The 104,593-nt window shown below is 38.1% G+C and overlaps 3 protein-coding genes and 1 long non-coding RNA gene across 12 annotated transcripts; 3 read left to right on the forward strand and 1 right to left on the reverse strand.

Moving 5' to 3' along the window:
- The first annotated feature begins 3,108 nt into the window (after window positions 1-3,108).
- Window positions 3,109-17,773, forward strand: NEPRO (nucleolus and neural progenitor protein). 4 transcript variants are annotated; one of them, XM_070581959.1, is made up of 10 exons: window positions 3,109-3,387; window positions 3,890-4,027; window positions 5,617-5,771; window positions 8,781-8,860; window positions 9,240-9,371; window positions 10,238-10,315; window positions 11,502-11,863; window positions 12,202-12,263; window positions 14,364-14,623; window positions 17,137-17,773. In XM_070581959.1, exons 2-10 carry the CDS (start codon window positions 3,925-3,927, stop codon window positions 17,597-17,599), a joined length of 1,695 nt encoding a protein of 564 aa, XP_070438060.1. In that variant the 5' UTR covers window positions 3,109-3,387; window positions 3,890-3,924; the 3' UTR covers window positions 17,600-17,773. The 4 variants fall into 4 exon arrangements, with proteins under 4 accessions (XP_070438060.1, XP_070438062.1, XP_070438061.1 ...); XM_070581961.1 differs by lacking the exon at window positions 3,890-4,027; XM_070581960.1 differs by lacking the exons at window positions 3,109-3,387; window positions 3,890-4,027 and adding an exon at window positions 4,082-4,820.
- Window positions 10,065-33,142, reverse strand: GTPBP8 (GTP binding protein 8). 3 transcript variants are annotated; one of them, XM_070581965.1, is made up of 7 exons: window positions 32,794-33,129; window positions 31,079-31,177; window positions 29,265-29,395; window positions 27,685-27,784; window positions 25,456-25,574; window positions 25,244-25,267; window positions 20,099-20,633 (listed from the first exon to the last, which is right to left on the reverse strand). In XM_070581965.1, the coding sequence occupies exons 1-7, from the start codon at window positions 33,127-33,129 to the stop codon at window positions 20,543-20,545; spliced, it is 900 nt and encodes a 299-aa protein (XP_070438066.1). In that variant the 3' UTR covers window positions 20,099-20,542. The 3 variants fall into 3 exon arrangements, with proteins under 3 accessions (XP_070438067.1, XP_070438066.1, XP_008533366.1); XM_070581966.1 differs by lacking the exons at window positions 20,099-20,633; window positions 25,244-25,267 and adding an exon at window positions 10,065-10,253; XM_008535144.2 differs by lacking the exon at window positions 25,244-25,267 and having other exon boundaries at window positions 32,794-33,142.
- LOC139076917 (uncharacterized) lies at window positions 25,699-26,980 on the forward strand. Its single transcript, XR_011528968.1, has 2 exons — window positions 25,699-25,929; window positions 26,893-26,980. It is a non-coding gene; the product is annotated as an uncharacterized lncRNA (long non-coding RNA).
- On the forward strand, window positions 32,825-89,795 carry CD200R1 (CD200 receptor 1). 4 transcript variants are annotated; one of them, XM_070581963.1, is made up of 10 exons: window positions 48,694-48,810; window positions 49,371-49,584; window positions 52,669-52,986; window positions 72,911-72,994; window positions 77,471-77,530; window positions 80,780-81,097; window positions 81,217-81,465; window positions 86,900-87,005; window positions 87,540-87,585; window positions 88,279-89,795. In XM_070581963.1, the coding sequence occupies exons 3-10, from the start codon at window positions 52,920-52,922 to the stop codon at window positions 88,399-88,401; spliced, it is 1,053 nt and encodes a 350-aa protein (XP_070438064.1). In that variant the 5' UTR covers window positions 48,694-48,810; window positions 49,371-49,584; window positions 52,669-52,919; the 3' UTR covers window positions 88,402-89,795. The 4 variants fall into 4 exon arrangements, with proteins under 4 accessions (XP_008533369.1, XP_008533368.1, XP_070438064.1 ...); XM_008535147.2 differs by lacking the exons at window positions 48,694-48,810; window positions 49,371-49,584 and adding an exon at window positions 32,825-33,793 and having other exon boundaries at window positions 72,911-72,973; XM_008535146.2 differs by lacking the exons at window positions 48,694-48,810; window positions 49,371-49,584 and adding an exon at window positions 32,836-33,793.
- The last annotated feature ends 14,798 nt before the right edge of the window (window positions 89,796-104,593 follow it).

The following is a 104,593-nucleotide window of genomic DNA, read 5'->3' on the forward strand; positions in this document are numbered from 1 at the left end:
GTGGCTTCCTAGGAAGTGTCTCTGAGCTACCTCTAGAGGCCTGGGCAGGAGGCATCTGTGGGAGGGCCCTGTGTCCTACCAGACCCCTAACCACTGCCATTCTGCCTTTACTTGTTTTATATATTGATTTCTATGTAAGATTTTGTGGGAAAAAAAGAAATCCATTGCCAAAATATTAGAAAACAGCTGATTCATTGTGTGAATATAATATTTTCCATTTTCATGATTACAACAACAAAGGCTAACTTTGTATGTAAATTTTTGTCCAAAGCCCTAATAACACAGGACACCATACTTTTTACTCTATTTGATAGTACCTGAAAATTATTTTAATCTATTTCTTGGATTACTAATGACATACACAAGGCTTTATAATTTAATGGTCATCTGTGTCTATGGCAGTTTTTCTTTGCAGACTCGAAATTTTTAAAACATGGCTCTAAATCTTAACTTTCTCTCTAATGTACAGGCCATGCCTCTTCCATATCCCCCAGTTCAAGGACGCTCTGATTTCAAATATCCACTGCTCACCCAGAACCCCTCTCCCTACCCTCTATTCTCATACTGATTGAAAATCCTCCTTCACTGACAACACAGGAGCTCTCATTCCAGGGCCCCCTCATCTTTCCGTAATATTACCCCATCGCAAACATATCCATATCTAAAGTTATCTTTAGTTTTCCTCCTGGCTCAGAGAATAAAAGCTTTTTGACGTTTAAGTCAACCCCTCTACCGAAGCACTTGATCCCATCCCTGCTTGTCTCCTCTGGGCCCTTGTATGGTGCCTGGTAAACAGCTGATGCTCAAAAACTTTGTTGAATGAATAACGGGTCTTGCTCCATCAATTCTCTCCCCTTTATCTCTTTAGTATGTCCACCTTCTCTCACTCTTTTGGCTCCTTCCCCTTGGCCTTTATATATGAGCAAATCATTTCCTGTCTGTGACAGTTAGTCTTATATATCAACTTGGCTAGACTATAGTACCCAGTTATTCAATCAAACACTAGTCTAGGTGTTGCTGTGAAGGTATTCTGTAGCTGGGAGTATCAGCTACAATCAGTTGATTTTATGTAAAGGAGATTATCCCAGGTAACCTGGGTGAGCCTGATCCAACCAGTTTAAACTGAGGTTTCCCTGAACACAGGAAGGAGGAAGAAGAAATCCCACCTGTAGGCTGCTGCAGCAGCTCCTGCCTGAGACTTTCCAGCTGCCCTTCCTGACGGCCTCCCCTATGGACTTCAGACTTGACTATCCAACCCCTACAATTGTGCAAGCCAATTTCTTTCAATAAATCCCTTAATATTTATATCTTTTTTTTCCTGAGGAAGATTCACCCTGAGCTAACATCTGTGCCAATCTTCCTCTATTTTTTCGTATGTGGGCCGCCAGCACAGCACAGCTGCTAACAGAGCAGTGTAGGTCTGTGCCCAGGAACCAAACCTGGGCCACTGAAGCAGAACATGCTAAACTTAACCACTAGGCCACCAGGGCTGGCCCCAAATATATATCTTACTGGCTCTGTTTGACTGGTAGAACCCTGACTGATACACTATCCTTAAAATCAGAACAAAACAAAACAACACCTGCTTAATCCTGCATCTCTCTGTTACCACATAAACTCTGTCTTCCCTTCTTATCTAAAAACATTATCCTACATTCACCACCTCTACATCCTCCCTTTGCCATCACCCCTTGAGCTACAGTCCCATTTATTCAACTGGAGAATTGGACATATTCTTGTGGGCAGCCCATGAGCAATCTCAACTCAGTATATCAAAAGTTATCTCCTTATCCCTGCCTCCAACCTAAAACTGCTCTTGTTTTGAATGCCATATCTCAAACTCAAAGCAAAAATCTGGAAGTCATACTAGACTTCTAAGTACCTAAATATCAGACATCTAAGTCAGTCATACTATCTTCAGTGCCAATGTTTGAATTCAGACATTCATCATGTCTTGCCTCATTTTGTAACAGATTCCTTTACTTCCTTACTCCCAGCCTCATCTCCTTCAAATCTGTTCTCGAGTGCTCTTCCTTTGATGGAAGGTGATTAAACTACCCTGCCTAAGTCTCAGTGACTCCCTTATCACCTACAGCAAGGGCTCCCCAATCCAGAGCACTAGCACAAGGATCTTTTAAAAAACACAGATTAGGGCCCTACTCAGACCTAATGAATAAGAATTTCCAAAGGGGGGGGGGCCTGAAAATTTCTGTTTTTAAAAGCTATCCAGGTTATCAGGCAGTTTTGGGAACCACCAGCCTTCAGAGTAAAATCCAAATTCTACCCACCATCTGAGACCACCACTCCCAGCTTCCTCCCTCAGCACACATCATGCTCCAGCAATACGGATCCAGGACTAGCGACTCTTCCAACCCATGTTGTTCAACACCTCTGTCAGGAATTTCCTTCCTCCCTTATCTGCCTGAGAAATTTCTATTCATCCTTTAAGAACTCCATTCAAGCATCAGCTGGTCTCTTATTCAGCCAGTAAACATTACCAAACTCATGACATTGTACGCGTTAAATATGTGTGGTTCTTTGTATAGCAATTATACCTCAATAAAACTGTTCAAAATGTATTAAGGTCCTACTACATGCCAGGCTCTGAGCTAAGCACTGAGATATAAAGATCAGGGAGCTGTATTGGTGGCACCACCTTCATGAGCTCACATGCCACTGGGGAAGGAGACATAAAAATGCACAAGTGAACACAATACAGTGAGGTAAATTATGAGAGAGTCTGTGCTAGGCTGAATAACGGCCCCCAAAGATGTCCACATCCTAGTCCAAAGAACCTGTGAATATGCTACTTTACATTGCAAAACAGGTTTTGTAGACGTGATTAAGTCAAAGATTGTGAGATGGGGAAATTATCCTGGGTGATTTTGGTGGGCCCAATGCAATCACCAAGGTCCTTTTAAGACGAGGCAGGCAGAAGGGTGAGAGAAAGAGAGGGTGGAGAGAGATTGGAAGATGCTATGCTACTGGCTTTGAAAATGAGAGATGGACACATGAGCCGAGGAATGCAGGTGGCCTCTAGAAGCTGGAAAAGCAAGGAAATGATGAATTCTCCCCGAAAGCCTCATAGTGCTGGTAAACGGCAGAACTGGAATTCGAACCTTGACGGTGTGTCTCCAGAAACCACTAACAACCTCTCTAATACGTTACGGTTGGGGCCTTACGTACTTAAGTAGGACGGCATCACTGTGGCTGAAGGTTAATGAACTATTAGAAAGACATTAACGAGGTGAGGATCAGTAGAACTTGGAACACCGTGTGTCTAGGACACTGGGAGAGGATGGGGTTGAGGGAGTCAGACGGCCTCCAAGCTTCTTTGATGTGATGGCGGTGCTGCTGCTCAAGACGGAGGAGCTTGACTATGTCAAAGTAAGTCACTTTTTCTGTATTACAAACGCCGCACTTTGCATGAGCCTCTATTTCACTGCTTCCCTTTCCCCTGATGTCTGAGGCGGAGATAGGGGTGCATGCACCAGTTCGACTCGCAGCCTCAGTTTCTACTTCTGTAAAATGCCGTGAAGCAGTCCCAAACTTGGCGGTGCCTCAGAATCCCCTGTGGGGAAGCGTAAACACAATGCAATTCCTCGTCCTACTCCGACATTCTGACTGAGTAGTACCAGGATGGGGTTTCTTCCCCAAACTCTCCCAAGTGGCCCTGATCCGCGGTCCGGTTCTGGTGACCAGGGTTGGTCGACCATCTGGGGCTTTCCCGCCCGCCGTCGCTGCGGCAAGACCCCGCGGAGGGCCCGCCTCGCCCCGCCCCTTGCCCGCTTCGCCCCGCCCCTTGCCCGCCTCGCCCCGCCCCTTGCCCGCCGCCTCCCAGCCTCGTCTCCTCTGCCCTCCTTCCGGCGCTCCACTTGGTCTCGCCCAGCTCCGCCTTTCCCAGTCGCTTCCCCGCATCGCAAGATGGCAGCGGAGCCGCCGGGCCCGGAGCCGTGGAATCGCGTGCGGATCCCCAAGGCGGGGAGCGGCAGCACCGTGACGGTGCAGGCGCCCGGCGCCGCCCTGGGTGAGTGAGGCGCCGGCGAGAGGCAGACGTTTCCGGGGTCGGGGGCGGGGAGGTGTCCGGCCGGGGCCGCGCACGTGCGCGGCGGGGCGGGACTTCCTGAGCCCGCGGGACGCCGGGAAGAGGCCCCGAGCGGCACGCCGCCGGGCTCCGGGTTTTGCCGGGGACAGTGTAGGGACTCTGGGACCGCAGTCCTTCGCTGAACCCCAGGGGCAGAGAGGCGGGTGCGGCTGGTGCTGCCTGGGGCCTTGTGCTCCCTGCGGCCTGTTTCCCACCTACGGCTCCGAGGAGCGGAGGGCAGTCACTTGAGCACTCTGGACTTAACCGCAGTCTGTCTGGGCCTCTGGTTCCTTACCTGTAAAGTGGGTTTAGTCCTCCCTACCCGTCGCCGGGTGTTGGAGGATCTAACGATGTCGTTTCGGGGAAAGCGCTCTTAAAGCGTTTCCCCACTGTATGATGGTATTACCGTTATTAGGCAGTAGGGCGTGGTAGTTCGCAGCTTGGCTCGGGAGCCGGATCGCCTGGGTTTGAATCCTGGTCTTTGCAGGAGCTGGGCGGGAGGGGGTGTCGTTATTTAACCGGTCTGTGCCTCGGCTCATTTTCAAATGGGTATAAAATAGTATCTGCCTCAGGGCTGTTTCGAGGAATGAAAGAGTTAACGTTATAGGTAAAGCATTTGGAACAGTGCCTGATACAGTAAATAAACACTCACATGATGGTTATTAGTATTAAATACTTATGACCTATCCAGTTATCACATTCTCCTCCTCATCCGTCCATCCTACGAAGCTGACAGGTTAATCTTCCCTCTTCTTCCTTCAGAAGTTCCTTACCAGGATTCCCATTAGGCGTGGAAATTCACCAAGCTCCCCCCCTCCCCCCCCCCCCCCCATCCTAAGACAACCCATCCTGGCCTGAGATAGTTGGGACAGTAAGAAAGTTCTCCACGTTGTGTAGAGATCTGCCTTTGTGTTACTTTCAATTCGGATGCTAGTGCTACCGTTAGTGCCAGGGAGAACACGTTAACCCCGTCTTCTACTTCACACCTTTCAGACGACGAACCAGGCAGCTTTTATCTCATTCTGCTGGGCACCCCGTGTTCAGTCAGGCATTTATCAAATAATATAATTTCCAGCTACCAAGGTGGTTTCTCTCTTCTGAGTATATCCTTATCTTCAATTGGTACCCAAATACAGTAACCTTTGACTTTAAGAGTATGAATTAATCCATTCTGCCTTGCTTATGTGTATAGCAAAACGGGAGTTTTAAACAAGTATGCAGTGCCCCACCCTCAAGGTACTTCAGGTGTAAGTGTACACCAAATGGCTTTATAAGAAAGATTATTAAAATCGTGATAAAATGTGGTGTAAAGATACACATTTGAGTTTAACAGATGTTTTCTTAATGATTTCCTGGACTTCCAACTTCTCACATACTTAGAATCATTAATTATGTTCTTACAGTTGAGGCTGATGATGTTCACTTGTTCTTGATTTCTTTAAAACAAATTAGGAAAGATGCTTTTCAGTGTTTTTTATATAATATACTTAATGGAGAAATACATATTATCTTATTAAACATCTCCGCTTTAGACCTTTGCATTGCAGCTGTAATTAAAGAATGCTGTCTTGTCACACTGTCACTGAAGAGTCAAACCTTAGATGCAGAAACAGACGTGTTATGTGCTGTCCTCTACAGCAATCACAACAGAATGGGCCGCCACAAGCCCCACCTGGCCCTCAAACAGGTAAGGAGGAAGCCCTGTGTTTAAGACTCACATGTTTACCTGCTGAAGATGGAAATCACACTGCCACTTAATATTTTTTTATTATAGAAATCTCAGTAAATTACTTGTGATTTATAGGTCTCCAGCCCACAGGTCTACCTGGGCGTTTTTTTTTTCTGAAAGCATTTCCAAAAACAGATCACTATATCTTCGATCACGACAAAGTGTTGGATTAAGAAACAATCTCCTGAGCAAAATCAAAATCCTAAAATCCTAAAAAGAAGAAAGTTGTGGTTTATTTATTTTGGGGTATACAATCTAATTTGTAATATATTAGAGTAAATGGGTAAATAACAAGTTGTGGTATAAAGTGGTTTCATTTAATTTTTGGATTTTAAGACAAAATTGGGCTCTGCAGTGCAGGGGCTACACCACAGAGAAGAACCTTCTAAGCTGCGTTCCTTTTATGCTCATTCATTCATTCATTTTGTTAATTATGCAAGTACTTTTGAAACTTCCCATGTGCTAGGCACTGTGCCTGGTGCTGGGTATACAGGGGTGAAAAATCTCTGACCTTACAGATTCATGCTCTCTGGTTAATTTCCCACTCCCATTACTTAAGGCAAAAAGGATGAAGATTTCTTCATCAAAGCAAGATCTGGGATCGTGGTCTTTCCCTAAGTTTTCTTGTCTGGGGCAGCTTTTATCTCCTTGTGAGTCTTTTGCTCCAAAACCAAACCTGTTATCTCAGATTGAACGTATTTCTCCTCCTGGCTTCTAAGTTGTGAATAATTATCCAGTCAGAAAAATTTGGTGTTCCGTTTTCTCTGCCTGTTCCTTTTATGTAGCTCTCCCATCCAGTCAGTTATCACTCATAAGATTCTCTGCATCTAGTCCCTCCTTTTAGTTCTGGCTGCCATCTTTTTTCAGACCTTGCCATCTTTTAGTTGTCTTGCTGTCCTGACTTATCTCTCCTCCTCCAGTCTTTCCTGCACTTTGGTATATTCATGTGTACCAAAGCCAGGTGAATCATCCTAAAACACAGCTTTGATTTTTAATGGTTCTCCACTGTCTCCTGAACAAAGACCAAACCTCTTAGCTTGGCTCACAAGATCCTCCGTGATCTGGCCTCTTCAGTTTTCCTTAGCTCAGACTTCTTTCTGGTCTTCCCATATTTCGTATTCCAGGCAGCCTGCACTCTTCACGAGTTCCCTGCTCACCACCTTCGTTCCGTCCCCTGAGCCTTTGCTCACCTGGTCCTGTGTGTTTAGAAAGCCCGGTCCCTCCGTCTCTACCTGTAAAGGCCTTCACATCCTCAAAGTCCCACTTCCATCCTTCCTCTCAGTCATAAACAACCTCCCAAGGGTAACATGAGTGTAGAGAATGGCAATCTCATTTTAAGTACCTTTTTCTGATTATTAGTGAAGTTGAACTCCTTGCTTTTTATGATTCTTGGCTATTGGGGCCTCCCCTTTGTGCTTCTCTGTGACATTTAGCACAGTCTACACTGTGGCACAGTCATCTGTGGACGTGTTTTAGGTTCCCCACAACCTTACAGTCAGAAACATTTCTCATGCTGCTGCTGCTACTCTGTTACCATTACTAGGACTTACCATTCTATCTGCTTCACCGACAGAGAGCTTTCATCTACTTTAAGATTTATTTTTCCTACCTTCCAAGGCTAGGTACTGGAATTTGCCTCCCTGTAACATCTCTGCAAGGAACAGAGAAAATAGTCTTGATTCCTCCTCTGTGTGACATCCTTTGAATATATGAAGATTGTTCTTATGTTCCTCCATGTTCTCTATTCCTGTTAAATTCTCAAGTCTTTTTTTCCCCTCTTGTTTTTTTTTTGAACCATAGGTCGCTTACTATGTTGCCAGGTGCTTTCCTATCTTGGTTTGTAAGTACTTCTCTCAGAGGATGGTGTTCAGAACTAAAAATTGGAAAAGATAGCAGCTGACCTCAGAGGATTTAAGGATTGTGTTGTCTCCATTGCTCTGAAAACGGTGCTGTTAGGATTGATTAACTTTGATTTAATTTTTAGTAGCATATATGTAGCTCTAGCAAGATACTATCTTCACCAGTATCAGTGCCCATCCAGACCTTTACACCCTGTGAAGTCTGGAGGCAGTCCCATGCATGCCCTTTGCATGGCATTTCCTGAGGACAACAGAATTCTTACCACATTTTGTATAATGGATGGCCCTTACCTTTGTTTTTTTTTTTGATAAAAACTATTGAGTGCTTAGTCAACACTCTGCTAAGTAGTAAGTTACAGTGGTGGACAAAATAGACCAAATATCTTGTCCACATGGAGCTCACATTATAGTTGGGAGGAGAAAGGCAATCAAATCAATTGGTCAGTGAATCGAATGTCAGATGGTGATAAATGCTATGGAGGAAAATAAAGCAGGGAAGAGGGAGTGCGGAGGGGGATGCAATTTTAAATAGGGCGTATCTATTTTTGTTTTAGTATTTAACTAATTATGTTATATGTCTTCTTTTTTTACTACTAGATTTTAGCAGCTAGAGATGGGGAAGTGTTTTATATACCATTTTATTTCCCAGCATGCCTTGCATGTAGTAGGTGTTCAATATCCATTTGTGAAGTGAATAAATCCATCACTTTCCTCATCTCTGTGGCATTTATAGACTGTTGAAATTTAGTAGTTAATAATTTACTGTCTTGTTTTAATTTCACTATTAGAAATCACGTTGCTTCAGAAAAATTATAATCTTGAGAATAACCTTATACTTGACTTTGTCCCCCTTATACTATCAAGTACCTCCTGGCATATAGTAAATTCTTAGTCATAACTTGATTTGAGAAATTTGTTTGGCTGGATAAATTTCAAATTTTTAACCAGAAGTACTTTGGGCTATGGATTTCTTTACCGTTAAAAAAAAGGTATTCTGTGGTATTCAGTGTATTTCTATACTTTGAAATTTTGGATTTGTTTTCCTGTCACATTAGTGGCCTTGTCTGTATTATATACATATGGATTTGAGCTGCTCTTCTCCTTTCAGGTTGAACAATGCTTAAAACGTTTGAAGAGCATGAATTTGGAAGATTCAATTCAAGATATGTCTGAGTTGCTTTCTCCCAGGTAAGTGGTCCAGTTGCTTTGTGATGGCCTTTGTGGGGGGCTGGGGCCTTTGTGTGTTGCCCTGATCTTGCTATGGACTTTTCTCTGCTTGGTGTTGGGATATAACCAGTTATATCTCAGCTGTAGGAGTTGTGTTTTAATAAAGGGCACCTGGTATTTGGGGTAGTCTCCCTCTGTTGGCCTGTGGGAGGGACTGGCGTGACACTGAAATCGGGTCATGATAGATTCTATTGAAGCATCAGTGTCGATCAACTTCAGTGAGCCATTGTTCAGCATAACTACCACAAATTGAGCTTAAAACAAGTCTGTGCTTGAAAACTGATATACAAGTGTTTTATATTCCAGAATGAAAGTAATGTACTACTCTTTTTTTGTCAAGTGAAAATCAGCCTGTAACTACCAAGGCATGTGTCATCCCCAGCCAACCAGTGGTGGAATTGGTGTTGATGAAGATTTTGGGAGCCTGCAAGTTGTTACTTCGCTTGTTGGACTGCTGCTGCAAGACATTTCTGTATCCTTGAATCAACTGAAATACCTTCTTCTGAATTGGAATTGTTTGGGTATATTTAATAGTATTTCTGTTTGAAAGCTAGGGGGTCTGTAGGAGTTAGAACCCATGGGGATTTCTTAAAATTTTGCTTCTTGGCCTCCTTTTCCCAGGAATTTCCTGATAGAACCATTGCCAGAGACTGCCTGTCTCTGTCCAGCATGTATTATCCTAAGGGCATTGACAGTTAGAAATTCTTCTCTTTTTGGAGGGGGTGAGGAAGATTGTCACTGAGCTAACATCTGTGTCAGTCTTCCTCTATTTTGTATGTGGGACACCTCCACAGCATGGCTTGATGAGCAGTGTGTAGGTCTGCAACCAGGATCTGAACCCGCAAACGCTGGCCACTAAAGCAGAGCATGTGAACTTAACTACCGTGTCACCAGGCCAGCCCTAAACATTTGCTGCCAGTCCTACTCTTTTTGGTGGAGGACTGGCCCTGAGCTAACATCTGTGCCCATCTTCCTCTACTTTATATGTGGGTCGCCTACTTGGCATGGCTTGCCAAGTGGTGCCATGTCTGCATCCAGGATCCGAACAGGCGAACCCTGGGCCGCCAAAGTGGAACGTGTGAACTTAACTGCTGCGCCACTGGGCTGGCCCTGATAGTTAGAAATTCTTAATCGTAGAAACTAAATTTAATAATGAGAGCTCTAGCAGAGTGTATATTACTTTATTTTTAAGTTTCCATGACTTACATAGTACATGTTTTAAGGCTTTAATTCCTTCAAGAAAACTCTTTCTACTTCCAGTCTGCTTCTTTCATAGATGTTCACTTAAAAATCCAAATCACTTTGGTTTCATTTTCCAACTTTAACTTGATTCTCCAGCTTGACTGTGAAACACCTAGGTTTGCAAGAATTCATTATTTTAAACCTTGTGATGGTTGGGATAGTGAGCAGGTTATGGTATGTATGTTCATACCTTTGAAATCTTTTCATTTCTTTTTCATCTCTAACTCAGCCTAGGTTTCTCGTTAGTAGTTTTCATATTTGCTTTCCCATGGGATTCTGAAGGTGTGGGAGTTCCATTTCTTCATTTGATCAGAGTTTATTTGGGGTGGATTGGCGTTATGTCAAAGACTAGGCTTTGAATCTGAAGTCATCAGATCATCTCCACACTAAACAATTAAGCAAGTTAATTCCTAGAATTAGCAACTGAAATAATAATAAAAAAGTGATTGCTGTAATGATACAGCAACTGGCCCATTTAAAATGAGTGTTCCTGGGCAGGCTGTATCATTTGATTCTTTCTGCTATTAGGTTTCCAGTTTTTACCGGCAATAACCTTCCGTATGGGCTCTAGATTCTTTGCTTCCACCTGAAACACCACTGCTTTTGAGGGATAGTTGATGTAAAGAACTCTGGGAATAGTTGCAAACCAAAGAGCTTCTCTGGCATCTCTCAACTTATATTATGAAATTTATTTGATGCATAATGGGACTCAGAATCAGCCTGTATTTATAAGGAGACCTATTTTGGGCCATTTTAAACAATTGGGATGATTAGCTCTAATTTGAATGAAAATTAAAAGCAAAAAGTACAAAATTCTCTCTGGATATTAAAAACCTTGCTTTGCTATCTTAACCTAGATAGCTCAAGTTCTGTTTCCAATCTTGTTTTTTATTTTGCTTATTCTTAGAGGTAACAATGTTAGAATTACTAGTCATATTATTTTAAGATGTCAAACCTTCCTTATTCTTTTTTATAATGAAAATAGCTTTAATTTTTGCTGATTATGACAATAATACAATGCTTATTTTAAGAAATTTAAAAAAATAGGAAAAAATATGAAGAACCTGACATTTGCCTAAAAATCTCACCACCTAGATAAAATCACACTTAAGATTTTGATGCACACCCTTTGAGATATCAATTCATGGAGTACTTTATTTGGTTTTATGTAATATGTTTTACTTGGATTTTTCTTTTTGGGTGGACTAACCTGGCTATTTGCAAATATGCACTATAGCATTTTTATCTATAGTGGCAGATTTGATGGGCATTTATTTTCAGCTTTGACTCTGTTGTGGTTTTATGTAATCTGCAAATTGTAATTACTGGCTAATTCACGAGCTCCTGTTTCTTTCTCTAGGGTTCTGTATAAAGGCGTTTTAAAAAGGCTGGTTTCTTTATATGAGCCGTTGTTTGCATTGCTTCAGGAGGTCTCTAGGATTCAACCATTGCCTTACTTCAAAGATTTCACCTTTCCTTCTGATATTGCTGAATTTTTAGGACAGCCCTATTTTGAAGTCTTTAAGAAAGAAATGCCTACAGCTTTTGCAGCTAAAGGAGTAACTAAATTGCTAAATAAACTGTTTTTAACAAAAGAGCAATCACCGAGGTCCAGTGAAGAAACTTTACTTAGAATTTCCAAAAAGGCTCAACAAATGAAGATCAATATACAGAACAGTGTGGATCTTGGGCAGCCAGTAAAGAATAAGAAAATCTTCAAAGGTAATTTGCTTTGATATAGCGCATACTCTAATTTAAAAAAAAGCAAAGAACTTTTGAAATTATAATCATGCATTGTGCAGGAGAAATTTGGTCTCTCTCTTCTTAATTTTAACTCACATTGATTATCTTTAGAGAGGTATGGTAATACCAGCATTTTCTAAGCTTGAGCATTCATTTTAAGTTGTTTGTTTCTGCTGTTACTTCCTAGTTCTTTGCTTGCTTAGTTCCCTTTATTTCTTTTGTAGTAATTTGGCAAGAAATGTTGTCATGCACTTAATTTTTTGATTTGAAAATACTATGCCTAAGTTTTTGTATCTGTGATTTTTCCCTCTCCACAGAAAAGTCATCAGAATTTGATGTGAGGGCCTTCTGCAAACAGCTGAAACATAGGGCTGTTCAGGTTTGTCTGGCTCATTTTAATACAGCTTATGATTTCTGATCTGTAGACTAGATGCCACTAACCAAGGCAAGAGATTCAATCTTACTTCTGTTTCATCCCCAGCTGTAAGCTTAGCGCCATCTTAGTTCTCAGTCTATGCCTCTGAATGCATAGAGGCCTTCCCAAGGGGTCTGAGTGGATCCAGTTTATCAGTTAATAGAAGGCCTTCAGAAACATATTACCAAGAGTTTTGCTAGAATTTTAAAGTCACCCTAGGATCCATCGTAAGTGTGGATTGTACTGCAGCTTCAGAGTATGGGCTTTGCAGTCACACACAAATGGTTTGAGTCCTGGCTTTGGTTTATACCAGTGTCACCTTATGTAAGTCTCTTGACCTGTCCATACCTCTGTTTTCTAATAATAGTATGTACCTCATAGGCTTGTGCCAGTTTTAATGCATGTAAAGTGTTCAGCATAGAGTCTGAAGTACGGTAAGCACTTAATCAGTGTTCGATGTTTTTAGCCACTTTCATCATCGTTATCATCCTCATCCTTTGTCATGAAGCTTCTACTTCTTTCTTCTGTCAGGGTTCAACTTTAACCTGATTCCTCTTCTTAGTCAGTGTCTGTAAATTCTCTTTGTTCTGGACCTAGCAACAGATAAGTACATCAGAGTCACCCTCTTGCATCCGGTAACTGCTTGACTTCTGTTACCCTGTCTTCTCAAAATTGTTTTCTTCTGGTTTCCTTCATGGGTTATTTCTTCCATTCTCTTAAGAATTCTTAATAATTTCTAATAAGTCAGTGTACTTTTTTGAACATTTACAAGTTTCCAGCCTGCATTTATATTCCATCCAATTCATGAGTTCCAGAGAGAGGAATATTAGTAACAGTAATAATAATAATAATAGCTCATAGTTATATTACATTTACTCTTTGCTGGGTGTATGCGAAACTCTTTATATGTGTTAATTCATATAATCTTCGCAAAAGCCTTGTGATATAGTTGCTATTATTACTGTTTCCAAATTTCAGATGAGAAAGTTGAGGCATGGAAAGGACAAGAAACTTGCTCAGGCCACACAGCAACCACGAGGCAGAGCTGGTATTTGCACGCAGGCAGTCTGGTTTCCTAGTCTTTGTTCTTTACCATGACACCAGTCCCCAAATAGTTTTGTCAACTCTGTGTCAAGAACTATGACTCGCTGTGACCCTTGAAACTTCTGCAGTCCGTCCACCTGTTCCTAGGTGAGCTGGTGGCCAGCTTCCCTCTTATTCGTGACTAATCACTACCACGTTTTTAGCAATTAGCACTAATATGCTCAGCTTACTTTTAGGTCACCCTTATCAATCACCAACACAAAGTATTGATGGGTCTCTACTTTTATACTTCCTACTTTGTTACATTCTTCTTGAGAGTGAGGAATTTGGAAGAAGGTGAGCTTTCAATGAAGGATGGAAGCAGACTTAGTAGGTGGCATATTTTCATAAACAGTAAGAGTTGGTAAAATTAAAACTTCACTTGATATAGAAAGATGGGGTTGAAGAGACAAAGGTGCCACATCAAAGGATGCTTGAATTGGAATTGGAAATGCTGCTCGGTTAAGCACTTTTAACATATGCTCAGCAATCATCCTTGCTTTCACACGTCTTAGTAACATTTATGATCCATCAGTGAGGAGGGTGACAGGGTCATAGAAATAAGTGAAAAACAAGATGCGGTAGCCCAGTGGCGTAGAGGAACAGGGCTCTTCACTGACTTTTTTCCCACCAGATAGGGAATATTGGCTTTGCCCAGTATTTAATCATGTGGAGTTTTATTCTTTTGTGTAGGTTAAATAGATATGTGGTAGAATATTTATATTAAGTTTCCTCTGAATGCAGCTACAGATAAGATCTGTTGTACCATAGAGGGAAAAGAAATTTTGTTAGAAGCAGTGGATAAAAAATTAAGCTTTTTAAGACAAAAGGAAAGTGCAGTGAGCTTTCACAAAAGTTTTCCTTCTTTTAAAAAGATGGATTTCACATTCTGATAGACTATGAGTCAACTTTTCTCCGTTGTCTTGTATTTACAAGTCAGTAACAAATCTAATACATTTTTCTTACCTTTCCATATTTCAGGAAACCAGCTCTGAGTTCAGATGTTCTAAATCCAAACTGAAGGCAAGCAAACATTCTTCTCAGAAAGGGACAGGAACTCCTTGTGCCAAAAGCTTTGTGCAAAGATTCCGAGAAGCTGAGACTTTTATACAACTTTCTAAAGAAATCCAAAAGGCGATTCTGTGGAGCAGGAGCAGAAAACTCAAGGCTCAGGCCACCTTTCTGGGTAACAAACTTCTTAAAAGTAACCGGCTTAAACACGTGGAAGCTCAAGGCTATAGGTGGGTATATTACAAAAATTATATGCCTTTACTTTGTCTGTTGTCATTTAGGGCAAAAGTGTATATATTCGAGTCAGGTTTCTCTAAAATGGGGTGTCCAGTAGCCCGAGGGGGCTAAAAGTGGGATCTAGTCAAACTGCAGTTTTGTTTGCTACTTTTGTTGGGCAAAGCTGTAGCATTGGGAAGAAGAACAACTTGGTTAATTGGGTTTATTCCTTTGTCCTCTTCACCATTCCATCTGTCGGTTCAGAGAGTATCAGGAGTGCTGTGGCCACGCCTGGGTACAGGTGCGAGTAGGACAGACTCAATCCTCACAGGGCTTGAGCTCTAGCCGGAGGGGTGGCCCAGCTGCCCAGAGCCTCAGCGCAGCGGGCGAGGGTGCGAGAGCAGCAGCAGAGGTGCCTGCCTCCCACAGGCCCAGCCAGACTAGGGGTCAGAGCCCGGGGGGCATTCGGTCATGGGAGCTAGACTGTGCATGTGTTGATCTCTTCCTCTCTCGCATTCACAGAACTGTGTAAAGATGGCCATCTTTGATTGTGAGCCAGTGCACGAAGTTAGACACTTTAGGGTTTTATATTTTTATTGAAAAAATAATGGATGCCCATGGTAACAATTTCAGACACAAATGGCTATAAAGATGCCTTATTACCCCTTCACAGAGGCAATCATTCTGACCAGTTTATGTATCCTCCAAGAAATATTCTGTGCATCCGCCATCATTTCTTATCTATAGTTACAGATGTATATCGATTCAGGGTTTTCTAAATGGTTCCCATGGATGAATCACTTTGTCTAAAATTTGTTGAATTTTCTTTTAAAATTTATGGAAAAGATATTGCCATTGTAGTAAAAAATTTGATATATAGTGAGAGTTTTGTAAAAAGTTTTGATTAAAAGTGGTGGGAGAAGTTAAGTATTCCTAAGGAATGAATTGCTGGAAGGGTTTTTACATTGGGGTCCCCTAAAGGCCTCTAGCCATCTAAAAGGGATCTCTTTTAGAGTGGAAACTCAGCCTGAGCTGTTCTGTTCAAGACTGGGTTTAAAGTCAGGGGTAGATGAGGTAGAGGTGGTAAGAATTAAGAATTAATGAGAAGGCTAACAAACTGCTGTTTATTTGGTTAAACCGTTATTCTGTACGCCACAAAAATATAGTGTTCTTTCATAGTGCCCTGTTTTGAGGTTTCAGTTGTTATATTTTAGTACATTTTAAATTTACTTATGTTCATAACTCTGTCAGGTAGGCAGTGTCATTCCCATTTTATAGATGAGGAAATGAAGATTTTGCTTAGGGTGTTAGAGCTGGAGATCTAGAATTCAGTTCAGATCTTCGGATTCTTCTGTTTTCATTCTTTCCATTTCCATTTCAATGGGGAGGTACACTTACCCTCTCCCCACTTAAAAGTCACTGCTTATAGGGGCCAGCCTGGTGGAGTGAGTAGTTAAGTTCACCCACACTGCTTCAGTGGCCCAGGGTTCATGGGTTCAGATCCTGGGCACGAACCTATGCAACACTCATCAAGCTATGCCGTGGCGGCATCCCACATACAAAATGGAGGAAGACTGCCACAGATGTTAGCTCAGCAACAGTCTTCCTCGAGCAAAAAGGAAGACTGGCAACATGTGTTAGCTCAAGGCCAATCTTCCTCACCAAAAATAAATAAATAAATAAAGTCACAGCTTATAGTAAGACAAGAAAAATGTTTAGAAACAGCTCATGAATTACTACATTATAATGGGCTTCCCAAAGTTCTCTATTTGTTTAAAAAGGAAGAGGGGAGAGAGGTGGGGTAGGAAGTATAGACCCATGCTAATCTTTTGAAATCTGACAATCACCAACAGTGAGGTAGTTATCAAGGTTCTGCTGTACCTTGTGGCAGTGTCCCCTATTCAGAAGCAAAACTCCTAAAATAATCAGCTTTGAATTCTGAATTCCCAAACTTGAAGATGATAAATGAATCACAATTAGGGTAGCTCAAGGCTGTCGGTTTGTCTATGCCAGAAGCCCCGTGTTCTTATTCTTATATACGCTCCCTCTTCACTTTTATTCCTTTTTCCTTCTACAACATGAAGTTGTTCATCCAGAAATGAATTAACACATCCTGGCAGATTTTTCTATCTGTGATACATCTTTTCTCCTGCTCCATTCCTACTACCTTCTGAACAGATGAGCAGTTATCAGGGAGAAGCTCCAGCACTGGAGAGAGGCGGTGTCTCAGCGTTCAGCCCCTTACGAGGCAGCTGCAGGAGCTACTTTACTTTGGGAACATAACGGGGACACATTTGCCTACAACCTGAATCAGAGGGAAGTTGTGCTCTGAACATACAGATATGGGCTGAAGCTCCTATTTCTTTATTTTTCATCATGATTTTGGGGTTGTATACAGGCGTAGGACTTGTAGATAAATTGTGTACTTTTCTGTTGGAAGGGTAAAAAGGAGACAAATTAAGTTTTTGAGAACGTTTTTCTGCATCTTAACAGTCTCAGATTTTTCCTTTCTCTCTGTCCTTTAAAGTTTGCCAAAGAAATTAGAGTGCATAAAAACATCCATTTGCAACTGCCTTCTTCGTGGCTCAGGTATCAAAACTTCAAAGCATCATCTGAGACAAAGAAGATCACAGAATAAATTTTTACTGAGACAGAGGAAACTGCAGAGAAAGTTGCAGTCGACTCTTTTAAAGGAAATTCAGCCGTCCCCTCCAGAGACAAGGAGTGCTATGGATACCAGTAAATGGGGACCCTCTCACTGCACAGTTCATAGAACTGACTTCTACCCTAACAGTAAGCACCTCCTCAGCGGCAGAGTTTCACGTCCTGTCCTACCGACTAAGGAGAAACAAATTCATGGAAATCTTACAGGAAGTGATGAAAATGAAGCTGATTCACGGACAGTGATACAAATCAATAAACATAATACATCAGGAACCATGAAGAAGACAGATGACATTGATGATATTTTTGCTTTAATGGGAGTTTAGATGCTCATATGTGAGACTTTTAAGTGATTAACAGACTGGTCCGGTGTCCTGCTGTAAGTGGAACCGCTGAGATCTGGAAAGGTCTGGAAGTACCACTTGGACTCAGAGAGGAGCAGCTTTAGTGCAACTCTGTACAGCAGAAAAATCGTTTCCGTTCAATAAACATTTATAGTAGCTTTGTGTCATTTAATCAACAAGTATTTGACTCTAGAATAGTCAGATTTTGACTCTATGTGCCAGGTGAAGCCCTGCTAAACATCCTGATTTAAGTGAGCTCTTACCTCTAGTCACTTTTCATTTATATTCCTCCTGGTTTCCTACCAAGTTGTAGTAGCTACTTAGTGCCTTAAAATATGGACAATATCAAGGAGATCTCCTTCATGACAAGTCTGGAAACAGCCATCAGCTTCTAAGATTCTAAGATTTAAGGTCCAGTCTTGCTTCTTTTATTCACATATGACTCCCCCGAGCTGGTCAGTCTCCCTGGGCTTAGGTTCCTTCATCTGAAGTGGCAGTATTGTTCAAGAATCATAAGCTTTTACAGCTGAGAGAGACTTTGGAGATTATCCCTCACTGGAAAAACCAGAGTGGTTCCGTGAGTTGTCCAAGGGGGTAATATATAAAGCCTGGACTGACTATAAGCCTAGCGTTTTTTTCTACTTCATTAATGTTCCCTTGGAGTAAGTTTTTTCATCTCCTCCTCCCATTTCCTGCCCCTTACGATTCTGGGAAAAACAGTAAAAAGCTTCACATGTGTCCACAAAATGATAATTTATAAGGAATGTAGGATTCTGTATCAGTTAAATTTCCCCAAACAACTTAAATTCAAATGTTTTAAGTTTTTAATAGTGAAATCTAAACTATACAAAACCACGACTAACCTAGTAAATTAGAAACTATTGTTAGTATCATCATAGTGAATACTAGTTTCATCACTTCTGCTGGCACTAGAACACAGGTCAGGCCATCTGTAAGAGCAGTGTGGTGGGACCTCCCATGAGTCTCTTCAGACCCTCCTAGCCTTCTGTCTTCAGCTCCTGTGTGGGAACCAGTGTCAAGGAGGACTGGACAACTGCACCCTGCCTCCCGCTCTGGGGCCCTCACTTCCTGCCCCCTGGCTCCTGACAGGCTGCAGGAACCGCTTGGCACTTGGGCATGTGCAACTTGGAGGAGCTGTGGGGCTGCCCTCTCCCCTCTTCAGACAGTTCAGAGGCATATTTCATCAGGCTCCTCAGAATGTCCCTCAAGATCACACACTAGTGCCTTTGTGGCACTCAATGCATCAATGCATCCTTGACTGGCTTCCCTCCCTTCTGTTCCATTTCTCCATCACTCTTTCTTCCCTGGGATCACTTCCCAGATAAACTGTGTGCAAGCTTTTGTCTTGGGCTCTGCTTTTAGGAGAACCAAAGCTAAGACAAGCAGTAAAGCAACACTGGCAGGCAGAAAGATAACTTCTAAGATAATTCTATTGTCACCCAATGCCTATATAAAAAGTTTTTTAGTTTAAAACACTGCTGATTAGAAAAGACCAGCGCTATCAACTATAAAACAACTGAAAATATACTCAGAATTGAATTTTCTGAAAAAGACACAAAACTGTTTTACAGCGTTAATTTTTTATCCAGTCCTATCGCTGTGATCTTTGAATACTTAGCCTTACTTTGAAAAGCTAAACCACTTACATGAACAGGTCAGTAGCATCTTCATAGAAATCTTTTCTGTTAACTTTAGTTCAAAGTCAGGCTTTATCTTTCCATTCTGAATCTTAATGTGCCAATTCTAAACTGTCTCATCAACTTTCTTGCCCTGTACAAATCAGTTTTCTCACTTAAAAACTAGTTTTTGTTTTTTATTTTTCACTAGAGAAAATGTTACCTCCCCCATGACAGGATGCTTTCTGTGATAAATCTACCTGTGAATTTTGCTGTATCCTTGGTTTGGTTTTACTTTACAAACATGCAGATGTCCTTGTCACATATCATGCCATTTTAATCTGTACAGCTTGTGAGGTTAGAATATAAATGAAACTCAGAGAAATCAAGTAACTTCGGCAAGGTCCCACATATAATAAATATTAGAACTGGAACTTGAATTCTGGTCTTCTGAGTCTGAATCCTGTGTTCGCCTGAAAGTGACTGATCCTGGCCTGAAATGACTGGTGTTTCCATTCCATGGACTGACTGAAATGTTATCAATAATAATTTTTGTTTTTTATGTGAGGAAGATTGTCCCTGAGCTAACATCTGTTGCCAACCTTCCTCTTTTTGCTTGAGGAAGATTGTCCCTGAGCTGACATCTGTGCCGATCTTCCTCTATTCTGTATGTGGGACGCCTCCACAGTGTTGCTTGATGAGCGCTGTGTCAGTCTGTGTCCAGGATCTGGAACCCATGAAGCCTGAGCTGCCGAAGCAGAGCATACGAACTTAACCACTATGCCACGGGGCTGGCCTCAAGATTAATTTTTTTTTTCAAATAAGGACTCAGAAAAAAGATAAATTATAGGTATACGTAAGAGCATTTATGTTCAACCTGCTTATCTGCTGAACAGAAAAGTAGCCCCTTGTTTACCTAGTCCATTTTAATATTTAAAAAGATATAGAAATTACATAATAGACATTTTCGTTAAAAGACAAAAGCCCAGTAAGTAACATGGCAAACCGTTCTCTACACAGTAGTAAACAGGTTTTCATGTTATAGACTTCTACATATTCTTGTTTGTCATTTGTTAAAACAGGAAAAACTATTAGCATCTGTTCTAAGGAACAGCATAATTCAATCATTTGTAAACCTTTTGTCCCTCAGGCATAAATACATTCTTGCTTCTGGAAGATGCAAGTTTTAAAGCTCACGTGATCCTTCTGCAAGTTACAGACACAAAACATTTAAAACAATGTTGAAACTCTCAGTGTTTAACTCCCATTGGCATAAAGAATTTTGTCTTCAGCTGAACTGGAAGCAATGAGTCTTAAGATTTCCTGTTATATCTGCTATAAAGCATCTCAAGAGATGGATTCCAGAATAGGTCACAGCACTGTGGAAAGAAAAGAAAAATCATTTTCTTCCTTCCTTCAGAGGTAGTAACACATCTGAATTCATCTAACTTAAAAAACTGTTTACAAACTCTGTGAGTTCCATGTAGGAAACAGAACATCTTCATCTGTGCCACCTTTCCTCTCCTCCCCCAGCCTCTGTGGTATTCCAAATCTGATGACCCACATGATCTCACCTACTTCCTTCAGGGCTCTGAAAATTTCACCACATCTACTATTTTGCTTTTTGTTTCCCAGGCTAAAAGTTCATTTTTAAATTCAGGTATAAATAAAATGTATTAGTTTCAGGTGTACAACATAACCATTCAATATTTGTATATATTGTGAAATGATCACCACAATAAGTCCAGTTAACATCCATCATCATAAATAGTTACAAATTTTTTTTTCTTGTGGTGAGGACGTTTAAGATCTCCTCTCTTAGAAACTTTCAGATATGCAATATAGTATTAACTATAGTCACCATGCTGTATATTACATCGCCAGGACTTATTTTGTAAAATAACTGCAAGTTTGTACCTATCGACCACCTTCCCCATTTCTCCCACCCCCCACCAATCTCTTCTCTATATCTGTGAGCTTGTTATTATTGTTTTTTTTTAAAATTCCATATATAAGTAAGATCATACAGTATTTGTCTTTCTTTGTCTGACTCATTTCACTTAGCATAATGCCCTCAAGGTCCATCCAGGTTGTCACAAATGACAAGATATCATTCTTTTTTATGGCTGAATAGTACTCCACTGTGTATATCTACCACACCTTCTTTACCCATTCATCCATCGATGGATACTTACGTTGTTTCCACATCTTGACTACTGAAAATAATGCTGTAGTGAACGCAGGGGTGCATATATCTTTTTGAATTAGCTTTTGTTTTTTTCAGATAAATACCCAGGAGTACCACTGCTGGATCATCTGGTAGTTATATTTTGAATTTTTTCAGGAACCTACATACTGTTTTCCATAGTGGCTACACCAGTTTACATTTCCACTAACAATGCACAAGTGTTCCCTTTTCTCCAACATTCTTGCCAACACTTGTTATTTCTTGTCTTTTTATTAATAACCATTCTAACAGGCATGAGATGATATCTCACTGTGGTTTTGATTTTCATTTCCCTATGATTAGTGACGTTGACCATCTTTTCATGTACCTGTTAGCCACCTGTGTATCTTTGGAAAAACGTCTGTTCATATCCTCTGTCCATTTATTTTCTTTTCTGCTTTATCTCCCCAAAGCCCCCCAGTACATAGTTGTATATTTTTTTTAGTTGTGGTCTTTCTAGTTGTGGCATTGTCCATTTCTTAATTGGATTTTTTTTGCTATTGAGTTCTTTATATATATTTTAGATATTAACCCATTATCAGATACATGATTTGCAAATATTTTCTCCTATTAAGTTGGTTGCTTTTTCATTTTGTTGATGATTTCCTTTCCTGTGCAGAAGCTTTTTAGTTTGATGAAGTCCCACTTGTTTATTTTTGCTTTTGTTGCCTTTGCTTTTGGAGTGAGATCCAAAAACTCGTCACCAAGACTAATGTCAAGGAGCTTACCACCTATGTTTTCTTCTAGGAGTTTTATGATTTCAAGTCTTACATTCAAGTCTTTAACCCATTTTGAGTTAAATTTTGTGTATGGCGTAAGACAGTAGTCTACTTTTATTCTTTTGCATTTGGCTGTCCAGTTTTCCCAACACTATTTATTGAAAAGACCGTCTTTCCCCCACTGTATATTCTTGATTCCTTTGTCATAAATTAATTGACCATATATGCACAGGTTTATTTCTGGGCTCTCTATTCTGTTCCATTGATCTGTGTGTCTGTTTCTTTGCCAATTCCATACTGTTTTGATTGCTTTAGCTTTCTAATACAGTTTGAAATCAGGGAGCATGATGCCTCCAGCTTTGTTCTTCTCTCTCAAGATTGCTTTGGCTATTCAGGGTCTTTTGTAGTTCCATACAAGTTTTAGGATTATTTGTTCTATTTCTGTGAAAAATGCCACTGGAATATCTTCTATTTTGCTTTGTATTTCTCAGATTAAAAGTGTTGATCTCTTTAGCTTGTTCTTTTTGTGGCAAAGATTCAATCACCTTGATAATTCAGACCTTTTTTCATGATTTATTTTTTAAATTATCATTACCATTATTGTGTCTATTATTTATCTATCTGTCTTACTACATTCATCTGTATCCATTCATCCATTTGTCAGCATGGAAGTGATGACCTCATGGTTTCTCAGGATACATGGATCTTTATGGATACACTGTGACTTTTATGGACACAGCTTTGATGTCTATAAAACAGGTAAAATATTTTCTGTTGTATGCTAATTCCCTTCTTGATAAAGTATAGCATTTTAGACTTTTTGACCAAAGCTGCCTGCTTGAGAACAGCCCATAATGATTCTTGAGATAGAAGTGAAGTTGTACATATAAAGGAGAGATACAAATTGGATAGTCCACATACTAACTATGGCACCTTGAACTCATCTGCAACATTGCTGTCAACTCATGATTTTCTTTGTCCTTGGAGTCAGTTCTCATTTGCTTACAACTTCACTACATAGTAAACCACAGAAGCAAGTATACAATGCCTACTTATATATTTCTTCCATACCATTTATAAAAACAGACTGAAGCCAGTAACAGTCTTTAGGGGCCTTTCACCATTTACACTGCTCTGCTTAGCTGGGGCAGAGTTCAGACATGAAGGTTAGAGCTTCACTTTTGCGTACACACTTAACAGCCAAACCTCACTGGACTACAGGTCTACCAACACTTCCACTTTTCTCTCACCAAGATCATAGAGAAAGAGAAAGAAAGAAAACCTGACTTATTTTATAATAATTATTCTGTGAATAGGCCAGACTTCCTTCTGGAAAGATGGACTTGGACTTGGTCATGCAAGCAAAAGCACGGAGTATATATCTACTTTCTGAATTGGGTTTTCAAAGCTATAGAGGATAGCCCGCCAATTTCCTGTACGTGGTCACTGTGGTATAAAGGACGTTGAAGTTCTTGAAAGCCAACAGGCCCCCATCTCAATTCTTACTGTGTGCGTTCGCCACCTATGCAGTGTGCTGGTCACTTATGGTGAGTATGGTGGCAGCAGTGCTTCCAGGGCCATGCAGCAGAGAATGCTGGCATATCTAAAGAAGGGGATGCCTCTAAAAAGTCCCGGGAATCTGATAACCTGAGTTGTTAGCCTGACCTGCTGTTTACTGACTGACCTTTGCAAGGAAGGAAACTAACATTTATTCTGTGGCTAGTGTGTGTCTATTACTCACAATACATTTTATTTAATCCTTCTAACAATCACATTTTTACTAGTGAGAAAACAGATTCAAAGGAAAATGAGTTTGTTCAAAAACGAAATAAGCTGCTTTAAAATCTATAGCCAAGAAGTAGAGGAACCATGCAAAACCACGGCTGTTTGACCCTAAGGTGCATGCTCTTTCTATTTCGGCAAATACCTCTCTGCAACTCACATCGCCTCTCCAATCTGTAACCGTATCTGTGAAATGGGGGTGTGCACTGTGAGGAGCGATTAAGTGTTCTGAATGATCTAATGACATAACCTCCCCCAAGACCATCTGTTTTCATATAGCTCTAGCTGTTCTTAATGTCGAGCCACAATCTATCCTGATTAGTCTAGTGGCACATAGCTTAGAGCAGTGTGGCCTACTGCTCGAGCACGCCCTTGTTTTGAACACTATACTTCTATTAACGTAGTTCAAGAAAGCACTGACAGTTTTCCCCAGCCCCACTATGCAGTTAATTCCAACTCAGCTTACAGGCAACTTAATTTTGTTCTTCAATAAATGCTGCTGTTAAGCCATGATTTGCCCATCTTATGTTTGTGTTACCTTTTCAGCTAAACTATCACTTCCTTCTTCTTAAACAGTTAAAAGAAACAGCTATTTTTTATGATAATGCTCAGGGCTCTAAGAAGAATTAGCATGTCATTTCTGCCCCTGGGAGTTTCCATCGTCTATGTGGGACACACGGAAATGAATGGGACACATGCTTGAATGTAAGCCAAGGGGGAAAAGCATTTTGTAGGAATGAATGAAGAGGGATTCTGACAGGCTTGTTGATAAATACACACAATTTAAACGTGATCTGGATCCTCTAAGCAGAGGACAGTTTCATTTCACCTACAACTGTTATTGGGTGCCTTCCACAAAGAAGTTAAAGTACGAAAACCACAGGGGAGTGGCTCTGCTACGTACAGGGTACTTGTTGTACCCAAGGTACACACTGAAAGTACAAACTCAAGCTTCATCGCTAAACTACATCTGATGTCTCAGAAATTGCCAGCTCAGGAAATAACCACTCCGTCTGCTCCCAATGCTTAATTCTAACTTGTACGAAGCGTTTTTTTTTTTTATATATGGTCCTTTTAAAGGAAAACTTTTATCCTTCACAGCCTGAATGCTCTTTCTACTATAAAGACTCATTGTTTTTCTTCAGAATTGAGAAAGGGAAGGTAGTGTCTTTATTGTGGCTGTTCTTTAGCTGATTTTAAAAGGTAAAAAGTTTTCACTTCTGCTGTGGTTTAGGCTGAGGTAGAAAGAGAATGAAGATACCTACAGGGAAGATCCAGCAAGAATCTGCAGAAGGAAGAAAGAATAGAGGGATGAAAAAAATAAAAATGTTGATGGGTTGTACCAGTAAATCATGGCTAAGTGCATGGTCTTCCAAATTCCTCTAATTTTAGGTGGTACCTCAATTTAAGAAAAACTCATTTAATACTAAAGGTTGTTAGTACATTAAGTTACAAAAACAATTCAACTCTTACCTCACAGGAAACAACTGAGGAAAACATCCTTGTGTTTTAGTGTCAACAAATTTCTGGATCTGAAGCACTTGTTTTAAAAGATGTCCCTTGGAAGATTTGTCAATTTTTGTTAATACCATCTGTAAGGAAATAAATATTTAAGCATTAGAAATAAAGTATTTCTTAATATAGAGTTTTACATATTTTAGCTACAAATTTTCAATAACAACTAGGTGACCCATGCAAGTTTCTTAATCTCTCCAGTTGTTTCCCAGCTATAAAAGAAAAGCAATACCCCCAATGGAGTTACTGTGAAGCCTGAGTGAGTTAACGTATGCATTGTATAAAGCATACACTGCGTGTTCCTGTTTACCGCTGCCTGAGGCCCCATCATGGATTCAAGGCCAGTGAAAAGGACCCTGGAGCCATATCTGCAATTGCCATAAGTCAAATGTTTTATATGATCACCATATATATGTGGTCTAAGATATATAAGTGAGTATTATTAGGTTGATCCTTATAAAATTGCCAACTTATAATCAATTTTGACCTACAAAATAGTTCCACCTTATATGTAACAATCTAAAGTAAAAATTAGAAATCAGGCTATTTTTAGGTTGTATCCACTGTAGTTATATTCCAAGTTATATACATTTATATTCCAAGTAACCAGAGAATTTACTAGGCTTTCTAGTAATTACTTATAATAATTTACTTATTCAAAGGCAATTTCATACTAGAGGAAGGTCAAGGTATGGATGATTACAAAATCAATTAAAAAGTAAAACCTTGATCTATCAGGTTTTCCTGGGGAATTTCTATAAAATTAAATTTCCTGATTAATCACTTATGCTTTTGAGTTATGAAAAATGTTAATGGCAGAAAGAGAGAAAAGCAGAAAGTGTGCGGTTTCTAATGACCTGTGAATCACTCCAAATGGGAGTCTTTCCTCAGAGAGGCAAATATGCTGATATTTAAATGGAGATATAATTCCTCTATCACAATCTCTTTTCCAAAGAAGAAAGTAATATTTCCTTAAAGTTAGAACTGAGGACAATGTATGATTTCACAAGCTGGTCCCTATGATACTAAATCAGGAATAGTATTACTTAATAAAGCCAGTTTGGCAATATTTGGGCATTTTTAACTATGTGACTAAGTTTATCAATCCTTTGGCTCCTCATACGGTAAGTTATCTCTAATAGTTCACAGGGTTTTTCCAACAATTCCATAACCCCAAGAATACAAAAAAGTTGTTGACTAGTAACACTGTTTGATTTGCATTAAACTCCACTGTTACATTTTAGTGGTTTTCTGACATTTTTTGGAAACCAAATTATTATCAATGTATTCTTCACTTTTCCTTTAAAAGGAACTTTAAGAGTGCTATTTTATCTCGAAAACTCTTGAAGCAAAATAAATGTGGATACCAACCTATTAATCTGTATTCTATTCTAGGGCAAACTACAGAAAGAACACTGGTAAGATATTACTGGAAGAAATTTTGTTTTCTTTAAGAAAATAAAAATCCTACTTGTGTGCTGGAGCCTGCTATGTTCCTGTAATGGTTCTTAAATTCCAAATCAGTTTAGCAAATTTTTCAATTGCAGTTTTATTTACATTCTGATACGTACTATCTGCCAACCTGCTATTAAAGAGCTACTAGCATGTTTTAGACAATCACTTATATTGCCATAAAAAAATATAAAGAAAAGCACTTAGGAATACTAAATAACAGCTTAAAAATCTTTCCTTTGACTCGAATTTCAAAGACTTAAAGCTGAGAGAAGGCGAAGAGAATAAAAGTACCACAGAATTTATTTTAATATTAATGGCTCATAACCAAAAAGATTATTCAAAAGGCACTCCTTTATCTCTTGAGAAGACAAGACACGCTCATTCATTAGAAAGACACACACACAGAGCCAGCCCTGATGGCTCAGTCGTTAAAGCTCAGCATGCTCTGCTTCGGCCTCCCCCCCCCCCCGCCTGGGTTCGGTTTCTGGACGTGGAACCACACCGCTCATCTGTCACTAGCCATGCTGTGGCAGCAGCTCACTCAGAAGAACTAGAAGGACCTACAACTATGTACTGGGGCTTTGGGGAGAAAAAAAAAAGAGAGAGAGAGAGAGGAAGATTGGCAACAGATGTTAGCTCAGCACAAATCTCTCCCAGAAAAAGACAGACACACACACACACACACACAACTGGTATTTCTAATCACAAGCATGATTCAAAAGAAATACTTACCACGTAAGGTAATGCAAATTCTTCACACATTTCTACAGCAATATTGTCTGTTTTTTGAATTCCAACAACACTATCCACTAACAAAAATGTTCTCATCAAACTATAAGAATGCAAAAAATGAAGATTAATGGCAATACAAAATACACTCATTCATTTCTCCCTCTGACCCTCATGATACTAAGAAATTTCCCTTTGAGAAGCCAGCCCCGTGGCCAAGTGGTTAAGTTCACTCCCTCTGCTGCGGTGGCCCAGGGTTTCGCTGGTTCAGATCCTGGGCACAGACATGGCACCACTCATCAGGCCACGCTGAGGCGGCGTCACATATGCCACAACAAGAAGGATCTGCAACTAAAATATACAACTATCTACTGAGGGGATTTAGGGAGAAAAAGCAGAAGAAAAAAAAGATTGGCAACAGTTGTTGGTTCAGGTGCCAATCTCTTAAAAAAAAAAAAAGAAATTTCCCTTTGAATAATTCTCGATCCAAAATTTAAAAATTTCTTTAGGCAAACAGAATTCTCAATTCACCAGGAAGTGCATCCTACAGTCCAATAGGTCTCAATGCTATTTAGTTTCAATAACTAAATTCACTAAATATTCATTTATTTCAATATCATGTATTGAACATATGACACTCTGCCTGGGACTGGATACAAAGATGAGTGAGCCCCTTCCTTTAAGAGCTTGAACTCTAGTGAGAAAAGGAGGCATGACCCAATTAACTATAAGTTATCATAAAAATGTCTAAATTTTCAAACATTACTTTAAAACCAACAGATAACAGAAACCAGATACACATTTTGCATTTTCTTGTGTAAATATTTCATCTTAGTTTCTATGTAAAGTCACAACAACCAAGATACATGTAAACACTTTTTTACACTTCAAAAGTTTAACTTAATTTTTCCATATATCAGGCAAGGCTTGAAAAATACAACTGCCAGGGGCTGGGCCAGTGGCACAGTGGTTAAGTTTGCATGCTCTGCTTTGGTGGCCCGGGGTTCGAAGGTTCAGATCCCGGGCACAGACATACACACTGCTCATCAAGCCATGCTGTGGCAGCGTCCCACATACAAAACAGAGGAAGACTGACACAGATGTTAGCTCAGGGCTGATCTTCCTCACTGAAAAAAAAAAAGATAGAACTACCTATGGAGACAATACAAAGGTAACACTTACAGAGGATGTGATCTCAGAAGTATTTTAAGAATGATCAGAATTTACTGAAGTTTATTTAAATCTGGTAAATACCGAATTAACCCACAATTTTCATTTGCAAAATTAGCCAGCTAAGAGTTTGGTATAAAAAAATTAATAAATTCTGCTGAAGTACTATTTATAGTCTCAATTTAGGAAAACATTTGAATTTAAGATTAAGCTAACCTATAGGAAAAAACTAACCAAGCAGTACATACCTTGGTCCTAAATATTGTATTGGAGAATATTCTGAGAATAAAATGGCCTTTCTAAAAGAAGTCATTTGATAAAACTGAAGTGTTCATTATGTGCAGAATGCTCTATTAATGAAACCATGCTTTTGGGTTAAATGTATAACTATCATAAGAAATGTTTTTCCTTACTTCTTTCGTTCTTTTAGATAGGTCTCTACCATGTCAACAAAATCTTCAGGCGCTCTATAGCCATAACCTGGCATGTCCACCAATGTAAAATATTTTCCAACTTTGAAAAAATTCATTTTCTTTGTGTGCCCCTGATAAAGTAAATGGAAAAACAAAAGCTTCCTTAAAATATGTCCTTCATAAATTTCATGACTCAAAATATTTTCTATTCAATCAACAATATTTGTTAAAAGCCTAAGCAGTCTATGGATCATCCTAGCTGTGCTGATGACACAGGAAGAGAAGACAGAAGGGAAGTGGCTAGAGATGAGCTTAGATGATACCACTTCTCCCCTCCAGTTCATTTCTTTTTTTTAAAAAGGATCTAAATGACTTAAGAAAAACTTTAGATTCCATATGAGAAATATGTAGGCAAAATATTTTGGAGTCTTTCCTATTTTGTTATCCCTCCTTCAGTGAAAAAGTTACCCTGTTCTAAATGGTGTGACTGCATTCATCAGTATTCTCTGATGAATAATGTATCTCCCCTTAAAGAGGAATGATTACGGCACAAATAGGTTAAATTAAATGCTTACCGTCAGTCACGCAGGTTTTCATAAAACCTAGATGCAAAGCCTGACAGTTTATTACACTAGACTACTGCTTCCCTAAATCAAGATGTTTTGCATGTTTCATTAGATGGGTTTTGGTGCTTTCATTAAAACATTTTCTAAAACACATACAACACTATATCTATGCAACTAAAATTGACATAAAGATGATAAAACTGGTTTATTCATGGTTTTGTGTCCACATTTATTAATCAGAAAAGGAAAGATTAAGATAAACAATCTGAAAAGCCAATTATTTGGAACTTAGAACAAATATTTTCAGAGGAAAGCTTTTATAAATGGTGCTTAGGTTCCCAGTTGGCTTATGTGTCTATCTTTGGGAAAATGATTTTAGAATTACAGATCAGGAATGTCAAGAATTTCTCCTATTGTCCTCCCACAGCATGAAAGGAACCCCCTACACAGAGGTGAAGTTTAGCTGGGTCATCTGGTGAGGCAGGGCAGGAATGAGGATGGGGGGTAACAAATGACAACACTCACCAGTGATGGAGCCAGGGAATCAGCTACGTGAAGAAGTGGGGAGCAGAGAAAACTAGTGAAGCCTCATGGAAGGGTTCCAATGAAAGGAGGGGGGGCAGTGAGCACTGGGCTGGTGGGAACATTCTGTCATGGATAGATAATAAAGTGAGGGGAACTGGGGGTGAGATTTGAGGAAAGGGTATCTTCAGCATCGGTAGAGTCTGCATCATCGAGAAGGAAGTGGAGGAAATTAGAAAATGACGGAAAGCTACTACACCAGACTGGCTGGGATAATAAGCACATAATTTGGCCCTGGGTAAACTGGGGACTGCCTGATTGGTGTATGTATATGAGTTAGCAAGGTATACGAAATTATAGGAGGAAAAAAACCACTTCAAAGCTGTTTCTTCTAAAATCAGTGTAGAACTAGATGATCGTTCTCCCGGAAGCAAATACAGAATGACAATAGAACAACTCTCTGGAAAAGATCTGGACCGAGGAAGATTTTCCAAAGATCTTTCCTAAAGATTTCCTAAAGATCCGGCTAGACTACTAAAATGAGTCCAGACACACTTCCTTTTCTTCAGAGAAATACACAAGCATTAATGAAATGTCTTAATTCACTACTTGTTTGAAAGAATCACTTTTCTAGGAACTTAGCAATTACGACTTCCTGTGCCTCCCAACATTTATTATTCATCTTAGTTCACAGATAGTTCAGACATAATATAAATTTCAACATACCGGTTTTTTGGAGACTCTGACTTCAACATCTGGGGCCAGTGAAAATAAAGCCTTTATTAGAGAGGATTTTCCAACATTGCTTCTGCCTATAAAACACACCTTATACAAGAAAAAAGAAGATAACTGAGTACTAGTTTATATATATATTTTTATTTTATGCTGTATGTCATATTAACTGCAAAAATCTGCCAACCTATTCAGTCTTGCCTCGCCATAAAAAGTGGCTTATGTTTAGTCAAACCTCAAATTCTAACATACAGCTACTATCTACTGAATGATTTCAATGAGCCAAGTACTGTTCCAAGCACTTAACATATATTTTATTTACTTTTTACAACATCTCCGTGAGGTCAGTAATATTATTATTCCCGTCTTACAGATGATAAAACTAGAGGCAGATACAGATTAAATAACTCGCCCCAAATTATACAGCTAGAAAGTGAAGGAGCTGGAATTTGAACTCAGGTCTTCTATATTCAGAATCTGTGCTTTTAATTACACTATGCTACTCAAGAATACCTGCAAGCATTCCCTATTCATAAAGCTTTTTGAAGTTAAAAACTAGATGCATTTCAACAAAACTGGCTCTAAAGTACAACCACACATTTGGAACCGCATTTCCCCACACACTCTATGAGGACACTGCAACACCGTTGTAATTAAGAGGTTATTCCTTTTCCGGCTCTCTCTTGTTCCAATTAAGCTTTTCTCCTTTAGTCCTCTATAGTGTAGAAACCAACAAAATATTCCTGATACTAACCATTAATATACGTGGCTCTGCTTTTTAACGCAATACTGAAGGCGGTACAATACCAATCAGTGGTTCTAAACGAGGGCAGTACCGCCCCCTGGGGGGTGTTTTGGAAATTTTTAAGGGCATTTCTGGTTACCAACGATTGGGTGGCATTTAACCGGCAGCGGCCAGGGATCCTATTTATTTTGCAAAACTGAGGGCAGTCCTTAAAAATGCATTGATCGGAGTCCTGCATAAATTCAAATGCTCTGCCAGATTAAATCCAATGATAATACAGAGATAATAAAACCGAATTTTAAAAAATGAATTACACAAAAAGTCCAGTCATTTTGAAGCTTAAATCGAAAAGCGATACTACCTCAAAATTATTAAATGATTTATGTACTCTTAAATTACTACAGCAGTGCTAAATATATTAGAAGAAAAGTTTCGATGCAGTGCTGCAGTTACTGCAAATATGTAAGAAGATACGAGCCTTCTTTCAGCAGACTTAGAACAAAATATTTTAAACTGCAGGACATGCATAAAACGCACACTCAGGGAATTTCAGCAAAGTATTTTTTAAAAACTCTACATTATTGCCATCTCTATATTTTTGCATATGATAGGAAATTTAGATTGGGTGAAAATTACATATCGATAGGGATTACCTCATTTGTGAAACTATTATGCTTTTCATATCCTTCACTTTTTCTAATTTGTCTCGGCATGTTCTCCCTCCTTTAATTATATAGGAAAAAGATAAAAAGGCAATGTTTTGAATGTTTAGTTTGGGTTTGAAAACCTTTTAAAGTCTTCTATATTCATCACCAAACTAATTAAAGTGATACATGCTTATTTAGTTAAGATAATTATACGCGTCCACACAAAGCTAGAAAATAGCTTTCGTTCGTTGACAAGAAACAGGTGATATGAAAATCCCCGCCAAGCCCGCGCGACCAGCTGGCGGCCGCGCTCTCACCTCCGGCCGGGGGAGGGCTGGGGCGTGGTCCAGGCGCTCGGCGGAACTCAGGTACTCGATGCGGTTCTGAGCGGTGACGGTGAAGATGCTCTCCGCCCTTGCGATGTCCTCCAGGCTCGGGTCGAAGATCTTCAGGTGAAACTCATGCTTCGAGTCGGGGACGAGGTGCCGCTCGAGTTCCTGTAGCGGGAACACGAGTTTCGTCAACTGCTTCTTTGGCAGCCGCAGAACCTCCGCGAAAGCCTGGGATGTGCCGTAAGCTCGGCGCACGCGCCCCAGCGCCGCCGGCATCTCAAAAAGCCTGCCCAGGCCAGGTCGCAGCCCCGGTGCGGCCATTTTCCTCTCCCAGAAGCCCCGCAGCGGGACCTCATTCCTAGGGTCTCGGCTGCGTGTGCGTGTCTCCGCTCCCGCTACGCCTGCTGGGAATTGTAGTCTCCGCTTTCCTCGCTCGTTCCCGCCTAAGCTCTTCGGGTCCAGGATACGGAGGCAGGAGTTGCCCCCTTTGCTGGCTGCCTTTCGCACTCTGTCCCCGATGACTGTGCCTTTGACTTGTATGTCGCAGTGAGGAGACTGTTTAACGGTTTCCAGAGGTGAAAAGACATGTCTGACTGTTTGGTCCTTGAGTCTCAAGCAAAGAAGAAAACGTGTGAAGCTCTGGTGGATTCCAGGCCCGTTTGCACTTCACAGTTTCTGCTTATCTCACGATCATTGATGTTGACGACACATCGCAAGGAAACTTTTGTGAAAAAAGAACAGGGCTGATGAGAAATGGGGGTGAAGCAGCACCTGGTTTTCAGGGGAGAGACTGCCCATATTTCAGCCTCCTCCAAACCTGTAGGAAATGTCATTAAATTTTAGAGATTTCTTACAGAATGAAAGCAAAAACAATTTTGCACCGGTGTTATGGAGTTGTTTCGTGGAAGTTACATTCTGACATTTTATTTCAAAAGTTTCTTCTCAAAGCAATTCAAACTGATCAGCCCTGGAATGGGAGACACAGGTATCGTATGATGAAATGAGTAACTGAAAGATAGTCCTACTTAAAAAACTATAGGTCTTCTAAAACATCAGCAACAAACAGCGGAGGAATATTAACTCCCGGCCCTTTGAGCAGTTCCCCAGGTTGTTCAATGAATGAATGTGATACAAAAATTAACGAACAGGACCGAGGACTTTGAGAGCAGCCTGACCTGTGGCTGGCTGGCTAATTTTTTATTTTTTTTATTTTTTCCTTTTTCTCCCCAAAGCCCCCCCCGGTACATAGTTGTATATTCTTCGTTGTGGGTCCTTCTAGTTGTGGTATGTGGGATGCTGCCTCAGCGTGGTTTGATGAGCAGTGCCATATCGGCACCCAGGATTCGAACCAGCGAAACGCTGGGCCGCCTGCAGCAGAGTGCATGAACTTAACCACTCGGCCACAGGGCCAGCCCCTGGCTGACTAATTTTTGATTGAACTTTGCTTTAGGCCCGGAGGCTTTTCTCCATCCTCTAATCCCAGCTCCCCATAATAAAATACTTTATTGTACACATCTGGACATTTTGGATACATATATTGCTGTGTCTGTATTTTAATTCCAAATACTGGCCTAGGGCATTTTTTTCCTTTTAACAATATATTTGGAAGTCTTTCTGTAGCAATGGGTACTGACCTACTGATTGCTTTTAGTAGGAGGCATATTATTTCATTTATTTTCCTAGTGTCCTATTGGTCACTAATTAGGTTTTCTTATTACAAACAATGCTACAGTGAGTGTTCATGAATCGATATCTTTGCACACTTATGGAAGTAGATAAATTCCCAGAAGAGGACTTGATGGTCATAGGGTATGTGCATTTAGATTTTTTATATCTTTGTTGAAAATTATCCTATAAAGAAATTGCACCAAATTACTCCCTAATAACAAAGTACTACAGTATCAAAGCAGATTCTATAAAACTAGAGTATTATCATGTTGTATAATCTTGACAATATAATAGATGAAAAACTCATTTCTTGTTTCAGTTCATATTTTCCTGATTTTAGAGGGGATGAACATATTTTGACATTTTGTTAGGTCATTTTTGTTTCTTTTTTTGCCAAAATAAAAGGGGTATTAGATTATTCACCTTTAAAAATTTGATTTATAACTTTAATTATTCAGAACATTGACCTCTTGTCTGTCATGTTTTCCAAATATCTTTCCCAATGTGTTTATCTTTTGGTTTTTAAATAGTACTTTTGGTTGCACAGATTTTTAATTTGTAGGTGGCCAAACTGAACAGTCTTTTATGTATTCTTAGCTTTGTGTTATGTTTAGAAATTTCTTCTAAGATTATAAACAAATTAACCTATCTTTTCTTCTAGTAGTTTAATGTTCCTTTGCAGTTAAATACTTGATACATCTGGAATTTATTTTAAAGGAAAGAGTCAGCTAGGAATTCAGCTTTATTTTTTTTTGAAATGGTTAGCTAGTTGCCTTGATAATATTTATTAAATAATCCATCTTTTCTTCACTGATTGATAATACTACTTGTATCCTAATAACAAATTTTCAAATGAATGTGAGTCCATTTGCAGACAGCTCCGAACTTTGAAAGTGCTTTCGTATGTGCTATTTCATTTCTTAACCTTCAGGTCCCAGGTTTGGAAATAAACCAGAGCATCGAGGACTTTTTCCAATTCTCAGAGGGGTTTGGGAGGTATTCAGGCATTAACAGACATCACAGTCCTCCTTCTGTAATCCTACGTAGCTGTGGATCCACAATCACTTGACAGGACAGTTTTTGCAAAATAAACGTTTTTGTCATCCAAAGATTGAGAGGTCAAACAAACAATCCACTGGAAATACATGTGACAAGGAAAACCACTTAACAAATTATTTAATCATCCTTTTTTCTCCTTTACTCTATTTTCAAAAGTATCTATGTAAGCAAAGCATACAAACTTAGGAAAGATGATTTAGAGTAAATAATACACTATGCTTTCCCTGGGTAAATATGATTAAACTCTTCCCTAAATTCCACTGCAGGCAGAGGCATGCACAGCAGTGAGGTTTCCCAGGGAGAGGGAAAAAGCTAGAAACAGGAGGAATTAGCTTAGGGGAACTAACTCCATTGCAGAGCTGCAATGGAAATCACGGAGTCCACAGAGAATGGTCAAAGTCCAGGAAAATCAGGCCACATTGGTGTCGAAGGGCATTCAGTTGGTGGATAGGATGTTGCAATAGTACTCTCTGTGTTCTGGCAGTATTCTGACTCTGGTTGTTGGCAGCATCTTGGTTCCAGGTGGTCTGTCTGGCTGAAGCAGTACCCCAGCCAACGACTTTGGATTGGGAGTCAGGATCTAGCCTCCTGGCTAGGCAGGGTATCAGGGCTGAGATTCAGAATAGGATTAAGTCCTAGTGGGGAAAGGGAATGTGGATTAGGAAACCAAGCAGCTGCTTACGTCATGCAGATTGCCCAAACATAACAAGGATAGGAGATAGCGCTTGAATTGATCTCAGGGCATCTTAGCACTCCTCCCAGAGAACTGTGGAAAACCCACCCTTGTTCTACTTCCACAGCACTGAGGTCAGGACATAACTTTGCTAAACTGTGGTAGCCTGGGGAGGTGGATAAATGAGCACTGTATTCATGCACTGTCCTGTGCTGTACTCCTCCCTGTATAGTACTGTAGTGCAAATTATCTAACACTGAGAGTGATAAGGCACCCCCGCTCAATTTCATCTTTTGTTCATTCATCAAATATTTAATAAGCACTGATTACATGCCAGGCACTGTATTAGGAACTGGAGATATATGAGTGAATAAATGAAACAGAAAAATATTTCTGTCCTTACGTTATTGTCTTGTGACAATAAATAAGATAAGTAAAATACAGAGTATGTTAGGTAATAAATTCTTGGGGAAAAGCTAAAGGTGGGTAGGGAAATAGGATGTGTGTGTGTGTGTTGAGATGTGGGAGTGTTGCCATTTTAGTGTGGTCTTCACTGAGAAGGTGACATTTGAGCACAGACTTGAAGGAGGTGAGGGGATAACGAAGTGATGATCCGGGGGAGGCGTTCCAGGTGGAAGTGCAGACTCAGAGGCAGGAGTGTGTATGTCTTGTTTGAAGAACAGCAAAGAGGCCAATGTGACCAGAATGAAGTAAACAAGGATGCGTGCTGGCAGTGACTCTAGCCATTCCTATCAAACTTTACTTTGGATATAGACATTTTGTTTTTTAACACCTCAGTATTATTTTTAACTTTTTTTTTTTCACTGAGGAAGATTTGCCCTGAGCTAACATCTGTTGCCAATCTTCCTCTATTTTGTACATGAGCCACTGCCACAGCATGGCCACTGATAGACAAATGGTGTAGGTCTGTGCCCGGGAACCAAACCTGGCCTGCAGAAGCAGAGTGGGCTGAACTTAACCACTAGGTCACCGGGGTTGGATATAGACATTTGAAGTGAATGTATGTTTTTTGTTTTTGCTGTTTGGCATCCCTTACACAGAGAGAAGCCACCCACTCCCCCTCTGTGTGGTTCTAGAAGGGCTATCAATAACAGTGGTCAACTCTTCTGATCACAGCAGGTGGGATTTGGCCGTACATTGTGTGTATTAGGACAATGATGACTATTTGAGTAATGTGCAAGTGATCCCAACCATGCCAATTATTACGTTAAACTTGGATGGGCAGCTGGCTCTGCCACTGAGCCCTGTGTCGTGATGCTGGGATGCAAGTCCAGCACTCATGATGGCTGTTCTTCACTGCTACATGAGGGACACCAACAGTGCTTTAAGAAAGGATGAAGCTAACACAGAAAGAAAAACGGTACTGAGTGGTGGGGATGGGAGGCGGCGTGACTCCTGATAACCTATGGTGAATTTCATGTTCTCTGTCCCTCTGCTCTCCAATCACACAAGTCAATGTGTTCCTCTCCTTGTTTTGACTGAAACTGACTTGACTTGGATTTTCTGTATCTGCAACCAAGAGTCCTGATTAATACAGCATTATAAGGTGCTGTGTGGTTCCTTGTGTAAATCCACAGCCATCAGACTACCGTGCAGGGTGGTTGGAGAGTCCTATGTAAATTTCACTCCTCTTCTAGAGAGGCATGATAAAGTTTTAGGGCTTAAAATGTCTGTGAATGCAAGTTAAGCAGGTCAAAATATTATCCTCCCTCAAGCTGGACTTGAGGAAGTTCAAGTCTCCCTTCCACCCAGGGTATTTCCTTATCAGTGGGTATTCATGATCTTTGGTAAAGGTCAGTAGTCTGGTTATGTTGTGAAAATTAGCAGAGTTCAGGATGTGTTTATAGTCCTCCTGAGAAAAAGTGCCTTCTGTTGGACAGCTTAGGAGGTAGTTCCCCACAAAGTTAATAAGATTTTACTCTCTAATATGACTTGGGAAGATATTACATACTTTACTCACATTCCTGTAAATCAGCTGTTATTGCTAAAATCTATCTGACCTAAACGCCAAAGTTCTACTCTGTCATGTTCATCGAACGAGAGTGAAAGGAATGAACAGAGGTAGAGCAGAGGTGGGATCTTTTTCTTAGGACGGGATCATCTCAATTGTTCCTTCAGTGATGTCTGTCTCTATAATGAACTGTAATTGGGTTCCGAGTGGTCTCAATTTATGTCCAAGTCTGGTGGTTATCATGTTTAGGGAATCGATCTAAGACATGAAGAAAGCAAAGGTGGCCCTCGATGGGGAGGCAGACTCGGGAGTGTCAGAGAGTCAGCAAGCACAGCATACACATAGATTAACTCTCTTCCTGGGCTGGAAATGGTTTGAATGCTCTGACAGGAGCAAGGGCAGAGACTCTAGGACAACTTACGTCTAGATGCAGAGAGAGGTAATGGATTAGATCTCAGTGTCCAATTTACAGAAAACCTTTTCCTACGATACCTCTCCCCTTGTTTTAAAAACAGTAATTAACATTTATTGAGTGACTGCTATGTCAGGAATTAATCTGTGTGCCAGGAATAAAATAAGAGAAAAACATGGTCACAATCTAATTGGGATCTCAAAATCTTGTATTAGGAGGAAAATATTGGGAGGAAGAAAGGAAAAGGTATTATATGAAAGAGAGTATCACGGGAGTTGCTTGAATTGTAATTGAATTGTTTGAATGAATTCTTTAAATTTAAAATGCATTTAATTATATTTTCCTCAAGTTTTCTGTGCAACACTCATTTTAAAAATTTACGTTAGAGGGCCCAGCCCTGTGGCTGAGTGGTTAAAGTTCCATGTCCTCTGCTTCGGTGGCCCAGGTTCATGTGTTCAGATCCTGGGTGTGGACCTACTCCACTCACCAGCCACGCTGTGGAGGTATCCCACGCACAAAAAAATAGAGGAGGACTGGCACAGATGTTAGCTCAGGGCTAATCTTCCTCAAGCAAAAAAAAGAGGAGGATTGGTACAGGTGTTAGCTCAGGGTGAATTTTCCTCAGCAAAAAAAAAAGAGAAAAAAGTTTACATTAAATACCACCTAACAGGTTGACACACATTTACAGCACACACATGCAACATAATGTATGACTTGTCCGCCGAATTTCCTGATTAGATTATAAATTGTTATTCTTGAAATTTCTTATTCTACTATCTTACAAAAAACAATGAAGACATATTTCCTATGACCCTCTTCTTTGGGAGCTCCTCAAATCATTTAGTTTCACTTTATATTTTGTTACTGTACCTTTGGAGAATATCTCTAACTTCAGAGAGGGTTTTTTTCTTCAGAGAAGCTTTTTGAGCTTTCTTTTAAGGTTGTGCTTGCTGTTCAAACACGTTTCTCTAAAGAGATCTGGAGATTAAATATCAGAGAGTGCTCATGTGTAGGAGGTGAGTTCTTAGAATGATTTGGGTCTGGAGGAGGAGGGTAGAGCCTCGCTTCCCTCAAGCTTGTTTTTCTCAATAGAGAGAAAAATAATTATTTTATGTAGTCAGTTTTCTCATTTGTAGTTGTATGTTTGATCTCTCTGCCATACTAGCGCGATTAAAATATTTTAGAACACTCTTTAACTTGTGTTTTTATATTATACAGTTTTTTTTTTTCTTGCTGGAAAAAAACATGGGTTTGGCTGTTCTCACTGATGAATTCATTAACCTTTTAATTCTTATTACCTGTTAGGCAGGGTTATATTTTGATGGGCAAGTTTACTTGGAGGTGCACCTCTAATTTACATCTTCGTTGCCTTCTTGGGAGTAAATATGTGCTCTCCGGCACTCTGCATCAATGAGACAGCTTTTCAGAGGCAGAGATGCTGAGATACATTCAGATTGTTTTATTCACTCACAGGGAGATTGTGTCAGGGTCCCCAAGACTACTCCCCAAATTTGGTGATTCTTTAGGCAGAATCGCAGGACTCAGCTTATGGTCGTACTCATGGCTATGAATTATCACAGTAAAAGGATACAAAGCAAGAGTGGGAAAGGGAAGAGCACTCAAGGTGAAATCTGGAGGAAACCAACCAGTCCCGAGCTTCTGTCAGTCCTCTCCCAGTGGAGGTGCACAGGATGCATTTAATTCTTCAGTAACACGCTATGACAACACGTGTGACATGTCTACCAGGAGCGTTCTCCTGAGCCTGGGGCTCTGAGTTTTTATCATGGGCTGGTCGTGTAGGCACCTGGTGCCTGTGTGACTGACTGTGATCACCGACTTTCCAGACTCGCAGAGGGACAGCAGGTGTTCGGCGTAAACCACGCGGTTTGCACAAGCAGTTTAGATACAGGCAGCCACTGTTACCACTTAGGGAAGATTTCCTAATCAAGTGCTCAGACGCCAGCCAAGGGCCAATCTATGAGCAAGCCTTTCTAAGGGCCGCCGTCACAGGCCTGCACATACATTAAAAGGTGAATTCAAAAATGAGGAGTTTCTCATCTGCACTTGTTGTGAGATTGTATACTTGTAGGAGAAGTATATTCCAGGTTCAGCTCTAAATACGAATGATTTTTCTGGAGATTTTTGAGAAAACTGGGACAAACCTGCTCTAGTCATTTTAGTGGAGCATGGCGAAACGAGAACTCTTCATGTTGAAGGAGGTTATAACCCAAGCTGCTGCGTCAGCTGCTGTCAGGAAGGATGAGGCCTTTGGAGAGCAGAGCAAGGAACATTAGCAATTGAACTGGTATGAACAGCAGATCCTAGATGGACTAGGTGAGCCCTGGGGTGTTTAGCTGGAGTTGAGTGCAGTTAGGTCCTGCAACATTCCCTCCAACCTCCTTACTTACCTCCTTCCTGAGCTGGACAATAGATTACAAAAGAGTCTTTATGATTACTTTTAGAAAGGAGTGATGTCTGGGGTAGAGGTATGAGGCAGTTACCTGATAGGCAGGATCTCCTCAGAGGAGGACACAGAAAGAGCCATTGACCCCAGAATGTAATGCCAGATGGTCTTCGTGCTGTGAGGTCCATCTACTGCCTAAACTAGTACAAGCTAGGGCCCAGACTGTCACTCCTCTCCCTTGTATCTGCCTTGCCAACATAACTAACTGATTTTACCGTGATAATATGAGCTCACAAACTCACATTATGAACCCACAAGCCAAAAAAAAAAAGACAAAAAAGTCACTCTAGAAGTAATCAGAGTGAATGGATCTGGTGGACAAAGAATTTACAATAAAAACAGTAAATATCCTCAGAGAGATAAGGGAGACTATAGAGAAACATGTAACAGGAAGCTTCAAAGAATCAACTGGAGATACTAGATATGAATATATTATCTTTGAAGGAAAGATCTTACTGGACGGGTTTAATAATTGAGTAGCAGAATGAATACAACCAAAGAAGAAAATATTGAGCTGGATCTTCAGGATGGAGAATATTCTAGGAAAGCACTAGGAAGGGGTAATAAGATGAAAAATAAAAAAATGTTCAGAGCTGTGAGGGATAGAAGAAGAAATGTTAGTATCAATATCATTGGAGTCACTGTCAATTAAATGGAGGGAAGTTAGTACTTGAAAAAATAATTATTGAAAAATTTCCAGAATGGAAGATGTAAGACCTCAGTTTGAAAGGGCTCATACAACAGAATAGATGAAGGAAACTCTACACCAGCCATACTGAGTTAACATTTTAGAGCACCAAGTTCAAAAAGCAAATGTTACAAGTCTCCAGAGGATAAATGCAGGTCAAGTACCAAGCAATAAAAATCACATTAAATTTTCTGAGTAGCAGCACAGAATGCAAGAAAAGAATAAAGTCGCATTTATCAAGCGTTGAAGAAAATGAACATCGAGCTCAGTAAAGTTTGACTACATAAACAATGACCCGAAAAACATATTCTAACAATCTAGCACTAAAACTCTAGTCTAGACCAACGCTACTTTGACTGCGGTTCAAAAAATAGTTTGTTACCATCTGGATGAGACAGGAAGCTTGTGCAGGAAAGTAGATCAAGACGCTGCTGCTTTTATTGAGAAAATCTTGCTAGGAGAAAAAAAGTCAGCGGGACTAAACTGTGCTTAGTAATACAGATGGTTTACACTTTGACACAAAGGTCCTTTTTTAAAATATCAAGACTGGTATCAAACAGTTTGTAGACCAGTGCTTGTTCATGAAGCACATTTTGAGCAGCACTGCTGTAGATGATATCACTGTGGGGTGGAAGTGCACGTGGCCATCGGAACGTGAGAGTGAGCATCGGAACGTGAGAGTGAGCTTAGCTATTTGTCTTGGTTTTGTGGTGGAGAGAAGATTTAGATATAGATAAACTTTAAATTTTTTAGGGAAAAAGAAGCGTAAATATGAGTGTTATTAAGTTGCATTGTTCACCGTAAGAATGAAAATAGGATGTAGACCTTTTAAAATAGAATAAGAAAGTTGAATTCTTCTAATGGGAGTATTAGAAAAGGATAAGTAAATAAATTTTAAAAGTATGACACATAGATAACTAGAAATACGATGGCTAAAATAAGATCTACTATCATAGCAATATAATAAATGTAAATAGTTTAACCAATAAAATGATAGGATTCTCAGATAAGTAAAAAACAAACACAAGACAACAGAAATGCAAGATTCAAATCCGTTAGATAATTCTATATGTTGTTTTTAAGGCAAAGTTTAAAATAAAAATATTTGGCCTTTTGACTTCTTCTAAACTATTTATTTGAAGCTGACAGGTGGGTGGGGCCAAGCCAGGAGGCAGCTGAGAGGATTAATATCTAGACTATAAGGAACTTTAGTATATCACCAAAAAATATAGTTAACCCAGATAGAAAGACAAAAGTCTAGGAAAGCATATGAATGGTCAATTCACTGAGGGGGAAAACTGAATTGTGTAGAAACAAGAAAAGGATTTATGGCTAACTATATAATGGCTTATGAATTATGTATATTTTATGATTCTTCCAAACACAGATGGACCATCAAGAAAACATCCAGACTTACGGAACAGTAATTGAATTGGCCATCTTTGATATTTTGCAGACATTGGGTCTTATAAAAACTATAGGTTTACATTAAATTTTTTTTTTAATTTTAAGTTGTGTTTGTTAAGGTAGGAGGATGGAGCATATTTTAGTTAACAATTTGTTATCTTGATTTATAACATTAAAATATTTGGATGTGTGATATATAAGCTTCCATCTGCACTCTCACCTGGGCCCCACAAATATCAGGGGTGGGCCTGATAAAGGAGGAAGAATAATAAAAGAAATTCGTAGCAGGGCTTCCTACATATTGTGGAAGACTGCATAAGTGGAGCAGTGGTTAAACGGTGTATTAATGTCCTATTGCTGTTGTAACAGAGTACCACAAACTTAGTGGCTTATGACAACACAAACTTATTGTCTTACAATTCTGGAGGTCGGAGGTCTGAAATGGCCTTGACTGGGCTCAAATCAAGGTGTCAGCAAGGCTGTCTTCCTTCTGGAAGCTCCAGAGGAGAATCTGCTTTCTTGTCTTACAGCTTCTAGAGGCAGCCTGCATTCCTTGCCTCCTGGCTCCTTCCTCCACCTTCAAAGCTGGTAGTGCAGCCTTTGCATCTCTCTCATGCTGCCTCTGACTCTCCCTCCCTCTTTCACTTATAAAGACCTTTGTGATTATATGAGACCCGCCTAGATAATCCAAGATAATCACCTCATTTTAAACTCCTTAATTTAGTCACATTTGCAAAGTATAAGGTAACATCTCACAGGTTCTACAGATAAGGACGTGGACATCTTTGGGGGGGACATGATTCTGTCTACCACAAATGGAGAGCGGGAATGGGGAAGCAGGTGGGAACTGAGCCCTCGGAGGAACATTTTCACTTTTTACTTTATACCATTTTGTACTGCTGTACTAAATTTTGTCAACAAGAAATTACTTTTCTAATAACAGTCATTTAAAAATTTATTTTGATCCCTCAGCCATTTTTTGTTTCTTTTTATAGAAAGTAAATTTTATATAGTGCTTCTCTTTGACTTGTGGAAGCATTATTTTGATGGCCTCTTAAAGTCATTGTTTTAAATAATCCCATGTAATAGAGATACACACTGATGTACATAGAGCACAGCTGAGTTACCGAATAATAGGACTTGAATAAAGCAAACTTTTGGAAGAAGAATAACGGTGGAATAAAAGACTAAATAAGGAACAAAAAAAGATACTCAGGAGGTATGTCAGCATGTCACTTCCACAAAACTAGTTCCAACCTGTGTGTTGGGTCTTATTCATTAACACTAATATCCTGGGGGTCAAGGAGTTGTTATTTGCTTCCAGATGGGCCTAAGATAAATAGTAAGTTAAATACTGACAACATGTTTCTGGGAAAGCTTAACTCTTTTAGCAGTAGTAATAGTCTATTTCCATCTTTTCCTGATCCTCTCATATCGACAAACCAAATTTAAGCAGTCATGAAATACATTATTTTAAAACAGACTATTTAATGCATGTGAAGTGGACAAAGAAAAAGCAGCCTAACCTTAACATGGCCACCCAATTTCCTTCTCCTTATAGTATCTCCCAAGACATTCTAATGGTCTAGGTGTCGTCCCTCTGCGTGGAGGCGTCTAATGATGAATACTGTGATAGTGATTTACTCTTCAAGACGGAGGCATAGTTGCTTGTGTTCCCACTGCCGTTGGTTGTGGGGTTTTCATTTTGAAGAATCAGGGTTTACAGATCAACTTGTGGTGCAAGCCCATTCCTGATTTACCCTCCCCAAGGTTGCTATACCACCAGCAGGAGCTCACTCATAATTGGTTTTTTCACTCTTAGGACTAATTTGTTAGTAGGTGGGCACCTTTTCTTACAGGTTTGATTACTTTGTCATGTTCAGCCAAGTAAAATATAGAAACACTAAATCAAAAAAAGATCTTAATCTACTTCCTTTTCTTGATACAGAGCATTCAACACCTAAACATTTTCAACAGTCTCATAACACTTCTTTTCCTAAGGTCAGATAATCATATCAGTATACTTTAGAAAATTCCCCTAGACACACTTTCAAATCATGTTAAACCAATCCAAAATTGTTGGCAACATATTAGATAAGTGAGAATTAAAGCACACAAAAAGGAGAGATCATTAGTAGGAAAATAGTCACAGAAACATCATTTAGATAGATGTTAGTGCAGCTTAAACTCTCACAAGGAAAAATATCTTAATGTAGATCTTTGGACTTTTAAAATTCTTAAATTTGATCTATGGAATATCCGAGCTTTTATGTTGCATTGACATAATCAGTGCTACAAGTGACCAGAATAAACAACAATTTTAACAGAACCGATTGATGAAAGTCGTGTTAAACGCGGCAGCTACAAAATACAAAGGATTTTCAGCTTCTGGAATCGCTTTATCTTTTTGCTGCTACCCAAAAGTTAAATGGCAGAGTGACTTATTTTTTAAAAACCATGCTTTTGAATTCATAACTTCATGTTTTCTTTTTCCTACTCCAACACAGTAGAGATTGGTGAAATGGTCAAGTTCAGGAAATATTTTTAAGGAAGAACCAAAAGACTTGCTGATGGATTGTGAGAGGTGAGGAAAAGTAAAGACTCAGAAGATGGGACTTCTGTATCAGGAAATGGCAGACAGAAATTCAGACCAACAGTCCCACTGAAGACAAGTAGGAAAGCTAGACATAATAATAATAACAGCAATAACCCTACTGGAAAGTATCAGAGAACTTGCAAGGTAACGAAGAATTACTTGGCCAAGATCCAGAAAAAGAGAGAAATACAGAATGGTGAGCTTGGACCTTAGACCTACTTTACCCTGGGGATATTTGTTGATCCAGAAGAGCTGGCTGAAAGGTTAAATAATGCTTTGACAGCTTCTTGGGGAGGCAGAGGTGGGGGGAGGAGGGAGAAAATAAAACCACTGCTCACATAGATTACAATCAAGCATTGAGTCACATGGTGGCCTAGAAAATCTGTCCTTAAAATTGGATTAAGATGATCAAGATTGCTAATGTTCATAGATAACTGGCAGAAGTAAAAGAAAATCCTCTCTGGAGAAAGATAAAATCATACGAGCCTCAAATTATTTCTATAATTTGAAAAACAAAGCAAAATGCCTGGCACATGAGGAAACCAGACTTCATAGAAAAGAACCAACAGAAACGGTAGATGTTAGAGATTTACTCACAGCTGCTCTAAATACTGGAATTTTCAGACAGAGACTTTAAAATAGTCTTTTTACATTCAAGGAGACAAAAGACAAAATCAAAAGTTTGGGTGGAGAACTAGAAATTACCGAAATGACAGCAGATTTGAAAAAAGAATCAAATAGACATTCTAGAACAGAAAAGAAAAATACAGTAACCAAAAACTAAGTGGCAGAACTGAAGTTGAAACCCAGAAAATTCAACTTTAGGGGCTATAGTCTTAACAGCTACTCTCAAAACTAGGAAAAAAATCGTGATATTCTTAAACTTCCAAATTTAACTAATTAAACTTAATCCAACTTAAACTACTTCCCAATTATTCATTGAAAACATTAAATCATCTCATAAAAGATAGACAGCGTGGTCAAATATGTTATTTGGGAATAAAACTTATAAGTCACTGATATAAAAAACCATGATGGTTCAATGGACCATTTGTCACTCTCCTGAAAAAGGTCCATTGAAATTAAATGAAATTGCAGACAGATGGCAGCTCCTATGACTGGTACAGTTTTCATGTTTCATGTTCTTTTACTAGGATGTTACAAAGAATTCATTTATTTATTCATTTAATACTGTCTGAGACATTTAAGGGGATACCATTTGGCTCAGTCCGGAATACTACTTTTTAAAATTTCCTGTCCCTCTTGCCTCTAGCAATGAGGGCTTTTTGGAGATCAGATGACACCTGTCTCTTCAGAATGCTTTGCCTGGATGTCAGTTTTTAGCCAAGGTATATGTCTTGGCTTTTTATTCTTTTCAATTCATTTCAGTATTCTTCTGGACTTCCCCTTCCCAGGTGTCGCTCATAGATGAAAATAACATAACGGCCTCTAGAATATTTTTTTTTCTGTGAGAATTGGCATTTATTCCTGAAGTTGCCAAAATCATCACCAAAGATTCACCAAGGAGTGTGTAAAGGGAAAGAGGAGACTCGAACACTGATTGAGGGGCCAAGTCAGGAGTTTGGAGGGAGGGGGAGTGTTTGGGGGGACCCCCAGCTGTCCCTCCCTTTTCTAATACCACTGGAAAGGGTTCCTCCTCTGGCCAGCACCTCTCCCCATTAGCCATGTCCAGTTTCTCTTTGGGGAGGTAGAGTGGAGGAGGTGGGAAGAGGGTGCAGTGTGAGTGGTCTCCAGGAGGGCTCAGGGCACTAGGGTGGGGACTGGGTTCCTTGTTTCACATGCATCTTAATGCAGAGCTCCTCCAAGCTTAAATTTTCAGCAAGATTTCTATTCATTAATTTGGTTTCTCAGGAATGAAAGACAATTGGTTGGAATACCATTGTACTTGAGACTAGAATTAGAGTAGATTATTTTCTGATGTTTATCCACATGGCGGGCACTGTGAGGTACCACCTGACCCCCTTCAATGAAGGACCTTTTTTCTCCAGTGTTGATAATTTTGTCAGCAGTTAAGAAGTCAGCGCTTCCATGGATTGCCTCACCCAAGGTCATGCTTGTTCCTAGAGCTGTATGTAATGACTGACAAATGCAGGAGCATAAAGGTATGGCCATTTCAGCCCAACAGAGGACAACTCTAAAGGGTAGTTCAAGCTACAGAACTCCCCATGGGGTTAATTGAGCCCGTTGTGGGCCTACCTTATAATTTAATTTCTCTCACTGCCCACACCTGTTTCTGTCTCTTCATTTCCACAAGGATGATCTAAAGTTACTCTCTAATAACCATCCTTCACGCTAAACTCCATTCCAGGGTTTGCTTCCCAGGGTGCCCAAACCTATGATAATCTACTTTAAATTTCCCTGTAATGAGGCATGGAATCTGTCTTCTATCCATCTATCCATCCATCTACCCATCTATCTCTTTATTGTTTTTTGTTTTTTGTTTTTTTTTTGCTGAGGAAGATTCACCCTGAGCTAACATCTGCTGCCAATCTTCCTCTTTTTGTATGTGAGCTTCCACAATAGCATGGCCACTGACAGAGGAGTCGTATACGTTCATGCCAGGAACCGAGCCTGGGCCGCCAAAGCAGAGCACACCTAACTGAAGTACTAGGCCACTAGGGCTGGCCTTTTCTTTACTGCTTTCATTAAGCCACACTGGCGTCTCAGAAGACTCATTCTTCTTCTTTTCAATAATTTTTCTTTAGGTTATAATACCTATCCTATCCATCACGTGTTCATTTGTCATGTTTAACTAATTTCCAGAGATATAAATAAACGTGCAATGTTTAGCATGTTAGCTTACTTTGTGATCAAAATCTCAAAGTGCAGCTGTTACTGAATTTGCTAAATGATCTTATGAAAACATTAGCTTTGGTTTCACCACATGATCTCTAGGGGGCAGCAGAGAGCGATCTTAATGCAAATAGGTAATTGGAGACAGAGCAGAGTTTCTTTTCTCTTTCTCTCTGTCTCTGTCTCTCAGTCTCTCTCTTCAAAACAAACAAGCTATAAAGTTGTAAGAGTGCCCAACTAGAGGAAAGAGTGAGTGACTAGATGATAGATTTTGGAGGGATGAGGAGCGTGGGAGATGTATTGGAGACAAGACCTCTGTCTTGTTAAAAAATAGGTAGTAAAGTAACTAGCCACATAACTAAGAGATAAACTTTGGAGTGAAATTTCTTGGGCTTGAATGTTGTCTCCAACACTTTTTAGCTGTGACTGGACAATTTACTTAACTTCTCTGGCTTCAGTTTCCTCAACTGTAAAATGGGGATAATAATATTTACTTCATAGGGTTGTTGAGAGAATTAAATGAGGCCATATTTATAAAGTGCTTAGAACAAGGCCTGGGTGTTAAGCTAAGGCCTTGACAAATGCTATTTACTATGGATATGACCAGTGAGGTCTAGAATTGACACTCAGCAAAATATAAAATATGGTCACTAATTTCTTTGCTCTGGTTTTACCTGTTTATTTGCTATTACACATATTTTATTTTTAAACATCAATTTCTAAGTTTTTCTTTTTCCACAATCTGTGAATTTATATTGAAAAATAATGATTAACTCTCATCTGATATATGTTTTATCTAACTTTTAAAGGAGAACTAGGGAGGTGACATAGCGTCAACTGTATATTGGAAGTGCAAAATTTCAAGGTAAGTATCAATGATATAGTAGAATGTAAAAAATAGAAACATACATTTTGTGAGTCTCTTTTAGGTTACTCATCAGTACATTTAATGATTGTGCATGGAAGAAGATCCAGGATTTCAGATGAGTCTTCAGAGCTTGGGCCAATGAAGATTGTAGAGAGGTGAGTTGGAGAATAGGGAAATAGGATATAGCCAGGAGAACAGCCATTTTATGCAATCATGCATTGAATTATAGTGCCTCTGTGGTAATTCATTAGCTTCAAATCTCTAAAGATTGTGCCATGAGGGCAGGGAGGAAGTGAAATAAAGAGTGGAGTATTGTGGAGTTTGAGTTCCTTGAAATTCTTCATGTTATTGGCCATTGTTCTTTCATATCTGTGAAACTGTTGCATTAGTACTTGGGTAGCAGCAGGATGGGGTAGATTGAGCAATTTGGGACTAAGTGTTTAGTTGTGTGTGTGTGTGAGTGTGTGCATGTGGAAGGGTAAGTCAGGCCACATGTCGAAGCCAGAGAGCTCACAGAAAGTAAAAATGACAAGGCAAGTAGGTATTGGCCCATTTTTGCAAGGATGAGCACCCATAAAATTCAGCTAAGGAAGGAGTGGCAGGCAGGTGCTTGAGTTCTAGGTAGTCATGATGCAAATCAGGAGGTGAAAGGCAGCCAATGGAGAACAAGGGGTCAGGAATAAAAGGCCATTAGAGTCTGTGCAGTAAGTGTTCAAGATCCATGCAAAGCTTCTACATGATGGGGAGGAGTCCCAAGGGCAAGACAGCAATGTCTTAACTGGTTTCAGTTGTGGCTAAGTATGAATCTGATATTGGAGACAAAGAGATACACTTGACTGGAGGAAGTCTCCTTCAAAAGCATTTATAGGAGATAAACCAATTTTTGAGTAAATCAACAGTGCAAATTTGGGGACATTGTGTCTTAAAGCAGCTCTCACTTACTAAAGCTTACTAAGCCTTTTAGTTTTGACTATTGCGATAGTAACCAGCATAACATTGTTCTGTTTGTCTCTCATGTGCATTGATTCTTAATTGGTTGTACTGAAGAGAAGTTGGGAGACTGGTAGAGTAAAAGGTTTGGGTTTTTGTTTTGAGCTATACCATTCTCTTGATCCTATCTTGCTCTTCTGCTCTGTTTTTTAGGTCCCTCTGCTCAAGGGGCACAGTTAAGGAGAATCTGGGGCCTTTAGATTTTTCAGAGAGGTACATTTACTAGACAAGCACATTTTTCTTTTATTATATTGACTTTCATGGCACATCTTTGATGGATGATTATGCTAACAAACTCTTGGTCCCTTTATTGTTTCTCCAAATACTTGCTCCCCATAAGAGGTAAAGGGGGGAGATGGGAGGTTGGGGGAGTGGAGTTTGGGGTGGAGGAGATAAAGGAAGGGGGATGAAGTCTCATCCTGCCAAATCTACTTTGAGAATTCTATGGTTTTTGACACTATTCTCTTGACTCAAACTGCTGATTGTAGATTGTGGTCTGACCTGAGAAAGCGCATGGGAGTGAGTCTATGAAAGTTGCTGTCTGACATTTCAAACCAGAGGAATTAAGTGGAGAGAACACAGGGCTAGTGACATGAGCCATGAGTTTTACTCCCAGCTGTGTCACCAAGTTGCTTTGAGACCTAGGCAGGCCATTTAGCCCTTCCGTGCTTTAGTTTTGGCTCTGTCGTTGAAGAGGCATTAAAATAAATAATCATCAAGAATTTTTGATGACATGAAAAAATGCTCATGTCAATACAATACTAAGTGGAAAAAACAGGTTGCGCACCCGATTAAGAAACTTGTCTCGTATCATCGGACTAGTAATTGCCCTGCAGAGACTCAACCTTAGGTCTGTCTGTCATCAAAACCCATGGTCTTAACCAGTACAGACCTTAACCTTTACGTGGTGGAAACCAGACTGTTATATTTTAAATGAGATTTCATCACTGATTTTTCTGACACCTGGTAAAACATTAACCAGGAGAGGCATTGTTTTTGCTGTAGTCCACCATTGTCACTGAGCTCACGTCCTCAAGTATTTCATGCTCTCAGTTACCTGATTTCTGTCGTAATCAAACTGGTTCACTGGAAGGAAAGCTTGAGGAGGGGAAGGGGAAAATATATATAGTTTATGTTTGGCTGGGGGAAAATGGAACTGCTAACTTAAAAGAAAAAAAAGGCATGTGTTTAATCTTTTTCCTGTTTGCAATGTTTTCTTCCCCTTCATGGAGAGTCTTGCCTTGGGTAGGAAATTCTTAGCACGCAGAGGATTTCTTTCCTCCCAAACATAAATAAATGCATATGAACTAGCCACATTAAGGCAGAGGTTTTACAGTAAGTCTGAATTCCAGATGTGTAACAACTAAAGATGAGTGTTTATTTGTAATTTGGTTGAAATGACCACTCTAGCTCTTCAACGGTGAAACTGAACGGAAATAAGTACCAAACTGTGATAGACAGAATAATGCCTCCCAAGATGTCCACGTCCAATCTCTGAAATTCTTAAATAGGTAATCTTACATGGGAAATGGGACTTTGCAGATGTGATTAAATCAAGGATTTTGAGATGGGGAGATTATCCTGAATTGTCTGAGTGGTCCAATATAATCACAAGGTTCTTTGTAAGAGGGAAGCAGGGAGATTACAGTCAGAGAAGGAAATGTGATAACAGAACAGAGGTGGGAATTATGCAGCCACAAGCCAAGGAACGATGGTGCCCTCTAGAAGCTGCAAAAGGCAACAAATGAATTTTTTCCATGTGTCCAGAATGAACACAGCCCTGCAGACACCTTGATTTTAGCCCAGTAAGATCCATTTTGGTCTTCTGACCTCTAGAACTGTAAGATAACTTTGTGTTATTTTAAGCCACTGGGTGGTAATTTGTTACAGTAGCAATAGGAAAGTCATACACTTATGATGCTTCTAGAGTTGTAGACTTGGTAGATAGTAATTTCACATAAGAATTTCAAGGGAAAATATTTTATTCCAAACTTTATTATTGAGGCTGTCCACCTTTTCAAATTGGAGAAAGCTTCTAAAAGCTATCACGACTGGGAAATTTAAAGGGATGGGCTAAAAATAGAGAAATATCTTGTTTTACTTTTTAAATCCAAGGTTAGACGAACCCATTTATCTTGGGCACATTCAATGCTTTACTGTAAAGTTTATCTGTGTGCCACAGAAGTGAGAGGAGGACCAATGAGCTGAAAGATAACTCAATCAATCCGCTTCCTCCGTCTCTGCTTCAGCGCTTCATACAGGAAATCTATTGCTGTGTCAAGTTCCAGAGAAGAGTTTCTTCTGTTCCAAGTTACTAATCAGGCTAAAACACATAGAGTTGAAGGAAGAGGCCAGGAGGAAAGGAGTTCCCGCTGCCGATTGGCTCAGAGGATCTGGCACTCAGAAGTCGACCAGAGAGAGCCTCACCATGTCCACAGCTCCTTCTCTACCTGTGTGGAGGAAAACTTCTAAGTGAAGGGCAGGAAACAAGAGACCAGAAATGCTCTGCACTTGGAGAACTTCTGACCTGCGGCTGCTATTGACTTTGATTGTCTTCTTAGTGGTTGGTAAGTGGAAATTCTCTTCGGGAGAGCGACAAGAGAATGACTGGGGAGAAGCCCGGTCTCAGCTTTTCCTGAGCTTTCTTTGCCTTTCTTATGAGGCAATGCAAAATAATTGCAATCATAGATAGGAGGGAGGGGGCCTACTCCCAGATGTATTTCACTTTTTTATCTGTATTTTCCTCTTTGTCTTACTTATTTTACTTTGTATCCTCCTACAGTATACATATCTCTATAATTTGCCTCGCTTTCCACTTCCTCATTTCCCCTCCTCCCTCTTTTGAATGAGGCAGAATAAATTAAATCATGTCAAGTAGTGATCCAAGTCATCTGGGTTCTCTTTATCTTCTTCCTCCTTTAAAGAAAATTTAAATAATAATCCCAACCCATTTAGGTCTGTATTGTTAACGGAATAGATTAGGAAATTTAATTGCTTTCTGTCACTTTCTACGACCAGGTGCTTTTAAAATATAATACACTCACAGTTTGGTGGTGCATCTGTGTTGTATGACTGTATTTATCTTTAAGATGTGTAGGCTGTAAAAGACACTTTCTGGGTTAGAGGGCACACTCTTTAACCTCTAGGTTCCTGTAGGAGTTGTAGAGAATTTGGGGCTATTGTGGGTTGTCCAGGTTTTACTATAGAGACCTGGTAGGAGCTGACGTGGGAGGGAGTTTTCAGGTTTCACTTTTAGTAGGTGGGAGCAGCTGCAAGGAAACAGTGTAGCTGGATTTAAATTTTATAATTTGATAATTGAAAGAAGAAAATGTTTTTTCCCTTCATAGGAATGACTTTAAAATATTGCCTATCTTCCAGCCAAAAAATCTGTTTTCCACATGGCAGTCTTACCGGTGAGCACACATAAAATAGCCATACTGTACTGCTGTACCTTTCTAGGCAGGATTTCCACATCCCTTTCTCCTTTGATCTGCACAGCAGCCCAGTGAAGCAGGGGTGGGGGACATGTCTTCCTTTGACAAAGGCAGAAGCTGGGGCTTAGAGAGATGAAATGATTTGTCCAGCACTACTGGTACATTGCAGAGTCCCACCCGGCCACGTCTGTGCATCGCTGAACATTTGAATGGGCAATTTTCCTCAATATTTAGCCATTGTGATTTTCGCTTAAGAGTACCACGGTTTCTTACACCACTGGGTTATGAACCTAATGGACTATTTACTTACTTAAAAAAAATATCAAGTGATCTGAATCTTTCAATAGTTAAGATCTTTGTGTGCAAACTCCTAGAGAAAGCTGTGCAAGACCCAGCTTGGCAGGGAAGCTAAGTAGGCAAGAAGCTATTTATGTCAAGTTGCACTATGACTTTTGGGTAAAGGGAAAAAAAAAATCAAGATTAAAACACAACAGATAATTTTGAATTTTAGTGGTTTAAAGGTTTGAATTTTACAACTATTTCTGAACACAACTAGGAGATACTACATATACCAAATGTCTGAAGTTAAGGCTTATACAATTATAAATTTATCAAAATGTTTAGAATCAAGATACAAAAAAGCGAATTAATTTAACTTTACATGCAAAGACTTGGCATTATAAATTCACCACGAAATAATTCAGAAAAATAAGCAAATTATGCGGGCATGAACTTATTTCTTTATTACTAATACTGCTTTGTTATTAACACTGCCAAACAGAAATGACTCACCTCATTATACAAAATAAATTCACAAAGGAGCAAGAGAGCTAATGACTTCAAGGTAAAACATAGCATTTAAAAAAATCTATTTACTTTTCTGTTTACTTATTTGCTTATAAATTCAAGCAATGTGCTATTTAGTAAGCCAAGTTTATTAAGAAAATAATATCTGAGAGGAAAAATTAAAACAACCTAAGTCATCCACTGCAGAGCAAAGCTCTACAGATCTGTGTCGGGTCCCCTTCCCTCATCCCCGTTCACCCTGTGCCCCTTCTTCCTCCTTATTTTAGCCTATTGCCTTCTAGATTTCTTTTTCTTGAATTCAAATTAAATTTTGCTATTCCGATCAATATGATTCTACCTTTTATAAAAGTCACTGATATTGAGATTATGAGTTCCTGAAAAAGAATCCTCCACACTTTTCTTTCTTTTGGCTAATTTTTACCATTATCCTCATCTTCCACTAGGGGGCAGGCAGTAACAATCAGAGGAGAGAAGACAGGGGTGTTTGGTAGCCTCAGCAGGTTTGCAAAAGATGGAAAAAGAAATTAAAAGCAATTGCTAAAAAGAAGGGGTTTGTTCTCATAGTTTCAGTTCTATCTTCCTTTTCTAGTTTTTGATAGTTGTGAATTTACATATTATAACAAATTTTAGGTATGTTTTCCTCTAAACATCCATGCTTAAGCAATCAGTAAATTAATCAAAAGTTTTTATTAAGTCTTTATAAGTGTGTATGCAGGGGGTGTGTGTATGTGTGTGTGAATAGTGCCTAAAAGTTATCAGCAATCTAAATTAGGGAGATCAAGCTAAGATGAAACAATTGGAGAACATTTTAAATCAGTCAGTCTTGAAATTGTCTATGAATCCAGTGAAAATCCAAAGATGAGAGAAATTATGGTGGTTTGGAGTTGTTGAGGACTTATGGAGGAGATGGGTCTTGAATGATGGTTTGGACCAATGGGGAAAGGCAGAAACATAAATTGGGAGGAGGGGATGCACAGCACAAACAAAGGCAAGGTAGTTTGGGGAAAGAAAGAACTCTAGCTCGAGGGAACAGAGTTTGTGTGTTATATGGATTGTAGGACCTATGGCTGAATTTCTAGGGTTCTCAATAGCTAAACAGAGGAATGTGGATACAGTGCAGCAGGCACTGAGGAGCCATCTGTTGTTTTATGAATAGGAAAGTAATATAGTAAAGCAATATCTTTGGAGAATACTGTGGCAGCAGTATCCCATTGAGTGAGAGTTGCAAGTGGTAGAAGATTTATTTTGAAGCAGGAGTCAAGAGCTCCTACCTTTGGGTTTCCATTTTAGGAAGTTGTGTGACATCGCTGAGAGACATCGGTGGCTACAGAGGAAGGTGTTAAATCCAGTACAGGGAGGGAGGGTCCCTAGGAGGGAGATTCCTACAGGAACTTGGAAGTATAGCACAATCCAGGATTTATGAATCATTCATGGAGTGGAGGATCTCACAAACAGAGTACTCATAGAGATAGAAATAGGAGAATCAGCACTAGAGATTTTTGGATTTGGATACAAGAGATAATTATCTCTTTCCTCTCTGTAACGGAGAGCAAGATCTGAGAAGAGATGGGAAGAGAGACAAGCTGGGATATAATTGGAATGCTTACCCTTTAATAGGAGGAGGGAAACTCTTCTGAAATTGAGGAGTGAGATAGAGGGATGCTAATAGGTTGATGATAAAAATAAGGAGATGGGAACAAATGAGAGAGTCCCACAGTAGATAAATTGCCTCCTAATAAGATCATGAGTGTTTCAGTTAATGATGCTAGTTAATAAAATAACTCAGTTGTCATTTGGTTTTATGTTGTACCTGGAAAAATCAATCTGCCCAGTGATTAAAATGCAGTAACCATTGATATATTTTTGCCTCGTCTTCTTTGTTATCACTGAGACACTGGGATTAGGGAGCAGGTCTGTGGTGATAAAATAGCTTTGGACTGTGCTGTGTGAGCTAATAGCTCCTAAGAATCAAATCCACAACCATTACTTTTTTTATCATTATTAAATTTTATATATATATATATATATATATATCAAAACTCATATAAGTGTTATAATCGGCTCATTATTTCCAGGAAGAAACAGCATTGTTCATGCATTAACACTGAGCAAACAATTTCAAAGTTTTCTTAGCTACAATTTATATGTCTTGTCTGTCCAGAAAACCTAGAAACCATCCTAAGAACAAAATCCTATTTGTGTTTAAGGAAAGCAGCATAGAAAAGTCCCAGAAACAGGACTAGAAGGTTTTAGAAGCAAATCATTTTCTTGAAAGATCTCTGTTCCTTTGAGGTGTTGATGCTGTTCCAGGTTCTCCAAGAATCAGACTCTGAGACAGACTTTTGAGTAGAGTATGTTTATTTGGGAGGACTGTTGGAAGAAACACCTGGAAGGAAGGGTAGTGTCGTAGAGGGAAAAGTCCATCTGCAATCTTAACCACTGACACCCTCATTTGACCCTCATGTGGAGCCGTGGAGTTAGAATGACCCTAGAGAGGCCCTGCAATGAATCAAAATGGCTGGGCCTTAATACCTCCATCTCAATCAGTCGTTGGATGTGGACTGCCCAGAGAAGGGTCTCACTTTGGGCAAAGTCACTGAGGCCATCCCTGAAGATGCTGAGAACTGAAGGCTGTGTGCTGACAGTGCTCCTAGTAGCAGGAGCAAAGAGTCATTCCTTGAAGAGGATTCTGGGCACAGATACTATGTCCACCATAGCTGCCATTTCCAATGGTCTTCGTTCCTTTCTGAATTTCTGAGTTTCTGTCTGGTATTATTTCCCTTTAACTTAAATAATTCCTTTTATCATCACTAGTAGTATAGGTCTGCTGATGAGGAGTTCTCTCAGTTTCCTTTTATCTGAATATGCTTCATTCTTGAAGCATGCTTTTGCTGGATATAGAATTCTGGGTTGATTTTTTTTTCTTTCATCATTTTAACATGTTGTTTCACCATTTCTGATGAGAAGTCAGCAGACACTCAAATTATTGTTTCCCTGAATATTATCTGTCACTTTTCTTTGGTTTATTTCAAAATTTTCTCTTTATTCTTGGTTTTCAGCACATATAATGTCTTCTATGTATTATTATTTTCATATTTATCCTTCTTGGGATTACTGAGATTCTTGAATCTGTAAACTTATACTTTTCAGCAAATTTTGAGAAATTTTCAATTGCTATTTCTTCAAATATTTTTTTTCTGCCAACTTTGTCTCTCCTCTTCTTCTAGAACTCCCATTACACATATGTTTGAAGAACTTTTTTGCTGTTTCACAGCAGGTCCTTGTGGCCATTATGTGTTTTGCAATGTTTTTCTCTGTTCTTCAGATTGGATAATTTCTATTGATATATTTCAAGTTTGCCAACAATTTTCTCTCTCATCTCCATTCTTTTGTTCAGCCCATCCAGTGAATATTTTATTTCAGACATTGTATTTTCAACTTAGAATTTCCATGTATTTTTTAATTAGTTTCTTTTTCTCTGGTGAAATTTTTCTGTCTTTTCATTTGTATGAGCATATTTTTCTTTACATCACTCAGCATAGTTTAGTGTCTGCTTTAAGGTCCTAGTCTGATAATTCCAATATCTGGGTCACCTTGAGGTTTATCTCCCTTTAATTTTTTTCTCAAAAGAGTAGGCCATATTTTCCTTATTCCCTGTGTGTTGAGTAATTTGGATAGTCAATATTACATCATAGAGACTCTGGGTTCTATTACTCTGTTGATTTTTTTTTTTAGACATCATTTAACTTGGTTGGACTCAAACTGCAAACTCTATCTCTTGAACAGTGTCTTAAATCTCAGTTCTTTTACCTTTAGTAGTTGGCTTCAAGTGTGCCCTGCCATATATTGCCTAGTGTCAGCCAGAGACGTGCGTAGAGTTTACACACAGACTTTGGAACTCTCTCGCTGCCTCTCTCAATTTCCAGAGACCAAGGTTGCTCCAGAATCTGTCCTCTTGTTCTTCAGAAAACTGTGGGATTTCTATTAGAGTTCTAGCTGTCCAGTGTGGTGCCAACTGCAGCCTTCCCTGAGACTAAAAGTGGTAAAAATGGGAAAAAATGGGAACACACACACCCAACCCTGAGCCATTTCCTTCTTCCAAGGATTGACACCCCTCAAGAATCATCCTGCTTTTTTCACTCTCCAGTGGTTTCAGATAGTTGTTTTTATGTTTTATCCAGAATTTATAGTTGTTATCTGTGGAAGCTTACTTTGCCATAAAGGAAGTGGAACTTTCTTCAAATCCATGTTTCTTAATATCATTGTGCTTTTACCAACTGATATTGATTTGGTTGGTTATATTGTGTTGGACATTGAGATGGAGTGTATTATATTATTACACGCTTTTTTGCTTTCTAAATTTTATTCATGCATTCAATGTTTTGGTGCTTTTCACTTTTCTCAATAAAATCTCACTCAACTTTCCTGCAGTTTCTAGATTCTTATATATCTCTGTGTTGGGTTTAAAGGCCTGTCATGGGATATAATTCAACTACTAGCTGTGTCTTCTGTAAGAAATTGTTTACCCTCTTTAGATAGTAATTTCCTCATTTGTGAAATGAAGGACACACATGACATGATTGAGAAGTATAGAGCTTTCAGATAGGACGGACTTTAGAAACCTTCAAATTAAATCCTTTCATTTCATTCACGGGCAAATAAAGCCCAAGAGTGTTCAAGGAGTTACTAAAGATACTACCCAATATTTTAGTGGATGAGCTGAGCTTGAAACTCCTCCGTAATACTAAAAATAGAGGGGGAAAGAGATGTGGTAGGTATGTGTGGGAAAATAAGGTTTTCAGATGTGATGTACTTGAAATGACGACAGGCATTTAAGTGGGGAGAAATTTCACCTAAAGGGTTGAGATTCTTGTTTAGGAAAAATAAGTCAAAGCTAGAATATGGGTCAGGTATTCTGTCAGCCAGTAAGTAAAGGAGTGTGTCATGTGTCAGACACTGTGCTTCATGCTGGGGATACTTGAACAAGACAGACATAGATAAAGCTCTCATGGAGCTTAGAATCTGGTAGGAAAGATAGATATTTTAAAAAGTATTGCAAATAATTAAGTAATATATAAGTATGCAATGAGAAATAGAGGCTGAGAGAGAAATGTGTAATTGGTAAGTCTACTCAGGTCTGAGGGTCAGGGAAGACTTCCTGGTGGAAGTGATGATTAAGATAAAGAAAAGCAGAAAACACGTAGGCAAGAAGAGTTGAAGGAGCTAACATTCCAGACAGGAATGAAGAAGAGAGGGAGCTAAACTATGACTGAAGTGCTAAAACAAGGAGAAGTCAACTGTGTAGAGGACCCGTTGGTATTCTAGGGTAGGGGAGAATGATGAGAGAAGGCATAAAGAGAAAGGTGAGCAGGTGAGACTTTGGGGAATATATGCATTAATGTGCCTAAGGAGGAAGGCAGGCTTGCAGAGAAGACGGAGTAGGAGACAGACAGAGAAAAGCTTAGGGGTAGGGATAGAGGCTAAGGAAGGGGTTTTAGAAGGACAGAAAAGTGGTTTATAGCATCAAAATCTGACGAACAGTCCAGGAGCACAAGCACTGAAGAAAGGCCAAAAGCTTGACTATAAGGGGCTGGTGACCTTCAACATTGTGGTTTGAATGGAAGGGTGTACGAGCTACAAGATTGCTGCTATCAAGGAGAGCGTGGGTGTGGAGGAAATTGAGGCCGTGGGCACAGACCACTCATTCTGGAAGTTTGGCAGTAAAAAAGAGAGAAAAGATCATAGCTGGAAGGAGAAAGCAGCATCTAATTTTTTTTTTCTATCAACATAGGGGAAACCTGAGTGTGTACAAGGGGTATCATTTGAGAATATACAGTGATTGGGTAAAGGTATTTTTTCCAAACTGACTGTGTGTTTATGTAGCTTTTAGTTGTTTAGCATTTCTTTTCTTTTTCCTTTCTATTTGGTTAGTTTACCATGAAATGCTACCTTTTCTCAAAGGTTTATCTATTATGTAATATGAGAATATCTGGTTATAGGATCCATTTTGTGATATTGACAATCTTTTAAAAAAATGTTCAAGTAGTAAATATTGCTAGATTCAAAACAATGAAGTCTAGTTATTTTTATTGTCTAAAAAAATCATTCAATCTATCCTTCATTGGCTCCCTCTGAGATATTCCCCAGGGGTTGTTCTAAACCAGTAATTAAGCTAGTTGCCAACAGAGTTGCCTGTAGAGCCTAAAATATTGGAGATAATGTGGTGCCATCTCAAGCCTACTTAATGAGACCTTTCAGGGATTAGAGTCTGGGAATCTGGACTGTCACAAATCTTTGCAGGTGGTTCTGATGGGAGCCAGGATCAAGAAGACTGCCCTAGGTCTTTCTTCATAGCCCAAACCATTCCTATTGTCCCTCATACTCAGCAGATGGCTGCTCACTCTCTGATTTACCCATCAGCCAGTGTGGACTTCTTTAGCTTGCCCAGATGATGAGGTTTCTGAGGGCAGAGACCTTGCCTCATTCATCTTACTGTCCTCAGACCTCTGCATAGCTACCTGACGCTGAGTAGATGTACTCAAAAATGTCAACCTGAACTTCCTCAAAATGTCCCTCGTGTCTGTAACCACTCTTGCCTTTTCTCCTTCTCTCTCAGAGACTAAGTGTGTCTTTTCAAAAGCAAATCTCCACTTTGCTTTTTCTCATCTCCTCCCATCACCTCTAAGATCCTGTTTTACCAGTTAGCCTCCTTCATTCTTGTAACTTCTAGCTCTCCCTCTTTCTATCTACACATATGCTGTGCTCTCCTCTATTCTTAAATACTGTCACTGTCCTCTTAGCTCTAGATATTGTCCCATCTCTCTCTTTCTGGTTTGATGTGAAAGGATAAAGGCACTGTCTCATTCTCCCATATTTTCAAGGTCAAAATTCTTGAACGAATAAGTCTCCATTTGTTGACAATCGCTTCTGCTCAGTTCTTTTCAGTCTTGGTCCTGTTCCTCCCTCTGTACTAACGCTGCCCTCTGACAGCTCCTGAAGGTCTCTGACTACCTTCTTGTTAGTAAATCATAAAGCCTCTTAGTCCTTACTTTAAGACTCTTCCCACATGATTTGATCTTGATTATTTCTGTTTTGAAATCTCCTCTTTCCCCGGTTTAAGACATTGCATCTATTTTCTACTTTCCTTCATCATTTTTGCTAACTTCACTTCCTCTAACAGATCCCTAATTATAAATATTTTCAAGACTTGGGTTTTGGCCTCTTCTCTAATTTCCACATCTGAGACTGCAATTTGGCAGCCCATGGGCTACATCAGGCTTGCAGACACTTTTAGTTGGCTCATGTAATATTTTTAAAAATTTGAATTAGTTGCCGATATTTTAAAGTTGGGAGAGTTTACTGAAAACCCCTGACCTAGAGTCTAGGGTTGCTGTGAGGATTAAGTTACATCACATATAAAGCACTTATCACTATGTCTTAATTTTACAAACATTCAAAAGACGGCACCTTAATTATCATTTTGCAGTTTTCAAAGCTCTTTCATAGATATTATTTCATAACTTATTTAATTAGCCCTACAGATCAACTATTTTATGCTTGGTTTTTTTGGTTGTTTCCAGTTTTTTGGAATTAAAAACTATGCTGGAATTAAAAGCCTAGTATGTATATCTTTGTGTATTTTACGTGTGGATATTCACTATCTGCCCATTGAACGTGCTATCCCTTGTGATCACTGATACACATGTATATGACATCTTCCATGGGCCAGGGAACAAATCTGTCTCCATTAACTAGTTTTGGACTATGTGATGGTAACTGCCTCAAAAAAAATTAGGCCAACGATATGTTTGTATTAGCATTGTGTCTTAACAAACTGATGCACATTGTGATTATGCTTAAAAAAAAAATTAGGCCCAGCAACATGGCTTTTATTAGCACTGTGTCCTGGCCAACTGATACAGACTTTGTGATTATATTGCACTGGAAACTAGGATCAAATTTATTATTCACCATAATTCTTTTTGCTTTCTAAATTTTATCCATCCACTGAATTCATTATTGAATTCTTGTGTTTTGGAGCTTGTTACTTTTCTTAAACATTTCTCACTTTTCCTTTTTATAAACTGTTTGCATCTTTTGCTTTTCTCTCCGTTGTATCTGAAGGGGATAATTATAGTTACTAGTTAAGTCACTGTTAACATATTAATCTACTTTTTTGTTGGCCTATTCATATCTTTTGCCCATTTTTTCATTTGGCTTGTCCATCTCTTTTTTTATGGGTCTATGTGTTTTCTGCATATTTTTTGGAGTAAATTAGCCTTTTGTTTATCATAATGTAAAAAGTAAAAAAACACAGGGAGTGATTATCTCAAAGGATAATGGCCACCTTTACAGTAAAGGTTGGAGGGATAATTGGGGAAAAACCGACAATAGTCTATTTCTTAACTTACTTACATAGTATTCACTGTATAATTGTTCTTTGAAATGTACATATACACTCTGAAATATATATTAAAGATATATATTAAATATAGATATATATTATGTGTTACTAAAAAGAAGATTAAACTAATAAGTACAAAGAAACACAAGAAGTACAATTAGTACTTACATATATATATTTTTAATTTTTCTATATTAGTCTTTGCTAAAATCTTGGGCTTCCATCCAATATTTTATTTACTGAACACCTAATTAGATGTTGTCCGCTGCTAAATTAATGTCTTTAAAAATGTAAATTTCATAAATTAAATGAAAGAACATGAAATATATGCTGTGATAGTAGGATCAAATGTTCATATTGTTATGTTAAAAAAATATGTAAGTACTAATTGTACTACGTGTGTTTCTTTGTACTTATTATTTTAATTTTATTTTATATTAACATATATAATATATATTTCAGAGTGTATGATATCTGCACATTTTGAAGAACAATTATACAGTGAATATCTATGTAAGTTAAGAAATAGACTATTGCCAGTTTTTCCCCAAATATACCTCCAACCTTTGCTCTGAAGGTAGCCATTATCTTTTGAGATAATCACTTCCTGTTTTTCTTTACATTTTACCATGTATGTATGCAGCCCCTGTCAATAAAATTTATTTTGCCTTGTTTTGTATTGTGCATAGATGGAATCATACTGGGTATATTATTTTATAACTGCTTTCATTTACCCAATATTATATTCGAGGTTTATCCGTGTTTAAGTCTGTAGCTGTAGTTCATTAATATAGATAATTTTCATCCTAAAATTTCAAGTGTTTGAAAAATAGTTTTCTTCCCTGGAAAAATTCTGGTGCAGAAATAACAAACATGATTTAAAACAAGAAATCTCATATTTTGCATTTCCGTTTTTTTCCTTTTTGGAAGCAAAGATTCATGGTAATTGAAATATTAAGATATGAGATGTATGAAGGAGAAAGTATTAATTCTAAAAACACATTGTATTTCATATTGCTAAAACAGCAAACATTTATTTTTCTTTTCTGTTCGCCTTCTGTAGGAAAATATATTTGTCTCAGGAAGGAAAAATCCTGAAACCAGTTTGCGAAAGCAGCATAATAGCATAATCTCTTTTTGGCCCTGGTCTCTCGTCAGGTCTTGGTACTCCCCTTAGTCCCACTAGGCACATGTCCTCTGCACATAGTAGTGCTTTTCTTTGGAATGTTCTTCCCTCTGTCTCCTGTCCTCTCCTCTCTTGCTTATTAGCAGCTTCTTGTCCATTGGATCTTGTATTAATTACCTCTTGCTGCCTAATAAATTACCCCCAAACGAATATTTATTTTCTTAAGTGACATAAGAATGAAAGAGAGACAGCACACCAGGACAGAAGCCACAATCTTTTTATAACTAACTCCTGGCAGTGACATCCATCATTTCTGCTGTGTTCTGTTTGTTAAGTGTGTTAGGAAGTCCAGCCCACATTTAAGAGGAGGGGATTTTCCAAAGACATGAATACTGGGAAGGGAGAACATTGGGAACCATCTTAGGGGCTGCCCACTGCCTCAAAACTAAGATGAGTTGCTTGTGGTACATTTTCCATACTTTTCACTTATTGCTATTACAATTTCATGTAATTATTTGATTATTTGGTTAATGTCTATTGTCCCCAGAAGATTGAAAGCTCCTTGATAAATAGGCATTTGTTGAGTGCCTAGCTGTTGTAATTGAATAAATGAATGTTGCTACAGCTTCCAATTTTCCCCTACCAGTCCAGAAACACTAATATACCTGATAGGGAGTCACTCGGGTGCCATTTGAATGAAACCTACTGGTGAGAGACTGATCATAATCTTAAAAGGCAGAAAAGAAAATACTTCCTTTACTTCCAAAATTTATCGTAAAATTAGTGTGGCAGTCTTCAGGTAGCTTTAGTAAAGAAAAAGATCACATGAGTTTCTTATTCCAACCATTCCTGTTTGTTATTTAGAAATAATAGCATTGGGGAGCAAACTGGTGATGCTTTTAATTATTCCTCCAGGGTGATACTGCTTTTTACTTATGTATCAGAAATAAAATTGTAATTTAGGCTCCCTCCTCCAAAAGTTACAAAATTCACGGATTTTCTGGCTCACTAATATGAATTTCCACTAGTTCCCAGATCACAATGAGAAAAGCGCTGCATTAGAGGCAGAAATATAATTAGCCTATTTGGGTGACAAGTCATCTTATTTTCAGGACCCCTAAAAAAGGGAGACAATTTAATTCTCCAACTTCTTGCTTGAATCCATTCATTACTCTAAAAACTGTCAGGAAATGATACTTTTATGTCTAACCTACATTCACAATATGCAGTTTTATAAAATGCAGTACAAACATTCACTAACTAAAACGTTAAGGTTGATATTTTAAGCTTTCTGGAGCCAGAAGATTGATAGTAAAGTTTTTTATATTGTATTGACTTCTCCATACTGTTAATTAGAAAAAGTTATGTGCTTTGTGTAGCTAAATAAAGGTTGCTCTGGCAATGTAATTTGAATTTCCTGGTCTTTGTGTGAGTACGATCTCACTCTCAAAGTTGCAGTCATTTTAAATGAAACCTTGAATCTTAAGGGGAGGCGGACTGTGTCATTCTAACCAGGTTTAATACCTCAGTCGCTAATGTGCTTTGAATCCCTTTTATGAGTTATTCCTTGCTTGTTAAGTAAGAATGATAGTCTATGTTTTGCAGAGGAGAAAACTAGATCATATAAATTTTTTTAATTTTCTAAAATGATTCAGGAAAGAAGCAGAGTAAGAAATAAAACTCATGTCTCATATTTTCCAGTCATTGCTTACTCCACAATGGTCCAGCCCTGTATTTATTATAATAACTTGCAGAGTTTCGAAGCTTAAAAACATGAAATGCCAAATGAAGAATGAAATAATTCTATTATTTGGTTTTCCTTGTGCAAAATATCAGGGTATTTCCACAGATTTCAATGTATTGAAATATATTTCAATGTATTCTGTGTTCTGTTTTTTTAAAAAGTAGTAAATTCACTAAATGTTAAATGACAATGAAGATGACAGATGAAGATGTAAAGACCATTATAAGCAATAAGAATGACTTTGAATTACTTCAGTGCTAGCACAGAGGCCTCAAGTCTTGTAGAGAAATGTCAAAAGAAATTTAAAAATAGAACTATTCTACATTATTGACTTTTGCAGCTATATCTTACTAGATCATAATCATCTTACTCGAGCATAATCAAATATTTTAGGCTAAAGTTTTGCCCCAATTTAAGGATTCTTTTAGCTTAAAATTCATTTATAAGACTTCTTATTACTTTGTTTGTATTCTCCCAGAAAATCTGCAAATGAATGAAAGGGCAGGAAATCTAATTTTTTTTGTTTCCCATTCCAACACTTTAGAAATAAGAAATAAATCTTAGCAACTATATTGACTACTGAAGTATGACATAATCCATGTTCTCTTTTGGTTAATAACAATGACTAAATCAGGGGTTTTTATTGGGAATGGTGAAATATCAGAAATACCTATCTCTAACTTTTTAAGTCAGGAGAGCGCAACAGAGCACAGGATTTTTAAAATAGATAAAAACTGTTTAACATCACAAGAAAACCATGTGCTATTTCTGAGAGCCTTTTTTCCCTTTGCTGGAGGAAGCCTTTGGCGTTCGCATCTGCACAGTCATGCCTATACGGTGTCTTTTGCGTGGGTGGTGTATGCTTGCTCAGGCATATGACAATGATGATTTGGGAAAGAAAACTTCTGGTGCTCAAAATGAGTAAGAGGTTTCATTAGTAGTAAAATCACAAAACAATCTTACTTCTGCTGATGATTTTGACTTAGATGGAAAAAGTTTTCTCTTTAAACATTATTTTCAGTGTCAAGGGTTCTCTGTATTTTGTTTTGTGTTTATTTGTGTGGCTGCATATTCTAATGTTATGTGTGTTAAAAGCTGATGTTTCTGGTATTATTTTTAATTAAATTGAGGGATAATTTATGTACAATTAACTGCATCCATTTAAAAGGTACAATTGGATGAATTTTGACAGTTGTATATACCTGTGAATCATCCTCGCAAACAAGATACAGAACATTTCCATCATTCCCAAAATATTCCTTCATGGATATTTACAGCCCATCATTGATTTCATCCCCATCTGCAGCTTCTCAATTGTTACAGAAAAGATTACCAGGTTTTGATTAAGGCTGTTGAATCTATAGACCAATTTGAGGAGAATTGACCTCTTAACAATATTAGTCATTCTGTCCAAGAATAAGGTATTCATCTCCATCTATATAAAATTTACCTCAGTAATGTTTTGTAGTTTTCCGTGGATAGGCCTTGCACATCTTTCATTAAATTTATTCCTAAGTTTTCTTTTCTCGTGCGCTGTTGTAAATGGAATTTTCAAAATTTCATTTTCCAATTGTTTGTTGCTAGTATATAAAAATATAATTATTTAAAATATTATTAGCATTTTATACTATGACCTTGTTAAATTCAATTAGATCAGGGAGCTGTTTTTATAGACGCCTAACAATCGTATCATCTGCCAGTAGGGACCATTTTATTTCTTTGTTTCTGATCTATATGCCTTTTTTCCTCTTGCTTTGTTGCAATGTCTAGGAGCTCTAGTACAACATTGAAACATCCTGATTTTGGAGGGATATATTCCCTTATTAAGTAAAATATTAGCTGTGAGATTTTCATAGATGCCCTCTAGCAGTTTGAGGAAGTTTCTTTCTATTCCTAGAGTTTTAAAAATCATGAATAAATGTTGAATTTTGTCAAACACTTTTTCAACATTTGTTGAATTGATCATATATTTTTGCTCTTCTATTCTCTTAACGTGGTGAATTTCATCTGTTTTTGAATGGTCAGTCAACTTGCAGTCCTGGGAGAAACCTTATGTGATAATGCTGTATTAGTCTTTTTATATTTATTATTATTATTATTTTATATTTATTATTTTTTATAGTGCTAGATTTGTTTTGCTAATCTTTTGTGAAAAATCTTTGTGTTTTATGTTTGTAAGGGTTACTGGTCTGTTGTTTTTCTTATTTGTAATGTGCATATCTGGCTTTGGTATTTAGTTAATTCTACCTTATTAAATGAATAGGGAAGCGTTCCCTCCTTGTCTGTTTTCTGAAGGGGTTTGTGTGTAGAACTGATATTACTTCTTCCTTAAATGTTTGCTTCAAGTTTTCAGTTAAGCCAATTTGGTGGAAAGATGTTTATCAACGAATTCAATTTTTTAAATAGATTCAAGGCTCTTCAGATTATGTGATTAATCCCAAATGAACACTGAAAGCTGTGATTTTCAATGAATTTGTCCATTTCATCTAAGTTATTGAATTTGGTTAGCATAAAGTAGTTAATATTCTCTTACTATTCCTTTCATGAATGTAGTCTATATTAATGTCTCTTCTTTCATTCCTGGTGTTAGAGATGTGTACTCTCTCTGTTTTTTTCTTGATAAGTTAGCTATTGGTTTATAAATCTTAAAGATATTTTCAAAAAATCAGCTTTAGATTTTGTTAACTTTTGTCTTGCTTGTTTTCTATTTCGTGGAGTTTTGCTCTTACTTTTCTTTCTTTCTCTTTTGTTTTTAGCTTCTTTAGGTGGATTTTAGACATTTCTTCTTTCGTAATTAGTATTTAAAGCTATTAATTTTCCTGTAAGCATTGCTTTAGTTGTGTATCACAGATTTGGATATGTTGTATTTTTATTATCATTCAGTTCAAAATCTTCTCTAATTTCTTTATGGATTTCTTCTTCTTCTTCTTTTTTTGCTTGAGAGGATTGTCCCTGAGCTAACATCCATGCCAATCCTCCTGTATTTTGCATGTGGGTTGCCTTCACAGCATGGTGGCCAATGAGTGGTGTAGGTCCACACCCAGGAACCGAACCCTGGCCACCAAAGCAGAGCACACCGAACTTAACCACTAGGCCGTGGGTCCAGTCTCTGTGGATTTCTTCTTTGACCAAAGGCTTACCAAGAATCATGTTTGATTTCCAAATACTTAAGGTTTTCTTAACATTTTATTCTTTTTGGTTTCCAATTTAACTCCATTTTTGTTGGAGAACATTTTTTGTATAATTTTAGTTTTTAAGAGATTTTTTGAGACTTGCTTTATGGCCCAGAATATGGCTAAACTTAGTAAACCATTTGCACTTGCAAAGCAAGTGTATTCTGCCAATGTGAGTAGAGTGTTCGAAATATATCAATTAAATGGTTACTGTTGTTGATAGCTACGTTGGTGATTATCTATTGCTTTGTAATGAATTACTGCTAAACTTAGCAGCAGCTGGGCAATATGTATTTTAAAAGATAAAATACATCGTGAATTGATACTGATATTTTTTATTTTAAAGATTGGCACCTGCGCTAACATCTGTTGCTAATCTCTTTCTCTCTTTTTTTTCTTCTTCTCTCCAAAGCCCCACGGTACCTAGCTGTATATTCTAGCTGTGAGTGCTTCTGCTCGTGCTATGTGGGATGCTGCCTCAGCATGACCTGATGAGCAGTGCCATGTCTGCGCCCAGGATCCCAACCGGCGAAACCCTGGGCTGCTGAACCGGGGTGCGCGAACTTAACCACTCAGCCTTGGGGCCAGCCCTGATACTGATACTTTTGATTCAAATTTAGGACTCAGAGTTTTTACTTAAACTTGTTCATTTTACATCTGTATCTTTTCTCCCACACTGAAAAGTTGACTGACACCAACATAATAACTCTTTGATTTATCCCACAACACATATAGAATAATTTGAGAAGAATAATACCAGACACTAGAAAAATGCAATTATTGAAAATAGTTTAAGGTTTTTTTTAGAATATTTTTGTCATTGAGTTATATTCCACTAGAGACATACAGTTGAATTACTGTGTTTTGGAAGTCACTTGGAATAGTTCCTCTATATGTGATTATGCAACCAATTCTACTTGCGGTTAAGTTCATTTGTTTCATTTTGCTTTACAGTTTAGTGCTTACAAATAATTTGATTTTGTTTGATAATTATGTAAAGTGATTACATGGTTGCAAAGTCAAATCTATAAAATGAGGTATATTCAGAGACATCTTATTTCTATTCCTGCCCCCATTTTATCTTTTTAGTTTTGAAATTATAAGCAAGAAAAGAAAGAACACACAGACACACACACACACACACACTTGTGTTCCTCCCATAATGTTGTAGAGTAATGGTACATACTATATATCCTTTTATCTGTCTTGCTATGGAGATCACTCCATAATAGTTTATAGAGCTATCGCTCATTCACTGTCTTTCATTTTGTGGATGTACCGTCGTGTAGACACTAATCTCCTATGGGTGGCTATTTGGGTTGTTTCTAAAAGTCTTGCTATTACAATGTTGTAACGAATAGTCTTGTGCATATATTGTTTTCATACTGTTGCCTGTGTATCTTTGGGATAGATTCTGAGAAGTGGTATTGCTGGGTCAAAAGGGAAATGCATATGTAATTTTGCCGTATATTGTCAAATTTTCCTCTGTCGAAGTTGTGACATTTTACATTCCCGCCAGCAGTCTATTGGTGTGCTTATCTCTCCAGAGCTTTGCACACACAGTACATTGTCAAACTTTTGGATTTTACAGATCTCGTAGGTGTGAAATAGTATTTCTGCATAGTTTTAATTTGTACTTCTTTTACCACGAATAGTGCTGAGCATCTTTCTAGATGACTAAGAGACATTTGTAGTTCTTTTTTGGGTAAACTAACTTTCCATATCTTTAGTTCAGTTTGCCATAGGGTTGTGTTGACCTTTATATTAAACCTCGCTTGAGCCAGCCACGTGCCAGGCAGCTGTGTAAGCCACTCTTCTAAGTACTGAGAATGCAGACTGAACGGAGACAAAAAGCCCTGCCCTCATGGAGCTTATAATCTAGTGAGGGGGTGATGGGATTGGCCCATGAATTTTGGCAGTTGTCTGAAATCCCCCTCAGCTTAACTATTCCCATTCGGATCTATAATGGCTTGTGTCCGTATGCCATTATAATACTGATTCTACGGACTTGCCATTTGATATGTTCTTTCAGACCTTTGTCTCTCTGTTTCCATGAAAACATGGCTTGGACTTGCTTCATCAACTCTCTCAGTTTGGGTTAATTTGGGTAGTATATTTATCCTAGTGTGTTTCTTAGGATCCAACCCTTGGTTTCTATTCACTGCGGTGTGAACTACTTGTACAAGAACAATTGAGCAATTGGAGCAGCTTACAAGCTGAGTGGCCTGGGCCAAATTGCTGCACCCCTGTGAGTCCACACGTCTTTATCTGTAAAATGAGGGTGATTATACTTGTCAGTATGGAGAGACTAAAATAAATAACAAATGCAAATTCCTAGAAATCTGTTCCTAGTATAAGTGCTGAAAACATTTTTACTTTCAAAGAGTGTTTTATTAAGGAAAATGGCAGCTAAGAGGGGCACAGGATTCAAAATTCTTCCAGAGAAACATCGTGCATTAAATTTTACCCTAAATTGTTTCTCTTTACTGGTCAGATACATTCACTGTAGACGCACTAGAAATGCATCATTTCCTTGTGAACACTTTCTAAGAGTGTTGTTCGTCCCACAGTTAGAGCCTGCCAGTATCCAGCCTCAATTCTAACCACACATCCAGTTTTTCTCACTTTATTGCAATACTGAACTCTTCTGTAGTTCTTTGCCTTTATGACTTCTTCTAAATTCCATTCTTCCTGTATGCATGTGCAATTTTCTTTTTCCTCCTATCTTCCTGGAAAACTTCTCATCTACTAAGATCCAGCTCAAAATATTATCTATTGTAAGGAGTTTTCCCTAATCTCTTACCCTTGCTCTCTTAGAAATACATATCTTTTCTTTTCTTTTTTTTGGTGAGGAAGATTGGCCCTGAGCTATCATCCATTGCCCATCTTTGTCTTTCTGATGAGGAAAATTGTTCCTGAGCTAACGTCTGTGGCAATCTTCCTCTGTTTTGTGTGTGGGACACCACTACAGCATGGCTTGATGAGCACTGTATAGATCTGTGCCTGGGATCCAAACCTGAGAACCCCAGGCTGCTGAAGCGGAATGTGCAAACTTAACCACTATGCTACTAGGCCGGCCCCCAAATCTCTTCTTTTTAACTTCTGGACAATATGCATACTTCTGTCATCACATTGAAAACTTCACATCATAGTTGTTTACATAGCTGCTTTCTCCCCTGGACCTTAAGCTTTTGGAGAGAAGAGCTATTGTCTATTATGTCTCTATGTCTGGGTCTCTATGCCTAGCAAGTACTTTGCCAGTAGTTGCTGCTCAAAAAATGTTTATAGCAATTCCCACTTAGAGCTTGCCTTATAAAATTTGAAATTAGTGGTATATATATATATATATATAAGTGTATATAATGTGATTTCAACAATGCTTAGGAAAATCGTTTTTTTGTTCCATACCAGCAGCTGATCAACATATCACTACAAAACTTTTTCTACTACTCACTGGTGCCTGAAAAGTCTGTAACAGAGGGTAAAATGCTTTCTTCCACAAAGATAGACTAAATGCATATCAGCCTGGGAGAAGAAATACTTTGATTTGAATACAAAGACAGGAGAGAGATGAGGGGCATTCTCGACCTGAAGTAGGAATATGACAAACAGGTGGGAAGATCAGGTCAAAAGTTCATATTGAGACAACATGTTTTGAGACTTTTGCTTGCCTGTACTAATTTATGTTTTCAGTGGCGACCACAATCCAAAAATAGCCTCAAGAATGTGAAACAAATGTAATTTTAACTAGAAATCAGAAATACTAATGTATATTTCTCTCTCCACCCCATATATTTTTTCAGAATGCATAAGTGCAAGAGGTCAAAGTCTTAATACAACAAGCAATTCATCGATGCAGCAAACAGGCAAGGGCAATTACAGTTCCGGTAATGCTCATCTTTTAATGGTAGTTCTAATGGAGAGTGCTTGATACTTGTATGTTTTTACATTTTAGAATCTTAATTGTCTTACATGCACTTATAGACTGTATTATCTAAATAAAATATTGCTTATGTTTAAGGGTATTGGTAAATTTTTTATTATGAAATAATTTCTGTGCTTATTTAGTACCTATGTCAAGAATTGATCACTACACAAACCAAGGACATATCCAAAATTTTCTTTATTCAAATTTTAAAACATAGGGTATTACTCTAGGGAACTTAAAAAAATAGGTTTTAGCAAATGTTAGTTATTTATTTTCTGTATCCCCTGCTCAGTTTACTGTCTCTCAAATTTTTGTTTGTCATTGTGGTTAACTTTTTCTTTATATTTTAAAAAGCTATTTTTGTTATGTATCTTACATTGAGTACTTCATGGAAAAATAATTCCACTGATTTCAAAATGTATTCTTGGATTCAATAAATATCCTTTCTAATTATACTCAATTATTCAACATCTGGAAAAATTAGATGCCAGGTCAATTACAGAATAAAGTAAGTAAAATAACTACGTAAACTATAAATCGTAGGGGTAGGGACAATATGTGAGTGTAGTAGGTTGAATGATAACCCTCCAAAAAGATATGTCTACCTGGAACCTGCGAATGTGACCGTATTTAGAAAAAGGGTCTTTGAAGATGTAATTAAAGTTAAGCCTCTTGAGATGAGATCATCCTGGCTTAAGGTGGGCTCTAAATCCAATGACAAGTGTCCTTGTAAGAGCAGAGAGGAGGTGAAGTCACAGGGGAGAAGGCAATGTGAAGATCAAGCAGAGATGGGAATGAGGTGTCTACCAGCCAAGGACTACCAAGGGCTGCTGGCAGCCTCCAGAGGCTGGAAGAGGCAAGGAAGCTTTCATCCCTAGAGCCTTTGGAGAAAACCAGCCCTGTGACACCTTGGTTTCAGATTTCTGTCTTCCAGAAACATGAGAGAATAAATTTCTCTTGTTGTAAGTGACCAACTCTGTGGTTATATATTAAGGCAGCCCAAGGAATCTAATATAATGAGTAATTAAGTTACTTTTCAGCTATAAATATGTTTTCAAAAACAATTCATATTTGTTTCAGTCTCTCTATGTGCATATTGTCAAAGAGTTAAGTTAGACTTCTGATGTTAACGATGTAAAACTGTAATCTTTCTAAACTCAAGAGAAAATTTGGTTTCATATGAAGAAATTAAAGAAATCACAGGACCATTGATCAGAAGCTTTAAACATTTGTTGTACTACTTTGGTGTATACAAAGCTTCAAGTAAGATTAGGAAGGATGCTATCTATTTTCAACTAAGACATGATACATGATATGGAATTGGCATTCTGTAGCAACCAGCTACCAATAGAGATAATACAACTAAAGGACTCATACATTAGCAATTAGCTAAGTTTAAAAAGCTTATCCAATAGAATAAAAACAATCAGGGGAATATTTGTGACAATACGTATATATTTTTTCTCATCTAAAAACAATTATTTTTGCACATTCAAGAGTATATTCCAACTTGTGGGTTTTATCTCTGGTATGAGAAGTTGCAGGGATCATTTATTGATTTTCCTTCACAGGATACTCTTGGGAAGGAGGTGGACTTTGCTTGATTTGGGTAGGAGAATTTGGTATCTGGCTTGAGAGGCAGATTTTTTCATGGGCCTCCACTCACTGGAAAACCTTTGTTAAACAGAAGGTCCCTTCCACACTCCAGCCCACTGGGAGATCATTGACACTCAAAATCCCTGAAAACGTCATTCAAGTCAATTTGGAAGACACTACTTAATGCGATACCAGGCTCTTCCAACAGAATCCATAGTATCTGAACACTGATTTAGTTATATCTGATAAGAACTAATGTGGTCAAATTTCCACTATTCCTAGACAGGACAGCTACAATGAGAATCCACTGAAGTAGCAACAACTTAATAGTTCAGAGCATGCCAATCATTTGCTGTGTCACTAAAAGTAAAAATTTCTATAACGCATATGAAATAAAAGCCAAAGCATAGAAGAACAGCCTTTAAATATCCCTTTAAAGGTATCAATCGAAGCTGAGTTCTTTGAACTTTCCGCTGACAACAGACTATATCTCTAAAGTAGAGAGCAGCTCTCAGGGCTGCAGAGGCCAGATGCCCATAAGAGAAAGCCCTCATATACTGCAGTAACATTTGTCTATCATGGCTGGCATCTTGTGATCACCAGAGAGCTCCCTTAGCTAGGAATGGGGCAGGGCTCATTGCAGTTTTCTTATTCGTCAGAATCCTACTGCGTGTCCTCAATACTTGCCACGTTTCATTTAAAGTAAGGAAAGGATGGAGAAAAGGAAGGAAGGAAGAAAAGAAGGGAGGAAGCTGCTACTTATGATAAAAATAGAACAGGAAATTTATTTAAATTGAGGGAGAACTTGAAGTTGTCCGTGGAGAGGTAGTTTATTTTTAAAAGGCAAAGTAATCAGAAGAAAATAGAGTACTCAAGGGATGTTTATTGTCTTTTTTCCTAATTGTGTAAGGCCACGCCCATTTGTTTACATATGGCTGCTTTCTTGCTCCAACAGCAGAGTTGAATACTTGCAACAGAGACCATATGGCTTGCAAAGCCTCAAATGTTCACTCTTTGGCCCTTTATGGGAAAAGTTTGCAGATCCTGGTTTTTTCTCTTCCAATACCCTTACATCACCTTACTTGCACCCCTTATTCTTAATAAAACTTTAAATTTTCCTCTTGATGCTTCCAAATGGGAACTTCAACAACATCATCATCAAAAATACCCACATCTTAAATTTTCTGCCATTACAAACACTCAGTCTTGGTTGGTGGTGAATGTGATAATGGAAGAAACTGACAGACCTTAGGACCCCTGAGAAGCTGGGTGTGGTAAAAGGGAGCTGTCTGGAAAGGCTAAGCTATATTGTGTGCTGTGGTAGAGCTTTAGAATCTGGAATATCTAAGCCATAGCTTGATCTCAGTAAGCCCTCCAGCTCTGACTTCTTATCTGTTTCTGGAATAGATTCTTGAGCCCAATATGAGCTAAATTTAATTGTTAGAATCTCATTCTTTGCCTTCCTTCCAGCCCAGATCAATAACATTTAGCTGCCTAGAAAAGCCAAATTATTTCAGAGGTCTGTTTGTTGCTCATTTCCAAGACCTTTATTGCATTTCTTTGTTTTTTAATGTGGTAGAGTTGGGTGGAGAATTAGAAGAAGGAGCAAGAAGTATATTTTTATACACAGAGAAATCATAAGTGCTCGTTGAATGGTGGTCTTATAAACCAGGAAGAACTTTGTGAGACCCTCAAATCATAAGAAGTATTTTCTGTTATCATTGTTGCCATTTTAAAAAAACAATGCTACAAAAGAGAAGTTTTCACAAACCAAATGTAAAGTATATTAGGACTATTTTGATTGTCAGAAATTCTATAGAACCCAAGGGAAGAAATGCATATGGGTCTCAGAACTATGGAATTGGAAACTTGAGCTAAGTGAGGACAGTCATCTCTCTCTGCTTCTGTTTCCTTCTTCCCAAGGTAGGTGTATTAGTCAGGACTCCTCAGAGAAACAGAACTACAGAATGTATTGAGAGAGAGAAGGAGAGATTTATTTTAAGGAACTGGCTCACGTGATTGTGGAGGCAAGTCTAAAATCTGCGGGGTAGGCCAGCAGGCTGGGGATCCAGGAAATAGTTGCAGTTTGCATCCAAAATCAGTGTGCTGGCAGAATTCCCTTTCCCGGGAGGTCAGTCTTTTTCTATTAAGCCCAACTCACTGGATGAGGCCCACCCACATTATGGAGGTTACTTTGCTTTACTCAAAGTCTACTGATTTAAATGTTAGTGTTAATGTATCTAAAAAATACCTTTACGGAAACATCTGAAATAATGTTTGACGATATATCTAGGCTCTGTGGCCTAGCCAGGTTGACACATTAAATTAATCATCACAGTAGGAAGAATGGGGCAGGAAGAGGGATGAACTACTCTTCTCAGTTCTGGTTCCAAAACTCTTGAGAAAGTGCTGATTTGTCCAGCTGGGTGAGGTGCCCACCACCGGACCAAAAACTTTAATGAGGGGGTGGCATCTGGAGAAAGGACTATAATCAGCCCAGGTCAGGTGAGGTGCCCATGATGGACAATCCACTGTGGCTAGAGAAGCGGTGCAGGCAGGGTTACCTGGTACAAAATTGTTGTCAAGTACAAAACCACGTGTCTCATAAATGGGAAATCATTGATTAATAGCTTATAAATGTAATTTTCAAATGTTAACGTTTTTCCATTTAATATGGAATAACTTCTGATTTCTGTTTTGCGAGGCTTTCTGTTTAATTTAGTTGTGATTAACTGCTTTCTATCATATTGTATATAAGAATTTGTGGAGAAATAGTGACTTCTACTCCATGTAAGTACCTAAAATTGATTTCATTTACTTTTCTCTGAATATTTTCTAGCTTCAGTTAATGGTTCCTCTACGGACAAGAGGCAGAGAAAATTAGAACTTCCTGCAGAAGGTAAGATGCTTTTTCTTCCTAGAGGCCAGTACTGAAGTGATGGAATGTTGAACGCCCTTGGAGACACAGCTGATGGTCTGGTCTGAGGGCCAGCCTTGTGGCCGGTTAGAGAATGCGGTGATGTGAGGGGCCGGCCCCACGGCCGAGTGGTTAAGTTCGCCAGCGCCGCTTTGGTGGCCCAGGGTTTCGTTGGTTCAGATCCTGGGCGCGGACATGGCACCACTTGTCAGGCCATGATGAGGTGGTGTCCCACATGCCACAACTAGAAGGACCCACAACCCAAAATATACAACTATGTACTGGGGGTACTTGGGGAGAAAAAGCAGAAAAAAAAAAAAAGATTGGCAACAGTTGTTAGCTCACGTGCCAATCTTTAAAAGAAAAGAAAATGGTGATGTGAGTGCTGTGGTCTGAGGGAGCCTGAATGACCCCACTCTTCCTCCCCCAAAAGAGTTCATCCCACTTGAAGATTGTGGATCTTTCTCTCTCAGGCACAGTGCTAGGCTTCATGGGGAACACAAAGATAAGCAAGATGAGTAAGACTGTCAGAGAGCCCTCAGGGAGCTTATTTTGTGGGGGAACCCAGACATGAGCACAGCTGTCATATATGACAGAGGAGACAAGCATTCACATCAAGTGGACCAGGGAATGTAGAGGAGGGAGCATCCAAGCACCAAGGCTCAGAGAAGGCTTCACAGAGGATGCAGCATGTAAACTGAGTCTTAAAGGAAGAGGAGGATTTTAGTAGACAAAGAGAATTGTGTAGGGCATCCCAGACCATGGGATCAATGTGAAGAAAGACATAGAAATGCAATTGTGCTGTGTGATTCCTTGCTGGAATGTGGGGGCAGTCTAGGGGGTGATAAGATTGCAAAGTTGAGTCGGTTTGAAAAAGTGGGCTTTCAGAGACAATACAAAGACATTTAATTTAAACATTTTCTTCAGGCAGTGGGAGATCTCTGAAGGGATCTCTAAAGCAATCTCAGTGTTGACAGAATCACAACTGTGTTATAAAATGATGTACCTGGAGGTAATATACGATTTGAACTGAAGAGAGGAGAGTTAGAGAGAGACAGAGGTTACGAGGCTTTTGCAGAAACCTATGTGCATGGTGATGGGGAGTGAAGCTATGGTATTGTAATGAGAAAAGAAAGGAAATGCCCAAAAGCCAACTGGAATTTGTCTGCGTGCAAAGGACTGAATGAGACTGGAAGATATTTATAGACAAAGCATGCAGAAACGATGGGATATGACTGCTGGTTCTGGAGCAAATATGAGAATCTGCCCTCTGTCTTCGCTGTGAAGTAGGAGGTGAATCGTCCTGCGGATCGCGGGAGGGTATGGAGAATCTATTTGTTAGGTGCCAAACACACTGAGTGTCGGGGTTGACTGGCTATCGGTAAATTATCACAACAGGTATGAAAAAAGAAAGAAGAGGATGAAGAAAGGGTGAAATCGTAGCAGTGACATAAGAACTATCATTGTAGGTGAAGGGTGATTGACTGAAGGTCGTAGAGCAGAGGAAGGTGAAAGAATGTCCACTGTGCTCGGAACCCTCACCACCTGAGTTACTTCTTTGGATACTGTGCCCCTGCTAAAATGCATATGTTCATTTGATTAGCTAGTACTTTCCTTTAAAAAATTAGAGGCAGATCTTAAGGATAAATAAGGCAAAAACATTCAAGCCTTCCACTGCTTACAAGCTAAAGTTCACAATACCAAAAGTAGAAGAGCCTTCACAACGTGTTATGACACTAGTCTCTTACCTTCCTGGTTTTATCGTCAGCTTCTTTCCCTTGTGCACAGATATGCTTACCCACACCCGCCTCCAGTTCTTCTCCAACTAGCCACGTTCTTGCTTGCCTCTAAGCCTTCGCCAAGTTGGAGGTTCCCTCTGCGAGGAGACGCCACCCGGAGTGGTGGAAAGAGTATGGTTTGAACTGTCCTCTCAGATCTGCTTTAAAATCCTCCCTCTTCCTTTCTCTAGTTACGTGATTTTTATTTGGCCATGAAATGCAAAGGCTTGAGTACGTTACAAAAGAGGCAGGTGACACCAAAAGACCATATGAGAGAGGTTAAATGCAGAGTTTGGAAAAAATGAGCTTCATATACATAGAAATTTCGCCCTGCCCCAGCTGGTTCAGCTCATGTCAAAGAGATGAAATCACTGACACCTCTGTTGCAGGTGGGTCGTAACAGATACACCTGCTCACCTCTCTGCAAACCCCTCGGTCCTGAACACGTCAGGTTAGGGGAAAGCCTGAGCTTCTATGTGGGAAGATGCTCGCAGGTCTTAATTTTTACTTTAAAGTATGGAAAAATAGGTCAATTCTGTATTTAATCCTGATAATTGTATTGAACGTTTGGAAACAAAATCTGTGAACAAAGTTTGCGGCTGAACTGTCTGGGAGCGTATATGTGATGGAGTAGGAAGGAAGGGTCACTCGTTCAAAGGCCACGTTTGATCATATCAGACATTTGCAATAAAATCCTTTTTATAGAAGACTTATAGAAGAAAATTTAGTACTTTTTCACCAGAATAAGTACTTCTAAGCAGCTCTTTTCACTAGGCATGATTATTTTTCATTTTGTGGGATGGTTCAACTGATAAAATAACAGATTATTTTCAAATCTGTTGATTTCACTGACTTTGTGATTCTTCACATGGAAATTAAACGAAAAAATTTCCCAGTCCCATATACTTTCCACTTTTATGTTTGTCTGAAGTGTCACCCTCGAGGACAGGCATTTAGTTGTGATGTTACTGGGTTTTTTGCTTTCATCAAAACCTAGGAGGAGAAAATCACGTCACTAAAGATTCCATTTTGTTCCCTGAGGGCCATGAATTGCATGATACATCTAATAGTCTCTATGACCAAAAGATTTTATTTAGAACATTGCCTTTGTTTTTTAATTTAGAATTCTGTTTCTCTTCTGTTTGTTTTATAGACATCAGATCTCCTAATTAATTTCAAAATGCTTTAAAAAAATTTGTCGTACACATAATTCATGTTGTTTTCCTAATGATACATAGTACAGGACAAAATTGATTAATCTTTGGGTGGATTTAATATGTTATATATATTTCATGAATGTTAATTTCCTATAAATCTAACATTTCTGGAATGAGTTCTCCAGCAAAGCAATGTTCTAGTACAACTTTGTGTAATACGTTGTGGACAAATTTAACACAGGAAGTTCTTTATCAGGTTTTCTTTTGTTATTCTCCTTGTGTGTGTGTGTATCCAGCCAACGCTTCTCTGTCCGTACCTGTGGATACGAAGGCTGTGTTCGATTGCCCTTCCATCCTGTTGACTTCTCTGGTGGTAACAACGTGGCAAATAATCCTCAGAGACAAGCTGTCCTGCACCAGAGCGTACAGGAGAGATAGAAATGAGACCAAGGAAGGAAACTGTACCGACGAGAGAATAACCTGGGCCTCCAGACCTGATGAGAACCTCGCCCTTCAGATTGATCCAGTGGCCACCACTCATGATGGGTTTTACATGTGTCAAATGGTAACACCTGATGGGAATTTCCATCGTGGATATCACCTCCAAGTTTTAGGTAAGGAAGAGCACATATTGTGGTATTTCAGATAACCAGATTTGGCACTGAAACAAACGTCCCTCTAAATTCCATAGCCCATGTGTCAAGACTGAAGCATTTCTCCCTGGTCTCTGCAGTGCCCCCCGAGGTGACCCTGCTTCAAAGCAAGAATGGAACCGCGGTGTGCAGGGCAGCTGCAGGGAAGCCGGCTGCACAGATCTCCTGGAACCCAGAGGGAGACTGTGTCACCGAGCAAGAACATTGGGCCAATGGCACAGTGACCGTCCAGAGTACATGCCGCTGGGAGGACCACCCTTTGTCTAATGTGTCCTGCTCTGTCTCACATGTGACTGGCAACAAGAGCCTGTCTTTAGAGCTGACACAAGGTTTGTAATTTTTCTCGTTTTGTGTTTGATTTTTCCATTCTTTCAGAGGAGTTACCTTAAGAAGGAAAAAAATATGCAGAGAAATTTCATTCAAGGATTTTTTTCCACCCTCCAGTTTATCTCTCTCTCTTCCTCAGAATAAAGAGATATGTCTAGAAGAATAATACAGAAAATTATTGTAAAAAGTCACATTATACAATGCAGTTTATTCTACTTTTAATGTTCACTTCTACTAGTAAATTGGCTGTAGTAGTGTACTTTTAAATGACTACTTATGAGTTTTACCTCTCTCTCTTTTTTATTGAGGTAACATTGGTTTATAACATCATATAAAATTCAGGTGTACATCATTATATTTCAGTTTTTGTGAAGACTACATCGTATTCACTACCCAAAGACTAATTGCCATCTGTCACCTGTGCATGTGCTCTTTTACCCCTTTAGCCCTCTCTCCTCCCCACTTCCCCTCTGGTAATCACCAACTCAATCTCTATATCTATGTGTTTGTTTCTTGTTTTTTTTTTTTTATCTTCCACATATGAGTGAAATAATACAGTATTTGACTTTCTCCATCTGACTTATTTTGCTTAGCAAAATGCCCTCAAAGTCCACCTATGTTGTCGCAAATGGTAAGATTTCATTTTTTTCATAGCTGAGTAGTATTCCATTGTGTATATAGACCACATCTTCTTTCTCCATTCGTCTGTTAGTGGGCATTGAGGTTGTTTCCAAGTCTTGGCTATTGTGAATAATGCTTCAGTGAACACAGGAGTACATATATCTTTTTGAATTAGTGTTTTCATGTTCTTTAGATAAATACCCAGCAGTGGAATAGCTGGATTGTATGGTATTTCTATTCTTAATTTTTAGTGGAATCTCCATACTGTTTTCCATAGTGGCTGCACGAATTTACATTCCCACCAGCAGTGTGCAAGGTTCCCTTTTCTCCACATCCTCTCCAACACTTATTTCTTGTCTTTTTAATAATAGCCATTCTGACAGGCTTGAGGTGATATCTCATTTTTGCATTTGCATTTCCCTAATAATTAGTGATATTGAACATCTTTTTATGTGCCTGTTCCCCATCTACATATCTTCTTTGGAAAAACGTCTATTCAGATCTTCTGCACATTTTTTTTTTTGTGAGGAAGATTGGCCCTGAGCTAACATCTGTTGCCAATCTTCCTCTTTTTGCTTGAGGAAGATTGTCACTGAGCTAACAACTGTGCCAATCTTCTATTTTATGTGGGATGCTGCCACAGCATGGCTTGACGAGTGGTGCTAGGTCCATGCTTGGGATCCAAAACTGCAAATCCCAGGCCACTGAAGCGGAGCATGCAAACTTAACCACTACACCAGCTGGTTACTACTGGGCCAGCCCCTCTCTGCCCATGTTTTAATTGGCTTCTTTGTCTCTCTGTTGTTGAGTTGTTTGAGTTCTTTATATAGCTTGGATATTAACCCCTTATTGGATATATGATTTGCAAATATCTTCTCCCAATTGTTAGGTTGTCTTTTTGTTTTCTTGATGGTTTCCTTTGCTGTGCAGAAGCTTTTTAGTTTGAGGTAGTCTCATTTGTTTATTTTTTACTTTGTTGCCATTGTCTGAGGATACATGATATTCAAAAAGATGCTGCTAAGGCCAATGTTGAAGAGCATACTTCCTAGCTTTCTTCTAGGAGTTTTATGGTTTTAGGTCTTACTTTCAAGCCTTTAATCCATTTTGAGTTAATTTTTGTGTATGTTGTAAGATAAGGGTCTACTTTCATTATTTTGCATATGGCTGTCCAGTTTTCCCATCACCATTTAATTTAAATGAATGCTTACGGTTTTAATTTTTAAACAAACACTCGTGACTTTATTAGAAGAATAAAGCCACTCATAAATTACCTTCATGAATTTTTAGTCTGGTAGAATTTTCTCCTCCAGGCTTTTCCAGTGAAATTTCTTTTTCTTTTTTTTTTTGGTGTGGAAGATTGGCTCTGAGCTAACATCTGTTGCAAATCTTCTCTTTGCTTCAGGAAGATTGTCCCTGAGCTAACATCTGTTCCAGTCTTCCTCTACTTTGTATATGGGACACCACCACAGCATGGCTTGGTGAGTGGTGTGCAGGTCCATGCCTGGGATCTGAACCTGTGAACCCTGGGCCCCTGAGGCAGAGCACACAAACCCAACCACTATGACACCAGGCTGGCCCTTCCAGTGAAATTTCTTAAATGTCTTGTAATAATGTCTATGATTCAGCTCATTACTGCTTTAGTTTCTCTATTCTCTACTCCCATCCTACTCTCATTTCTTGTTATTTAAAAACGAATTAAATATCATTTTAATCAACATAACACATATAGTTTAAGTCTATATTGTTTTATTAGGCTACAATGGAAAACATTAGCCCTGTCTCTGGCTCTCCCTCACCACCTCTCCATCCTTACACAACTTCCCAGAGGCAACTACTTTTAAATTTTCAAGTGTTTCTTCTAGTATTTAACTCCATTTCTATAAACAACATGATTATATTGCTATTTCTTAATATGTCAGATGTAGACTTTATGTACTCACTTCCTCTTATGGTAGATAAGAATTTAACTTTATCTTCTTCCCTTCCATCATCCTTCTGTATATAGTAATATATCAATTTTTGGTTAACTGAAATAGCCAGTGTTTACATTATTTTGAACATGTAAATTTTGTTGTGTTGAATCAAGAAATAAACTTGTACTTTCCTTTTTAAATAACCTTTTGTTTTTCTTGGACTTAATAGTTGCTTTACTTTTTTGTTTCTTTAATATTGTATGCAGTTAATTATCACTAAACTTGCTTAAAGAACATCTCTTAATACTACTTTCCACATGATCAGATTTGTTAGGTAATCTGTCAGCTCCATTTTTCTCTTGAAGCATCCTTTCTTGAGTTTATACATGCTCGTCTAATCTGGCCCAGTTGGTCACTAAACCTGCTGCCCTTCTATTGTCTGGACATTCTCTGTCCCGTGATCCTCTGCTTGATCCGTGTCTATTTAATCTGAGTTCCTTCTGCCTTCCAGACATTTGTTTTAATCTCTTTCTTCCGCATAGGAGGTTTTCCTTAAGTCTTTGGTAATCGTTGCCTATCGTTGAAATCAAAGTGGAAGCTAAAGTGTTGATTGGAAGCTATGTTATTTGTGAGTGAGTTTGTCAACTAGTCAGCTTCAACAGGGTGAAAAGGAGGTAAATTAAAAAAAAAATAGAAGATTCCTTATTTCCTCATGTATCTGAAGGTCTTCTCTGAAGTTGTCCAGGTTCTGCAAAAAATAACTCTCAGTCTCTTGCCCTGGAGGGGTAAGCGTATCAGTGCTCTGGGAGGAGAGACAGAGAGAGAGGGGAATGTGCATTCATGTGTGTCTGTGTGTGATGGCTCAGAACCCTGACTTTCCGTTAACACCTCTCTTCCGTCTGGCCCTTCATCTCCAACCTCCATCTCCAACCTCCATTATGTCTGGAATCTTGACTTTGGAGTCTTCCTGGTTCATCTTCTCTGGGCCAAACATCCTGTTTTCTGCTGGTTGGGGGAGGCGCGTGAGCTGGCACAGGGTGGGAGGAAACTTGGCAGTCTACCTGCTCCCAATACAGACTTTCAAATAAGCTCCTAACTGTTAGTCACACACTTCACTCTCTACAAACCCCTTTCTCTGTATTTGGTGTTTCCTACTCTTGAGTCTTCCTGGAGTTGCATGGGTACTAAGGCTTTTTACTAATTCCACCCTAAATTATTTCCCATTCTTCTATTCATTTTTCACCTAAAAGCAGGTTGAAATCTGTTATCTGCTCTTGTTTTCATCCCTGTTCTCTGCTTTTGCAAGCCTGCACTTTAAAACATTTCTTTACCCATGTTTTAGTAAATTTTAAGAAGGGAGAAGAGAAAAACCCATGTGTTTAACCCATTATTTTTCAATATTCCTTCTTAAAGTGAATATTTGTTTTTGTAAAGAAAAGGGTTTAGCAGTATTTACTGAGAAGAGTAATTGTGCCTCGGTTATATATTAAATTCAACCATCCAGTATCACAATGAGATATCATATTTATAGAATCTCAGAATCGAAGGGACCCTTAGGCCATTCCCACTCAGTGCAGGGATCTCCTTCACCTCTTCTTTGTAGGGTAATCCCCAGCCTCTGTTAGTACACTTCCAATGAAAGAAAGCGCATTCGTTTGGAAGAGAGGTTTTCAAAACAATGCTGTTTTTAACTGTAAAGCAAAACTTTTCTTTTTCAAATAAACCCAGAGAAATCCAAAGTGTAAAAACAAGCTGCTGAAGGAAGGTGGAGGGCCTGGATGCCAGCCTGCTCAGCCTCTGCTTCACCTTCTCCTGCCGCCCCAGCCACGTTCATGGAGCGCCGGGAGCACAGGCTGCAAACCACTGCCTCTCAGAGTTGGCAATTCCTTTGTTGACTTGTGCTCTCATCAGACTGAGCTTTATAATGCTGCCAGCAGTTAATAAATAATTTAAAGTTGCTGCCGTGAATTCATTTCAGTCTCAATGCCCTGGAAGAAAGGTGACTTCAGAATTAGGGTTATTTTTCCAGCTACCTTCCTTACAACTCCCTATTTATTTTTGAATCTTGGAGAAGAGAGATCTAATGGAGAGATCTAAATTTCACATTTCACATTTCTTCTGTAGGAATGTACCATTCATAAACCCTTAAAGCAATAAAATTCTGCCTTAAGATAATGTCTTGCTGGAAACCCTAGAATCTGAATTGATAAAACAATTTTATTATAACAACTATTAAACTATTAATGGGTTAGAAGTGTTTAAAATAAAATCACAGAAATGAATTTCATGTACTGTGAGATGTCCTTGAGCTATATATGTGCATATATTTTATTCATTTTTAATAGACTTTATTTTTTTTAGAACAGTTGTAGGTTCACAGCAGAAGTGAGTGGAAAGTACAGAGAGTTTCCATATAACCTCTGCCACAACACATGCACAGCCTCCCCTTCCATCTACATGCCCTGCACCACAGTGGTGCACTTGTTATAAACTATGAACCTACATTAACACATCATTATCATTCAGGTCCATAGTTTACATTAGGGTTCTCTCTAGGCATATGTTCTATAGGTTTTAACAAATGTGTAAATGACATGTATCCACCATATAGTATCGTAAAGAGTAGTTTCACTGCCCCAAAACTCTCTACGTTCCACCTATCCAACCCCTCCTCCACCCTAACCCCTAGGAATGCCTCCTGGTTTTCTTACTGTCTCCACAGTTCAGCCCCTTCCAGAAAGCCATATAGTTGGAGTCATACAGTATGTAGCCTTTTCAGATTGCTTCTTTCACTTAGTAATATGCATGTAAGGTTCCTCCATGTCTTTTTCCTGGCTTGATAGCTCATTTCTTTTAGTGCTGCACAACGTTGAACCATATGTTTTTGTGTCTATATTTACAGGTGCCCAAACAACAGCAAACTTACATTTTCTCTATATCATCCCCTGTATTTTTATTGTCTTTGTCATCGGGGGATCCATTTGGCTTTTGAAAAACAGTGGCTGCAGGTATTGACTGATGTTTTCTCTTCTTTACCTTTATTGGGTTAGAAAGGAGTCAGAAATATGGAGTTGATGAACTGGGTAAAACTAAGATGTTAACATCAATTCTCCCATAATCAAGCGGCATGTCCTGAAGGTGATAGACTTGGACTACTCTGAATGATGAGAGGGATTTTGTTAGGTTACTTAGGCTCACAAGATGGTGAATTAGGCCATTTAGGGCGTGCTAGTTTTTCATTTGGGAAAAGAATTACAATAATTTATTTCATATACCATAGAGGAGGTGTCACTTATATTCTGTTACATCAAGCTCTTGTTGCATAATTTCACTTCCTTTTTCAAAATCCAGATTTATCTTATTTGAGTGTACTACTTCAAGCATCATTCTTCACTCATTTCTGGTAGCTCATTTCTGATTTATTGTGGCTTCTATCAAAATGAACCACAATCGTTAATAATATACTGTTTTATTGTTTTTCCACTGTCGATCTAAATAATAATGTTTCCTGCATTCAGTCCACCTTATTTTTATTTTTACAGAAAATGTAAATTGAAAAAAACAGAAGCTAATCCAGGTGTTGAGGAGGTAAGATAAGATTTAGAAAAATATTTGCAAGCTTTTAAGCTGTGTAATCTGAAAACCTAGCCACATAATTTATAATTTGCATCAATATTAGTGTTTTAGGTGAAAAGTAGAAATTCTAATTTTAGAGTCCTAATTGACAAATGTATTTATTTTGTTAATTATCTACCAAATACTATTTATATACCACCCCAAATCCATATTTTCGTTTCATGAACTGCATCCTACAAAACATAACGGTTGCCTCGTTTGGATGGTAATCTGCAGAGAAACTGAGTTGGGGTTTCCTCCCCTATGAAACCATCTCTAATTCTTGATTTTCCTTTCTCAATAGCATCATCATTTCCCTCTTACCCAAGCTTAAAACCTGTCTTACTCCTTAATCTCTGTAACCAGTAGCTTACCAAATCTTTGACCCTCTTTTTAAAAATACTTCTCATGTTACTTCATTCTTCTCCATTCCTACTTTCACACAACCTTTATTATCTGATACCAAGACTTAAGTAATCAATAAATATTTTTTTTTCATAAAATATTAGAGAGAAGTATTTCTCTATGTTCATGTAAACCGGAGACATAACTATAAGCATTATTGGTAGATGCTAAGGCTGTGGGCACCTGCTGGAAACACATAGGTAGTTTTTATTGTAATTTATGGCTTTTTAAAATTAGTTTTGACTTTGAGTTCTTTCTTAGGATGAAATGCAGCCTTATGCCAGCTACACAGAGAAGAACAATCCACTCTATGATACTACAAACAAGGAGAGGTGTCGGATGTTACAAAGTGAAGTTGATGGAATAGGTCTCGATACTTTATAAGTTGTTGGAGTCTAGCACCAGGACAAATGAATCAAGAAACAGTACAATTACTGCTTTGACTTTCTTAGAGTTCTAGAATGGAAGATCTATTTTGAAATTAGGTTTTCAAAGATTCTTAGAAGAAAAAGAATAGAAGGATTTGCATTTACATTCTTACACAAGTGAAATTTTAGAATCTTAGCTGCTACTAGCTTGTTCTCTGAAGAACTGATACTATTTACAAAGAAATCATTCTCATGATAAAATATTCAAATTGTTCAGTATAGTAGATAATGAAAACCAAATTTCTTCAAGAAATAACTCTGCAGAAGGAACAATTATCAAAAATTTTTATGTATTCCTCCAGAAAATTTCTATGTGCATATGACATATCTGTATGCCCATGGTATATGTGTACATTTATATGTCTATTTACATATACATACCCATATCCTTGTCGAGGCACAAATGGGAATATGCCATAGTGCTGTTGTGTAATTCTAGAAAGCTAATATTATAATATGTCTTGGAGATCTTTTATATCAACACAAGCAGAGCTACCTCATTCTTTTTAATGGCTACACGACATTCCATTGTATAGTTATGTCATAATTTAATTAACCAAAACCCTAGTGATGGACATTTAGACTAAGTTTTGCTTGTTTTGCTATTATAAACAATACCACATAGAGTGTTTCTTGTGTATGCATCTTTTTGTATTTGTTTGAGTATCTTCATAGGATAATTTCCTTGAGTGAAATCTCTAGGTCAAAGAGTTTGTGCATTTTTATTATTGATGAACATGTCAAATTGTATCAATTTACATTCCTTCCAAATGTGTTTGCATGTGCCTTTTCCTATACTGTTATTTTAATATATGCAAGATTACCACTTCTTGTTTCGAATCAGTTAGCTAATATGATATTGGATTATGATAACAATTATATTATTTAATAAAATTAGATTTATATTTTTCTGTAATGTTTGTGAGAGAGAGAGAACAAGTGTGAGGACATTAGCATTTTCTGAACTCATTATATCTCTATGGAGGTATTGATAACTAATGCCTAACAGTTTTGTACATAGGATAAATTGAAAATGTGTATTTTTGTGGTGTACGTTTTATTGTGATGTATTTATCAAATAACAAACATTTATTGACTATATAAGCAGCTAAATATGCATTACAGAGGTTTTGGGTATCTGTAAAATATGACCTATGTGCTAAGAGAATGGCCATGGGCAATGGAATTGACCCTCTCCTGCATTTTTCTGTGGAATAAAATATTGGGGATGTGTATATTAATCATTTTTTAATATTATGAAAGTATGTTTTATTTATGGAAAAAATAAGCCTGTTTCTCCATAGCAGGAAAAGCATTAAAATTTTTCATCATGGTAGAAATGAAAACAAATCCATTCATTCTTCAATTATGCCATTTGAAACATTTAAGGCAGCTATTTTGTCTTATTAATATGTTTTCCTCTCTCCAGACATTTTGGTTACTCTAGGCTTTATCTTTAAAGGGATTTTTAGTCTATTTTGGATGTAAAACTAGTATAATGACACTTGACACTTGATATTTTCCCCAAATCATTTTGTTACCATTTGACTTGCCCAAAAAACCAAACCATTAAATTTCTCCATACAAATATTATCAAGCAGTGTGCACAATAGACATTATAACCCTGTACTTCTTCTTTTCTTACCTTTTCATCCAACCCTGGTTGGGATGAAGCTCACAGTTAGTAAGGTTCAAAAATATCTGTTTAATTATTACTAAAAAACAAAACTGTGTTTACATCTTAACTTGATCATGTCTAAACAGCCACGTCAAATGACACCATAGTAAAGACTTCAATTGCTTTATAAATGCTAAATTATATTGCATGGAAAATAAAATAATTAAAATCTTCCACTACAGAGGTGCTAAATGTGGTTGAACATCAAAATCATGTGGGGAGGGGCTGGCCCCGTGGCCGAGTGGTTAATTTTGTGCACTCCGCTGCAGGCGGCCCAGTGTTTCGTTGGTTTGAATCCTGGGCACGGACATGGCACTGCTCATCAAACCACGCTGAGGCAGCGTCCCACATACCACAACTAGAAGGACACACAAAGAAGAATATACAACTATGTACTGGGGGGCTTTGGGGAGAAAAAGGAAAAAATAAAATCTTTAAAAAAAAATCATGTGGGGAAATAACAAATTATATAGATTCCCCAGATCCACTTTAGACCTGATGAATCAGGAAAATCTAGAGATTGGATCAGGTGCCTCAGTTAGGTGCTCCAGGAAGCAGAGGCTGAGATGGAGTTGCGGGCAACAAAGTTAATTGGGAGAGAGAGGTTACACTTATAAAAGAGTAAAGGGGCAGGATGTAAGATAGGGGAGGGAAAGCCTTTAGAGCATCATGATGATCTGAATGAAACCTGTGAAAGGAAAGAGAGGAGTTAGCAGCATAGAGGAGGGAGAGCCTCAGATCACGATGTACAACTGTAAAAGTCTTGGCCAAACCAATGAGAAGCCCTAGCAGAAAAGATTGCTTCTAAGAAGAATCTTTCATGAGCAGAAATAGCCAAACTCTGATACCCTTTCAAGTTTAGTCATTGGCTGGGAAGAGTATGGCTTCAGCTCAAAAGCTGAAACGGATCCTGAAGGTGTTAACTGGAGACCATCATCTAACTGCACTCCTTGCAGTTGAATGGCAAGTTCCTTTTTGATGGGAAATCTGAACAACTCACGTCCGTAGCTGCCCAATCCATCCTTTCACTGCTTTATATTTGCCTGCTATGGCATCATCTATCTCTTTATTTTCAACTTCTCTGTGACATTTTATTTTAGGCACACCTTCTGCAAAGAAACTAGAGCTTTTTTTTATAAAGAAGATAGAGTTGATTTTTATTAATTCTTTGAGGATTTTAACTATTAATAAGAGAATTTAAACCATACACATTTGTTGTGATTACTTACATATTTATTTGGTCATATTTCTCCAATTTTATCTTGTATGTCTCATATTCTATGTTTTCTCACCCCACTCTGTTTTATTTTTTCTTTCACTATGCTTTGCTGGATTGGTTAGTTTTCTTTTCTTTTCTTTTCTTTTCTTTCTTTCACCTCTAGTAGTTTAAAAGTTATTCATTGTAATTTACATTTATTAGGGGTTATACTTTATTTATGAACACCTGAAAACAGCTTTATTGTTGTATAATTGATATAGTTAAAGCATACACTTTGTTAACTTTTGCACATATTTAAGTGTACAATTTAAGTTTTGACGTAGGTTTACACTTGTGGAACCATCAGCACAATCAAGATAATGAACTTATCTATCACCCCCAAAAGTTTTCTTATGCTTCTTTGTAATCCTACCCCTTAACTCTTCTTGCTCCTATCCCTCCCCAGGGAACCACTGATCTTCTTTCTAAAACTACGTATTAGTTTGCATTTTCTAGATTTTTTGGTCTGGCTTCTTTCACTCAACACAGTCATTTTGAGATACATCCACACATTAATAGTTCATTATTTTAATTGCTGAATAGAATTTCATTGTACAGATATACCTCAGTTTGTTTATCCATTCACCTGTTGGTGGACATTTGGGTTGTTTCCGGTTTTAGGCAGTTACAAATAAAGCTACAAGCATTCCTGTGCAAGTATTTTTGTGGACATGTGCTTTTATTTTTCCTGGGTAAAAGCCTATGAGTGGTTTGTCTGAATCATATGGTAGGTGGATGTTCAACGTTTAAAGAAATTGCCAAAATGTTTTTCTAAGTCATTGTACTATTTTACATTGCCCCACCCATGTACCAGATTTCCAGTTCTTCCATGTCTTTGCCAAGTCGGTATAGTCAATCCTCCTAATTTTAGACATTCTAATCGACGTATGTTGTCCTATCATTGTGGTTTTAATGTGTACTTTGCTAAAGATTAATGATGTTGACTATCTTATCATATACTTATTTACCACTCATCTGTCTTCTTTGATAAATGTCCAAATATTTTGCCCATTTAAAAAAATTGGTAGTTTGCTTCCTAATTGAGAATTATTTGTATATTCTGAATACAAATCCTTTTTATTCTCTTTATCATACTCTCTGAAGAGAAGATTTTTTTGTTTTTGTTTGTTTTTTAAGAGGGGGATGTTTTTGATTTTGATTAACAATTCATCAAAGTTTTCTTTTATGGGCTATTTTTGATATTGCATCTGAGAATTTTTTTCTAACCCAAAGGTCACAAAGGTTTTATCCTAGAAGTTTTAAAGTTTTTGGTTATACATTTAGGTCTATGATCCATTTTGATACAATTTTTATATGTAGTTTGAGATATAGATTAAAGTTCAGTTTTTTTGGATGTGGATAGCCGTATGGATATTCTTGCACCACTAGATTGCATTTTAATCTTGTTGAAAATCATTTGTATGGGTCTATTTATGGGCCCTGTTGTGTTTTATTGAACTATTTGTCTATTGTTATGCCAAACACCACACTGCCTTGTAGCTTTATGCGTCTTGAAATCAGGTAGTGTTAGCTCTTCAACTTTGTTCTTTTTTAACATTTTGGCCATACTGGGTACTTTGCGTTTCCATATGAATTTTAGAAACATTGTCAATTTCTGCAAAAAAGCCTTCTTGAAGTTTGATTGGATTGTGTTGAAGTATACATCAATTTGAGGAGAATTGATATCTTAGCAACATAGAGTCTTCCAATCCATGAGCATAGTAGGTCTCCTATATATTTAGCCCTTCTTTAATTTCTCTCGCAATGTTTTGTACTTTTGTGTGTACAGCTTTTGCATATCTTTTCATGGATTTATCCCTAAATATTGCATTTTATACTCTTAGATACTGTTGTAAATGGCATTGTTTTTTAAATTTCAGTTTCTAATTGTTCTTTGAGATCATATAAAAATGCAGTTGAGTTTTGTATATTGAACTTATATATTATGCAACCTTGAGAAATGTACTTATTGGTTCTAACAGCTTTTTTGAAGATTCCATCAGATTTACTACATAGATGATCGTGACATCTGTAAATGAAGACAGTTTCAGTTTTTCCTTTCCAATCTAGATAACTTTTATTTGTTTTACTTGTTAAATGATAACTGTTTCTCTACTCAGAACACTTCTGACAAAGTGTGTGGATTTTCCACACCAAGCAATTCTCCAATTCTCTGTGGACTCCAACTGGATATATTCTACAGTTTAACTCAATTCTGACCATCTGGAGTTAGCACAAACCTCACAGATTAAGGGCTCGGTACCAAAAGACTCCCCCTGGTTTCAGATGCCAGTCTCAAGTAGTAGGACTTCAGGTTTTTCACACTTCTGTCCGACTTGGCTACAAATTGAGGGTTCCCACGGAACCCCTTCCCTCAGGTTTTGATAATTTGCTATAATGGCTCACAGATCTCAGGGAAATACTTCCTTACTGTTACTGATTTATTTTAAGGATATTATAAAGGATACAAAGGAACAGCTGGATGAAGAGGTGCACAGGGTGAGGTCTGGAAAGGTCCCAAATGTGGGAGCTCTGTCCCCATGCAGTTTGGGGTGTACCACCCTCAACTTTATATGTGGGACACCTGCCACGGCATGCCTTGATAAGCAGTGTAAGTCCACACCCAGGATCTGAACTGGCGAACCCAGGGCCACCGAAGTGGAACATGCAAACTAAACTGCTATGCCATCAGGCTGGGCCCCATGTCTGTTTCCATTATTGTTGAGGAGGGGTATTGAAATCTCTGACTATAATCATGGATTTGTCTATTTTTCCTTGCAATTTAATCAGTTTTTGCTTCATATATTTTGAAACACAGTTATAAAATGCATAAACCTTTAGGAGTATTATATCCTTTTGATAAATTTACTCCTTTATCATCATGAAATGACATTCTTTATCCTTGGTAATAATTTTTCTATCAAGTTTACCTTGTCTGATATTAATATTGTCTCTCCAGTTTTCTTTTAATTAGTGTTAGAATGGTGTATCTTTTTCCGTTATGTTCCTGTTAAACTATTTTTCTTTATATCTAAAGCATGTTTCTTATAGGCAGCCTATAGTTGAGTCTTGCTATTTTATCCAATATGACCATTTTTGCTTTATTTGGCAGATTTAGACCATTTACATTTAATTTGATTATCGATATGGTTAGGGTGAAGTCTGTCAATTTGCTATTTGTTTTCTGTTTTTCCACATTTGTATTTTTTGCCTTTTCTTTCACTTACCACCTTGGAAATTGAATATTTTTTATGATTCTATTTTGTATACTTATTAGGTATAACTCTGTTTTGTTATTTTTGTGGTTGTTTTAGGATTTATAGTACATATCTTTAACATCACATTCTACCTTAAAATGTTCTTATGGTGCTTCGGATATAGTATAAATACCTTGTAATAGTATACTTTCATTTCTTCTCTCCCATCCTTTGTGCTGTTGTGTTATGCTATAACTTTATGTTATTAATGTTATGAAATAAATAGCATTATTTTTTATTTAAATTTAAAGATACATAGTTATTTCAATTTCATATTTAAATATTTCATTTTAACTATTAACTATTTAAAATATTTAAATATTAGTTGCCTTTTAAGGATATTTAACTACTGAAAAAATATCTTATATATTTACTATGTAGTTACTGTGTCTGGTTTCTTCATTCCTTTGTGTAGATCTGTATTTCTCTATGTTGTCCTTTTTCTTTTGCCTAAAAGATTCTCTTGAACATTTCTTGTAGTGTGGGTCATCAAGTGATAAATTTTTTCAGTTTTTCTACACCCAAAGAAATCTCTTTTTTGTCTGCATTTTTGAAAGTTATTTTGTTGCAAATAGAATTCTAGGCTGACTGGACTTTTTACTTTCAGTACTTCAAAAATGTTGCACCGTTGTCTTCTCACTTGCATGTTTCCTATGAGAAATCTATTGTCATTCTTATCCTTGTTTCTATATGTCTTTTTTCTCTGGCTGCCTTTAAGATTTTCTGTTTACCACTGGTTGCGAGCAATTTGATTACAATGAGCTTTGGTGTAATTTTCTTCATATTTCTTGTGCCTGGGATTCTTTAAGCTTCCTGGATCTATGGGTCTATAGTTTTCGTCAAATTGGGACAATTTTTTTGCCATTATTTCCTCAGAATTTATTTTTGTCTCCTCTTCTCTGTCCTTTTTTTTTTGGGGGGGGGGGGAGATTAGCCCTGAGCTAACTGCTGCCAATCCTCCTCTTTTTGCTGAGGAAGACTGGCCCTGAGCTAACATCCCTTCCCATCTGCCTCCACTTTATATGTGGGACGCCTACCACAGCATGGCTTGCCAATCAGTGCCATCTGCACCTGGGATCTGAACCGGCAAACCCTGGGCCGCCGAAGCAGAACATGCGCACTTAACCACTGCGCCACCGGGCCAGCCCCTCCTCTGTCCTTTGGGGACTCTGATTATACACATATCAGGTCACTTGAAATTGACCAATAGCTCACTGATGCCTAGTTCATGTTAATGTTCTATTTTCTCTGTATTTCTTTTTGTATAGTTTCTATTTTCAAGTTCAACAGTTTTTTCTTCTGCAATGCATAATCTGCTGTTAATTCCATTCCATGTATTTTTCACTTCAAATATTTTAGTTTTTATTTTTAGAAATTTGGTTTGAATCTTATTTTATGTCTTCTACGTCTTAGGTTAACTTTTGGAACATATGGATTAGAGTTAAAAGAGTTTTAATGCCTTCGTCTGCTAAATCTTGCATCTGTGTCAGTTTGGGTTGATTTTGATTCATTTGTTTTTTCTTCCTTTTGGGTTGCATTTTCTTGTTTCTCTGAATGCGTTATAATGTAAAACATTTTATTTTTGTAAATATACATAACATAAAATTGACCATTTTAACCATTTTTAAGTGTATAATTCAATGGTATTGTTTATTCTCATTATTGTGTATATAGGATTTATGTGAGTCTTTTATTAAATATCATATAACTGGGTTTTAAAAATCAAATATGACAATTTTGATATTTATTGTCATGTTTATATATTTGATATATTGATATATTTAAATATTAATATATTATACTTTATATTTTTCCTGAGTTTTCTGTGTTTCTCTTTTTTCATTTCTTGCTTCCTTTTGTACTTATAGAGCTTTAAAGAATCTATTTTTATTGTACTGGAAATTAAATACTCACGTCTATTCTTTTGAGGTTACCATTCAAAATTTAACACTCATGCTTTAAATCTAAAGTTAATTAATATTACCCTACTTAAAGTACCTTAGAATGTTTTAATGCCAATTACTTCCTTTTCCTTCTTAGAGTTATTGTCATCTAATATTGAAATTTTATCATTTTTTAAAAACTATTCTTCAAACTAGGTATTACTATTAGTAGTTTATAAAAGTTTATTCATATATTTACCAATTTTTTTGTTATTTCTTCCTGAATATTAGAGCTTCCTTTTTGTAATCACTTTCTTTCTTCTCTTTCCTATTTTCAAGTTTTGTTCAAGAGTTTATGGAGTGAAGGTCTTCATATAGTGAAGAGCCATATTGTTGGTAATAAACTCTCAGTTTTTGTTTGTATAGAAAAAGGGTCTTTATTTTCTTGTCATTTGTGAAAAGCATTTTTTTCTGGATAACTAAATCTAAGATCACAGTTGTTTTACTCCAGCACTTTGGAGATAATCTGTTTGTCTTGGCCTCCATCATTGCTAAGAATTCTTCTGTCAGTACCAGTATTATTCTCTAATAAGTAATCTGTCCTTTCTCCCTCACTGCTTTTAAGATCTTCTCTTTGTCTTTATTGTTTTGAAATTTTGCCGTGGTGCACCTAAATATGGATTTGTTTTTATTTTTCTTGCTCGGGATTTGTTGTGCATCCTGAATCTGAGGATTCCGTTTTTTAAAAAATCAATACTGGAAAATTCTTAGTTACTCTCTCTTTTAATATTATGTTTCACCATTTTTATCATTCTCTTCTTCTGTAAATCCAGTTAAATCACTTTTAAAGTGATTTAAAATCTGAAGGGAACAGATTCACTTTACCTGCATGACCCCTCCCCCAAGGAGGCATTACTCAGTGCCAGGAGAGATGCGCTCAGCCTGCAGTTTCTCCTCAGGGGAAAGTGAGAGCATGTGAGTGAGTGCCCAGCTTCCCCAGCTGTGCAGGACACTGCCAAAAGCAATTTTTTCTTGACCCACTCAGAATACTGAAGTGATCTGCATAACACGGTGTGAAGAGGCTGGGAGCACGGTGGCTAAGGCTCAGAACACATCATAGGAATGTAGTTCCTACTAAACCCTTGTGGACTCTACCAGGAAACCCATTCATGAGCTGTTTGGGACACCTCAACTACACACCTCTCCAACTGACCTCACGGCACCCCCAAACACTCTGCATGCCTCATAACACCCCCCTCCACACACACCATGTGCCTGTCTCCCTGACATGCCACCATGGGTGGTGAGTGCAGGCATTTGCAGATGGCTAATGAACATGTACAGAAAGCCAGTTGACTCTACAGGACTGGGAGAAAGCACACAAATTTGAGCCTTCAGCACTACCATAGGGAAAGCAAATGGGATGCCAGCATCTAAGCTAGCTTTGTACGTTTGAGAGGAGGCACACAAACTTAAGAATTCTCCCTAAAGAGGAAATAAGAAACATAGAGCAGATACATCCATAGAAAAAATCTGATAAAGCCTAAGAATCCCTAGCAGGACTGACAGATGAAGATATTTCTCTTCTGAAGCCAGTCAATAAAGACTGGAGGAGGTGGCTCTTTCTTCAAATGTGAAGACAGTAATGCCAGACTTCAAGGAACATGAAAAATCAAGGAAATATGTCACTACCAAAGGAAAAGAATAACTTTCCAGTAACCAAACCCAAAGGAATAGAGCTCTATGAGTTGTCTGACAAAGAATTCAAAATAATTGTCTTAAGTAAGCTAAGTGAGCTACAAGAAAAAAGAAAGACAACTAAACAAAATCAGGCAAACAACACCCACAAAAAATGAGAAGTTTAACAGAAATGTACAAATCATATGAGAATCAAACAGAAATTATGAAGCTGAAGAATACAATTAATGAAATGAAAAATGCAATAGAGAGCATCAACAACAGACTCAATCAAGCAGAAGAAAAATATGTGTGAACTTGAAGACAAATCATTTGAAATTATCGGAGAAGAACAAAGAAAAAAGAATGCAAAAGAGTGAAGAAAGCCCACACGAATTGTGGAACACCATCAAGTGAAAAAAATTTATGCATAAGGGAATCCTAGAGCAAGAAGTTTATTTAAAGAAATAATGGCTGAAAGCTGTCCAAATCTTGGGAGAGATATGGACATCTAAGTACATATAGGTCCTCAAACAGATTCACCCAAAATCTTCTCCAAGACACATTATACTAAAACTTTCTGAAATCAATACAAAGAAAGAATTTAAAATTAGCAAGAGAAAAAAACTCATCACATACGAGGGAACCCCAATAAGGCTATCAGAGAATTTCTCAACAGAAGCTGTGCAGACCAGGAGAGTGGGATGATATATTCAAAGTGCTGAAAGAAAATAATTGTCAACCAAGAATTCTTTACTAGGCAAAACCATCCTTCAGAAGTGAAGAAAAGATGAATACTCTCTCAGACAAACAAAAGCTGAAGGAGTTTATCATCACAATACCTGCTGCTCAGAAATTCTAAAGGGAGTTCTTCAAGCTGAAATGAAAAGTTGCCAATTAGTAACATGAAAATATGTACAAAGATAAACACACTGGTAAAGGTAAATATATAGTCAAATTCAGATTACTCTAATACTGTAATGCTGGTGTGTAAATCACTTAACTATAGTACAAAGTGTAAAACACAAAAGTATTAAAGCTAACTATAGCTACAATAATATGTTAATTGTAACACAATATAAAAACATGTAAATTGTGACATCAAAAACATAAAATGTTTTGGGGGGAGGAAAAGGATAGAGTTTTTTTATGGGATTGAAGTTAAGTTCTCATCAGCTTAAAATAGACTGTTATAACTATAAGATGTTTTATACACAAGCCTCATGGTAACCACAAAAAAGAAAAAACCTCTAGTAGATACACAAAACAGAGAGAGAAAGGAATCAAAGCATACTTTATGGAAAATCATCAAATCACAAGGGAAGACAGCAATAGAGGAAGAAAGGAACAACATATCTACAAAATAGCCAGAAAACAATTAATAAAATGGCAGTAGTAAGTCCTTGTCTTTCAATAATTACATTAAGTGTAAATAGATCAAATTCTCCAGTCAAAAGACACAAAGTGGCTGAATGGATAAAAAAACAAGATCCAACTATATGCTGCCTATAAGAGACTCCCTTCAGCCTTAAGGATACACATTAGTTGAATGTGAAGAGATGGAAAAAGATATTCCACACAAATGGAAACCAACTTACAGCAGAGATACCTCTGCTTATATTAGACAAAATAGACTTTAAGTCAAAGACTGTAACAAGAGACAAAGGAAGTCATTATATCATGATAAAGGGGTCAATTCATCAAGAGGGTATAACAATTATTAATATATATGCACCCAACACCAGAGCACCAAAATACATTCAGCCAGTACTAATAGATCTGAAGGGAGAAATACAGCAATACAATAATAGTAAGAGACTTCAATACCCCAGTTAGAAAATCAAAGGGAAACATTGGACCTAAGCTATACCTTAGACCAAATGGACCTAGAAGACATATGAAGAACATTCCGTCCAGCAGCAGCAGACTACACATTCTGTTCAAGTGCACACAGAATATTATCCAGGATAGATCATATGTTAGAGTGCAAACCAAATTTAAGAAGGTTGATAATGCCAAGTATCTTTTCCAATGACAATAGTATGAAACTAGAATCAATAACAAGAGGAAACTGGAAAACTCACGAATACATGGAGATTAAACAATGTACTCATGAACAACTAATGGGTCAAAGAAGAGATCAAAAGGAAAATCAAAAAGTATCTTGAATTGCTATTACTAAAAAGACAAGAAATAACAAGTGTTGGAGAGGATGTGGAGAAAAGGGAATCTTTGTCCACTGCTGGTGCAAACGCAAATTGGTGCAGCCATTATGGAAAACAGCATAGAGATTCCTCAAAAAATTAAAAATAGAACTACCATAGGATCCAGAAATTCTACTTCTAGGTATTTATCTAAAGAACACAAAAACACTAATTCAAAAAGATATATGCACCCCTATGTTCATTGGAGCATTATTCACAATAGCCAAGACTTGAAAACAACCTAAGTGCCCACAGATGAATGAATGGATAAAGAAGATGTGGTACATATATACAATGGAATACTACTCAGCCATAAAAAAGATGAAATTTTGCCATTTGTGACAACATGGATAGACCTTGAGGGTACTATGCTAAATGAAATAAGTCAGACAGAGAAAGCCAAATGCTGTACGATTTCACTCATATGTGGAAGATAAACAAACAGATAAACACATAGATACAGAGAATAGATTGGTGGTTATCAGAGGGGAAGGGAGGTGGGGGAGGGCAAAAGAGTAAAGAGGCACATTTTTACAGTGACGGATGGTATCTAGATTTTTGGTGGTGAATGCAATGTAGTCTATACTGAAATTAAAATAATAATGTACACCTGAAATTTATATAACGTTATATACCAATGTTACCTCAATTAAAAAATATCTTGAAACAAGCAAAAATGGCAATGCAATATACCAAATTCATAGGATGTCCAAAAGAAGTTCTAAGATGGAGGTTTACAGTAATAAGTGCCTAAATTAATTTAAAAAAACCCCAAATACACAACCTAACTCTACATCTCAAGGAATTAAAAAAAGAAGAAATAAGCCCAAAGATAGCAGAAGGAATGAAATAACAAAGATCAGAGCAGAAATAAATAAAATATAGGCCAGAAAAACAATAGAAAAGATCAATGAAACAACGAGCTTATTTTTCAAACATAAAAAAAAATCAACAGACCCTTAGCTAGACTAAGAAAAAAGGAGAGAAGACTCACATAAATAAAATTATCAATGAGGGGCCTGCCCGGTGGTGCAGTGGTTAAGTTCACATGCTCCACTTCTCAGTGGCCTGGAGTTTGCCGGTTCGGACCCTGGGTGTGGACATCGTACCACTTGGCACGCCATGCTGTGGCAGGCATCCCACATATAAAGTAGAGGAAGATGGGCACGGATGTTAGTTTAGGGCTAGCCTTCCTCAGCAAAAAGAGGAGGACTGGCAGTAGTTAGCTTAGGGCTAACCTTCCTCAAAATAAACAAACAAACAAACAAACAAACAAATAAATAAATAAAAATAAATAAATAAAATTACCAATGAAAGAGGAGACACTACAATTGATACCACAGAAATACAAATCATCATAAGGAACTATTATGAATAATTATTTGCCAACAAATTGAATACCCTAGAAGAAATGAGAAAATTGCTAGACACATACAGCCCACCAAGACTGAATTATGAACAGACAATCTGAACAGGCCAATAACAATTAAAGAGATTTAGTTAATAATCAAAAACCTCCCCAAAAGAAAAGCCCATGACCAGATGACTTCACTAGTGAATTCTAGCAAATATTTAAAAAAGAATTAATCTTTCTTAAACTCTTTCAAAAATTGAAGAGGAGGAAACTCATTTTATGAAGTCAGCATTATCCTGACACCAGAGCCAGACAAGGACACTACAAAATAGGAAAATTGTGGACCAATATCCCTAATGAACATAGATGCAAAAATCCTCAACAAAATACTAGCAGACTGGATTCAAAAGTATATTGAAAGAATCATGCACCATGATCAAGTCAGTTTTATCCATGGGATGCAGGATGATTTAACATATGCGAATCAATAAACGTGATATGCCACGTTGACAGAATGAAGAATGAAAATCATACGGTCACCTCAATAAGTGAAGAAAAGGCATTTGAAAAAATTCAACTTCTGTTCATGACAAAAAGTCTCAACAAATAAGGTAGAGAAGGAATGTATCTCAACGTAATAAAGGCCATATGTGACAAGTCCACAGCTAACATTATATTCAGTGGTGAAAAGCTGAAAGCTTTTCCTCCAAAATCAGGAACAAGATGAAGATGCCCACTCTCAATGCTTCTCTTCTACATAATAGTGGAAGTCCTAGCCGGAGCAATTAGGTAAGAAAAAGAAAGAAAAGGCATCCAAATTGGAAAAGAAGAACTAAAAAATCTGTTTGCAGATTACATGATCTTATACATAGAAAACCCTAAAAATTCCACCAAAAGTCTGTTAGAATTAGTAAACAAATATAGTAAAGTTTCAGGATATAAAATCAATATACAAAAATCAGTTGCATTTCTATACACTAACAATGAACTATCTAAAAATAAATTAAGAAAAAAAATACCATTATAAGAACATCAAAACGAAAGAACTACTTAGGAATAAATTTAACCAAGGAAGTGAAAGAACTGTTCACTGAAAACTATAAAACATAGATGAAAGAAATTGAAGAAGACACAAACAAATGGAAAGATATCTTGTGTTCATGGGTTGGAAGAATTAATATTGTTAAAATGTCCGTAATACTCAAAGTAATTCACAGATTCAATGCAACCTCTATCAAAATTCCAGGGGCATTTTTCACAGAAATGGAGAAAACAATCCTAATATTCACATGGAACCACAAATGACCCTGAATAGCCCAAGCAATCTTCAGAAAGAAGAACAAAGCTGGACGCATCACACTTCCTGATTCCAAACTATGTTACAAAACTACTGTAATAAAACAGTGAGCTACTGGCATAAAAACAGACACAGAGACCAGTGGAACAGAATAGAGAGCCTAGAAATAAACTCAAGCATATATGGTCAACTGATTTTTGACAAGTGTGCCAAGAACACAAAATGGGGAAAGGATAGTCTCGTCAATAAATGGTGTTGGGAAAACGGGCTAGCCACATGCAAAAGAATGAAACTGCTTGCTGGATAAATATCCAGTTGGGTTTCCTATAGTCATCACAAATATAATATGTTCAAAACAGAATCAATTTCCTTATCCTGTAAACCTGTCTCTTATCCTGAATTTTCAGTACCACTTAGGTACATAACTTTGCAGCAAGATGCTCCAAATATTCCAACCTTGACTCTCTTACCCAAATCTTATGCCACTATGCCCTATGCCCTGTTAATTCAATCTCTGAAGTTTTTTTGGAAAAAAAAGAATGAAACTGGAACCCTATCTCACACCAGTTGCAAAAATTAACTCAAAATGGATTAAAGACTTATATATAAGACCTGAAACCATAAAAGTCTTAGAAGAAAATGTAGGAAAAAAGCTGCTTGACATTAGCCTTGGCAATGACTTTTGGATATGACGCAAAAAGCATGGGCAACAAGAGAAAAAATAAGAAATTGGGACTACATCAAACTAAAAAGCTTCTTCAAAGCAAAAGAATCAACATGAAGAAAAGACAACCTGCGGAATGGGAGAAAATATTTGCAAACCATATATCTGGTAAGAGGTTAATATCCAAAATATATAAGGAACTCATACAACTCAATAGCAAAAAAAATCCCAAATACCCCGATTAAAAATGGGCAAAAGACCAAAACAGACATTTTTCCAAAGAAGACATACAAATGGCCAACAAGTACATGAAAAGGTGCTGAACATCACTAATTATCAGGGAAATGAAAATCAAAACCACAGTATCACCTTAAACATGTTAGGATGCCTTTTTGAAAAAGGCAAGAGGTAACAAGCGTTGGTGAGGATTTGGAGAAAAGGGATCCCTGGTACACTGCAGGGGGGAATATAGATCCATATAGTCACTATGGAAAACAATATGGAGGTTCCTCAAAAATGAAAAATAGAACTGCCGTATGATCCAGCAATCTCACTTTTTCATAGGAAGTTGTCATTAATCATTCCTTTGGGTGACCAAACTGAAACCAGTGCTAACCGTTTATTAATAGGAGAAATCCAAAGAGCAGGATCATTGTCTGTTCAGGAAGACAGAAGGAGAATTTTTGAGCAGAAACTTCTGTCTAACAGTCAGCCCCCTCAGTCTTGACCTTCTCACTCCACATGGAAAACCCGTGTTAACATTGCATTGAATCTGTAGATCGCTTTCCTGCCTCTCCTTTACCTGCTGTTTTATAGCAGAAGACAGCATATCCTAAAATCCTTTAGCCTGAAACAAACAGAATAAAGAAGAAAAAT

Source organism: Equus przewalskii, chromosome 18 (assembly GCF_037783145.1).
Source record: "Equus przewalskii isolate Varuska chromosome 18, EquPr2, whole genome shotgun sequence".
Lineage (NCBI taxonomy): Eukaryota > Metazoa > Chordata > Mammalia > Perissodactyla > Equidae > Equus > Equus przewalskii.

Bases quoted from the DNA above. Each gene is read 5' to 3' on its own strand.
- GTPBP8 (XM_070581965.1), bottom strand. From the start codon at position 33,129: ATGGCCGCACCGGGGCTGCGACCTGGCCTGGGCAGGCTTTTTGAGATG. The intron at 31,178-32,793 runs GTGAGAGCGCGG...TTCTTGTATAAG, and splicing joins CAGCCCTCCCCCGGCCGGAG to GTGTGTTTTATAGGCAGAAG. The intron at 27,785-29,264 runs GTAAGGAAAAAC...GCATTCTTATAG, and splicing joins TATCTAAAAGAACGAAAGAA to TTTGATGAGAACATTTTTGT.
- CD200R1 (XM_008535146.2), top strand. From the start codon at position 52,920: ATGCTCTGCACTTGGAGAACTTCTGACCTGCGGCTGCTATTGACTTTG. The intron at 52,987-72,910 runs GTAAGTGGAAAT...ATATTTTTTCAG, and splicing joins GATTGTCTTCTTAGTGGTTG to AATGCATAAGTGCAAGAGGT. The intron at 77,531-80,779 runs GTAAGATGCTTT...GTGTGTATCCAG, and splicing joins ATTAGAACTTCCTGCAGAAG to CCAACGCTTCTCTGTCCGTA.
- NEPRO (XM_070581959.1), top strand. From the start codon at position 3,925: ATGGCAGCGGAGCCGCCGGGCCCGGAGCCGTGGAATCGCGTGCGGATC. The intron at 8,861-9,239 runs GTAAGTGGTCCA...TTTTTTGTCAAG, and splicing joins TCTGAGTTGCTTTCTCCCAG to TGAAAATCAGCCTGTAACTA. The intron at 12,264-14,363 runs GTTTGTCTGGCT...TCCATATTTCAG, and splicing joins TGAAACATAGGGCTGTTCAG to GAAACCAGCTCTGAGTTCAG.